Raw genomic sequence first — 140,658 nt, 5'->3', positions numbered from 1 at the left:
GACAATAACGGATTTGTATTTTGATGACATTAAACATCCCTCTATTTGCTCTCAATGAAAGAGTAAATCTGGGTGCAGAGAAAAATGTTCCAACAGATGTTTGTTAACAATAACTGTTGTGTTTTCTTGTTGTGTTCCTTGTTTCTTAGTTATACTTGGTGTTTTACAATACAGTTGTGTTTCTTTACATATTTTAGAAATATATCTTCTTAGTTCTAGTTTTAATTTACACTTGTGTACCTTTTGTTTTGTAGTGATGTCTGAGTGTTTCCTGTTTGCTGCTACCTGTCTTGTCTCAACCTGTCATTTGCAAATGTTGTTCACCTGTGTCTTGTTTAGCCCTAGCCAATCGTGTGTTGATTGTCCATAGATAAGCACCTGTGTCTCCAGTGTGTTTCTGTTTGCCCTTCACTGCCAGTCTGTTTGTTGTATGTAGTTGTCTGTGAGTATCTTAGTGTTTGATCTAGTCTCCTTGATTCGGTGTATGTAGGCTATCTTCTTGTGCTTTTACAAGTGCAACTTGCAAGTGCCCTCCTAGTCCTTCTCGTGCTCCTTGTGTTCCCTGGTTTTTGTCATAATAAAAAAAAGAAAACTCCTTGTATCTGAACTAGTCTGCCTTGGTCTTTCTGTGCTGCACTCCCTCCTGACTCGCATAGTGACGGCAGTCTTCATTACTTTTGGAGCCTCTCATTCTCCCCTCTCACATTTTGGCTTGCTTGTCTTTTGGTTTGCATCCATCATCCAACTCCTTACTTCTAAGACATTTTAATTTCAATGACCCCCATATCTCTGAGAGTGTACAAATGGACCATTTGGTTCCATTTTGTACACTCTCGGGCGTTACAGAAATGTAAGGGGACATTCAGAACCCCCTCAAGAAACCATGAGGGGTCCCCTGGACCCCACTTTGAAAACCACTGCTTTACACACATCCGCTACAGATTCTGCAGACTAACTCACTCATAAACAATGAGTTAATTAGCCTTTGTCTTTATATTCCTAATCAATTCTGTGTTTAAGTGTATTGCTCTTATTTTGTTTGAACTCTGAGCCAGGTTCACACTCTTGATTAAAACTGCTAGTTTTGGTCTTCTGAAATTGATAAATGACTTTAAGATATGACAATAACGAATATGTGTTTTGATAACATTAAACGTCCCTCTGTTTGCTCTCCAACCATCTGTTGCATTTTTTTGTTCAACAGATGTTTTTTAACAATAACCTAAAACTCAAAAAGGTTGTGTCATAATGAACCCTGATCATCAGTGAATCTAGTAGGTTCAGTCATTCTGTCAGGGGGAAGAGGTGTTTGCTGTAGACTTTCAACTTTTGACCTGCCACCTCTCCCTTAAACTTCAAGTATTACCCCGAGTTTCTAATCAGTGTGAAAAGCCTGGTGGCGCAAGAGTAAAGGAGAGGTCTCGCAAGTGGAAGGTTGGGGGTTTGAATCTTGGTCCTGGTAAATCTCTATCTTTGCTCTTTTTAAGGCGAGGTGCGTGGAATCAGCCCGCCTCCCTCCTCACGCCCTCTTTTAGCTCCGGTAGGAGGGGGAGGAGCATGGGTAAAGCCCACCTCCAGTAGGAGGAGCGTAATAAATTTACATACTAAGTAAAGCAATTTTTTTTAATGTCATTGACAGTATTAGTATTATTGCTGACTTCTTTGTTATTTTTTTGACCACTGTTTTATGTTTTTTTATTGAGGCACTATGAAGTTTTGTATCGATTGTTGTTTTGGTTGTTTGAGATATTTTTTTTTTAGTTGTTGGAGTTGTCTTTTGTATTAATCGAGCTTTGAACCCTGAACCTTTGGTTTATAAACCTCTGATTCATCTATTGAGCCACGCTGGCATAGAAGATGTCATCGGGAATGTAATACTTAACTCACCTTTTACAATTTAGATGGAAAGTGAAAAATGATCTTTGAGAGCTTTGAACCCAGAACTTTTGGATTATAAACCCCCGGTTCATCTATTGAGCCACACTGACATAGTAGATGTGATCGGGAATGTAATAGTTAACTCACCTTTTACAATTTAGATGGAAAGTGAAAAATGCTCTTTGGAAGTATTGAACCCAGAACCTTTGGATTTTAAACCTCTGATTTATCATTTGAGCCATGCTAATATGGAAGATGCAATCGGGAATGTAATAGTTAACTCACCTTTCACAATTTAGATGGAAAGGGAAAAATGCTCTTTGAGAGCTTGGAACTCTGAACCTTCGGATTATAAACCCCTGATTCATCTATTGAGCCACACTGACATAGGAGATTCAATTTGGAAATGTAATACTTAAATCACCTTTCACAATTCAGATCGAAAGTGAAGAATTTTCTTTGGGAGTTTTGAACCCAGAATATTCAGATTATGAACCCCTGATTTATCATTTGAGCCATGGTTTGTACTTCTGACTCATGTGCCATGCTAGCATGCAACATGCAACTGAGAATGTAATGATTAACAGAGAATGTAATACTTCACCCACCCACCTTTGAGAATTTAGACAGAGTGATGATAATGTTCTTCATGAGGTTTGATCCCTGAACCTTTTATTTATAAAACCCTGAATAATACCTCGAGCCACACTAACATGGAAAACTCACGTAAGAATGCAATACTTAACCAACCTCTTCAATTTTAGATTGAGAGTGAAACATTATATTAAGGAGTTACAAACTCTAAACCTTCAGCTTATAAATCCCTGGTATCTCTCCTGAGCCACACTGATATGCAACTCTATTTAATGACTATGACAATAACGGATTTGTATTTTGATGACATTAAACATCCCTCTGTTTGCTCTCAATGAAAGAGTAAATCTGGGTGCAGAGAAAAATGTTCCAACAGATGTTTGTTAACAATAACTGTTGTGTTTTCTTGTTGTGTTCCTTGTTTCTTAGTTATACTTGGTGTTTTACAATACAGTTGTGTTTCTTTACATATTTTAGAAATATATCTTCTTAGTTCTAGTTTTAATTTACACTTGTGTACCTTTTGTTTTGTAGTGATGTCTGAGTGTTTCCTGTTTGCTGCTACCTGTCTTGTCTCAACCTGTCATTTGCAAATGTTGTTCACCTGTGTCTTGTTTAGCCCTAGCCAATCGTGTGTTGATTGTCCATAGATAAGCACCTGTGTCTCCAGTGTGTTTCTGTTTGCCCTTCACTGCCAGTCTGTTTGTTGTATGTAGTTGTCTGTGAGTATCTTAGTGTTTGATCTAGTCTCCTTGATTCGGTGTATGTAGGCTATCTTCTTGTGCTTTTACAAGTGCAACTTGCAAGTGCCCTCCTAGTCCTTCTCGTGCTCCTTGTGTTCCCTGGTTTTTGTCATAATAAAAAAAAGAAAACTCCTTGTATCTGAACTAGTCTGCCTTGGTCTTTCTGTGCTGCACTCCCTCCTGACTCGCATAGTGACGGCAGTCTTCATTACTTTTGGAGCCTCTCATTCTCCCCTCTCACATTTTGGCTTGCTTGTCTTTTGGTTTGCATCCATCATCCAACTCCTTACTTCTAAGACATTTTAATTTCAATGACCCCCATATCTCTGAGAGTGTACAAATGGACCATTTGGTTCCATTTTGTACACTCTCGGGCGTTACAGAAATGTAAGGGGACATTCAGAACCCCCTCAAGAAACCATGAGGGGTCCCCTGGACCCCACTTTGAAAACCACTGCTTTACACACATCCGCTACAGATTCTGCAGACTAACTCACTCATAAACAATGAGTTAATTAGCCTTTGTCTTTATATTCCTAATCAATTCTGTGTTTAAGTGTATTGCTCTTATTTTGTTTGAACTCTGAGCCAGGTTCACACTCTTGATTAAAACTGCTAGTTTTGGTCTTCTGAAATTGATAAATGACTTTAAGATATGACAATAACGAATATGTGTTTTGATAACATTAAACGTCCCTCTGTTTGCTCTCCAACCATCTGTTGCATTTTTTTGTTCAACAGATGTTTTTTAACAATAACCTAAAACTCAAAAAGGTTGTGTCATAATGAACCCTGATCATCAGTGAATCTAGTAGGTTCAGTCATTCTGTCAGGGGGAAGAGGTGTTTGCTGTAGACTTTCAACTTTTGACCTGCCACCTCTCCCTTAAACTTCAAGTATTACCCCGAGTTTCTAATCAGTGTGAAAAGCCTGGTGGCGCAAGAGTAAAGGAGAGGTCTCGCAAGTGGAAGGTTGGGGGTTTGAATCTTGGTCCTGGTAAATCTCTATCTTTGCTCTTTTTAAGGCGAGGTGCGTGGAATCAGCCCGCCTCCCTCCTCACGCCCTCTTTTAGCTCCGGTAGGAGGGGGAGGAGCATGGGTAAAGCCCACCTCCAGTAGGAGGAGCTTAATAAATTTACATACTAAGTAAAGCAATTTTTTTTAATGTCATTGACAGTATTAGTATTATTGCTGACTTCTTTGTTATTTTTTTGACCACTGTTTTATGTTTTTTTATTGAGGCACTATGAAGTTTTGTATCGATTGTTGTTTTGGTTGTTTGAGATATTTTTGTATTAGTTGTTGGAGTTGTCTTTTGTATTAATCGAGCTTTGAACCCTGAACCTTTGGTTTATAAACCTCTGATTCATCTATTGAGCCACGCTGGCATAGAAGATGTCATCGGGAATGTAATACTTAACTCACCTTTTACAATTTAGATGGAAAGTGAAAAATGATCTTTGAGAGCTTTGAACCCAGAACTTTTGGATTATAAACCCCCGGTTCATCTATTGAGCCACACTGACATAGTAGATGTGATCGGGAATGTAATAGTTAACTCACCTTTTACAATTTAGATGGAAAGTGAAAAATGCTCTTTGGAAGTATTGAACCCAGAACCTTTGGATTTTAAACCTCTGATTTATCATTTGAGCCATGCTAATATGGAAGATGCAATCGGGAATGTAATAGTTAACTCACCTTTCACAATTTAGATGGAAAGGGAAAAATGCTCTTTGAGAGCTTGGAACTCTGAACCTTCGGATTATAAACCCCTGATTCATCTATTGAGCCACACTGACATAGGAGATTCAATTTGGAAATGTAATACTTAAATCACCTTTCACAATTCAGATCGAAAGTGAAGAATTTTCTTTGGGAGTTTTGAACCCAGAATATTCAGATTATGAACCCCTGATTTATCATTTGAGCCATGGTTTGTACTTCTGACTCATGTGCCATGCTAGCATGCAACATGCAACTGAGAATGTAATGATTAACAGAGAATGTAATACTTCACCCACCCACCTTTGAGAATTTAGACAGAGTGATGATAATGTTCTTCATGAGGTTTGATCCCTGAACCTTTTATTTATAAAACCCTGAATAATACCTCGAGCCACACTAACATGGAAAACTCACGTAAGAATGCAATACTTAACCAACCTCTTCAATTTTAGATTGAGAGTGAAACATTATATTAAGGAGTTACAAACTCTAAACCTTCAGCTTATAAATCCCTGGTATCTCTCCTGAGCCACACTGATATGCAACTCTATTTAATGACTATGACAATAACGGATTTGTATTTTGATGACATTAAACATCCCTCTGTTTGCTCTCAATGAAAGAGTAAATCCGGGTGCAGAGAAAAATGTTCCAACAGATGTTTGTTAACAATAACTGTTGTGTTTTCTTGTTGTGTTCCTTGTTTCTTAGTTATACTTGGTGTTTTACAATACAGTTGTGTTTCTTTACATATTTTAGAAATATATCTTCTTAGTTCTAGTTTTAATTTACACTTGTGTACCTTTTGTTTTGTAGTGATGTCTGAGTGTTTCCTGTTTGCTGCTACCTGTCTTGTCTCAACCTGTCATTTGCAAATGTTGTTCACCTGTGTCTTGTTTAGCCCTAGCCAATCGTGTGTTGATTGTCCATAGATAAGCACCTGTGTCTCCAGTGTGTTTCTGTTTGCCCTTCACTGCCAGTCTGTTTGTTGTATGTAGTTGTCTGTGAGTATCTTAGTGTTTGATCTAGTCTCCTTGATTCGGTGTATGTAGGCTATCTTCTTGTGCTTTTACAAGTGCAACTTGCAAGTGCCCTCCTAGTCCTTCTCGTGCTCCTTGTGTTCCCTGGTTTTTGTCATAATAAAAAAAAGAAAACTCCTTGTATCTGAACTAGTCTGCCTTGGTCTTTCTGTGCTGCACTCCCTCCTGACTCGCATAGTGACGGCAGTCTTCATTACTTTTGGAGCCTCTCATTCTCCCCTCTCACATTTTGGCTTGCTTGTCTTTTGGTTTGCATCCATCATCCAACTCCTTACTTCTAAGACATTTTAATTTCAATGACCCCCATATCTCTGAGAGTGTACAAATGGACCATTTGGTTCCATTTTGTACACTCTCGGGCGTTACAGAAATGTAAGGGGACATTCAGAACCCCCTCAAGAAACCATGAGGGGTCCCCTGGACCCCACTTTGAAAACCACTGCTTTACACACATCCGCTACAGATTCTGCAGACTAACTCACTCATAAACAATGAGTTAATTAGCCTTTGTCTTTATATTCCTAATCAATTCTGTGTTTAAGTGTATTGCTCTTATTTTGTTTGAACTCTGAGCCAGGTTCACACTCTTGATTAAAACTGCTAGTTTTGGTCTTCTGAAATTGATAAATGACTTTAAGATATGACAATAACGAATATGTGTTTTGATAACATTAAACGTCCCTCTGTTTGCTCTCCAACCATCTGTTGCATTTTTTTGTTCAACAGATGTTTTTTAACAATAACCTAAAACTCAAAAAGGTTGTGTCATAATGAACCCTGATCATCAGTGAATCTAGTAGGTTCAGTCATTCTGTCAGGGGGAAGAGGTGTTTGCTGTAGACTTTCAACTTTTGACCTGCCACCTCTCCCTTAAACTTCAAGTATTACCCCGAGTTTCTAATCAGTGTGAAAAGCCTGGTGGCGCAAGAGTAAAGGAGAGGTCTCGCAAGTGGAAGGTTGGGGGTTTGAATCTTGGTCCTGGTAAATCTCTATCTTTGCTCTTTTTAAGGCGAGGTGCGTGGAATCAGCCCGCCTCCCTCCTCACGCCCTCTTTTAGCTCCGGTAGGAGGGGGAGGAGCATGGGTAAAGCCCACCTCCAGTAGGAGGAGCGTAATAAATTTACATACTAAGTAAAGCAATTTTTTTTAATGTCATTGACAGTATTAGTATTATTGCTGACTTCTTTGTTATTTTTTTGACCACTGTTTTATGTTTTTTTATTGAGGCACTATGAAGTTTTGTATCGATTGTTGTTTTGGTTGTTTGAGATATTTTTGTATTAGTTGTTGGAGTTGTCTTTTGTATTAATCGAGCTTTGAACCCTGAACCTTTGGTTTATAAACCTCTGATTCATCTATTGAGCCACGCTGGCATAGAAGATGTCATCGGGAATGTAATACTTAACTCACCTTTTACAATTTAGATGGAAAGTGAAAAATGATCTTTGAGAGCTTTGAACCCAGAACTTTTGGATTATAAACCCCCGGTTCATCTATTGAGCCACACTGACATAGTAGATGTGATCGGGAATGTAATAGTTAACTCACCTTTTACAATTTAGATGGAAAGTGAAAAATGCTCTTTGGAAGTATTGAACCCAGAACCTTTGGATTTTAAACCTCTGATTTATCATTTGAGCCATGCTAATATGGAAGATGCAATCGGGAATGTAATAGTTAACTCACCTTTCACAATTTAGATGGAAAGGGAAAAATGCTCTTTGAGAGCTTGGAACTCTGAACCTTCGGATTATAAACCCCTGATTCATCTATTGAGCCACACTGACATAGGAGATTCAATTTGGAAATGTAATACTTAAATCACCTTTCACAATTCAGATCGAAAGTGAAGAATTTTCTTTGGGAGTTTTGAACCCAGAATATTCAGATTATGAACCCCTGATTTATCATTTGAGCCATGGTTTGTACTTCTGACTCATGTGCCATGCTAGCATGCAACATGCAACTGAGAATGTAATGATTAACAGAGAATGTAATACTTCACCCACCCACCTTTGAGAATTTAGACAGAGTGATGATAATGTTCTTCATGAGGTTTGATCCCTGAACCTTTTATTTATAAAACCCTGAATAATACCTCGAGCCACACTAACATGGAAAACTCACGTAAGAATGCAATACTTAACCAACCTCTTCAATTTTAGATTGAGAGTGAAACATTATATTAACTCTTTGACTGCCAGAGTATTTTCATAAAGTACTCCCCCAGTGCCAGCAATTTTCGTGTTTTTTTATTTTTATATTTTGAATTTTTCTCATGAAAATAATTTAAGGACACATAATGTAAAGACCCAGCACAATTCCGCCACTAGAGCGCAGCACATGACAGCTTTGATCATGTCGTTGGGTCTCTCTCACCCTTCTTCATAGATTAGACAAGGAAAAACATGAAAACGGATGTGACGTCCCCCCCATTGTTTTGATCGGCGAAAATTACGTTGTGATATACGACGGCGATGACTGATCGTCACCCAGACCATAGATTATAGAAGAGAAACTGTCCGTTTGTCCGTCATACCGTGTGAAAGACCGTTTATTTACCTATTTTGGACGAAAATGACTGGGGAAAAGAATCAAAAACCGGAAACGGAATCCAGGTCATGAAACCGGATGCAGATGTCCGTGAAGTAAGTGGAACTCGAGAATAACATTGAATATTAAGCAGCATAGCGCAATCAGAGATTAAACAATGAACGCGCGTCCAGCGCGTCGAGCGCGTCGACGGCCAACTGGACAAAGTAGCACTTGACGCGTTATCGCGTCGTCCGCAGTCAAAGAGTTAAGGAGTTACAAACTCTAAACCTTCAGCTTATAAATCCCTGGTATCTCTCCTGAGCCACACTGATATGCAACTCTATTTAATGACTATGACAATAACGGATTTGTATTTTGATGACATTAAACATCCCTCTGTTTGCTCTCAATGAAAGAGTAAATCTGGGTGCAGAGAAAAATGTTCCAACAGATGTTTGTTAACAATAACTGTTGTGTTTTCTTGTTGTGTTCCTTGTTTCTTAGTTATACTTGGTGTTTTACAATACAGTTGTGTTTCTTTACATATTTTAGAAATATATCTTCTTAGTTCTAGTTTTAATTTACACTTGTGTACCTTTTGTTTTGTAGTGATGTCTGAGTGTTTCCTGTTTGCTGCTACCTGTCTTGTCTCAACCTGTCATTTGCAAATGTTGTTCACCTGTGTCTTGTTTAGCCCTAGCCAATCGTGTGTTGATTGTCCATAGATAAGCACCTGTGTCTCCAGTGTGTTTCTGTTTGCCCTTCACTGCCAGTCTGTTTGTTGTATGTAGTTGTCTGTGAGTATCTTAGTGTTTGATCTAGTCTCCTTGATTCGGTGTATGTAGGCTATCTTCTTGTGCTTTTACAAGTGCAACTTGCAAGTGCCCTCCTAGTCCTTCTCGTGCTCCTTGTGTTCCCTGGTTTTTGTCATAATAAAAAAAAGAAAACTCCTTGTATCTGAACTAGTCTGCCTTGGTCTTTCTGTGCTGCACTCCCTCCTGACTCGCATAGTGACGGCAGTCTTCATTACTTTTGGAGCCTCTCATTCTCCCCTCTCACATTTTGGCTTGCTTGTCTTTTGGTTTGCATCCATCATCCAACTCCTTACTTCTAAGACATTTTAATTTCAATGACCCCCATATCTCTGAGAGTGTACAAATGGACCATTTGGTTCCATTTTGTACACTCTCGGGCGTTACAGAAATGTAAGGGGACATTCAGAACCCCCTCAAGAAACCATGAGGGGTCCCCTGGACCCCACTTTGAAAACCACTGCTTTACACACATCCGCTACAGATTCTGCAGACTAACTCACTCATAAACAATGAGTTAATTAGCCTTTGTCTTTATATTCCTAATCAATTCTGTGTTTAAGTGTATTGCTCTTATTTTGTTTGAACTCTGAGCCAGGTTCACACTCTTAATTAAAACTGCTAGTTTTGGTCTTCTGAAATTGATAAATGACTTTAAGATATGACAATAACGAATATGTGTTTTGATAACATTAAACGTCCCTCTGTTTGCTCTCCAACCATCTGTTGCATTTTTTTGTTCAACAGATGTTTTTTAACAATAACCTAAAACTCAAAAAGGTTGTGTCATAATGAACCCTGATCATCAGTGAATCTAGTAGGTTCAGTCATTCTGTCAGGGGGAAGAGGTGTTTGCTGTAGACTTTCAACTTTTGACCTGCCACCTCTCCCTTAAACTTCAAGTATTACCCCGAGTTTCTAATCAGTGTGAAAAGCCTGGTGGCGCAAGAGTAAAGGAGAGGTCTCGCAAGTGGAAGGTTGGGGGTTTGAATCTTGGTCCTGGTAAATCTCTATCTTTGCTCTTTTTAAGGCGAGGTGCGTGGAATCAGCCCGCCTCCCTCCTCACGCCCTCTTTTAGCTCCGGTAGGAGGGGGAGGAGCATGGGTAAAGCCCACCTCCAGTAGGAGGAGCTTAATAAATTTACATACTAAGTAAAGCAATTTTTTTTAATGTCATTGACAGTATTAGTATTATTGCTGACTTCTTTGTTATTTTTTTGACCACTGTTTTATGTTTTTTTATTGAGGCACTATGAAGTTTTGTATCGATTGTTGTTTTGGTTGTTTGAGATATTTTTGTATTAGTTGTTGGAGTTGTCTTTTGTATTAATCGAGCTTTGAACCCTGAACCTTTGGTTTATAAACCTCTGATTCATCTATTGAGCCACGCTGGCATAGAAGATGTCATCGGGAATGTAATACTTAACTCACCTTTTACAATTTAGATGGAAAGTGAAAAATGATCTTTGAGAGCTTTGAACCCAGAACTTTTGGATTATAAACCCCCGGTTCATCTATTGAGCCACACTGACATAGTAGATGTGATCGGGAATGTAATAGTTAACTCACCTTTTACAATTTAGATGGAAAGTGAAAAATGCTCTTTGGAAGTATTGAACCCAGAACCTTTGGATTTTAAACCTCTGATTTATCATTTGAGCCATGCTAATATGGAAGATGCAATCGGGAATGTAATAGTTAACTCACCTTTCACAATTTAGATGGAAAGGGAAAAATGCTCTTTGAGAGCTTGGAACTCTGAACCTTCGGATTATAAACCCCTGATTCATCTATTGAGCCACACTGACATAGGAGATTCAATTTGGAAATGTAATACTTAAATCACCTTTCACAATTCAGATCGAAAGTGAAGAATTTTCTTTGGGAGTTTTGAACCCAGAATATTCAGATTATGAACCCCTGATTTATCATTTGAGCCATGGTTTGTACTTCTGACTCATGTGCCATGCTAGCATGCAACATGCAACTGAGAATGTAATGATTAACAGAGAATGTAATACTTCACCCACCCACCTTTGAGAATTTAGACAGAGTGATGATAATGTTCTTCATGAGGTTTGATCCCTGAACCTTTTATTTATAAAACCCTGAATAATACCTCGAGCCACACTAACATGGAAAACTCACGTAAGAATGCAATACTTAACCAACCTCTTCAATTTTAGATTGAGAGTGAAACATTATATTAAGGAGTTACAAACTCTAAACCTTCAGCTTATAAATCCCTGGTATCTCTCCTGAGCCACACTGATATGCAACTCTATTTAATGACTATGACAATAACGGATTTGTATTTTGATGACATTAAACATCCCTCTGTTTGCTCTCAATGAAAGAGTAAATCCGGGTGCAGAGAAAAATGTTCCAACAGATGTTTGTTAACAATAACTGTTGTGTTTTCTTGTTGTGTTCCTTGTTTCTTAGTTATACTTGGTGTTTTACAATACAGTTGTGTTTCTTTACATATTTTAGAAATATATCTTCTTAGTTCTAGTTTTAATTTACACTTGTGTACCTTTTGTTTTGTAGTGATGTCTGAGTGTTTCCTGTTTGCTGCTACCTGTCTTGTCTCAACCTGTCATTTGCAAATGTTGTTCACCTGTGTCTTGTTTAGCCCTAGCCAATCGTGTGTTGATTGTCCATAGATAAGCACCTGTGTCTCCAGTGTGTTTCTGTTTGCCCTTCACTGCCAGTCTGTTTGTTGTATGTAGTTGTCTGTGAGTATCTTAGTGTTTGATCTAGTCTCCTTGATTCGGTGTATGTAGGCTATCTTCTTGTGCTTTTACAAGTGCAACTTGCAAGTGCCCTCCTAGTCCTTCTCGTGCTCCTTGTGTTCCCTGGTTTTTGTCATAATAAAAAAAAGAAAACTCCTTGTATCTGAACTAGTCTGCCTTGGTCTTTCTGTGCTGCACTCCCTCCTGACTCGCATAGTGACGGCAGTCTTCATTACTTTTGGAGCCTCTCATTCTCCCCTCTCACATTTTGGCTTGCTTGTCTTTTGGTTTGCATCCATCATCCAACTCCTTACTTCTAAGACATTTTAATTTCAATGACCCCCATATCTCTGAGAGTGTACAAATGGACCATTTGGTTCCATTTTGTACACTCTCGGGCGTTACAGAAATGTAAGGGGACATTCAGAACCCCCTCAAGAAACCATGAGGGGTCCCCTGGACCCCACTTTGAAAACCACTGCTTTACACACATCCGCTACAGATTCTGCAGACTAACTCACTCATAAACAATGAGTTAATTAGCCTTTGTCTTTATATTCCTAATCAATTCTGTGTTTAAGTGTATTGCTCTTATTTTGTTTGAACTCTGAGCCAGGTTCACACTCTTGATTAAAACTGCTAGTTTTGGTCTTCTGAAATTGATAAATGACTTTAAGATATGACAATAACGAATATGTGTTTTGATAACATTAAACGTCCCTCTGTTTGCTCTCCAACCATCTGTTGCATTTTTTTGTTCAACAGATGTTTTTTAACAATAACCTAAAACTCAAAAAGGTTGTGTCATAATGAACCCTGATCATCAGTGAATCTAGTAGGTTCAGTCATTCTGTCAGGGGGAAGAGGTGTTTGCTGTAGACTTTCAACTTTTGACCTGCCACCTCTCCCTTAAACTTCAAGTATTACCCCGAGTTTCTAATCAGTGTGAAAAGCCTGGTGGTGCAAGAGTAAAGGAGAGGTCTCGCAAGTGGAAGGTTGGGGGTTTGAATCTTGGTCCTGGTAAATCTCTATCTTTGCTCTTTTTAAGGCGAGGTGCGTGGAATCAGCCCGCCTCCCTCCTCACGCCCTCTTTTAGCTCCGGTAGGAGGGGGAGGAGCATGGGTAAAGCCCACCTCCAGTAGGAGGAGCTTAATAAATTTACATACTAAGTAAAGCAATTTTTTTTAATGTCATTGACAGTATTAGTATTATTGCTGACTTCTTTGTTATTTTTTTGACCACTGTTTTATGTTTTTTTTGAGGCACTATGAAGTTTTGTATCGATTGTTGTTTTGGATGTTTGAGATATTTTTGTATTAGTTGTTGGAGTTGTCTTTTGTATTAATCGAGCTTTGAACCCTGAACCTTTGGTTTATAAACCTCTGATTCATCTATTGAGCCACGCTGGCATAGAAGATGTCATCGGGAATGTAATACTTAACTCACCTTTTACAATTTAGATGGAAAGTGAAAAATGATCTTTGAGAGCTTTGAACCCAGAACTTTTGGATTATAAACCCCCGGTTCATCTATTGAGCCACACTGACATAGTACATGTGATCGGGAATGTAATAGTTAACTCACCTTTTACAATTTAGATGGAAAGTGAAAAATGCTCTTTGGAAGTATTGAACCCAGAACCTTTGGATTTTAAACCTCTGATTCATCATTTGAGCCATGCTAATATGGAAGATGCAATCGGGAATGTAATAGTTAACTCACCTTTCACAATTTAGATGGAAAGGGAAAAATGCTCTTTGAGAGCTTGGAACTCTGAACCTTCGGATTATAAACCCCTGATTCATCTATTGAGCCACACTGACATAGGAGATTCAATTTGGAAATGTAATACTTAAATCACCTTTCACAATTCAGATCGAAAGTGAAGAATTTTCTTTGGGAGTTTTGAACCCAGAATATTCAGATTATGAACCCCTGATTTATCATTTGAGCCATGGTTTGTACTTCTGACTCATGTGCCATGCTAGCATGCAACATGCAACTGAGAATGTAATGATTAACAGAGAATGTAATACTTCACCCACCCACCTTTGAGAATTTAGACAGAGTGATGATAATGTTCTTCATGAGGTTTGATCCCTGAACCTTTTATTTATAAAACCCTGAATAATACCTCGAGCCACACTAACATGGAAAACTCACGTAAGAATGCAATACTTAACCAACCTCTTCGATTTTAGATTGAGAGTGAAACATTATATTAAGGAGTTACAAACTCTAAACCTTCAGCTTATAAATCCCTGGTATCTCTCCTGAGCCACACTGATATGCAACTCTATTTAATGACTATGACAATAACGGATTTGTATTTTGATGACATTAAACATCCCTCTGTTTGCTCTCAATGAAAGAGTAAATCTGGGTGCAGAGAAAAATGTTCCAACAGATGTTTGTTAACAATAACTGTTGTGTTTTCTTGTTGTGTTCCTTGTTTCTTAGTTATACTTGGTGTTTTACAATACAGTTGTGTTGCTTTACATATTTTAGAAATATATCTTCTTAGTTCTAGTTTTAATTTACACTTGTGTACCTTTTGTTTTGTAGTGATGTCTGAGTGTTTCCTGTTTGCTGCTACCTGTCTTGTCTCAACCTGTCATTTGCAAATGTTGTTCACCTGTGTCTTGTTTAGCCCTAGCCAATCGTGTGTTGATTGTCCATAGATAAGCACCTGTGTCTCCAGTGTGTTTCTGTTTGCCCTTCACTGCCAGTCTGTTTGTTGTATGTAGTTGTCTGTGAGTATCTTAGTGTTTGATCTAGTCTCCTTGATTCGGTGTATGTAGGCTATCTTCTTGTGCTTTTACAAGTGCAACTTGCAAGTGCCCTCCTAGTCCTTCTCGTGCTCCTTGTGTTCCCTGGTTTTTGTCATAATAAAAAAAAGAAAACTCCTTGTATCTGAACTAGTCTGCCTTGGTCTTTCTGTGCTGCACTCCCTCCTGACTCGCATAGTGACGGCAGTCTTCATTACTTTTGGAGCCTCTCATTCTCCCCTCTCACATTTTGGCTTGCTTGTCTTTTGGTTTGCATCCATCATCCAACTCCTTACTTCTAAGACATTTTAATTTCAATGACCCCCATATCTCTGAGAGTGTACAAATGGACCATTTGGTTCCATTTTGTACACTCTCGGGCGTTACAGAAATGTAAGGGGACATTCAGAACCCCCTCAAGAAACCATGAGGGGTCCCCTGGACCCCACTTTGAAAACCACTGCTTTACACACATCCGCTACAGATTCTGCAGACTAACTCACTCATAAACAATGAGTTAATTAGCCTTTGTCTTTATATTCCTAATCAATTCTGTGTTTAAGTGTATTGCTCTTATTTTGTTTGAACTCTGAGCCAGGTTCACACTCTTGATTAAAACTGCTAGTTTTGGTCTTCTGAAATTGATAAATGACTTTAAGATATGACAATAACGAATATGTGTTTTGATAACATTAAACGTCCCTCTGTTTGCTCTCCAACCATCTGTTGCATTTTTTTTGTTCAACAGATGTTTTTTAACAATAACCTAAAACTCAAAAAGGTTGTGTCATAATGAACCCTGATCATCAGTGAATCTAGTAGGTTCAGTCATTCTGTCAGGGGGAAGAGGTGTTTGCTGTAGACTTTCAACTTTTGACCTGCCACCTCTCCCTTAAACTTCAAGTATTACCCCGAGTTTCTAATCAGTGTGAAAAGCCTGGTGGCGCAAGAGTAAAGGAGAGGTCTCGCAAGTGGAAGGTTGGGGGTTTGAATCTTGGTCCTGGTAAATCTCTATCTTTGCTCTTTTTAAGGCGAGGTGCGTGGAATCAGCCCGCCTCCCTCCTCACGCCCTCTTTTAGCTCCGGTAGGAGGGGGAGGAGCATGGGTAAAGCCCACCTCCAGTAGGAGGAGCTTAATAAATTTACATACTAAGTAAAGCAATTTTTTTTAATGTCATTGACAGTATTAGTATTATTGCTGACTTCTTCGTTATTTTTTTGACCACTGTTTTATGTTTTTTTATTGAGGCACTATGAAGTTTTGTATCGATTGTTGTTTTGGTTGTTTGAGATATTTTTGTATTAGTTGTTGGAGTTGTCTTTTGTATTAATCGAGCTTTGAACCCTGAACCTTTGGTTTATAAACCTCTGATTCATCTATTGAGCCACGCTGGCATAGAAGATGTCATCGGGAATGTAATACTTAACTCACCTTTTACAATTTAGATGGAAAGTGAAAAATGATCTTTGAGAGCTTTGAACCCAGAACTTTTGGATTATAAACCCCGGGTTCATCTATTGAGCCACACTGACATAGTAGATGTGATCGGGAATGTAATACTTAACTCACCTTTTACAATTTAGATGGAAAGTGAAAAATGCTCTTTGGAAGTATTGAACCCAGAACCTTTGGATTTTAAACCTCTGATTTATCATTTGAGCCATGCTAATATGGAAGATGCAATCGGGAATGTAATAGTTAACTCACCTTTCACAATTTAGATGGAAAGGGAAAAATGCTCTTTGAGAGCTTGGAACTCTGAACCTTCGGATTATAAACCCCTGATTCATCTATTGAGCCACACTGACATAGGAGATTCAATTTGGAAATGTAATACTTAAATCACCTTTCACAATTCAGATCGAAAGTGAAGAATTTTCTTTGGGAGTTTTGAACCCAGAATATTCAGATTATGAACCCCTGATTTATCATTTGAGCCATGGTTTGGACTTCTGACTCATGTGCCATGCTAGCATGCAACATGCAACTGAGAATGTAATGATTAACAGAGAATGTAATACTTCACCCACCCACCTTTGAGAATTTAGACAGAGTGATGATAATGTTCTTCATGAGGTTTGATCCCTGAACCTTTTATTTATAAAACCCTGAATAATACCTCGAGCCACACTAACATGGAAAACTCACGTAAGAATGCAATACTTAACCAACCTCTTCGATTTTAGATTGAGAGTGAAACATTATATTAAGGAGTTACAAACTCTAAACCTTCAGCTTATAAATCCCTGGTATCTCTCCTGAGCCACACTGATATGCAACTCTATTTAATGACTATGACAATAACGGATTTGTATTTTGATGACATTAAACATCCCTCTGTTTGCTCTCAATGAAAGAGTAAATCTGGGTGCAGAGAAAAATGTTCCAACAGATGTTTGTTAACAATAACTGTTGTGTTTTCTTGTTGTGTTCCTTGTTTCTTAGTTATACTTGGTGTTTTACAATACAGTTGTGTTTCTTTACATATTTTAGAAATATATCTTCTTAGTTCTAGTTTTAATTTACACTTGTGTACCTTTTGTTTTGTAGTGATGTCTGAGTGTTTCCTGTTTGCTGCTACCTGTCTTGTCTCAACCTGTCATTTGCAAATGTTGTTCACCTGTGTCTTGTTTAGCCCTAGCCAATCGTGTGTTGATTGTCCATAGATAAGCACCTGTGTCTCCAGTGTGTTTCTGTTTGCCCTTCACTGCCAGTCTGTTTGTTGTATGTAGTTGTCTGTGAGTATCTTAGTGTTTGATCTAGTCTCCTTGATTCGGTGTATGTAGGCTATCTTCTTGTGCTTTTACAAGTGCAACTTGCAAGTGCCCTCCTAGTCCTTCTCGTGCTCCTTGTGTTCCCTGGTTTTTGTCATAATAAAAAAAAGAAAACTCCTTGTATCTGAACTAGTCTGCCTTGGTCTTTCTGTGCTGCACTCCCTCCTGACTCGCATAGTGACGGCAGTCTTCATTACTTTTGGAGCCTCTCATTCTCCCCTTTCACATTTTGGCTTGCTTGTCTTTTGGTTTGCATCCATCATCCAACTCCTTACTTCTAAGACATTTTAATTTCAATGACCCCCATATCTCTGAGAGTGTACAAATGGACCATTTGGTTCCATTTTGTACACTCTCGGGCGTTACAGAAATGTAAGGGGACATTCAGAACCTCCTCAAGAAACCATGAGGGGTCCCCTGGACCCCACTTTGAAAACCACTGCTTTACACACATCCACTACAGATTCTGCAGACGAACTCACTCATAAACAATGAGTTAATTAGCCTTTGTCTTTATATTCCTAATCAATTCTGTTTTTAAGTGTATTGCTCTTATTTTGTTTGAACTCTGAGCCAGGTTCACACTCTTGATTAAAACTGCTAGTTTTGGTCTTCTGAAATTGATAAATGACTTTAAGATATGACAATAACGAATATGTGTTTTGATAACATTAAAATTCCCTCTGTTTGCTCTCCAATCATATGTTGCATTTTTTTGTTCAACAGATGTTTTTTAACAATAACCTAAAACTCAAAAAGGTTGTGTCATAATGAACCCTGATCATCAGTGAATCTAGTAGATTCAGTCATTCTGTCAGGGGGAAGAGGTGTTTGCTGTAGCCTTTCAACTTTTGACCTGCCACCTCCCTTAAACTTCAAGTATTACCCCGAGTTTCTAATCAGTGTGAAAAGCCTGGTGGCGCAAGAGTAAAGGAGAGGTCTCGCAAGTGGAAGGTTGAGGGTTTGAATCTTGGTCCTGGTAAATCTCTATCTTTGCTCTTTTTAAGGCGAGGTGCGTGGAATCAGCCCGCCTCCCTCCTCACGCCCTCTTTTAGCTCCTGTAGGAGGGGGAGGAGCATGGGTAAAGCCCACCTCCAGTAGGAGGAGCTTAATAAATTTACATACTAAGTAAAGCAATTTTTTTTAATGTCATTGACAGTATTAGTATTATTGCTGACTTCTTTGTTATTTTTTTGACCACTGTTTTATGTTTTTTTATTGAGGCACTATGAAGTTTTGTATCGATTGTTGTTTTGGTTGTTTGAGATATTTTGTATTAGTTGTTGGAGTTGTCTTTTGTATTAATCGAGCTTTGAACCCTGAACCTTTGGTTTATAAACCTCTGATTCATCTATTGAGCCACGCTGGCATAGAAGATGTCATCGGGAATGTAATACTTAACTCACCTTTTACAATTTAGATGGAAAGTGAAAAATGATCTTTGAGAGCTTTGAACCCAGAACTTTTGGATTATAAACCCCCGGTTCATCTATTGAGCCACACTGACATAGTAGATGTGATCGGGAATGTAATAGTTAACTCACCTTTTACAATTTAGATGGAAAGTGAAAAATGCTCTTTGGAAGTATTGAACCCAGAACCTTTGGATTTTAAACCTCTGATTTATCATTTGAACCATGCTAATATGGAAGATGCAATCGGGAATGTAATAGTTAACTCACCTTTCACAATTTAGATGGAAAGGGAAAAATGCTCTTTGAGAGCTTGGAACTCTGAACCTTCGGATTATAAACCCCTGATTCATCTATTGAGCCACACTGACATAGGAGATTCAATTTGGAAATGTAATACTTAAATCACCTTTCACAATTCAGATCGAAAGTGAAGAATTTTCTTTGGGAGTTTTGAACCCAGAATATTCAGATTATGAACCCCTGATTTATCATTTGAGCCATGGTTTGGACTTCTGACTCATGTGCCATGCTAGCATGCAACATGCAACTGAGAATGTAATGATTAACAGAGAATGTAATACTTCACCCACCCACCTTTGAGAATTTAGACAGAGTGAAATTATTCCTTCTGGAGTTTTGGCCCTTAAACTTTCTGTTTATAAACCACTGATTTAACGTTTGAGCCACACTGGCATTGAAGATGCAACCGAGAATGTAATATTCAACCCACCTTTTAGAATTCAGATAGAGTGATGATAATGTTCTTCATGAGGTTTGATCCCTGAACCTTTTATTTATAAAACCCTGAATAATACCTCGAGCCACACTAACATGGAAAACTCACGTAAGAATGCAATACTTAACCAACCTCTTCGATTTTAGATTGAGAGTGAAACATTATATTAAGGAGTTACAAACTCTAAACCTTCAGCTTATAAATCCCTGGTATCTCTCCTGAGCCACACTGATATGCAACTCTATTTAATGACTATGACAATAACGGATTTGTATTTTGATGACATTAAACATCCCTCTATTTGCTCTCAATGAAAGAGTAAATCTGGGTGCAGAGAAAAATGTTCCAACAGATGTTTGTTAACAATAACTGTTGTGTTTTCTTGTTGTGTTCCTTGTTTCTTAGTTATACTTGGTGTTTTACAATACAGTTGTGTTTCTTTACATATTTTAGAAATATATCTTCTTAGTTCTAGTTTTAATTTACACTTGTGTACCTTTTGTTTTGTAGTGATGTCTGAGTGTTTCCTGTTTGCTGCTACCTGTCTTGTCTCAACCTGTAATTTGCAAATGTTGTTCACCTGTGTCTTGTTTAGCCCTAGCCAATCGTGTGTTGATTGTCCATAGATAAGCACCTGTGTCTCCAGTGTGTTTCTGTTTGCCCTTCACTGCCAGTCTGTTTGTTGTATGTAGTTGTCTGTGAGTATCTTAGTGTTTGATCTAGTCTCCTTGATGCGGTGTATGTAGGCTATCTTCTTGTGCTTTTACAAGTGCAACTTGCAAGTGCCCTCCTAGTCCTTCTCGTGCTCCGGCTTGTGTTCCCTGGTTTTTGTCATAATAAAAAAAAGAAAACTCCTTGTATCTGAACTAGTCTGCCTTGGTCTTTCTGTGCTGCACTCCCTCCTGACTCGCATAGTGACGGCAGTCTTCATTACTTTTGGAGCCTCTCATTCTCCCCTCTCACATTTTGGCTTGCTTGTCTTTTGGTTTGCATCCATCATCCAACTCCTTACGACACAAATGTCCTTAAGACATTTTAATTTCAATGACCCCCATATCTCTGAGAGTGTACAAATGGACCATTAGGGGTCCATTTGGTTCCATTTTGTACACTCTCGGGCGTTACAGAAATGTAAGGGGACATTCAGAACCTCCTCAAGAAACCATGAGGGGTCCCCTGGACCCCACTTTGAAAACCACTGCTTTACACACATCCACTACAGATTCTGCAGACGAACTCACTCATAAACAATGAGTTAATTAGCCTTTGTCTTTATATTCCTAATCAATTCTGTTTTTAAGTGTATTGCTCTTATTTTGTTTGAACTCTGAGCCAGGTTCACACTCTTGATTAAAACTGCTAGTTTTGGTCTTCTGAAATTGATAAATGACTTTAAGATATGACAATAACGAATATGTGTTTTGATAACATTAAAAGTCCCTCTGTTTGCTCTCCAATCATATGTTGCATTTTTTTGTTCAACAGATGTTTTTTAACAATAACCTAAAACTCAAAAAGGTTGTGTCATAATGAACCCTGATCATCAGTGAATCTAGTAGGTTCAGTCATTCTGTCAGGGGGAAGAGGTGTTTGCTGTAGCCTTTCAACTTTTGACCTGCCACCTCTCCCTTAAACGTCAAATATTACCTCGAGTTTCTAATCAGTGTGAAAAGCCTGGTGGCGCAAGAGTAAAGTAGAGGCCTCGCAAGTGGGAGGTTGGGGGTTTGAATCTTGGTCCTGGTAAATCTCTATCTTTGCTCTTTTTAAGGCAAGGTGCGTGGAATCAGCCCGCCTCCCTCCTCACGCGCTCTTTTAGCTCTGGTAGGAGGGGGAGGAGCATGGGTAAAGCCCACCTCCAGTAGGAGGAGCTTAATAAATGTACATACTAAGTAAAGCAATTTTTTTTAATGTCATTGACAGTATTAGTATCATTGCTGACTTCTTTGTTATTTTTTTGACCACTGTTTTATGTTTTTTTATTGAGGCACTATGAAGTTTTGTATCGATTGTTGTTTTGGTTGTTTGAGATATTTTGTATTAGTTGTTGGAGTTGTCTTTTGTATTAATCGAGCTTTGAACCCTGAACCTTTGGTTTATAAACCTCTGATTCATCTATTGAGCCACGCTGGCATAGAAGATGTCATCGGGAATGTAATACTTAACTCACCTTTTACAATTTAGATGGAAAGTGAAAAATGATCTTTGAGAGCTTTGAACCCAGAACTTTTGGATTATAAACCCCCGGTTCATCTATTGAGCCACACTGACATAGTAGATGTGATCGGGAATGTAATAGTTAACTCACCTTTTACAATTTAGATGGAAAGTGAAAAATGCTCTTTGGAAGTATTGAACCCAGAACCTTTGGATTTTAAACCTCTGATTTATCATTTGAACCATGCTAATATGGAAGATGCAATCGGGAATGTAATAGTTAACTCACCTTTCACAATTTAGATGGAAAGGGAAAAATGCTCTTTGAGAGCTTGGAACTCTGAACCTTCGGATTATAAACCCCTGATTCATCTATTGAGCCACACTGACATAGGAGATTCAATTTGGAAATGTAATACTTAAATCACCTTTCACAATTCAGATCGAAAGTGAAGAATTTTCTTTGGGAGTTTTGAACCCAGAATATTCAGATTATGAACCCCTGATTTATCATTTGAGCCATGGTTTGGACTTCTGACTCATGTGCCATGCTAGCATGCAACATGCAACTGAGAATGTAATGATTAACAGAGAATGTAATACTTCACCCACCCACCTTTGAGAATTTAGACAGAGTGAAATTATTCCTTCTGGAGTTTTGGCCCTTAAACTTTCTGTTTATAAACCACTGATTTAACGTTTGAGCCACACTGGCATTGAAGATGCAACCGAGAATGTAATATTCAACCCACCTTTTAGAATTCAGATAGAGTGATGATAATGTTCTTCATGAGGTTTGATCCCTGAACCTTTTATTTATAAAACCCTGAATAATACCTCGAGCCACACTAACATGGAAAACTCACGTAAGAATGCAATACTTAACCAACCTCTTCGATTTTAGATTGAGAGTGAAACATTATATTAAGGAGTTACAAACTCTAAACCTTCAGCTTATAAATCCCTGGTATCTCTCCTGAGCCACACTGATATGCAACTCTATTTAATGACTATGACAATAACGGATTTGTATTTTGATGACATTAAACATCCCTCTATTTGCTCTCAATGAAAGAGTAAATCTGGGTGCAGAGACAAATGTTCCAACAGATGTTTGTTAACAATAACTGTTGTGTTTTCTTGTTGTGTTCCTTGTTTCTTAGTTATACTTGGTGTTTTACAATACAGTTGTGTTTCTTTACATATTTTAGAAATATATCTTCTTAGTTCTAGTTTTAATTTACACAGTGTGTTTCTGTTTGCCCTTCACTGCCAGTCTGTTTGTTGTATGTAGTTGTCTGTGAGTATCTTAGTGTTTGATCTAGTCTCCTTGATGCGGTGTATGTAGGCTATCTTCTTGTGCTTTTACAAGTGCAACTTGCAAGTGCCCTCCTAGTCCTTCTCGTGCTCCGGCTTGTGTTCCCTGGTTTTTGTCATAATAAAAAAAAGAAAACTCCTTGTATCTGAACTAGTCTGCCTTGGTCTTTCTGTGCTGCACTCCCTCCTGACTCGCATAGTGACGGCAGTCTTCATTACTTTTGGAGCCTCTCATTCTCCCCTCTCACATTTTGGCTTGCTTGTCTTTTGGTTTGCATCCATCATCCAACTCCTTACGACACAAATGTCCTTAAGACATTTTAATTTCAATGACCCCCATATCTCTGAGAGTGTACAAATGGACCATTAGGGGTCCATTTGGTTCCATTTTGTACACTCTCGGGCGTTACAGAAATGTAAGGGGACATTCAGAACCTCCTCAAGAAACCATGAGGGGTCCCCTGGACCCCACTTTGAAAACCACTGCTTTACACACATCCACTACAGATTCTGCAGACGAACTCACTCATAAACAATGAGTTAATTAGCCTTTGTCTTTATATTCCTAATCAATTCTGTTTTTAAGTGTATTGCTCTTATTTTGTTTGAACTCTGAGCCAGGTTCACACTCTTGATTAAAACTGCTAGTTTTGGTCTTCTGAAATTGATAAATGACTTTAAGATATGACAATAACGAATATGTGTTTTGATAACATTAAAAGTCCCTCTGTTTGCTCTCCAATCATATGTTGCATTTTTTTGTTCAACAGATGTTTTTTAACAATAACCTAAAACTCAAAAAGGTTGTGTCATAATGAACCCTGATCATCAGTGAATCTAGTAGGTTCAGTCATTCTGTCAGGGGGAAGAGGTGTTTGCTGTAGCCTTTCAACTTTTGACCTGCCACCTCTCCCTTAAACTTCAAATATTACCTCGAGTTTCTAATCAGTGTGAAAAGCCTGGTGGCGCAAGAGTAAAGTAGAGGCCTCGCTAGTGGGAGGTTGGGGGTTTGAATCTTGGTCCTGGTAAATCTCTATCTTTGCTCTTTTTAAGGCAAGGTGCGTGGAATCAGCCCGCCTCCCTCCTCACGCGCTCTTTTAGCTCTGGTAGGAGGGGGAGGAGCATGGGTAAAGCCCACCTCCAGTGGGAGGAGGTTAATAAATTTACATACTAAGTGTAGCAATTTTTTTTAATGTCATTGATAGTAATAGTATTATAGCTGACTTATTTGTTATTTTTTTGACCACTGTTTTATGTTTTTTTATTGAGCCACTTTGAAGTTTTGTATTTATTGTTTTGGTTGTTTGAGATATTTTGTATTAGTTGTTAGAGTTGTCTTTTGTATTAGTCGAGCTTTGAACCCTGAACCTTTGGTTTATAAACCCTTGATTCATCTATTGAGCCACGCTGGCATAGAAGATGTCATCGGGAATGTAATACTTAACTCACCTTTAACAATTTAGATGGAAAGTGAAAAATGGTCTTTGGGAACTTTGAACCCAGAACCTTTGGATTATAAACCCGCAGATCATCTATTGAGCCACACTGACATGGAAGATGCAATTGGGAATGTAATAGTTAACTCACCTTTCACAATTTAGATGGAAAGGGGAAAATGCTCTTTGAGAGCTTTGAAACCTGAACCTTTGGATTATAAACCCCTGATTCATCTATTGAGCCACACTGACATAGGAGCTGCATTTTGGAAATGTAATACTTAGGTAAATCACCTTTCACAATTCAGATGGAAAGTGAAAAATGTTCTTTAGGAGTTTTGAACCCAGAATATTCAGATCATGAACCCCTGATTTATCATTTGAGCCATGGTTTGTACTCCTGACTCATGTGCCATGCTTGCATGCAACATGCAACTGAGAATGTAATACTTCACCCACCTTTGAGAATTTAGACGGAGAGTGAATTTTTTCTTTCTGGAGTTTTGGCCCTTTCTGTTTATAAACCACTGATTTAACTTTTGAGCCACACTGGCATTGAAGATGCAACCGAGAATGTAATATTTAACCCACCTTTTAGAATTTAGATAGAGTGATGATAATGTAGTTTTTGAAATATTTAACTTTAAGCGCCCAATGCATTGGCAATGGCAATGGCCATAAAGGCGAAAAAAGTTAGTAGACCCATGGGAGCCAGATTGCTCAGATGCCGAGTTTCCTGTGCTGGGATTCGATCCCATGACCTTGTGGTCTGAAGTCAAGAGCTCTTCCTTGGACTGTAAGGGGGAGGAGGGGGATGAAGAAAAAGAAGAGACTTTTTGAGAAAAAGGAAGGGAATGGATGCAATTCTAACTCAGCTTCATGTAAAATCCTACTGCAAGCAATTATGTATCCGAATATTTTCAAAAAGCACTGAAATGTTAAAACTAGCGTTTCTAAGAAGGGGGAGCATGGATCCCAAGGTCGTCAGTTCGATCCCCGCTTTGACCAAAAGTAACCTGACACTAACAAGTGCTCATGCTGTGTTTTAGATCATTTTACACAATGAGAAATGTGATGTGAAATGTAAATAAGTGTAGAGGGCTGTACCTCCAAACCAAGAACGATAACTGTAAATGGTTCTACGGCTATAGAGTCTATACCACAACTAATGGTAATGACAGTAGACAATGACAGTGGTGAACGACAATTGTTGGCATCAGTTTCAGAGTAATTTGATGAATAATGCAAATGCAAATGGCCAATCAAAATCCTTCTGTATTTTCAGGGCATCAGTATAGGCTACCACCATGTGTTTACAGAAGGTCATCATTCATCCTGATTCCTGCTCACATCATTAGTTATCATTCTTGGTAACTCGTCATTAGATGTGCCAATTCATTGTTATGAGTCCTAACAACTCTTTCAAATATAACTTAATATGTGACACAGATGAGTTTGATTGCTTGCATGTAATAGCTACTTCTGTTGATGCACATTTCTCATAATTTCATTTTGCTTGACTCTTATTCTTACAGATCGTTTTAGTAGGAACAAGTCAATAGGCTACAGCTGTAGAAATATTGTGTTATTAGGTTATTACAAAATATACACCCTATGTATCTCTCAAGCACACTGCACACATAGGCTAATAGCAAACACAAATAGGTCTAAATGAATGAAATAATTGTACATGATAAATAAAAACGAAATAATGTTTCTACATTTCAAGGTTTCAAGCCAGAATGACGTGCATTCAATAATGACATCAAAGTGCATGAGTGAGCATTACTTTCTGTGGGACATAATTTACAGTGCACACAATGAAAACCCCATCTAATTCAAAGTATTTTATAAATCGCCATCATTTTGGTCTGCTGCCACGGATAGGAGGTTATTATTCCATCAAGAAATAAAAATATATAATAAACAAAGCATGCACACCCAGATCCAAGCGATCAAATGCACAGCAACATCCTATGCCTAAGCTTGAAACACAATGAAATTAAAACATGCAGTCAGCATGTGGTGAATATTCTGTGTTGCTCAGTATGCAAACATCTTTCACATGAACAGCTTTGTCTCTGTCTATATCAGTCCAAAGCCCATTACAGTGTCAAGACATCTTCAAATGTCTCCCCTGTTCAAGGGAGAGGCTATATTAGTGTGGTTTGGCCTTAGGTGTCCCTTACCATGCGGGAGACTGGGGTTCGAATCCCAAACATTCAGAACATTCAGAAATTTCCTAAAAGAGCCGATCTACAATCTGCACTGTATGACATAATTCTCATACTACATTCATTATAACACAGAGATGTTATTACATCATGACTTGCTACATACCAGTGTTGATTTTGACAGCAAACTTTGATTTAGTTTTAGTCATAGCCTTTTGAATACAATTCCATTTAGTTTGTCATATTTTAGTCATCTGAAAGGTTTTAGTTTTTGTCTAGTTTTAGTCGACCAACATTTTCCGTCATAGTTTTAGTCGACGAAATCAACACAGCTACATACCACATTAATAGTTGTGTTTGTACCGGCAAAACTTATAACGTGAGAATACGAGTCAACTCGCATACTTGATTAAAAACCACAAAAGGGAAAAAGATGGAGGATCTCAGTTTATTGTGTAAAAAAAACAAATCATCTCTAATACAAAAAAAATAGCGTAGAATATATACATATACATAATATAAAAACAGGTCAAAATAAAGGGTTACATTTTTAGTAGAAAGGGTACATTTTGATATAAGTCATCTTCACGTCTCTCTCATGTTGACGTGGTTTCCACGGTTTCATGGTTTGAGGAAGAGTCTGGTCTCTCTGTCTCCAAGGAGAAGTCTAAAAAGAGTCAAATAATAACATTCATTAATCTTCATTTATGTGTCTGTAATTCAGTGGTTCCCAAACCTTTAAGCTTGACACCCAAAAGAACTATTTGATGTTTGAAATCTCCCCAATTAAATGGTGTAAAGTTACTAAGTACATTTACTCAAGTACTGTACTTAAGTACAATTTTGAGGTATTTGTACTTTACTAGAGTATATCCAATTTCCAATACTTTTACTTCTACTCCACTACATCTCGGATCAACAAATATTGTACTTTTACTCCACTACAAATATTTGAAAACTTTAGTTACTAGTTGCATTATTATTACAAAACATACATTAACCACTTCAGCCCAATATACATTTCGTCCATTTGAAAATAGCCGATCTACAAGCTCACAATGCGTCGTGACGCGACGTATTGTGAGCTTGTAGATCTGCTATTTTCAAAGATATTTATACATTTTATACATTTGAAAACTTGTGAAATGGGATATTCCTGCATAAGAAGTACTTTCTACTTTTGGTACTTTAAAGTTGTACAATGCAGAATCACAAATAACGATTTTTAGCAACCTCTGCTGGTCACTACCGTCACTGCATACAATTTCCCTAGTCCTCGATTACCCAGAATTCCATTCGTTTTCACCGGAAGCCGGAAGCGTTTCAAAAAGCGATCTTTTAATTGTTTTATACTATCTACGGATCGTTTCTCTTAGCCAGTGGAGCATTAGTTACCATGAGCTGTGCTTTCTTTTTCTGTTCTTTTTCGATCTTCCAATCCTACATTATCTTAAAATCAGCGTGAGGTTCCTTTTTGTTAATAGCGCGGTAGTTCCTGGCCAAACAGGAAACCGTTGCGGTAGTTCCTGAGGACGTCGGCCACGACGTCATGACGTTGGCCAGGAACGTCATTTTCCCGGGAAAGTCCCCCCCGTACACGTTCAATAGAAAATATATAAATAAAAGGCTTCCGGGGGTGAAATTCACAAAAGATATACAATTTAACTTTAGTTTTGTTGAAAACGTTACCTAGTATTACTTTAAGTCCATTTTGATACCAATACTTTTGTACTTTTACTCAAGTGAATTTTTAATTCCGGACTTTTACTTGTAACAGAGTACTTCTACATTGCAGTATTGATACTTTTACTCAAGTAAACAATGGGAGTATACTTTTTCCACCACTGCCCAGTGGGTAGGTCCAGTAGTTAGTGTGTTGTAAACCTACCGAACCAGTCCAGCTGCCACCAGGCCCCCTCCGATGGGGCCCACCCAGTACACCCAGTGGTAGGTCCAGTAGTTAGAGAGCAGCGCCGGACCGAAGGCTCTGGCCGGGTTCAGACACGTACCGGACACGTCCCCGCTATAGGACAGATAAACAAGACAGATTACTGTTATTTTCTGTTTGTGACATAATGGTGTTCAGAGAGGTGGAAGAACTACACAGATTATTTACTTAACCCATTTTGGACAGGAACCTCTATTTGTAACTATACAACATACAACATACATTTGTTGTAATCTTTTAACAAATATTTGACGTTTTTCAGATAACTAAGGTCAGGATTTAGAAGGCGTTTTTAGAATCGGCCTCAGGTCTAAATTACCAGTATAATTAAAAAAAAAAAGCAATACCAGTATCAATACCATCATATAATAAAACTCTGCTGCAAATAAAAGGCCTGTGTTCAAAATATAACCTGAGTAAAAGTACAAAAGCAGCCATCAAAATATACTTACATTGAGAAAGTAAAAGAAAATGTAACTTTAAAACTTTTGTTTTGTTGTTCTACAATTTCACAACACGTTGCACTTATAGATCAGCTATTTTCAAATAGCCAAAGTATAAAATAGGGTATATCAAATAACGAGCATATGTCAAATAATGTTGGGTGGAGTAAACAGTACAATATTTAGCTCTGGGAGGTGGTGGAGTAAAACAGAAAATACTCAAGCAAAGTAAATGTACCTCAAAATTGTAATTGCACAGTACTTGGGTAAATGTTCTTAGTTACTGTCCAGTACTAATAGTGGTGTTTGCATTGAGATAAGCTCTCTGTAGTTGTGTGGGAAAGATGCACATAATTATGTTCATATAGGAATTCTAAAACAAGGCCAGGGCACCATAACAACTATGACACTCATCTTATCACACATTTCCATCTTATCTTCATGTCTGGAGTCATTTGTGACTCGTGCAAACATGACATCCTGCACTGTGAGATACAGATCTATGATGTTCAAACATGATTTTGAGATCAGATGCGTGATATATACACACATACAAGGCTTTCTCACAGAGCAACAGCAATAAGACGTTCAATATTCTCTCACCATCTTTAACCCATTAAGACCTGAAGCCGATTCTACATGTCTCCTAAATCCCAACAGTATTCTTTTTATATCAGTGGTGCTCAAACATTTTCATGTCAAGGACCACCCAAAATTATATGTATTTGGCCGCGGACCCCCATCTCAAAATATTTTGTTCCAGGGACCCTCCAGAAGCAAAGATTTGAGTTACAAATGGTCGCTTAAAAAAAAATATATATATTCAAAGATTTGCACATATTTTCTCAATTTTTCAAAAATAGCAGATCTACAAGCTTGTGGCACGGCACTCGGTGCCGCGCTATGAGCTTGTATATCTGCTATTTTTGAATAGCCAAAGTGTAAAATAATGCTTTTTAGCTCAAATAAAAAAATTACACAGATCCAGGTCTCAATGGGTCAAGTAAAGCCAGGGAAAGCATAATAATCACACATGAATCATATTACAGTATATTTGGAAAACAGAAGTTACTGATTATTTGAAAAAGTTTCTGATAGCAGAAAAAAAAAATGATTTTTCCGATGGATTGTGTCTAAATTAAGCCCTCAATTGACAAAAACTATAAAGGCTTAATTACAAAATATGTGTAAATCGTTGTGAGGCTTTGGAGGCGTCTTCTTTGGTCACAATTAATCAGTAATTCTTAAACTACAGACTGTTTCAGATTAAGCCACAGGCTCTGTAGTGAACTAGCCAAAGTCAAAGACGGGGTGCCGTGATTTTCAGTGATCCCCCCCCCCCCTAAAACATAATCATCAGGTACCGTATTATGGTTAAAGGAGAATTCCGGACATTTTAAGTGTTATCTTTGATGTGTCGTTACTCACCTACCGACGTAAACAGTGGCATTGTTTATTTCCAGAGATTCCCCTGTCGTCATATTTTCAACCCCCTCCGTTGTCATAATGGGAGCGCGTGTCATAGGGAAATTCGTCTATTATAACCGATGCAAAGTTATTTTTTTCTCTACTACTACTCATTGTGGAGTCTCATGATAGTCAAACATGCAGTGAAAGTTCCTGAGAGGCTACCGCTAATGACGAACGAGCTAACGCTAGTTGCTTGTTTCTCAACATGGCAACACCAAGTTGCCAGGTTCTGGATAGACGAATTTCCCTATGACACGCGCTCCCATTATGACAACGGAGGGGGTTGAAAATATGACGACAGGGGAATCTCTGGAAATAAACAATGCCACTGTTTACGTCGGTAGGTGGAGTAACACATCAAAGATAACACTTAAAATGTCCGGAATTCTCCTTTAAACTAGGAGGAAGAATTTTTTCAAAAAAGTGTACAGAAATTGTTGAAATTCTACTTAGTTACTTTCCACCACTGATTATTATTATCATTATTATTATGATGATGAGTTATTATTCACCCTGCCAGGACGTTGATGATGACGGTGCAGCCCACCATGAAGGGCACCAGGGGGCTCCTGCTCTTGGCGTTAACGGCCCCCAGCAGCACCACCATAGTGACCAGGCACGTCATGGCCACCTCCCCGAACAGAGCGCCGCTCAGCTGGCTCTCAGCCTTCAGCAGGGTGAACGCGGCGCCCTGGGCCGCGGCGTAGTGCTCCGTGCTGGTCATCGCCTGCATTGCGGACACAAAGGTCACAACGTTACAGTCAAATCCTCACACCAAGTGTTGGTTTTAAACCCATTCATTAATAATTTCCTCCCCGATCACCTGAGATTTCCACACTCACTCCAGAGGTCCACATTGCATCATATACTGTCTGGACTTCTACAAAGTCCAGATAATACCACAAAACTTTAGATTTTAGATTGAGAAACCTTTCGATAAGTAACTTATATACAGAGAAGGACACTCACCTTTGCCATGGCTGCTCCGATCACCCCTCCCCCCACCTGAGAGGCCAGATACGGGACCACCATTTTCAACTCCATGCCCCCGCACAGGTAGATGGCCAGGGTGAAGGGGGGGTTGAAGTGAGCGCCACTGTATGAGGGGGGGGGGGAGCGAGGGAGGGGACGAAAGAACAAAATTAGTTTCAAGGGCAGTGGTGGAAAAAAAATACTCAAATGTTTTACTTAAGTAAAAGTATCAATCCTGCAATGTAGACATACTCTGTTACAAGTAAAAGTCCGTACATTCAAAATGTACTTGAGTAAAAGTACAAAAGTATTGGAATCAAAATGGACTTAAAAGTACCAAAAGTAGAAAGTACTCTTTATGCTAATTGAAAATAGCAGATCTACAAGCTCTGCTATTTTCAAATGGTCAACATGTATATAGGGCTGAAGTGGTTAATGTATGTTTTTGTAATAATAATCGAAATCTACAAAGTAACTAGTACAAAAAAAAAATCTAATAATTGTAGTGGAGCAAAAGTACAATATTTGCACCTGAGATGTAGTGGAGTAGAAGTAAGAGTACTGAAATTTGGAAATACTCCAGTAAAGTAAAAAAAAAAACACCACTGTTCAAGGGTTTTATGAAGTGTTGTTTTTTACACACATGCTCTCCTATCAGTCAGGAGTGTGACTTCAATGGCAGCAATCAGTTCAGGATTAGATTAGGCTTGTTCATCCTTAATAACTGTGTTTAAACAGTGCTTCTCACAAAGTGGGGCCTGTCTAGGAGCCCCAGGGGGGGGGGCCTTGAGAGGGTTCAAGGGGTTCCCAGTCTATCTAAATTAGTTAATATTGCATTAAAATAAATCATTTTGACCTCTCTAACCCCTGTGTACATCGGCTATTTGAAATTAGCCTGCTATTTAACCCATTAAAGACCGGGAACGCATCTGTGTAACCACTTTAACCATTACTTTTATACCTTGGCTATTCAAAAATAGCAGATCTACAAGCTCATAGCGCGGCACCGAGTGCCGCACTATGAGCTTGTAGATCTGCTATTTTTGAAAAATCATGAACATTTGCGCAAATATTTGAATATATTTTTCAAAATCAATTCAAATCTTTGCTTCTGGGGGGGTCCCTGGAACAAAATATTTTCAGATTGGGGTCCGCGGCCAAATACGTGTAAACTTTGGGGGTCCTTGACATTAAAAAGTTTGAGAACCACTGATATAACATACGTTTAAAAAAAAAAACTGTTCGGATTTAGAACACATTTGTAGAATCCCAGAAGCAAAGATTTGAGTTAAAAATGTTTGCTTGAAATCAAAATATATATATTCAGAGATTTGCACAAATTTTCACAATAAAAAAAAAAATAGCAGATCTTCAAGCTCGTAGCGCGGCACGAGCTTGTAGATCTGCTATTTTTGAATAGCCAAAGAAATGACACACAGATGCATTCCCGGTCCTAATGGGTTAAAAAAAAATGATGTCACTGGCACAAAATATTTTCAGGTGGGGGGTCTGTCCGCAGCCAAATATATGTTAATTTGGGGGTTCCTTGACAAGGAAAAGTTTGAGAACCAACCACTGTTGTTAGACTACCAGAGGGCAGCTTTATAAGTGCAATATTGTCAATGTCTTGTTTAATTATTTTGTTTAAATACATCTATGGAGAGCTGTATTATCTAATGGCTGAATGTTAAAATTGTTATTCTCCAATAAAAAGATTGATAAAAAGAAGAAAAAATGCAATATTGTCTCAAAATGTCAAATATGTTGTGATGAGATGCACAGTAGCATGAGAAAGGGTGATAAAATCAAATGTCAGAAGACTGAGAGAATGTTTTTTTCTTTTTACAATGTCTCCTCTCATTACCTTATCTATACAAGCAACATTTTAACTATCCATGGACGTCACAGACATGCAAGGCAAGTTTATTTGTGGAGCATATTTCACACACAAAGGCATTTCAAAGTGCTTTAGAAAAGGCATAAAAAATACATTTAAAGGTAGGTAGGGTATTTTTTGGTTAAAACAAAAAGGTTTTTGTTAAAAGGTGAACGCTCTTGTGATAGTAATCATTGCTATATAGAGTGTTTGTTCAGTAACAGGGGTCCCCCCATCTCTCCAGCTCTTTAATAAACAGAAAATACATTTTCAGGTGGGTTGCCAATTTGAGCCAATCAAGAGAGAGTAGGCCTATCCATTTATCAACTTGAATTTCATGTTCCCCTTATGTTCCAAAATCTTGAGAGCTTGTAGATCTGCTATTTTCACCCCCACCATAAGGACGCCATAGGCTGGGTTGGCCCATTAATACCAGGAACGCATCTGTGTAACCACTTAAACCATTATTTTATACTTTGGCTATTCAAAAATAGCAGATATACAAGCTCATAGTGCCACGCTATGAGCTTGTAGATCTGCTATTTTACAAAAATCGTGAAAAATGTTTAACTCAAATCTTTGCTTCTTGGGGGTCCTTGAAACAAAATATTTTGAGACGGGGGTCGGCGGCCAAATACATATAATTTTGGGGGTCCTTGACATGAATAAGTTTGAGAACCACTGATATTATAGCAACATAGTTTTAAAAAAAAACTTTTAGGATTCAGAAGACATTTGTAGAATCGGAACCTCAGGCCTCCCAGTGAGCCACCTTCGTCTAAAACCGGGTTATAACTGGTCTAAAAGTGAACGTTTTTTTCAACGTCTATTCTTAGCCTAGACTAGCTGTTTTTTAAGCGTCTAGATTTAGACGTCTATATTACAGACGTCTTTTCAACGGCTATAATATAGACAACGGTCTATATATAGACGCTTAAAAAAACAGCTAATCAACGTCTAGGCTAAAAATAGACGTTGAAAAAACTTTTACTTTTAGACTAGTTGTAACCCGGTTTTAGCCTAGCCGTTAGACTATTTTAGAAGTCTAACGCTCTAAATGCTCAGTGGGCTTAATTAACATGCTACTGATGCTCGATTTGTCCCCCAAAAAACTCAGCCAAATGAAGTCATTGCTCAGTTCAACTTTTTCTCACTTTGCACACATTTATAAATGGAAACGCAAGAAGAAGAAGAAGAATAAGAAGAGGAGTTTTCCCTCACCTGATCTCCGCCATGCAGGCCACCATGACGGCCACGGCCAGGCCGTGCACCAGAGCCGGCTGCAGGCGGCCGGTCGACTCCACGTTCTCGATGACCGAGACGCAGCCGATGAACACGAAGAACGTGGTGCCCACCAGCTCCGCCAGGCAGGGCTGGAACATGCGCTCAAACCTGTTGGGAGGGCTGGAAGGAGGCGATGACCTCTTGTCGGAGTCCATCAGAGAGGAGCCCATGTCCCCCAGCTCCATCTTCTCGTCGGCCATATTGGTTATTCTGTTTGGTTTAGAATCAGAATCAGGTTTATTGTCACATCACAGGTTTAAAAAGTAAAAAAGTGGGTGAAATTCGCTTTCGTACATAGCTCCCATCGTAACGTTATTTCCAGTGGTGGAAAGTAACTAAGTACATTTACTTAAGTACTGTACAATTTTGAGGTATTTGTACTTTACTTGAGTATTTCCAATTTCCAATACTTTTACTTCTACTCCACTACATCTCAGAGGCAAATATGATACTTCCAATACTATTATTTGAAAACTTTAGTTACTTGTTACTTTGCAGATATAAATTATTACATTATAAAACATACATTAACCACTTCAGCCCTATTTTATACCTAGGCTATTTGGAAATAGCAGATCTACAAGCTCACAACGCGTCGCATCGCGATAGCATTGCAAGTGGGAAAGGAGAAAAAAATAAGTTATCTACATATTTACACTAGTACCTGAGATAAGATATAAAGGTGCGTGAGCATAGCAGCAATGTATACTGTGCATGATATACTTATGGACGTTAGTTAAGGTGCTTAGAGAAAAAAATCACAATAAAAGACAGAAGTCAGTGCGTTATACATGGGATTAAGGTGCAAGAAGTCAGTGCGTGTCGACCGCATCATCCACATAAGGTGGACTGACCCTGGTATAATCCACAAGAAGTTCCATGAGAAAAGAGGGGGAGAAAAAAAGTCACTTGTACCTGGTGTAATCCACAGGTGGGTCCAAGGAAGAGAGAGATCTGGTTGTATTCTGTTGGTTTATAGACTGAGAGAGAGAGATGTCTGGTTGAATGAGAGTTCTGGTTGAGAGAGAGGTCTTAGAGAGAGAGAGAGAGGTCTGGTTCTGTTGGTTTAGAATTAGAGAGAGAGAGAGGGAGGTCTGGTTGTTGTTGGAGCTTTGAGGATGGATCTCTCAGTGACTCTGTCCTGAGCTGTGCATCCAGATATCTGCACGCTTGTGCCGACTAATGACTTGAACTTTGGTTCAAGACATTGAACCAAACGTCTGGAGGAGGCAGGGCCATTATAGTAGATGTTGCACTCAATCAGTGGCGTAAAGTAACTAAGTACATTTACTCAAGTACTGTGCTTAAGTACAATTTTGAGGTACTTTCACTTTACTGGAGTATTTCCAATTGTCTATACTCTTATTTCTACTCCACTACATCTCAGAGGCAAATATTGTACTTTTACTCCACTACAATTATTTGAAAACTTTAGTAGTTACTTTGCTAGTTACTAGTTACAACGCGCCGCGATGCGATGCGTTGTGAGCTTGTAGGTCTGCTATTTCTGTAGATTTTAGTACTTTTACTTTTGGTACTTTAAGTACATTTTGATACCAATACTTTTGTACTGGACTTTTACTTGTAACAGAGTACTTCTGCATTGCAGTATTGATGCTCCTACTTGAGTACTTTTTCCGCCACTGCACCCAATGACTGACCTGCTGTGAACCCTCTAGCCTCTCTCTCTCCCTCTATCTCATTAATCTAAGATAGTTTGACCATCATCACATGATAATCAGGGAAATAACTTTTGCTGACAGGCTGAGATAAAACAGTTTAAGTATATGCTAGCGTTGTTGAAACTTAATAATTTACATGGAAGTTAGATAACTATGTTTTTGAAGAATAAAAAGGCACTTTTCCAGCACGGCAATAAGGCTGAAGTGGGGTTTTATCAGTGCAAGGTTCTCTGTAATAAAACTCAATGCTATGGCAGTTCACGGATGTTTTGGGGGAAATGGGTCAAATACAACTACTGTAGGTCTGGAGAATTCCTGCTTAGATCAACATGAACCCTGTTATGACAGTAAAATGGCAAGATCAAAAAATAGAAGATCTACAAGCTCATAGCTCAGCACAGAGTGCCGCACAATGAGCTTGAAACTTTTTGCTAATCTTTGAATATATATATTTTTTAAAGCGACCATTTGTGAAATCCGATTTTTCAAAAAATAGCAGATCTACAAGCTCATGGCGCTGCACCGCGTGCCGCGCTATGAGCTTGTAGATCTGCTATTTTGTGATAGCCAAATAAATCTAAAATGACACAGATGCTTTCCCGGATTGAATGGGTTAAAGGTGGTGAGGTAACAGGCCCAATTACAAGGGTGCATTTTTGTTTGTATAATTATGACGCTTATGTCAAGTGGGGAGATCAGACAAGAGAACAACAAAAAAAGCCAAACAAGTCATCTACATATTTACACTAGTACCTGAGATAAAGAAATATGACAACGGTGCCTGAGCATAGCAGCAATGTATACTGTGCATGATATACTTATGGACGTTGGTTAAGGTGCTTAGAGAAAAAAAAGAAAAACACAATAAAAAGACGGGAAAAAAAGTCAGTGCTTTCTACATGGGATTAAGGTGCAAATGTCAGTCCCATGTGTAACGCACTGACTTTGCGAGAGACAGAAAGAGACAGTGGGGGCAGTAGCGTACGTGCCACTTGGACACAGGCCGGGGTCTGATCAGCCTCGGTCGGGCCGCCTGGAGGAGGGTGTCTGTTTGCAAGACCCGAAACACCCAGTGACTCCCAAGTAACAACACTAATGATGATGTGTCCAAGTTTGTGCATCCATCAGTAGATGTTTTTTGTTAACTGTTGCATAAAAAAAACTGAACGCTGCTTCTGCATTTAGTTTTGACTTGGGAGACAGAAGGCCGACCTTTCCCAGTAGACCTGCAGAGAAGTCTGGATGTTTACTGTGACACTAAACAATGGCAACCCCAGTTAGATAAGATAATACACAATGATCCTTCTATGTAAAGTCTGCTTTTTGTGTTAGAGAAAAAAACCAGACTGCATTGAATTCCATGACACAGCTAAATCTGTTAGCCATACCAATCATTTGCTGATATCTGATTACACATTAATCAAAAGTTATAGCTGGAGATTCATTAAACAATGTTTTTAGTCATTTTGAACCGTCAAACAAACTTGTCCTCAATTAACTCCATGTTTCTGCAACAGTAAACATGGCTACAGCTCTATAACATTCTTGTAATTGAGTTTAAAGCAGTGGTGTAAAGTAACTAAGTACATTTACTCAAGTACTATACTTATGTTCAAGCTTGAGGTACTTTTACTTTACTGGAGTATTTCCAATTTTCAGTACTTTTACTTCTACTCCACCACATCTCAGAGGCAAATATTGTACTTTTACTCCACTACAATTATTTGAAAACTTTTGTTACTAGTTACTTTGCAGATATAAATGATTACATTATAAAACACACATTAACCACTTTAACCCTATTTTATCTACAAGCTAATCTACTATTTTATCTAATCTAATCTACAAGCTAATCTACAAGCTCACAACGCGTCGCGATGCGACGCGTTGTGAGCTTGTAGATCGGCTATTTTCAAACATTTTTGTACTTTTACTTTTGGTACTTTAAGTACATTTTGTTACCAATACTTTTACTCAAGTAAATTTTTTATTCAGGACTTTTACTTGTAACGGAGTACTTCTGCATTGCAGTATTGATACTTTTACTTAAGTAAAACAGCAACGATCTTGACAATCAGGTCAGGTGAGGTTCACGGTGGACCCTGTGCCAGGACGTTACTTCAGGCACGTTTCTTTAAGACCTTGTAAAGATAAAATGGCGTCACACACAGGGTTAACAAGCTAACAACCTACCATACAGTATCAAAGTTAAAGCAGTGGTGGAAAAGGTACTCAAGTTACTTAAAGGGATATTTCACTTTAAAAAAACTTTGGGTCATTCTTTTTTTTTGGGAGCACCACGGTTTTTAAGTTGCTTGATTCAGTATTTAGATATTTGATATTCATTTTATCAGACACACCCCCCTCCTATACAAACCCATTGTAACTTCAAACCATGTTAGATTCATCGGAAACACCCGTCCTTGGTTCTGGTGATTGATATTGTCCTTCTAATACGTGAACTAGTAACTGAAGTTTTCAAATAATAGTAGTGGAGTAAAAGTACAATATTTGGGTCCGAGATGTAGTGGAGTAGAATTATCCAAAGTATTGGAAATGGGAAATACTCAAGTAAAGTACAAATACCTCAAAATTGTACTTAAGTAAATGCACTTAGTTACTTTCCACCACTGACTATTAGTGCAAATTGCTTATTGACATTGTCCAAACCATTACTACTACAGTCTACCTTATCACCTACAGACAACAGTACAATCACATCAATGCTGGCTCGCTCCCAGACAGACAAAGCCAGGGCAGCCATTCAGACTATAGTACTGTGTGTTAGATATGCAAATGATTATGTACAGTGAGCTGGTCATTATAGACACCTCACTGTGGCTGGCCTGTCTGGGAATCCACAGAATGCCTTGATTGACAATATTAGTGATTATACTGTGTAATCTGTATATCAAAACGTTTCCTAAGGTGGTGAAGTGAAGTTTTGTTATTCGCTGATACTTCCTCTCCTCAGCTCTTTAGCAGTGGTGTAAAGTAACTAAGTACATTTACTCAAGTACTGTACTTAAGTAAAAAAAAGTTTTACTTTACTGGAGTATTTCCAATTATCAGTACTTTTACTTCTACTCCACTACATCTCAGAGGCAAATATTGTACTTTTACTCCACTACAATTATTTGAAAACTTTAGTTACTAGATACTTTGCGGATATACATTACATTATAAAACATACATTAACCACTTTAACCCTATTTTATACGTAGGCTATTTGAAAATAGCCGATCTACAAGCTCACAACGCGTTGCGTTGTGAGCTTGTAGATCGGCTATTTTCAAACATTTTATTGCTTTTACTTTTGGTACTTTAAGTATATTTTGATGCCAATACTTTTACTCAAGTAAATTTTTAATTCCGGACTTTTACTTGTAACCAAGTATTCCTACAATGCAGTATTGATACTTTTACTTAAGTAAGAAATGTGAGTACTTTTTCCACCACTGCTCTTTAGTAAAGACAAAATACATCCTCAGGTCAGGAAACCCAAAGGATTTTACCCAATCAGGAGGAGAGCAAACTCACGGGATGAACAAGTAAACTTGGAAGTGATGAACGAAAAAAAAAAACAGAACACAAACAAATGGAGGCTGAAGTGACTCCAGGAAACAACACTGATGATGATGTGTCCACGTTTGTGCATCAGTAGATGTTTTTTTGTTAACTGTTGCATAAAAACTGAACGCTGCTTCTGCATTTAGTTTTGACTTTGGAGACAGAAGGCCAACCTTTCCCAGACGACCTGAGAAGCCTAGATGTTTACTGTAACACTAAACAATGGCAACCCCAGTTAGATAAGATAATACACAATGATACCAACAAAAAAAGCAGAACACACAAAACTTGAGGCTGATCTAAAATGTGTTCCCTCTCCTGGTTGGATAACTGTGTTGATTTCGTCGACTAAAACTATGACGAAAAACGTTCGTCGACTACCTTTTTTCACTGACCAAAACTAAACTAAATTAAAACTAAATAAAAACTAAGCTATGATGACTAAAACTAAGACTAAATATATTGACAATTTCGTCAACAAATAAAAACTAGACTAAAATGTTAGTGAGGGACTAGTGGAGAAGAGATCCAGTAGAACTAAAATACATTTTATGCTTGGTTGCGCTCGGGTGTTGCGCTCTGAAAATAGACGATCTACAATGCTCACAACGTGTCTTTTTATTCAAAAGACTATGACTAAAACTAAATCAAAGTTTGCTGTCAAAATCAACACTGTTGGATAACATTGGCGACTCGGCTGAATGTGTGTTCCGTTTTTTTTTACTAAAGAGCTGGAGAAACAGGGAGACCCCCGTTAATGATTAAACTCTAGCAATGATTACTATCAAAATATAAAGCTTTAACTTTTCATTTGGTTTTAACCGCCACCCCATCGACGGTCACAGACAGTCCAACGCAGAGTGGAGTCAGTGCTTTGCAGGTGCAGAGGTCAAATGAGCCGCCGCAGAGGTCAGGAACAGAGACAGGGTTATCACCATCTCTGCTATTAAGGAGCATTTCACCCCTGGAAGAACTTAGTCACTCAATGTTAATAATATTTGTAGTAGATAACAGTAGCAAAAATTGAAATTTGCACCCTATGGCCAGAACAATATAGAAGTCTGTGTGTGTTTGACTGGGGTTTGACTGGACTGCTGCATTACTACAATGACCATAATGCTTTGGGGCACTGCCGCTGATTGACTGACTGCTGCTGATTGAACTACACCTGTAGTCACCTAGTCAGGAAATAAGGTGAGATAAAGAGACTGAGTCAAATGACTCATAGTATCTGAGGATATGGATACAAATCTAAAAATACAGATAAATGTAGCATATGCTTAGAGTGGGCAAAGCATAATATAGCTATAGGACCAGTTTACTGCAGACAGAGGTAGGTGAAGAGTGGAGGAATAAACTAATTGATGGCAACATTAAATAGGCAGGAGACATGGGGTGCGTTCGGATATATGCACTGAGCGCACTGGTTTTCCCTCTGGGCGTTCGTTTATTGAGTGCAGTCGGTGCGGTGTCGTTCGAAAATTGAGTGCGCCGCGCCCCAGTGCACTGAGTGCCCGCACTGACCGACCCTACCTCAGAGGCTGGTTTTTCCAGTGCGTTGTAGGTCTCGAGCGCTCTCCAGCGGTGAAAAATGGCGGCGGAGGAAATCATTGCAAAATGTACAGTTTGCGGCTTGTATGGTCCTTTGGGCACAATTATACAGCACGCACAAAACTCTCACCAACAAACAGCAGGTAAGCAAGCTAATGTTATGAATTACATTACCGTTAAATGTTGGCAATGGCAACGTTAGTTAAACGAGTATTTACTGTCAATAGAACTGTAGAGAAAGCTAGCTATGGCAAGTTTTTAGTACATCACCATACAAGTGTCCATTTACCTGGGCTCATGTTTGTACATTGTTTATTCAGGCCACGGGCCCTGTTTGAAATATTGTGCTAGGACCCCCATAAGAGAATATTATTGTTGTCTATAGGCCTACTGTAGGTGGGGACATAACAGTGGAGAGAGTGAAACCTATAATGTGTCATTCTTATACATTCTCACTGGGCTAACTTCTAGCTGGTGAAATTAAAATGGTCTTCATTTGACTGGGAACCCCCCAAGGACCCCTGGGGGTCCCTGGACCCCACTTTGAGAACCACTGCTATTATAATAGTTTATAACTCAATAACGTTACAGCTAGTCGTCCTGCTGGAACACTTTGGTTCAGTTTGACTCTATTCTAAACATGCACTCTATTCTAAACACCCCCCCCCCCCTAATTACCCTTAATAATTATCATTTTTATGATTGTATTCATTCATTTAGAGCCAGGAGGATCACAGTCCACTGAATCCAGCACTGAGCCCTCAGTACAGTCCAGTCAGCAGCAGCTAGCTGAGGTCGAGGATGACAAGACAGGATTTGTCTGGGGGCAAGCTCCTATCCTGCTCCTCATTGCTCTCTATGAAGAGCATAGAGAGAACTTCAGTTCATCCAGAATGACAAAAAAAAAGGCTTGGGAGTTGTTAGCCAGGGAAATGGCCGGCAAAGGCTATGAGCTGACGGGGACACAATGCAGTAACAAGTGGAAAGGGATGCTGAAGGTGTATAAAGAGACGCTGGCCCATAATAAGCGCTCTGGTGCTGGCAGGGCTACATGCCCATATTATGCTCCTCTCGATGCCCTGCTGCACAAATTCCCCAACATCAATCCCCTGTCAACAGCCAGTAGCTCAAGTGGCTTTAAGCCACCAGCCACCATCCCTAGACCTCTGCCCAACTCTCCTTCCAGTTCCAACACCACCCTACCACCATCCACCAACACTGTCCTACCTTCAACCACTACCATCCCACCACCACCAGGACCAGATGAGCAAGAGAGACACAAAAAAAAAAAATGCAAAAGAAAAAATATAGAGGAGCCGACTTGGGTACAAGAGTACAGAATGGAATCAAAGGAAAGAGAGGCCGCTACACAGAGGAGGGCAGAAGAGGCAGCAGAGCGCCACATAGAGAAAATGGGCTTGTTGAGACAAATACTGCAACAGCAGAACCACATTTTAGAATACCTAAAAAAGTGAGAATGGTCATAAGAGAGAAGAGGAAGAGAGCACTTATACTTTACATACACACACACACACACACACACACACACACACACACACACACACACACACACACAGTGAGGGGGAGCGAGAGAGAGAGGTGTAGAGAGGCGTGTACACTGAGGGTCAGAATGAGAGAGGGAGAGAGAGGGCGAGAAAGGAAATGAGACACATACCACACAAAGAGAGCGAGAGAGGCGGCATGTGAGAGAGAGAGCAACACATAAAATAGAGAGAGGGAGTTAACTCCTAACTTAACAGAATTTATTTCTTGGGTTCAGACAGCAGCTTCTGTTCTTCACTCAAACCACTTTGTTTTATATTTCATCCATCTGTACCGTTTAACTCCTCCGAGGTCATTTCATTTATCCATTTGTAACTTTGAGTGTAGTTTCTATCTCCCATTGAATAAATACCTCCAGGGTTCCATTTGTAAACTGAGGTGGGGATTCTTTACTCTTTAATAAATTGCGCCTTGATTTGCTTTGACCATGTGCATTTGAGTTGGGAAGGTTGATGAATTTAATATATACATTGTTTACATAAGTTTGTGTTATTGCATTTGACCATATGCATTTGAGTTGGGAAGATTGATGAATTTGATGAATTTAATATATACATTTTGTTTTACATAAGTTTGTGTTATTGCATTTGACCATATGCATTTGAGTTGGGAAGATTGATGAATTTAATATATACATTTTGTTTTACATAAGTTTGTTATTGCATTTGACCATATGCATTTGAGTTGGGAAGATTGATGAATTTAATATATACATTTTGTTTTACATAAGTTTGTGTTATTGCATTTGACCATATGCATTTGAGTTGGGAAGATTGATGAATTTAATATATACATTTTGTTTTACATAAGTTTGTTATTGCATTTGACCATATGCATTTGAGTTGGGAAGATTGATGAATTTAATATATACATTTTGTTTTACATAAGTTTGTGTTATTGCATTTGACCATATGCATTTGAGTTGGGAAGATTGATGAATTTGATGAATTTAATATATACATTTTGTTTTACATACGTTTGTTATTGGATTTATGCTAAAAGGAACTTAAATGCAAATAGATATTTCAACAGTTTACTTTATAAATATAATATATACATTGTGTTAAATTATTTGTGTTATGGCACTTAAATGCAAATAAATATTTGAAAGAAATGTAAACTTCAGAACCAGTTTATTTTAAATGTACACGTTATTCACATTTTACGTTCAAGTTACATTCATCATCACTGTCGGGTGAAACCTCAGACAACCTTGTATGCAGTCATTTAGTCCCATGCTCTTAATACTTTTCATTAGTTACATATTTAGAAAACCAACACAGACTACCACTTTCTGGCACCCATTTATCAGCTTGACTTTATTCCACACTTCCAATTCTGTCTGCTCATTTCTTTGTCATAACTTCCAATTTGACTTAATCTGTATCCTGACTGAGATCTCTATCCGGATTGCATAAAATTGGCTTAAATACATTTTGTTTAATAAAGAGTTGGAGACCCCTGAACAAACACTAGAAATTAGTACAATCAGAATAGTGCTATAGAATAGGGTACGTGATTTTCTTTGGTTAAAATATCTGTTAAATAGCTCGATATTCTGATATAGAGCCAGCGTCTCTTTTTACTTGTGCTACTGGCTGTTGACAGGGGATTTATGTTGTGCAACAGAGCATCGAGCGGACCATAATATGGGCATGTACTGTAGCTCTGCTCAATAAGCACTCCTTATACACCTTCAGCATCCCTTTCCATTTGTTGCTGCATTGTGTCCCCGTAAGCTCAACCTTTTGCTAGCCATTTCTCTAGCTAACAGCTCCCAAAAGACTTTGTCATTCTGGATGAAGAGAAGTTCACTGTGCTCTTCAAAGAGAGCAAAGAGCAGGAGCAGCATGCCCCCAGACAAATCCTGTCATCCTCAGCTGACTGCTGCTCTATATCAGAATAGAGCTATTTAACACTTATTTTATCCAAAGAAAATCACGTACACTACCTTTAACCCATCAAGACCTGAATCAAGACTTCTACAAATGACTTCTAAAAACAGTATTCAGAAAAACGTATGTTTCTATATCAGTGGCCCTCAAACTTGTTCATGTCAAAGACACCCAAAATGATATGTATTTGGCCGCCGACCCCGCCGACCCCCCATCTCAAAGTTTTGGTTCCAGCAACCCTGGAAGTACAGATTTGAGTAAAAAAATAAATTGATTTAAAAGAGTATATACACACACACACACACACACACACACACACACACACACACACACAGAAAGTTTTACAAATTCACGATAAAATAAAAAAAAAGCAGATCTACAAACTCGTAGCCGCGCTATGAGCTTGTATATCTGCTATTCTTGAATAGCCAAAGTGTAAAATAATGCTTTTTAGCTCAAATAAAAAAAATTACACAGATGCGTTCAAGGTCTTAAAATGTGAAATGCATTCATCCAGTCACAGAAGCTCACAATGAGCATCATAAGCTTGTAGATCGGCCGTTTTTGCTACTGTTGTGTGACACTGTAGTGTGATGAAGTGGGGCTTTAAATTATAACTCTGGAGTGAGTATGGAGGCGATGTAGTTCCTCTTCTGAGAACCAACTGTCTGCAACCGGTCCTGGTCCTGATGCAGTTCTGCAACTGACAGCACCCTGTCCTGGTCATGATGCACTTCCTCCTGTGGTGGGTCCTCCTGTAGGTCGTCCTGCCCAGCCTGTGAAGTTTATTTTTGTTAGGATTGCATTTGTAAAAGGGATGTTTACTTTTAAAGGACACTGTCCTGTTTTCCATAGAACTGCTGCCAAATGACATGGTTATGACACAATCTCCATCCTGTTAACCTAATCTCCCCCATTTGTGACTCCCGTCATGTAAATTATCAACAGAGTCAGTAGTTATGGCATACCTGGATCATGTCCTCCACCTCCTCCTCATTGGCTAGACACAGGTTGTGGAGCACGCAGCAGGCCATGATACACAACGGGATCAGATCAATCCTGTTCATATCAAGGTACTTCAGGCGGCGAAAGCGTCCTTTTAGGAGTGCAAAAGCTCTGTATGGCGAGAAAGAGAGCAATGAGCAGGAGCAGCATGTCCCCAGACAAATCCTGTCATCCTCAGCTGACTGCTGCTCTATATCAGAATAGAGCTATTTAACAGACAGACAAGACAAGACAGACAGACAGACAGACAGACAGACAGACAGATCAAACCTTTCAATGACTGTCCTGGTGCCTGACAAAGCCAAATTGTAGTGTCGCTGAACATGGGACAGGTGGCCATTGTCTTTGAATGGGACCAACAACCACGGCTGTAGGGGGTATGCAGGGTCTCCAATGATGTGTGTGTCATCGGGCATCATCTGGTGAGGGCTGGCTTCAATGCTGGCATATAAATCTGATTCCCTATAAACCCTGGCATCATGGACGGAAGCAGGATATCCACTGAAGCAGTCTGTGAAGAACAGGCTGTGGTCACAGACTGCTTGCAGGTGGATGCCGTGGAAACCCTTCCTATTTACGTATGTCTCTGGGTACTCAAGGGGAGCCTTGATTGGGATATGGGTCCCATCAATGGCGCCAATTACTCTGGGAAAGTTATACAGCTTACTGAATCCCTTTGTGACCTCTGCTATCCTTGCCCCAGTAGGCCATAATATGACAGTCTTTGAGAGACGAGATAGTGCATTCATGACTCTCTGGAAGCAGTTTTCTACTGTTGATTTTGTGACGTTGAATCGGTCACTGATGTCCCTGCCGAGAAGAAATGAATATTTGTATGTGTTAATCTGTATTGTAAATGGTGCATTTATATAGCGCTTCTATCCGAAGCGCTTTACATTGATTGTGCCATTAACCCATTCACACACACATTCATACACCGATGGCGGAGGAAACCATGCAAGGCACCAACCTGCTCATCGGGAGCAATTAGGGGTTCAGCGTCTTGCTCAAGGACACTTCGACACTAACTCTAGGGGAGCGCCCCAGCCCGGGATCGAACTGGGAGCCTTGCGGTTTTCCAGTTCACTCTACCCGGCCACTCTACCCCTGAGCCACTGCCGCCCCACAATATATTGTATATATGTATATTGTAAATATGTATCTCTAATACAAAATGCACTACTTTGTGTGTAGTTAGTGGCCTGAATTGACTCATTAATGTAGCTAATGAAGGTATAATAATGTCTCTAGGCTAAGTTACCTGAATGAGCACTGGTTACCCAATAGCCACAAAACAATCAGTATCTGCTTGGAAGGTAGAATGGATGCTCGCCCAGCTCCATGTTGGTTGGTGATTTCCTCTGCAATTTCCTCTGTTAAGCAAAGCAAGGCAAATTTAGTTTTAGAGCACATTTCAACAAGGCAAGTCAAAGTGCTTTACACCAGTGGCTCTCAAAGTGGGGTCCGTGGACCCCCAGGGGTCCTTGAGGGGCTTCCAGGGGGTCCCCAGCCAAAAGGTTGATAGTTTAGAAGTAGGAACCAATTGGACCATTTATGGGTCTGTAACTTTGAGAGTGTACAGATGGAACCAAATGGGCCGACACTCTCAGAGTTATATTAAAGGGTCTACACCATGAAAATCACTTTTTTCTTGGTTTTTTGTATTTTTTGGGGTCCCCAGTGTCTCTTGTACCCAAGAGTTTTTTTTTAAAAATTCAGTCATTCCTTCTCATTTCATGGATTTCCAGAATGGGCGTGTCTGAACAGGCGATCGAATGGAAATGTTTATGATGTCAAACATTAATGATGGCAAACCCAATGTTAAATGAAAAGTGCCCGAATCGCTCCGAAACTTTTTCTACCCCCCCCTAAGTGGGGGTCTACGAACAAATACTTCGGGCTCGGATTTTGGCTCCGCCCCCCGGAAGTGGGTGAAACAGGCACCTCAAACACTTGGTGGAATTGTTCAAAAATGTTCAAAGTGTTTTTTTTTCGATTTTGTATTTTTCTTAGATGCTTCTTTTTATGCAGAATTTTTCCATAGTTTTTTTTCTTTTTATAATTTTTTTTAATAATTTTTTTTATTAACAGACAGAATTGCTCAGTAGCCCCCCCCCTGCCCAAGAGGACGTTTTGGTATTGCAGCTGAAAGTGCTGTATAAGCCAGAGACAATTGACTTGGGATGAGTATATCTGAGTGATGATTTAGGCTCAAACCTAAATTCATGGTGTAGATCCTTTAACACTATTGATACTACAGTGTAGATTGGGGGTTCCAGAGAACAAAATGGTATCAAATGTGGTCCATAGCCTGATGCATATCATATCAAACTGGGGTCCTTGAAATTAAAATGGTTGAGATTCACTGCTATAACCATAAAAAAATCTTCTCTTATGACATGAGAAACCAAAACAACAATGAAATCGGAACAAACATTTCAAACAACAAACATTTGGAACACTGTCACTCAACAATTCAATCTCAGTCAGTTTCACACAGCCAGCCAGTTCAATCAGGTGTGGGTACTGGGTAGTAGAAATCTAAAAGCCATATTATAATTGTGTTTAGTCATTGATAAATGTTGCTTGGATTTTAGAATATGGTACAGACCTGCAACAGCTCCAGAGTGATGTGCACCTCACTCACTTCTTACTGCTAGTGCAGGAACCAAAAGCCCAAAAGTTGACTATACCCCTCCCCGGGGTATAACAAAACGGGACATTGGTTTTTCATATCTTTAGGATGTCCCCTTTGTGAAATGGATGGTCAGAAGTTTTACTTTTACTGCAAAAGGGGACATCCTAAAGATGTGACAAAACTATGTCCCGTTTTGTTCTACTCCGGGGAGGGGTATCTCAAAAACTAAGGCTCTTTTTGAGGGTTTGTTCCTGCACTATGCAGACTGACACCATTTTGTACTAGGGTGTGGCTGGCTGGTAGTCAGTGATTGCTGGGGTGGCTGATCAGTGACTTCATTGATTGCTGAGACTGTGTGTGTGTGTGTGTGTGTGTGTGTGTGTGTGTGTGTGTGTGTGTGTGTGTGTGTGTGTGTGTGTGTGAGTGTGAGTGTGAGTGTGAGTGTGTGTGAGTGTGTGTCAGCAGTGACACACACACACACACACAGCAGTGACACAGCATTTTAAACCTGGGTTACAGGGGTCTCTGACATATCTTTTCAAATGGGGGTCCGCAGGCTAATATGTGTCTATTTGCAGGTCCTTGACATGAAAATGTTTGAGAACCAGTGCTTTACACAACATTAAGAACATTAAGACAGTAAAATCACATTATAAAATGACATATTAAGGACCTGTTAGGATGCTGAATGTTGTGCGTGTCATCCTGAAGTGCTCCCTGAAAGCGTCGTCCAGGTACAGCGGTACGGTCTTCTCTACATAATCACGGATCTTTACTCTTACTTGTAGTTGGCGTTGTACAGGGACTGCCAATCCTGCCATCATTTGCAGGAGATGTCGGTCCATCCTCAAATCCTGGTCCTACAGAGAAAATTGCATAATCTTATATCTTATAGCCAGATTCAATGTATTTGTCACTCACTCATACAAGTGTATGCAGTGAAAATATTGGTGTGTGTGTGTGTGTGTGTGTGTGTGTGTGTGTGTGTGTGTGTGTGTGTGTATTATGCTCTGCAGACTGCAGTGGTGGAAAGTAACTAAGTACATGTACTCAAGTACTGCAACTTTTGAGGCATTTGTACTTTACTTGAGTATTTCCAATGTCCAATACTTTTACTTCTACTACAGTCCATCTCATATGCAAATACTGTACTTTTACTCCATTACTATTATTTGACCACTTAGTTACTAATTACTTTGCAGATTTAGCTTACAAAACATACACAACTTCAGCATGTAGATCTGCTTTTTTCAAAGGATTTTTGTGATTTTATACAGTTCAAAACTTGGTACTTTAAGTACATTTTGATACCAATACGTTTGTACTTTTACTCAAGTAAATTTACTTGTAACAGAGTAATTGCAGTATAGAGTAAAACAAATTGAGTACTTTCTCCACCACTGGCAGACTGTGCCAACAACATCTGTGGGAACGCTGAGATTAGCCCCGGGCTAAGGCTACTACTATCTCCCCGTATAAACACAGTTAATTTTCATGGCCGTGTTACATGTAAAGTGTTACTTACATTCTCAACTTCACTGTCATCCTCGTCGCTGTCAATTATACTTTCGATAACTGCTGCGTTTGTCACCAGGGAAATGATGCTTATGCTGTTTGCGCCGGCTTCTGCCATGTTGCTTTTCAGATAAACGTGTTGTTTACCTTCAGGCTGAAAAGCGCACCGCTGCTCCTTTTTTAGGTCGTTCGTTTATCAGAAGAACTCAGTGCGCTCTATGACGTCACCGCCAGTGCACTCAAAAAACTGAGCACATTCTCGGTGCATATATCCGAACGAGCCCATGGTTGAAGCAAAATAAACTGTGTATTGTTAAAAAAAAAAAACACACAACAGTTCAATGTAACTTTCATCAAGGTATCAAGAGTATCCAAGTCCAGCAGAGTCTTTAAGCAGGTAGGTATTTGTCAATGGTCGAGGTATACCTGGAGGTGGACCTGATGGCCAAGTGGGGCGCTCAGAGGCTGAACCTGCTGGAAATCAGCTGTGTGGCCACACAGGTGTGCCTGCTGTTCAGCAGTCTGAAGGCCTTCACCAAGTTCCAGCTGTCCATCGAGCTCACCTACGACTACCCCCTCTGCCCTGTTTACCTTCGCTCGTTCAAAAACTTCATAGGAAACAACGAGAAGTCGGCTTGAAGAGTTGGTGGCTTCGGTTGAACAGGGCAAAAACATGCTGACCAGAATTGTAAAGAGGATCAATGACTCTCTCCTATGCTGAGAGGTCAGGAAGAGGACCCCGAAGCCCCAACCAGAACCACACTGATGAAGAGTTTTTAAAGCACTTGTAGCACTTTAATGTTTGTTATATCACTTTACAATGTGTTTAATAAAGCAAAGTTGAAGCATTAAAAAAACTGTTCAATGTAACTTTCATCAAGGTATCAAGAGTATCCAAGTCCAACAGAGTCTTTAAGCAGGTAGGTATTTGTCAATGGTCGAGGTATTGTCAATAGTCAGAGGGAAGTGGCAGTGCGAGGGCAGTGTAATGTGTAATGTTACTTGAGGGGATATGAATGTGTGGCTGCTGCTCTTTGGCCTGCTGCTCTTTGGCCCTCCTGGTAGGACAAACTTCCTTAAAGGTGGGTTCGGGTTAGTTGGCTCGCCATCATGATCCTTTTTCTTATCAAGAAAAGTAACCTGGCCTGGATTCATACAAAGGCCAAATTAATATCAAATAACCAAAAGCAGATCTACAAGATCACTGATTAACTAAAAAAAAACAGCTTATCTACAAGCATTGCATAACTTACAAGATAATAACATTCCAACCAAAAACAATCAAATTACAAACATTTCAAATAAAACAAACATTTGAACCTCACTCACCAATTCAATCAGATTCATGCAGTCATAGCCAGCAGGTTGTGCCAGCAATCAGTTTGGGTGGAAGTCTAAAAGCCACAATAAGTGTTTTTAGTCAATTGATCAAATGTAACAAGTTGGGAAATGGAAATGTTTGGTGGACTACAGACCTGCAGCAGCCTCAGAGTGGTGCGCACCTCACCCTGCTACTGCAGACTGACTCTGCTTTATAGGGTGTGGCTGCGATTGCAATGATTGGCAATCACTGGTGTGACTGACTGATTGATTGAGTGAGACTGAGTGTGTGTGTGTGTGTGTGTGTGTGTGTGTGTGAGACTGTGTGTGTGTCTCAGCAGTGACACACAGACAGTATGACACAGACAAAACCTTTTGAAACCTGGGTTACATCAAACACAAAAAACACACCAGGATCATGTTTATGGGTCCTATAGGACCCATAAACATGATCCTGATCCTGGTGTGTCTATATACTTCATAAAAATAGGGGTTTGATGCAACATCGGCGAAATGTCCCTTTAAGGCTGGGGTTACGTTCTTTCTCTGTCACCGCGTTCAGTGGTGGAAAATCATACTCACATTTTTTACTTAAGTAAAAGTATCAATACTGCAATATAGAAATACTCTCTGTTTACAAGTGAAACTCTGGAATTCAAAATGTACTTGAGTAAAAGTACAAAAGTATTAGTATCAAAATGTACTTAAAGTACCAAAAGTAAAAGTACTCATTATGCAGAATGTCTCATTTCACAAGTTCAAAATGTATTAAAATCTTTTGAAAATAGCAGCTCTACAAGCTCACAATGCGTCGCAGCGACGCATTGTGAGCTTATAGATCGGCTATTTTCAAATGGCCAAAATATTAATAGGGCTGAAGTGGTTAATGTTTGTTTTGTGATAATAATCTAAATCTGCAAAGTAACTAGTAACTAAAGTACAATATTTGCCTCTGAGATGTAGAAGTAAAAGTATTGTAAATTGTAATACTCAAGTAAAGTACAAATACCTAAACATTGTACTTGTACTTGAGTAAATGTACTTAGTTACTTATACCCCTGACCGTGTTGAATGCTGTACCTGCGTACTTGAGAATTCTCCTCAGCATGTGATCACCTGTGTGAGAAGACAAATCATTTGATTCAGTATGCACAAATGTAGGACATATCTAATCATTGATAAGTTTAAACCTGCACAATGATGTAAAAAAAAAAGGAACATTTCCAAACAGATCTATGCCGATGCAAAGACATCGGAATCATGGAATTCTTTGGAAAAAGGCAGTCCTGTTCTTTCAATAATGTGCCGACCGTTCCATGAACACCATAATAGTCAGTTAATACACACATTATTTTTTGCATCTCTCTAGTCTAAACCTGTCCTGTGTTTCATGCTTGCTGTATTGCTGCCATTCCACTGGATCAGTATAATTTCGTCACCTTGCTAAACTAATAGCCTATGTCATTTTTTTAAGGAAAATTATATTTTTGCCTAAAGTCAGCTCCTCATGACACTGGCCACCTCTGGTACAATCGCCCATCTCCTAATTGAAAAGGATCATGCTGTTCCCTCCCCTTTTAGTATAATGGCCTAACTCCCTAGTGTGACTTAGGCCAAAATAGGCAATGTTTTTGGCCTAAGTCACATGGTATTGTGACTTATTTGAATTAATAAGTTATTATTATAATAAGAATTATTATTATTTACTGATTTAGGCTTTTTTTTTTTGCTTTTTTTTTTTCAGATTTAATCCTATTTAAACCTATTTAATAGGTTTTTTTTTTAGTCATAATTTTAATAGTCATAATTTGTTATAAACATTTTGGGTGAAATGATTAAGAAATATCATATCGTTTTGTTTTGGATCAGTTTTTTTTATTTTTCCTGAAAAAAAATAATTACATAGGCCATTAGTTTAGCAAGGCGACGATATTTTAATCCATCTGATGTATATTGAAGGTCCATCTACACTCACTGGTTCAAATCCGGGTTAGAAGAGGAAAGTTACCGAGTGCAGCTTTAGTTTAAAGGGATACTTCACTTTCACATAAAAAAATGAAAGAAGTTATGGCAAAATAAAGGCCCCCTCACACATTAGTAGGACACTCTAATGCGTGAGGGGGCCGTGATTTTTCCATAACTTTTTTCATTTATTTTTAATATATTTTTTAAATGTTTATTTTATGTGAAAGTGAAGTATCCCTTTAATTTAATTTAATTTAATGTGTATCTCTTTATTTATTTTGTGAGGGAAACAAACAAACACAAATCGAACAAACACATCATTCTTAGCTCAGTTACAGACTTTCAAGGTAACAAGTGTTTGAATAAACATCTTCTCTCCACTGTGTGTTATTGTATCTCTCAGTGTCCTGATAACATAGGCAGAAGACAGCAAATCATGATCAGTGTTGCCAGATTCTGAGAGAGAAACAAGCAACCAGGTCTAGGAAAACCAGCCGAAAATAAGTGACTATGGGCCACATGAGCACTTTGACATATACATCAGCTATTTGAAAATAGCAGATCTACAAGCTCACAACACGTCGCGATGCGACGCGTTGTGAGCTTGTAGATTGGCTATTTTCAAATAAAATCTTGCGGGGAAATTATTATAAGCAGATCTGGCAACCCTGATCATGATAAGACAGCACTGCACTATGGACATGCAGAGGGCTCTCTCTACGCGTGACCAAACACGCCTATCCAACCAGTTTGATGCTTTCCATCCAGCTTTATGACAATGAGTTTATGAGTTTTATTATGCAACAATAACCCACCTTTGCCGGGACACTGCAGCCCCCCCCCCAACCAGCACCCATGTGTTGCCAGAGTCTGTGAGAGAAACAAGCAACCAGGTCTAGGAAAACTGGTTAATACTGCAATATAGAAATACAAAAAAAGAAATGTAAAAAAAAAGTTGAAAATAGCCGATCTACAAGCTCACAATGCGTCGCATCGCGACGCATTGTGAGCTTGTAGATCTGCTATTTTCAAATGGCCGAAATGTATATACTGTAGGGCTGAAGTGAGTAATGTATGTTTTGTAATAATAATAAAAATGTACAAAGTAACTAGTAACTAATGTTTTCAAATAATTGTAGTGGAGTAAAAGTACCATATTTGCCTCTGAGATGTAGTGGAGTAGAAGTAAAAGTACAGAACATTGGAAATACTCCAGCAAAGTAAAAATACATAAAAAGTTTAAAAACTGTACTTAAGTAAATGTACTTAGTTACTTTCCACCACTGGAAATGACTGATAGGACAGTCTTGTATCATGGCTGTAAAAACATGTAAAGATTGCTATGATGCAAGAGTGACCACAAGGTGGCAGCATAACCCTGTTAATGGAAATGGAACAACGGTTCAGGAGACCCCAGTTTCTAACAAGCAGCAGTGGTGGAAAAAGTACTCAAATGTTTTACTTTAAGTAAAAGTATCAATACTGCAATATAGAAATACTCTGTTACAAGTAAAAGTCCGGAATTCAAAATGTACTTGAGTAAACGCACAAACGTATTGGTATCAAAATGTACTTAAAGTATCAAAAGTAAAAGCATTATGCAGAATGTGCCATTTCAAGTTTTCAAATGTATTAAAATATTCGAAATGTAATATTCACCTGTTTCCTAGGCTGTGTGTTTTCCACTTCCTGTCGATTTGATCCAATGCAATCCATCCAATGAAACTGGTCAGATGACCAATGATATCCAATGAAATCGACAGGAAGTGGAAAACACACAGCCTAGGAAACGGGTGAATAGGCCTATAGGGCTGAAGTGGTTAATGTATGTTTTGTAATAATAATCAAAATCTACAAAGTAACTATACTAAAGTTTTCAAATAATTGTAGTGGAGTAAAAGTATAATATTTGCCTCTGAGATGTAGTGTAGTAGAAGTAAAAGTATTGAAAATAGGAAATACTCCAGTATGTAAAAACATCCTCAAAAGTGTACTTTCTTTTTTTTTATCCCACAATTTTGTAACCCTTTTTCACCCGGTGCCAATTTTCTAAGTGATCCTGGGCGCTACACTCCCCCCGCCAGCCTAGGGAGCCCAGGTCCGAGCTCATGCCTCCTTCAATGCATGAGAGCCAACTGACCTTCTTGTCATCTGACAGGGGGGGAGTTTCCCTTGTAGGACGTAGCGAGTGGAAGGAACACGTTATTCCAACCAGTTCCCTTCCCCTCCATCAGGCTCCCCGGCTGTCATGGGGGAGGCGGTATAGCAACCAGGATTACCACATGTTTTTGTGAGGGTATGAACTACATAAGTGTACTTAAGTACAGTACTTGAGTAAATGTACTTAGTTACTTTACACCCCAGCTGTGATGATGAAAGGTCACATAAAATAAACGAGCACCTTTAAAAAAAAGTTGAATAATTTCTGTTTAATTATCATCAAGGAAACATAATACCCAGCAAAAACCAAACCCACGTTTTTATCATAATTAATGAGCAAAACAAGGTATGAATGTTTATCATAGAACGTCCTTTGTTCATTCTCAAGAGATCTGAACTGGATGTGTGCCGTCAATCAAAGTGATGAGATATACACCCTAGCAAAGTAAAGATTGTCATCTGCTGAATACAAATAATAATACAAAATGTTTGGATGTAGATTTGAGCCTGAGCAAGTAAATAGCACTGTATTATTATTTAATGTTTTGGTCAAAAATGGATTTGTTTAATACCAAATGAATCCCTTTTATTAATATAGGCTGTTTTCAGCAGATAAATCATGTTGATTCTAATGAATTAAATGCAGATCAATAAAAATCTACCCCAACGCATTGTTCCTTATGCCTGACACATGCTCCGTCGTCGTATGTTGGCGCCATGCACCGGAAATTAGCCGATTTACAAGCTCTCAACGAGGCAGTGTTGATTTTGACAGCAAATTTGTATTTGGTTTTAGACATAGTCTTTTGAATGAAATTCCATTTAGTTTTTGTCATATTTTAGTCATCTGAAATGTTTTAGTTTTTGTCTAGTTTTAGTCGAATAAATATCATAAGATTATAGTCGACTAAATCTACAGTTGATTTAGTTGACTAAAATGTATGTTGGCGGTGCCTTGATGGCGTCCTAATGGCTGATTTTACACTTGGATGCTGAAAATAGCCGATCTACAAGCTCACAACGTGTCGCAGTGCGACACGTTGTGAGCTTGTAGATCTGCTATTTTCAGAGCGCAACACCCATGCGCAACCAAGCATAAAATGTCTTTTAGTTCTATTAGATCTCTCGAGGTCTAGTTTTTTATTTGTTGACAAAATTGTCAATATATTTAGTCTTAGTTTTAGTCATCGTACCTTTTTATTTTGTTTATATTTAGTTTTCGTCAGTGAAAAAAGGTAGTCGACCAACATTTTTCGTCATAGTTTTAGTCGACAAAATTAACACTGCAACGAGGTGCGGATGCGATGCGTTGTGAGCTTGTAGATCGGCTATTTTCGGCACAAGGCTCCACCGTCATGCGCTAAAAGTATAAATCTGGCTTAACAGTGTGAGGTGAGGTAAGGCTTGTTGATAGAGGAGCACATCACATTATATGCTGGGAGTGTATAGAGGGAACTTATTAAAAGTTATGCATTTTGTTGTATTGCACCTGTGCCAAAAACATTTGGTCCTTATAGCACTCAGCTCAGCGCACAAGCTGAACTAAATTTCAATTCAACTCGTTTTTCTTTGGTCCTTTGATCATTACAGATACAAAAATGCGTATAAAGATCAGCATTAAAGCGATTATAAAAAGCACTTCTTAGGGCTGAGCGACACGTAATTAAGGCCACGTTAAAAAAACAGACTTAACATTCAGATCAAAGATAAATATACAGCTGCAAATCACCATCTCTTATCTATCATCACCCCAAATATCTCCACACAAAAGGAATGTCGTCGAATACAAAAGAAAAAGGACAAGTTCGTCGGGTGTTCTTGTAGACCTAGTAAAGGACAGGATTCTTCACAGAGCAGATGCAACAGTAGCCTGGCTCCCTCCAGCCCCTGAAATCGCTAGGCCTCAAACGAAATGAAAATCCAGTCTGAGTGTCAGGCTATAGATGCTAGATGGTTTGAACGTTGCAGGCATCAATTAACAACTCTTTCACTGCCAGACGTATTTCTGGCTCTGTGCATACCACTGCCGGCGATATTTCGATTTTCTTACCTTTTGAAGTAATCACAGAATATTTATCTCCCGTATGATCGATCCCCTGATGGTTGGTAATCACGGGGTGTTTCACTGTGCGCCATCTAGTAGAAAAAATATCTAATACACTAAAAGTCGTAAAAGTCGTCTTTGGCAGTGAAAGAACGCTCTGTGCGCTTATTTAAGAAGCGCTCTAGAGAGTATATCCAAAGCACCTCCTCCGCTCATAAAAAAACACTTTGTGTTGTGACAGAAAGGAAGGTCCAGTCCCGGGAAAGCTGAGGCGACAGTCACAGTGTTGGGAGAACAAACAGGACAGAGTGGAGTGTTCCAGTCACTTTGGGCTTCTAGCATGATATTTTTTGGAGTTTTGAACATTAAACATGTAAAGTTGTGCCGTGGACCACGTGAATAAGAGAAGAAGAAAAGAAAAAAACAGTATTGGATGGATGACAATCTATCGCAGTAGATCCCGCCTGCCATCACATCACGGTGCTCTCCGATTGGACCTCTGCCTCCGTGGGTGGGTTTAGGGAGGAGGAGGGGGGGGCGGGCTCATGACCGGCAGAGCTCTCCCCCGGTTGGTCCACGGCAATCACGGGTACGAAGGCTCGTCCAATCCCCTTCGTGAAGAACAGCCCTCCATCTGTGAAAAGGCCAATCAGAGTGAGAGGTCAACAACGGCCCAATCGGCTTCCTCAGAAACGCCACCAAAAAGAACCAGCCAAACACAAATACCACCAGAAACTGTTTTCTTTTGCCTTTTTTGGAAAAACATTATCCCCAATTTAGTTGTTGCCAATGCCCCTCATGTGTACTGCGGTCCATGTCGCTGCCAACCCCCGTTCTTCAGAGTGTAGACCAATTGGTTCTCAAAGTGGCGTCCGTGGACCCCCAGGGGTCCTTGAAGGAGTTCCAGGGGGTCCCCAGCTAAACGATAGATAGTTAGGAACCAAATGGACCCTTATGGGTCTCTAACTCAGAGTGTGTACAAATGGAACTAAATGGACCCGTTCCATTTGTACACTCTCAGAGTTACATTAACATTGATTTTACAATATAAATTGGGGTCCGAGAGATAGAAGTGCCATTATTAGTGCCCATCTTTCTGGAGGCCGAAAGAGGAGCTAGTACCAGTTTCCCTGTAGACAGACGACCCCCCCCCTCCTCTTTTTGTACATATTTTGTATTTCCTCATGCTTTTTTTGTATATAATTTTTATTTTTCCATGCCCCCCCCCCCTTTTTTTTTTACATATATTTTTTAAATGCTTTTTTTGTACATAGTGGTATTTTTTCTGTATTATCTGTATTTTCATGTTGATTTTTGAACTGTTTGGTTGCTACTATATATGTCTATGAAATTAACTCAAGGACCCCAACGGAAACAAGTCCGCAAGGACTTTTTTGGCCGGACCTTTTAGACAAAAGCATTATAAATGTAACTGTGTTGTTTTACATTCTTTTGCCTAATAAAAATTTCAATCAATCAATCAATCAATTAAGTCGGGGTCCGTAGCCTAATGCATGTCAAACTGGGGGTCCTTGAAATTAAAATGGTTGAACATCACTGCTAGAGCCGTAAAATTCTTCGATCAGCGATGTAGCGACAAGGACACCCACCCGCCCCCAAGACACTGCCAAGACACCGCTGCCGCCCAGGAATCGAACCCGGGACCTTTGCAGTGGTAGTGGTGGGCGAGTGTTTTACCTCTACACCACCCGGATACACCAATCAACAACCTTAGATCAAAATGACACTTTGGTTGGTGTTGGGGTCGTGTGTAGATATCTTGATGTAACTCCACATAATTGGCGAGATACCTCCCAGTATAGCTGGTCCGTTGATTAGGAACTGAAATTCCAAAACAGTGTCCTCCTCATTGACTTGTATTGCTTTGCAGTTAAACTGAAAGTCACTCTTTTAGCACATAAACTGATGCTAACAAAGCAGATTCTGTCAGTGTACACTGTACAGTACAAAGTTATGAAACCCGGGACACAGCATTTAACAATTAAAAATACAATTAAAAAAAAATAAGTTTTTGTAATGCTAAATATTTGGCAGAATCTGCTTTGTTTGTGTTCGTTTATGTAATAAAAATAGTGATTTTTGAGAGCTGCTTCAACGTGCAGTGTCAAGTCAACTTTGGAATATCAATTTCTAATCAACACACCTAACTATTAAAAGCTAATATTTGAAGTCACATAATGGCAAGCCAAACGTCAACCAAAGTGTCCTTTCGATTTAAGGAACACACAAACGCACGCACGCACGCACACACGCACGCATGCACGCATGCACACGCGCGCGCACACACAACCACACGCGCGTGCGCTCGCACACACAACCACACGCGCGTGCGCTCAAACCCACACACACACACGTCTCTTCTCACTCTGCGTAAGACACTAAGGATTGCTTCCTGTACAGCTTGTCGTATAGTGACTTTAATTTACCGTGCCACGGTATGAACGACACATTAAGGATTCCAATTCAGATATACATGGGTTCAGTGTAAAAGAGCGTATCCTTGGTGTGTTAATCTTTAGATGCCACAACTCCTCAGTTTTTTCTAGATGTAACCCCCATGTCAGGAGCACTAGAAAAAAATGTGCACAGCGTCCAGTTGGAAATAATATCTGTTAGTTAGTTAGTTAGTTATTTGGGTTAGGCAGTTAGTAAAGCAAAGGCAGGCGTTATACTGTTGACAGCCACAAGCCAACCCAGACCTCAGCCTCAGCAACCACATGCATGTCAGTAGGCCTGTCACTCAATTATTACATCATGGCCTGATGGCAAATGTTTGAGCTAATAGCAATTATTTTTGCAGAATCATTTCCATTCATCTTCATCATAAAAACAGCTGGATGATGAAGTCAACAGATTATGTTACATATTTCAACAATGATTTCATTATCTCATTATCTTTATGTCGTTGCCCATGATATTTTGACCTAGAAACCCTATTTTGGGCATTTAGGTTAAATATTTCAAAAATGTTGAAAAATGTTTTTCTCTAAAAAAATGTTTTACGAGTAGTGTAAATAGCAGATCTATGATGCGTTGTGAGGTTGTAGATTGCTATTTTGCTACTTCTTTAAATTGTATGGCCTTTTTGGCTATAGTACTTTATTATTTTATTATTATAGTACTTTGATTAGGGCAGTCAGCTTAGGTTTCATGATCATGACAGCCTTACATGTTAGCAACTGTTGGAGAGCAAGGATTAGTGGGTTTATTTATACCATACATAAGGTAAAGTACAATATACTGTACCATGCATAAGGTACAGTACGTATACAATATACTGTACCATGCATAAGGTACAGTACGTATACAATATACTGTACCATGCATAAGGTACAGTACGTATACAGGTATATTGTACGCACACACAGCAACACACAACCGCATTCTCTTCTGTTATTTGTCTTTCACCCTCCATGATCACACACACACACACACACGCACGCACGCGCGCACGCACGCACGCACGCACGCACGCACGCACGCACGCACGCACGCACGCACGCACGCACGCACGCACGCACACACGCACACACGCACACAGCAAAGACACATAGACTGCATACATAGACACAACAAGACATGCAAGCCGATGGAAGGTGTTTAACGTGTCAGCCAACTATTAACCATTACCTTACCATTGCCTGCCTTTCAAAGCTCATCTTACAGGCAGGCCGACAGCTCAGACATCTGCAATGGTTACATAATTTTCCCATCATGCATTGCTTCAGAACACCACAGTTACATTAAAAGTGCAACAAGAAGACAAAGAAGCCAGAATTATTATTCATGATGAACTGAAATCACATGACACCGGGCTCATGGTATCAGCAGGCAGTGCTTTCAGTCGTTACAGTTCAGACTAACAACATTAAACAAGAGTTAGTGACCATTATTATTAGGGGACTGCAGGCTCACTCCCAAGGCTTCCGTCGTAGTCTGAAGACTCACCTCCCCCCCTAGCACTCACCTCGCCCCCTAGCACTCACCTCGCCCCCTAGCACTCACCTCTTCAGATTAACTCACCTCCACCTTTCATAGACCTGGTCGCACAATCTTTTATTTACTTTTTTGATCCCACAATTTTGTAACCCATTTTTCACCCAGTGCCAATTGCCTAAGCTTGTAATCCTGGGCGCTACTCTCCCTCTGCCACCCTGAGGAGAGCCCCGAACTGAGCTCATGCTTCCTTCAATAGCTAGCAAGCCCCTTCTTATAACCCGACATGGGGGAGTTTCCCCGGTAGGACGTAGCGCGTGCAAGGAACACGTTATTCCAACCAGTTCCTTTCTCCTCCATCAGGCGCCCCGGCTGACCAGGGGGAGGCAGTATAGAGACCAGGATTACTGCATGTTTTTTTGTGAGGGTATCTACCGTAGGGGACACAGGGAGAACATGCAAACTCCACACAGAAGGGCCCTTTCACCAACCCCACCTGGGGAATGGACGCTGATGATGCGGAGGAGAGGACACGCCCACAGCGCTCACAGCGTCCCCGGCGGGAATCGAACCCAGGACCTTCTAGCTGTGAGGCGACAGCGCTACCGACTGCACCACCGTGCCCCAAAATCTCGCAAAATCTCACACTACAGCCAGACTGAGAAGCTAAGTGAAAAAACAAAAAACGTCAGCTGAACGGAGTGAGTCAGTCCATTCCAGTGAGTCAGTCCATTCCAGTGAGTCAGTCCATTCCAGGCTGTGACTGCCTTGTTGTTCACTGACCCTTCTGGCCGATCTACACGGTCACAGCTTTTTTCTGTTCTGGCCCCACAGTGGTAGAATGAACTCCCCACTGATGTCAGGACAGCAGAGTCACTGCCCATCTTTCACCGCAGGCTGAAAACCCACCTCTTCAGGAAACACTACCCTTCCTCTTTGCCTTGCCTACTTGATGTCAATTAGTTGTACAAGCTCTTGTTTTATTGGATCTTGTTTAGTCGATACACTTATTTGTTTTAGCTCTTGCTCATTTGATTTTCCTATTTGTCTCATCTGTTTAAGAAAGTAGGTAGCTGATATATTACACTTTTACCTTAGCGCTAGGTTTACTCTTAGTTGCTTGTTGTAGAAGAGAATGCACTTAAGACGTCTGGTGATTAGTGGTTTCCTTGCCTACCTATGTTGAATGCACTTATTGTAAGTCGCGTTGGATAAAAGCGTCTGCTAAATGACTGTAATGTAATGTAATGACTAGAGCTCATGTTTACACTGACCCTCACACTTGTTAAGTGTCTCTGGATAAGAGCTTCTGTCTGCTAAAAGCCTTAACTGTACAAGTTGTAATTGTAATTGGCTTCATGTTAGATATTTCCGCTCCCATCTGGATGTGATGAACGCTCCAGTAGTGGAAACGTTCTGACTGTACGGACTGGACTGTAACTCCCAGCCAGCAACGCTGCTGCTGCTGTGACCACAATGGAAAGAAGCTCTCCAGCCATTTAGTGTTTTTATCCTTTTGACAGATATGTACAAATACCTGTTCATTTTTGTCAATACAAATGCCAATCGATGAAACAGTTGAGAGTTTCCTCAAGAAGAATTTCACGCGCGCACACGCACACACACACACACACACACACACACGCGCGCGCTAGGGCTGTGAAATAAATGATCATGAATCTTGAAACATCATCGTCGTCTTTAGGGGAGGGGGGGGGTGTGTAATTGATTGTAAAAACATATTCAAGTAGTAGGTGTGGCTGCTGCTCAACGTTTTCTAATGTTAATAGGCTCTATGCACAGCAGCCATATTGTAAAGAAATTGGGCCTCTTCCTTCACAGGTCGGACATTTAAAGCCTTTTTTTTAGCTTAAAAAAAAGGCTTTAAAAGTCAGAGTTTGCTCCAGTGCCTTCTACCTCTACAAGTCTTGCTCCTGAGATGCACCGGATCAACCTGAACTTGGCTTCAAGTTCAGGCTAAAATGCTGACGCCAGAGGGAAACCTCTTCTCCGTACGCTTACCTGTTATGATCTTGGAGGCGGAGCCAAGGAACCCGCCGTCGTCGTCATCGTCGTCGTCATTGGTCGGCGGCGGCTGAGGGGGCGGGGCCACGTTGGGCCTGGGGCGGGGCTTGGGGGCGGGCCTAGAGGGGCGGGGGAGGGACCCCGTGGGGTAAGGGTTCTGCGGGAGAAGAGAGGAGGACGACTGGTGAGGCGTCGTCTGGGCGTCGCCGTGCTGCGGAGGGGGCGTGTCCGTGTCCGGAGGGGTGGGGCTCGGAGTGCTGCTGGGCGGAGACGACTCCGACTCCCCCTGGTGGTGGGGGGCGGCGGCTGGCGGAGGGGGCTGCGGGGGCGGGTGGGCGGGGGCGTGGATGGGGCTGTCTTTACCGGCGTGGCGGCGAGGGGCGGCGGCAGGATGCTGGGGGTGGGGAGATCCTCCGGTAGGCGGGGTCTGGTTGCTGAAAGGGCTGGCCTGTTTGGGCGGGGCCGGGGCCTGTTTCTTGGTGCCTGCAGGGGGAGGACCGAAAAAACATACATTTATTCAAGTACTGTTCTTTTGAGCAACTTTTACTTTACTGCAGTATTATCAATACTTCCAATTATCAGTACTTTTACTTCTACTGCACTACATCTCAGAGACAAATATTGCACTTTTGCAATACTAAAGATTAAGAGATTCAAAAAGGAAACGCCCTCGGCCTCAGCAGGGACGTGCAGAAGGATTTGGAGAGGCAGGGGCTGGAATTTCAAAAGGGCACCTATTGGACTTTTTTTTTACGAACAGGTACCATACTTTTAGGCCCGAAAACCCGAAAAACCCTAAACAAGTCATGCTTAATGTCCTCAAAGTCACGCACCCAACACGCTTTGAACTGAGCAGATTGGACCTTCCGTTCCAGAGTTAATGGCCAAAACATCTTGAAAACGGCCACTTTTGCCGATTTTAGATCGCCGATTTTCGATTGAGTTTTGGCCATTGTCGCCAGTTTTTCTTTAATAACACGGGCTAGGGAGGTCGGGCGGCGACAAAGTAGATACCTGAGGAAAGTTCACTTTGAGCTGCATCTAACACATCCACTGCCATCTCTGTCAGCCTTACCGTTAGGCCGCTAGGGGCAGTTGAAATGTCTTTTTTGGTTTAAAAGAAGAAAATCAGTCTGGAGAGGGCACTTTTTTACCAATGGGTAAAAGGGCAGGGGCTCAAGCCCCCTTTCATGTCTATGTGTGCACGTGCATGGGCCTCAGTGACTCACCTCTGCGCATCAGGTGTGGGCTCGGGCCCCGCGACCCCCCCTGAGAGTGGGGGGTCCCCGGCGTCAGGTAGACCGATCCATTCCTCTGTGGAGGGGGGGTGGAGGTGAGCTCACGGGCCGGGCTATAGCGGGAAAAAAACACAAGAAGCGGAAAAGTCAACAACTTATAAAATTAGGGCCGACTAATAGATGTGGTCGATTATTAAAAGTCGTAGAAGTTTTCAAGTAGATTAGTTGATAAAAAAAAAATATATAAAAACAATATATAATTAAACAAAACAACAACAGAAACATGCTCCTCAATTACTTGACTAGTCAAAACAAAAATCGATAGAACAATCAAATAATACATTCAATTAACACATTAACCGCCAAGACCGTAGTCCTACGGGCCGTTAAATCCAACTGTTAAGCGCCGAGACCGTAGCCCTACGGGCTGTGGTGCTTTTTCCTTTTTTTTGATTTTTTTTTTTTCAATTTTCCAGGGGGACCATTTTCAGTGTAACACCACCCGAAATCGACCGGAAGTGCGATCACGTTTTTTGTTTCCCGTCTGCCTTCATTCTAAGTCGTACACAAAAAAACCCTGTAAAAGCTGTACAGGACATGTAGTTTTTCATCCTCGCATTTCCCATGTTAACATAAACGATCAGAACTCAAACATGGCAGCTCCGTTTGACACGCGGTCTCGACGAGTAGACACCAGGACATGTGCCCGTTGTTTACAAACATTGGATCGGGCAATCTAAAGGATTTTAACGGGGCCTATGGCGACCTGAAAAAAACAAAAAACAACAATAAAACCTTGGCACTGGTGAGTACATTATGAGATTAGCCCTTGGCGGTGGATGTGTTAATAGCTGCGACAATCATCCAATTAGCAGTCAACACGTCAGCTCTGACACCGCGACAGTGCTGATTATTTTTTTTTACCTAAATCTTTATCCCACGATTTTGTAACCCCATTTCTTTACACCCAGTGCCAATTGTCTATGTAATCCTGGGCACTACACTCCCTCTGCCAACCTAGGGAGGCCAGGGCCGAGCTCATGCCTCCTTCAATGCATGAGAGCCGACAGTGTTGATTTTGACAGCAAATTTTGATTCAGTTTTAGTCGTAGTCTTTTTAATCAAATTCCATTTAGTTTTAGTCATATTTTAGTCATCTGACATGTTTTAGTTTTTGTCTAGTTTTAGTCGACTGAATATCATAAGATTATAGTCGACTAAATGTACAGATGATTTAGTCCACTTAAATGTATGTTGGCGGTGCCTTGATGGCGCTTGGTTGCACTCTGAAAATAGCCGATCTACAAGCTCACGACGCGTTGTGAGCTTGTAGATTGGCTATTTTCAGAGCGCAACACTCGAGCGCAACCAAACATAAAATGACTTGTCTTTTAGTTCTACTGGATCTCTTCTCCACTAGATCCCTCCCTAACATTTTAGTCTAGTTTTTATTTGTTGACGAAATTGTCAGTATATTTAGTCTTAGTTTTAGTCATCATAGCTTAGTTTTTATTTCGTTTTTGTCAGTGAAAAAAGGTAGTCGACCAACATTTTTCGTCATAGTTTCAGTCGACGAAATCAACACTGCGCCGCGAGAGAGGAACGACGCCTTCAACTCTTCATGGCGTTTACATGGAACAGCGCTTATGATGCACGTTGTCACAAACACACTGATGTTTTTGTTTGATTTGATTCAGACAGACGGGAGGATGATTCAGACAGACAGGAGGATGATGCAGACAGACAGGAGGATGATTCAGACAGACAGGAGGATGATTCAGACAGACAGGAGGATGATTCAGACAGACAGGAGGAGGATGCAGTAAATTATGAGTCTGACAGTAAGATTTTTCTTTCAGGAGCTTTTGATCAAAAACGATTTTGCCGATGCGCGCCGCATGCAAGGTGAGATGCGACCACAACGGGAAAGGCTTCCAAGCACGCGGTATGCATGTCATCCAGCAGGTCAGACCACATGCCAGACAGACAGACAGACAGACAGACAGACAGACAGACAGACAGACAGACAGACAGACAGACAGGAAGGCAGACAGACACATCGTTAAATTCACCCCATCGTGGAGGGCAAGGATAAAAGCTTCCTGTAAACCAGTGGTTCTGGAACATGTTCACGTCAAGGACCCCCAAAATGTATATATATATTTATTAACTCAAGGACCCCCATTTTAAAGTTTTTTTTTGCCAGGGATAATAATAATAATAATAATAATCGTGTCGTAAAATTTCACCAATTTCATGATTTTCCCTTTTTTATGTTTTATAGCATATCTATAAATTCACCTGCTATTTTCAAATAGCCAAAGTATAAAATAGGGTTCCAGTGGTTAACACATTATTGTTGGGGACCCTCTGGAACCCCCCCAGGGGGGACCTTTTACAGTAACTCCACTGTAAACAACCCACTTCCTCCGGAAGCCATTTGGAGATGAATTTAGCATTAACTCTCTCAGTGCCAATAAAAAAAAGAAATTGTTGCGAACTTTGCCAGATTTTTTTTTTTTTTTTTTCAAAGAAAAAAAAAAGTGCTTAGGAAGCGAGCTACAGCCTTTTTCAGTTATAGGTTAAACAAAGAGTGGATGGAGCTGCAAATCTTCAGATAATGATATCTTGGGTTCTGAACACTTTTTTTCAAAAAAAAAAAAAAAAAAAAAAACTTCTTTTTTTTTATTTCTCGTTCTGGCACTGAGGGTATAACCCGAAAACTCGGGATAACTCGGGGTCTGGCACTGAGAGAGTTAATATGCATGAAGCTGAACGAAGCACATTTCAAGATTTTATTTCATTGCTTTCATTATTTCAATGGCGGCCGTTAAAGCAGCAACGTCAACGTTGCCTGCGCGTACACACACACACACACACACAGCGAACACCAAGACCGATTAAAGGTAAATCAAAATGAAGGCTGTGCGAGGGGTTTGTTTGCAGGTGAGCTGTGGCAGGACGGGCGGGCAGGAGGGAGCAGTGGTGGAAAAAGTACTCAAATTCTTTACTTAAGTAAAAGTACCAATACTGCAATATAAAAATACTCTGTTACAAGTAAAAGTCCAGAATAAAAAATTTACTTGAGTAAAAGTACAAAAGTATTGGCATCAAAATGTACTTAAAGTATCAAAAGTAAAAGTACTAAATATTTGAAAATAGCCGATCTACAAGCTCACAACGCGTCGCGCTGCGACGCGTTGTGAGCTTGTAGATCTGCTATTTTCAAATAGCCTAGGTATAAAATAGGGCTAAAGTGGTTAATGTATGTTTCATTATATCATAATTTACATCTGAAAAGTAACTAGTAACTAAAGTTTTCAAGTAAATGTAGTGGAGTAAAAGTACAATATTTGCCTCTGAGATGTAGTGGAGTAGAAGTAAAAGTATTGGAAATTGGAAATACTCAAGTAAAGTACAAATACCTCAAAATTGTACTTAAGTACAGCACTTAAGTAAATGTACTTAGTTACTTTCCACCACTGGGTATAGGCCACCTCAACGCCTCGACTTCCTTTTTCTTACCTGCCCTCCTCTGAGATGAGATGGTTTAGAGGCTGAAGAAGAAGCGGCACTGTTGCTACCTGGAGCCCACCACCAGAACCACCACCACTACCACCCTGCCCACCACCACCAACACCTCCTCCACCTCCACCTCCACCTCCACCAACACCTCCTCCACCTGCAGCTCCCAGGCCAGGCTGCTCAGCCTCTGTGGCCTGGTGGTGCAGGGACAGAGGCTGGTGCTGAGGCTGAGGGTCAGTCGGGGGCGGGGCTTCCAGAGATGGAGCCAGTGATGATGATGATGATGATGATGATGGGGGCTGGAGGAAGGTGGCGGGCGAGTTAATCTGCTGTGGCTGCTTTCTAATGACAGTGCCGGTTCTACGCGGGACGGGCTCTGGATGTTTGTTAACGATGCTGGGGAGGGGAGGGGAGGGGGTTTGTGGAGGGGGAAGAGGGGAGAGAGTTAAGACACACACACACACACACACACACACACACACACACCACGCACCATCAGAGAGAGAGAGGGGGAGAGGGGGGAGGGAACGATTATGTGAGGTCAAATATGACGTGTCACGCGCAGTGGTGGAAAAGGTAAAAGTATCAATACTGCAATGTAGAAGTACTCTGTTACAAGTAAAAGTCCGGAATTCAAAATTGACTTGAGTAAAAGTACAAAAGTATTGGCATCCAAATGTACTTAAAGTACCAAAAGTAGAAAGTACTCATTATGCAGAATGTCCCATTTCACAAGTTTTCAAATGTGTAAAAAAAATGTTTTGAAAATAGCAGATCTGCAAGCTCACAATGGGTCGCATCGCACTATTTTCAAATGGCCGAAATGTACATTGGGCTGAAGTGGTTAATGTATGTTTTGTAATAACAATCAAAATCTACAAAGTAACTAGTAACTAAAGTTGTCAAATAATTGTAGTGAAGAAAAAGTACATAATATTTGAAGAATAAAGCCAACTGAAAGCCAACTCTACTTAGTGGGAATACTCTGAGCCCCCCATCTCACGTCTAAAATACACTTTTTTTGGCCAAAATGTTAAATATTTAACCGGAAGGAAAACATTTTTTAGCTACTCCGCTGCGCCCTCTACAGATCCGGTCAATGGAATTTTTCTATTGACAAGAAGTGTAGAGGGCGCAGCGGAGTAACATGTGTTCCTTCCTGTGCTTTCAACTCCATAAAACCGTCTTTGTTTTGGTGAGTAGCCAAAGTGTACAGAATGTTTTATCTTTTATGCAGACGAGAGGCTGGTGCGTGCGCAAAGGCTTGAAAGTCCCATAGCCTTAAAGGGTAAGACCACTTTGGTAGAGGTTTGGGTTGTGTATTTACCTTGCCATGATGTAACTCCAAAGGTAAACAAGAAATTAAAAATAATTGCTCCATTGATTAGAAATTGATAATTCAAAATATGCTCCTCATTGACTTACATTGTACAGTAAAACAGCTCTCAAAGTCACTCTTTTAGCACCTAAACAAACGCAAACAAAGTTGATTCAGACAATATAGAACATCACCAAACCCAGTACTGTTTTTTTTTTTAATAAAAATGTTAACTTCCTGTTGATTTTGCAATTTTTATTAAGAAGAAATCCCGGACTGGATTCGCGGATCCGGATCCGGATCTTCAAATAGTAAAATCAGCAGGAAGTTAACATTTTTATTAAAAAAACAAACAGTACTGGGTTTGGTGATGTTCTATATTGTCTGAATCAGCTTTGTTCGTGTTCGTTTACGTGCTAAAAGAGTGACTTTGAGAGCTGTTTTACCGTACAATGTAAGTCAATGAGGAGCAAATTTAGAATTATCAATTTCTAAACAATGGAGCAATTATTTTTTATTTCTTGTCCACCTTTGGAGTTACATCATGGCAAGGTAAATACATAACCCAAACCTCTACCAAAGTGGTCTTGCCCTTTAAGGAGAACTCCTTGTTAGGCTATGGACCAGAGCTACAGTAAACTCTGCAGACATGATGACAAAGCAGGAAGTAAAAACCCAAAGCAGAACACGATGACCGTGAAGCCTACTTTATGCTCAGTCACACGGCGGTGTCACGCACTTAAAACATTGCAGATCTACAAGCTCACAACAACGGCGCATCGGCAAGGCGTTGTGAGCTTGTAGGTTTCGGCTATTTTCGACGTGAGACCCCCGCCGTGTGACAAAGTATTAACCCATTTAGACCGTGAAAGAATCTGTGTCATTTTTTGATTTCTTTGGCTATTTTTGAAAAATCGTAAAATATTTTGCAAATCTTTGAATATATATATATTTTAAAGCAAATATTTTGTAACTCAAATCTTTGCTTCTGAGGGGATTCTACAAATGTCTTCTAAATCCTAACAGTTTTCTGAAACACTTATGTTGGTATAATATCAGTGGTTCTCAAACTTTTTCATGTCAAGGACCCCCCAAAATTATATGTATGTGGCTGCGGACCCCCATCACAAAATATTGTTCCAGGGACCCCCATGAAGCAAAGATTTGAGTAAAAAAAAAAAATACTTTAAAAGATATATACAATCAAAGATTTGCACACATTTTCAAGATTAAAAAAATATATATGCAGATCTGCAAGCTTGTAGTAAAACATATAAAATAATGGTTAAAGTGGTTCAAATCTAAAATGACACAGATTCGTCCCCGGTCTTAATGGGTTATTTAGGCCTCATCACAGTCGCCATGTTTCTTTGCCGACGGAACGACACCAGATGCCACTACACACCAACTAAAAAGTGAAACAGAGGAAACCAACAGAAACCATACAAGGAAGCAGCCTATACAGACAAAAACCTAGGCTTTAATGGAACAGAACAGTGAGTTAAAGGCCATTATTACACAGAAGGTACAAAGTCATCCACAGTCACAAACATCAACTGAAGAAAACAGGTTTTCTTTGATGTTCCAAAAGTATCTAAATCAGCTGTCCAAAAAAAAAATCCTTTAGGTTTAAAGCTCCTTCTGACTGGAACAATCTACCTGTTCATAATCGGTTCAATAACGTCTTTTCAATTGTTTAAAACGGCGCTGTCCTCTCGCCTTGAAATGACCTTGTTCATGTTTTCACTAAATTATCATTATAACAGATATACGACGCAATGATCCATTTATGTGCTCTGTGTGTATTGCTGTTATTGTGGTATGTTTGTTTTCTTTCTTTGGTCGATGTTAGTGATGTTAACAATTAATCTATAATCAATTCATCGCTGTTAAGACTTTGCTCGATTAAATGTATCGATTTTCAATTAATTGAAATAGATTTTTTTGGGGGGGGGGGAAAAGTTACAGTTTATGGTGTGTGTGATTATATCAAATGTGAGCTTACCATAATCACAGTAATCCTTAATCATATTCCATCATATTCAAGGGCTTTTGGAGAGAAATGAGACAGACTCCATAGAGCACTGCAGAGGGGAGGTGTGTGTGTGTCTGTGTCCAGCTGATGCTCGTTGATGTTATATACATCGAGGCAATTATGTTTCTGCACCGATTTTCCTTTTGGTCCTAAAAACGCAGCTTATCAATTAATCGATCGATAAAGTTATCAACTATCAATCAATGAATTAATCGATCATTTGCATCCCTAGTCGCTGTTGTTTGAATCGTCCATTACATATTTTGTCTGAATGTATGAATTCTGTATTTTGTAATTTAGTGGACCCCCTTGAAAACGAGATGGTTCATCTTGAGATGAACCATTAAAGAATTTCAGACAAAAATGACAAGCAAAACTAGGGCTAGGAAAGCCTGTTTAGGGCAGGGGATATATATTGCCTTTTGAGCTTTACGCTAACACCCTCCACAGTTGTAGTGTTATAGTTATATTGCATACATTGGTATTTGGGAACAGCCCTACGTCACACAAAGTGATAGATCCCAATAATACTCCAAGAGGTTCAAAATGGTTTCCCTTTAACCGCATCCAATCCGGGAACGCATCTGTGTCATTTTCAGATTTATTTGGCCAAAAATAGCCGCGATGGCCAAGCTATATACAAATAGCAGATATACAAGCTCATAGCTCATAGCGCGGCACTATGAGCTATGAGCTTATTTGCATTCTTTTGAAAAATCGTGGAAGATTTGTGCAAATCTTTGAATATATATTCTTTTAAAGCGAACATTTGTAACTCAAATCTTTGCTTTTTGAGATGGGGGTCCACGGCCAAATACATATCTAAAAATGTTTTCTAAATCCTAACAGTATGTTGCTATATCAGTGGTGCTCCAACTTTTCCATGTCAAGGACCACCCAAAATTATATGTACTGTATTTGGCTGCGGACCCCCATCTCAAAATATGTTGTTCCGGGGACCCCACAGAAGCACAGATCGGAGTAAAAAAAATCGCTTTAAAACATATATATATATTCAAAGATTTGCACACATTTTCCACGATTTTCAAAACATGCATATCAGCAGATATACAAGCTCATAGTGCGGCACTCGGTGCCACACTATGAGCTTGCAGATCTGCTATTTTCTAATAGCCAAATAAATCTAAAAATGACAGAGTAGCCTATGCGTTCCCGGTCTTAATGGGTTAACTGAAATGCATGTTAGAGAAGTGAAGAACATTCACTTCTTCAGGTTCATCACCAACCATTCATTGTGAAAAACAACATAGCTTATCATCTTCTAACCCAAAATAACGGTGCTAATAGCACAGCGGTTCTCAACCTGCGGGTCGCGACTCCTAGAGGGGATCGCCAAATCATTTGGAGGGGTCGCCAGATGCCTTCCTGAATGTGCTAAAAACAACTGCAAATGACTGAATTAAAAAATAAATAAATAAAAATAACATTCAGTAGAAGCGCAAATAAAGAATATTTAATTAGCAGGCATAATTTTTTAGGAGAAGTGAGAGTGAGCGGGGAAGTTGTGTGTGTGTGTGTGTGTGTGTGTGTGTGTGTGTGTGTGTGTGTGTGTGTGTGTGTGTGTGTACTGAGACAGACCGATCACACTGTCTCTATGCACACTTCCCTTTCATGCACCATGAACTAACGTGCTCCGTCAGTGTTTAAGAAACGTGTTTACTCTGTCGCCATGACATGGAACAGTAGCTCTCAACAGCCCTGAGACAGTGGATGGAGCTTGCTGTTAAATGTACCAAACACCTGTCCCCCCGCCAGTATCTCCCACCTGCACCGCGAGAGTGAGACGAATGTAAAGGCACAGTTTTTTCACTGACCAAAACTAAACAAAAACTAAGCTATGATGACTAAAACTAAGACTAAACATATTGACAATTTCGTCAACAAATAAAAACTAGATGACAATGTTAGGGAGGGATCTAGTGGAGAGTAATTTTATTTGCTCTGAAAATAGCAGATCTACAACCTCACAAAGCGCTGCGACGTGTTGTGAGCTTGTTGATCGTCTATTTTCAGCATGCAACCAAGTGTAAAATCAGCCATTACGACGCAATCAAGGCACCGCCAACATACATTTTAGTCGACTAAATCAACTGCAGATTTAGTCGAATATAATCTTATGATATTTAGTCGACTAAAACTAGACAAAAACTAAAACATTTCAGATGACTAAAACTAAATGGAATTTTATTCAAACTTAAACTAAATACAAATGTGCAGTCAAAATCAACACTGAGTCACTGCGTTAACCTATATTAACTGTAGATATAGTTGTTTATTGCTAGTTTATTTAACCTATTATTATTATAGCAGTCTGTATGCTGTGCACACAGTGAGTGCATGTTGCTCACAGTAGATCGTGAGTCGTGAAGGAGGGGGGGGTTACAAGGCTTTTTGGGGGCTCGCCCTCCAACCAGGTTGAGAACCACTGCTGTAGTGTAAAAAATAAAATACAAAAAAGACACACATCCTGTGGTCACTGTCTGGCAGAAACCATGTATCTCCATATTTCAACTTTTTATGTTTTTTTTTCTCCCCGTAAATGAATTCCCTACTTCCTCATACTACAGTGTCACACCACCTGATTCGAATGCTATCAATGCATTGAATGGGACATTATCACGTTGAATCAGACCATTGAATGGGCGAAGTAGGCGACATACTGACCTACCCTCGATTTATCAGACCATTCATTGGGCACGACTACAAGCAAGCGAGTAGCCGCGCCGAACCTTGCGACGTTCGCTTGAGCCTACTCAGCTCCGTTGGAGTTATGTACCGATAGGCACAGAATGGTAAATCATGTCGTGGGGACTGCCCTGCCTCCGGGTAGGTCAGTGTCTACTGATTACTGAATGGTCTGATAAATGGCGGGTAGGTCAGTATGTCGCCTACTCGCCCATTCAACGGTCTGCTAAAACTTGATAATGTCCCATTCAATGCATTGATAGCGTTCGAAGACGGTCGTCACACAAGAGTAGCAAAAATAACTAATCTACAAGCTCACAACACGCCGTGATGTGACACGTTGCGACATCGTAGATCTGCTATTTATTTTTATATTTGAAGGTGTGTTTTTGAACCAATGGAAAGTATTAACAAGATCCTTGTGACTAAACAACAACGACACTGGATCCATTGGAAGGCCAGGTTCTTTTCGTCCCATTTCCTGAAAAGTAAGCGTTTTAATTGGATTAGGTCTCCCCCAGACAGTGACTAGTGATGACGGGCCTGACTTCACTCATCATGGCACACTGGGGGCGGGGGGGTTGTCACCGGAGACTACAGGGTGGTCTGTCTGCGGAGCAGCAGCCCTAATAATAAAGTTTGGACGCTCTTCGTCGGCAGGAGGGGGAGGGGGCGTCCCGCTGACCGTGACGGACTCGTCGGCCGCCACATAAAACGCCGCCACCGCCGTGGTCGTCGTCGCGCCGGTGGCGGCCGCCGCTGCAGCGGCAGCGGTAGCTGCTGCCGCCGCCGCCGCAGCACCGCCCCCACCCCCCCGCGACTCCGCCTGCCTGCCGCCGGCGGGCGTGGTGGTGGTCTTATTGGGGCGGGGCTGGTGGATCGGGGCGGGCAGGCTGAGGCTGAGGCGTGGGCGGTGGGACAGGTACCTGTCTTTACGGGGGGTGGTGGTGGGGGTGTGAGCCGCCGCGTCCCCGCTGCTGTCCTGGCTGCCGGGGCGTCTGCGGTCCAGGCCGGGGGTCTCGGCGGAGTCGGGGGTCTCCGGGCCGAACATGTCCGACACGTTGAATTCCACCTCTGGATGGAGGGGGAGGGGGGGGGGGGGGGGTGGTGGGGAAGAAGGAGAGATGATGGTGATTATTAGACCCTCCAGAAAAACGCTGGCAAAAATCCTTGATCATGCGGGCTAAAATCCTTGATTTTGAGGTGAAATTGCTGGAAGTTGCGAAATATGCGGCAATATGCGAAATATTGATGTATGCAAAGTTTCGAAATATGTGAAAAGTTGCAAAATATGCGATGCGAAGCGCATAATATGCGCTGCGATGCGCATATTATGCGATGCGCATATTATGCAATGCGCATATTATGCGCTGCGATGTGCATATTATGCGATGCGCATATTATGCGATGCGATGCGCATATTATGCGCTGCGATGCGCATATTATGCGATGCGCATATTATGCGCTGCGATGCGCATATTATGCGCTGCGATGCGCATATTATGCGATGCGCATATTATGCGATGCGATGCGCATATTAAAGGGATACTTCACTTTAGGGCCGGGCCCGCATTTAAAAAAAATATTAAAAATAAATGAAAAAAGTTATGGAAAATTCATGGCCCCCTCACGCATTAGAGTGTCCTACTAATGCGTGAGGGGGCCATGAATTTTCCATAACTTTTTTCATTTATTTTTAATATTTTTTTTAAATGTGGGCCCGGCCCGAAAGTGAAGTATCCCTTTAAGCACTGCGATGCGCATATTATGCGATGCGATGCGCATATTATGCGATGCGATGCAGCCTTTAAAAAAAAACATTACCCCCGTATAATTGTGCGGTATTTAGCTGATTATGCGGTAAATTATGCGATCGCATAATCGTATTTTATCGCATAATATGCGCATCGCAGCGCATAATATGCGCATAACATTAAATCTGTGATCACATTATTTCCGGGGTCTACTGTTCTACAGAAGTCACAGGAGCACTCATAGGTTGGCGACAGCGCCCTCTAGCGTAAAACATTGAAAACGCCACACACTCGTCAATGGCAGGGTAAGCCTCGGGCCAATTGACGAGTGCAAAGCCATCGGCGAGTGGATCTTTGTGAAGAAAAATATTCTATGATTTTTCAAAGGTTAGTAAAAAAACTCTCTGAATCGCTGGCAAGGGCAGCTATACTGTAGATGATGTTTAACTCTGGTTAATTACAATGTAAATAAGTAAAAAAATGTGTCAAATAAAATGTTCCCTATACCTTCGGGGAAGAACCAATCAGCGTGCGTGATGATGGGCTCTATGATGGTCACTGAGTGAATGGAGGTTGCTGCCGCCATCTCTGCCAGAGTCCTACACACACACACACACACACACACACACACACACACACACACACACACACACACACACACACACACACACACACACACACACACACACACACACACACACACACACACACACACACACACACACACACACACTCTTAGAACCAATAGCCAACTTATAACTGAATTATCGAGAAGCCAGTGGTGTAAAGTAACTAATAGGGATGGGCAATATTATCGATTTCGCGATATATCGCGATATTTTATTTCGCGATACTGTATCGATACTCCAGGCCGTCATATCGCGATTATTTTTGAAAAAAAAATATGTTGGAGGAAAAAATAAATAAAAATCTTTTTCTGGCTTTTTCAGATGCAGGCTTTATGAAAAAACATTCAAAGAACCTATCACTGATCTGCAGCTACTCAATATGTAGTGTATATATAAACAATATGTAGTTGTGATATATGTATATATCGCAATATATTGCAAAATGTATCGTATCACAATATATTGCAATATGTATCGTATCACAATATATTGCAATATGTATCGTATCGCAATATATCGTGATATCGCAATATATCGCGTATCGCAATATATCGTGATATAATCGTATCGTGACCCAAGTATCGTATCGTGAGGTTCTTGCCAATACCCATGCCTAGTAACTAAGCACATTTACTCAAGTACTGTACTGTAGGTTCTCTCACCCTTCAGTCTTGGCCCACAGCAGGTTGGGTCCCAGGACGATGGCGATGTTACTGGGGGTCATCTTGTTGACGTCACTGTCCTGAGCCAGCTTAGACAGGAACTTCACCAGATACCTGCAACATACATAACACGCATCTTATTAACCACTTACCACTAAGACCGGGAACGCATCTGTGTCATTTTAGATGTCTTTGGCTATTCAAAAATAAACACAGACACAGAGGAGAGGAGAGGAGAGGAGAGCTTCCGTACCTGAAGTTGGCCTTGTGGTTCTTTGGTAAACCGTCACATGTCACCCACAATGCCTGAAGCCTCTTGTCTGGGTCAGACACACTGAAAACACATGCACGCACACACACACACACACACACACACACACACACACACACACACACACACACACACACACACACACACACACACACACACACACACACACACACACACACACACACACACACACACACACACACACACACACACACACACGCAAATATTTACTCTTTACGAAAACATCGAAACTAACGTCAAGGAACACTTCGCCTGAAGTGTATACAAACCAATGTATGCACAGTGTGTGTGTGTGTGTGTGTGTGTGTGCACGCATGTGTTTGAGAGCAGGACGTAATTTGTGTGTGTGTGTGTGTGTGTGTGTGTGTGTGTGTGTGTGTGTGTGTGTGTGTGTGTGTGTGTGCACGCATGTGTTTGAGAGCAGGACGTAATTGTGTGTGTGTGTGTGTGTGTGTGTGTGTGTGTGTGTGTGTGTGTGTGTGTGTGTGTGTGTGTGTGTGTGTGTGTGTGTGTGTGTGTGTGTCTGTGTGTGTGTGTGCGTGTTCTTACTTGGATGCTTGAATCCACTCATCATAGAGACTAAAGGTCATGAGAGGTTCAGGGAGTTCACGGAGGTAGGACTTCAGAGCTCCTAAACCATGAGAGCAGAACACCAGACACTGTTAACCAGTCCCTCAGGGCTCTGTACTAGTACATTTTCTGTTTTCTGTTACTGCGGAGAAAGCCTTCGGAGGAAAAAGCCAATGGACAAGCACGCAACGTGGCCAGTGGTGTAAAGTAACTAAGAACATTTACTGAAGTACTGTACTTAAGTAAAATGTTGAGGTATTTTTTTACTTAACTGGAGTATTTACTATTGTCAATACTTTTACTTCTACTCCACTACATCTCAGAGGCAAATATTGTACTTTTACTCCACTACAATTATTTGAAAACTTTAGTTACTAGTTACTTTGCAGATATAAATTATGACATTATAAAACATACATTAACCACTTTAGCCATTAACCATTTAACCACAGCTCACAACGCGTCGCGATGCGTTGTGTAAAAGGTTTTGACTTTGACAGGGGCCAGTTTTGAATTGCAGCCTCCTTAAGGTATTTTCTTAGGGCAGTTTTGAAAGTGAAAAACTTTGGTAGGGCATTCCACATTTTTGTGGCATAGCAGGAGAACGAATTCAACCCCTTGTTAGTGCCAAATCTGGGTTGGACATGATCAGTGGAGCTACCTCTGGTGTTGTGATTGTGGATTTCATTTATGTTTTTGAAATACTTTGACAGGTACATCGGTATCTTAACGTTGTGGTGTATCTTGTAGACCAGGCCCATTGCAAGTTGCCGTACTCTGTCCTCAACCCTGAGACATCCAACCCTAGCAAAGTGAGCAGGGGTTAGATGAGTTGTAGGGTTGAGGACAGAGTACAGCAACTTGCAATGGGCCTGGTCTACAAGAAAAGAGTATTATTATTATTATCATCATCATCATCATTAGACACTGGACCACATGGTTGTAAAAAACGGGTCGTACCAGCTACAGCATGGGGGTCAGAGTAGAACTCTGACAGGGTGGAGGTGGAACAGTCCAAGGCTGCCTTCAGCTTCTTCAGTTTAGAAGCCCCTGCTGCTATCCTGAAGAGACCCTGTACAAAGAAAACAGTTTAGAAGCCCCTGCTGCTATCCTGAAGAGACCCTGTACAAGGAAAACAGTTTAGAAGCCCCTGCTGCTATCCTGAAGAGACCCTGTACAAAGAAAACAGTTTAGAAGCCCCTGCTGCTATCCTGAAGAGACCCTGTAGGAAGAAAACACAGTCACACCATCCTGTGTAGAGACTAATGCCCTGACCGATACCTCTGTCTGATCAAAACATTAGTAGATTTACAAGCTCACAACACGTGAGCTTGTAGATCGGCTATTTCAGAACTTTTGGGATCTGGCTTAAAAAGGAGCACTTCACCCATTTTCTATATATATCTTCATATAATTGGTCCTTACTAATGCTCATTGTAATATGGTGCCATTTTAGTCTCCTCTGTGTCTCAGAGGAGGACAGTTCAGAAACCTGCCTACCAGTGACATCATCCTTAGGCAGGTTTGGTCAAAACAATGGCTTCTATCAGAGCATGCTAACTTTCCAGAAATAGAAACATGCCGTTCTTATTTTGAGCAAAATAGCACTTGAAGATCGGTTATTTTCGCTATGGGTCGTACGATGAAGTACGTATATAGCGGTTCAGACTGAAAGAGCCACTGTGTCACAGTGAAAGGGTGTCTGCTGCTTTCTGGACTAATATTAGACGAGCTCGTCTGGTTTTCATGAAATGAAAGAGGAAGTGATGAGAGGAAAGCTAGAAGCATCATCGTCCACCTGTCTGCCGAGCAGCGCCGTATAAGAGCGGAGTCATGGCTGCTTGTTAAAGATGAACAGCCGCAGCAGACAGTCTATCTAGAGAAACGGACGTGTTTCGGCACGTCGGCCTTCCTCTGCGTTTCAAACTAGAATACATCAAACAGGAAGTGACATATATAGCTATGCGATCGTGTACAGCTGATTCTCATTGGTGAATAGACTTCACTATCATTTGTGAACCAGGGACCACCAGCCTGACTAAAGAATCAACCTGGGGACCACCACGGTTGTTGTGTTGTGTTTGTAACACTTGACATGATATTAGAATGCATTATAATCTGCTTATAGGTAACACTGTATAATTGTAGTTTTAATACTCATAATCCATCCGACCCCCCCTCCCTCCCTCCATACTAGAGTTCTAAAATTCTCGGGCCGGGTTGAAAATGTATGCTAATTAGTCAGGCCGGGCCGAGCCTCAGTGTTCCGAACAAAATAAATAAATAAATAAGACATTTCAACTGCTAATAGCGGCCAAACGGTAAGGCTGACGGTAGTGGATGCGTGGGATGCAGCTCAAAGTGAACTTTACTCAGGTATCTAGTTCGTCGTCTCCTAGCCTGTGTTATAAAAAAAATAACTGGCGAAAAAATGGCCAAAACTCAAACATAGAAAATCGGCGAAAGTGTCAGTTTTCAAGATGTTTTGTCCATTATCTCTGTAACGGAAGGTCCAATCTGCGCAGGTCAAAGCTTGTTGGATGCGTGACTTTGAGGACATCAAGCGCATTATTTTTTTATTTTTTTGGGGGGGGCCTAAAATTATGGTAATTATTCGGGCCGGGCCAGTTAGGGCCCAGTTAGGGCCGGGCCTTACTTACCGCTATTGTTGAAGGCTGGTGTAGACCAACTTTATTTGCCGTGGGTTTTTGTACTGGAGTCGCAGAAATGATCATTTTTTTCGTTTTATCGTTTCTTTTTCCTCGGTAGGTTTCACTGTTTTAAAATACTTGCTTAAATATGCACACTTTGTAGCTGTTGCACAGATATCTCTTGTATCCTCTCATTATGTTTTTGAGCTCCTAATTATTTTGTTTCCCCAAATTCGACTTGTAAACAAGCGGTGAATGAAATCACAGAACGCTCGTCCCAAAACACACTCGCCCCAGGTCTATTCCGGCGGCCTCTGTCCGCGAAATGAATGGGGGCGAGTGTGTTTTGGGGGCGAGCGTTCCGGTTACCATCGGAACGCTCGCCCAGAATCGTTTTTTTTTTTACTCTCTCTCGCTCTGCTGCCTGAGCCCTGAGCAGCACAGTGCAAGTTAACGCCAGCCAGTCAGCGCCGTCAGCGCCATCTTCATAATAGATAAATACACATTCAGACAGAACAGAATTTAAAAATATATTATAAAAATAAATTTAAAAAAAACATTAACTCTTACCCTGCCAGAGTTTTTTCAGAACAGTCTGTAGCCTCTGCCAGGGTTTTGACCGATTTTGGTACCTTTTCGCATAGCCACAAAATATTTTTCTCAAGTATGATTGATCCCCAGAAAATTTCTAATCACAAATGAGATTCAGGTGTGGTTTCACAAATGTCAACGAGGTCAATTTGACCTTGTTGTCATGTGTTGTTTGATGTTTGAAAATAGCTCAAAACCAGTGGTTTCAAACCAAAAAACATTGTGAATTGTTTGTCCGTTTCAATTTTAACATTGAAGTGGATGGAGCAGCAAATCTTTGGAAATTGTTATCTCCTTATTCGTTTGGAATATCGAAAAGGTGTCAATACTAAATAATTAGATAATCTTTTTAGAATGTTTTTTTTTTTAATTTTTTTTTTTTTTCAGGACGTTTTTAAACGTCTTTGGCAGGCAACAGCTAATTTCTCAAAGACGTTTATAAACGTCTTTGGCAGTTATAGAGTTAAAAAAAACATTTTAGAATTTTTTTTCATGGAGCCCGAGGCTCGGCTCGGCCCGACCAATTAGCCGGGTCGGGTTCAGGCAGAATTTGAGAACTCTACCTCCTCCTTCATGCCGCTCTCCAGGAGCATCATGACGCAGGCCTCGAGGGGCAGGGCGATGTCTCTGCCGCTCCTCTTCAGGTGCTCCTCGAGGGACGTGCCGTACGCTGGCTTTTCCATCCACGTGTCTGACAGGAAAAAAAACCATGTACAATTTTGAGGTATTTGTACTTTACTTGAGTATTTCCAATTTCCATTACTTTTACTTCTACTCCACTACATCTCAGAGGCAAATATTGTACTTTTACTCCACTACATTTACTTGAAAACTTTAGTTACTAGTTACTTTTCAGATGTAAATTATGATATAATGAAACATACATTAACCACTTTAGCCCTATTTTATACCTAGGCTATTTGAAAATAGCCGATCTACAAGCTCACAACGCGTCGCAGCGCGACGCGTTGTGAGCTTGTAGATCGGCTATTTTCAAATATTTAGTACTTTTACTTTTGATACTTTAAGTACATTTTGATGCCAATACTTTTGTACTTTTACTCAAGTACATTTTTTATTCTGGACTTTTACTTGTAACAGAGTATTTTTATATCGCAGTATTGGTACTTTTACTTAAGTAAAGAATTTGAGTACTTTTTCCACCACTGAATATATGTATAATTTTTTAATGGGACCATTTGTAACTCAAACCTTTGCTTCTGATTTGCACACATTTTCATGATTTTTCAAAAAATAGCAGATCTACAAGCTGGTAGTGCGGCCATGAGCTTGTATATATCTGCCATTTTTGTGTATAGCCAAATAAATCAAAAAATGACACAGATTCTTTCCCGGTCTAAATGTATTAACTCTTTAAGACCTGAGAACGCATCTGTGTGTCATTTTTAGATTTCGTTGGGCTATTCAAAAATAGCAGATCTACAAGCTCATAGCGCGGCACCGAGTGCCGCGCTATGAGCTTGTAGATCTGCTATTTTTGAAAAATCGTGAAAAATGTTTGAATATATATATATTTAAAGCGAGCATTTCTAGCTAAAATGTTATTGCTTCTGGGGATTCTACAAATGTCTTCTAAATCAGTTTAAAACAGTTTTCTGAAACACTTATGTTGCTATAATATTAATGTCAGTGTCAAGGAGCCCCACAACGATATGTATTTGGCTGCGGACCCCCATCTCAAAAAAAAAAATTCCAGGGACCCCCAGAAGCAAAGATTTGAGTAAAAAACAATTGCTTTATAGATATATATTCAAAGATTTGCAACAAAAAAAAACACGATTAAAAAAAAAATAGCAGATCTACAAGCTCATAGCGCGGCACCGAGTGCCGCGCTATGAGCTTGTATATCTGCTATTTTTGAATAGCCAAAAGTATAAAATATGGATAAAGTGGTTACACAGATGCGTCCCCCGGTCTTAAAGGGTTAATGGGACCATTTGTAACTCAAATCTTTGCTTCTGATTTGCACACATTTTCATGATTTTTCAAAAATAGCAGATCTACAAGCTGGTAGTGCGGCCATGAGCTTGTATATATCTGCCATTTTTGTGTAGCCAAAGAAATCAAAAAATGACACAGATTCTTTCCCGGTCTAAATGGATTAACATCGAGTAATTCACTGGCCAAATGCAGGGGCGGGGGGGATCCATATGCTTCTGCTTTTGATATCCACCCTCTGGACATTATTATTTTTATATTGCTGGTGGGGATATGTTTGTATTTAATCCCTGCTTCTGGTCAGGACATGAATGAAAGTACCTTCATTTCCTTTTTCACAAACCAAACCCCCGGCTTTAGAGTTTTCACATTCTCTGACTGTCTCCACTTCTAGGAGGCCAGTAAAAACAAGAGCAGCACAGGACGAGGACTGCCAGTGATGTAAAGTAACTAAGTACTTTTACTCAAGTACAATTTTGAGTTTTTTTTTTTTTTTTTTTACTTTACTGGAGTATTTCCAGTTTTCAGCACTTTTACTTCTACTCCACTACATCTCAGAGGCAAATATTGTACTTTTACTCCACTACAATTATTTGAAAAGTTTAGTTACTTAGTTAGATTTTGATTATTATTACAAAACATACATTAACCACTTCAGCCCTATATACTGTACATTTCGGCCACTTGAAAATAGCCGATCTACAAGCTCACAATGCGTCGCATCGCGACGCATTGTGAGCTTGTAGATCTGCTATTTTCAAAAGATTTGTATACATTTGAAAATGTGTGAAACGGGAGATTCTGCATAATGAGTACTTTCTACTATTGGTACTTTAATGCATCTTGATACCAACACTTTTGTACTTTTAATCAAGTACATTTTGAATTTCCAGACTTTTAATGAGTATTTCTACATTGCAGAATTGATTACTTTTACTTAAGTAAAAAAAAATGTAGTACTTTTTCCACCACTAAGGACTGCTGAGGTTTTTCTTTTTTTGCTCAAAAAGGAAATGAAGAGCCAAGACGCAGTAGTGATGCAGTCTGGCAGTGCCGCCTGAAGACAAGCTGTTACACAGATCAGTACAGACGGTTTGGCGTGATGCAAGCGGCACTTACAAATCCCTTTTGATTTGATTCAACAGTCAGAGAAAAGGACTGCATGGCGATAAATCTGTCAGAGATGGAAAAGTTTCTCTGATGACTAAAACTAAGACTAAATATATTGACAATTTTGTCAACAAATAAAAACTAGACTAAAATGTTAGTGAGGGATCTAGTGGAGAAGAGATCCAGTAGAACTAAAAGACAAGTAATGTTATGTTTGGTTGCGCTCGGGTGTCGCGCTCTGAGAATAGCAGATCTACAAGCTCACAACGCGCCGCGCTGCAACGTGTTGTGAGCTTGTATATCTGCTGTTTTCAGCATGCAACCAAGTGTAAAATCAGCCATTACGACGAAAAAACATTTTAGTCAACTAAATCAACTGTAGATTTAGTCGACTATAATCTTATGATATTTAGTCAACTGAAACTAGACTAAGAGTAAAACATTTCAGATGACTAAAATATGACTAAAACTAAATGAAAATGTGCTGTTAACACATCGGGTGCCAAACACGGTCTGAACCGTGTTTGCGCAGAGTAGCGGTCCGGTGCCGAACACGGTCCAGACCGTGAAATATGTCTTTTTGTTTTTTTCGTTTTTCTCCACACGGGCGGGGCTAGAGCAGCTCTGGGAGTACCCATTGTGATCTTGAGAAGGATAGGCCAGATAGATCACCGGAAAAACAAAAACATGGCTCCCATCCACTTCCTGTCTATTTCCTTCTTTAAAACACCTATATCTCCGAATCTGTTTCCGGTGGGGAAAACCGGTCATGCGCGATGCGCGATCCCCCCCCATTGTAACTCGCGAGTGAAATGTTATCGTTCCAGGCTGTAGCCAGGGTCATCGCGCAACATGAATGGATGTTTTTTTTTACATGGATTTGCTCCTCGTGGAGTCTAGAGCTTTAAACAGCAAAGCGCAGTCAATGGGGAGAATGCTGGCACCCAACGTAAGTTGTTATGAAAAAATGCTGGCACCCAATGTGTTAAAATCAACACTGGTTTTATGGGAGCTCTGTCTGTCTGTCTGGACGCTTACCTTGTTGTAACTGGATGTTGGGGATCGCTGTCTCTAAGGCCGCCAAGGACTTCCTGTGGTAATCCGCCTGAGACTCTAACAACTGAGACACAAGCGCGCACGCGCACACACACACACACACACACACACACACACACACACACACACACACACACACACACACACACACACACACACACACACACACACACACACACACACACACACACACACACACACACACACACACACACACACACACACACACACACACACACACACACCTCAACATGGGCATTGCAAAACATAGAGAAGACATCTGTATATCGTAAACAAGACACAGCCTATCAGGAAATAGTGCTAAAATCACTGAATAGACTAGATTTCAGTTAAAAACAACATTAACCATATGAACCCTAGCATCTCTATGGCAGAAAATAGAAAACAGAAAATAGCAGATCTACAAGCTCGTAGTGTGACGCGCTACGGAGCTTGTAGATCTGCTATTTCTTTTGAAAAATCGTGAAAAATGTGTGCAAATCTTTGAATATATATATTTTGTATGCAATTTCTTTTAAACTCAAATCTTTGCTTCTGGGGATTCTACAAATGTCTTCTGAATCAGTTTTCTCTAAAAATATTTTGTTCCAGGGACCCCCAGAAGCAAAGATTTGAGTTAAATATGTATATACTGTATATATATTCAAAGATTGGCAAAAAATGTCTTTTTCAAAAATAGCAGATCTACAAGCTCATAGCGCGACACATAGCATGCATAGCCGCGCGCTATGAGCTTGTAAATCTGACATTTTGGCATGGGGGGGGGGTATAGACTAAGTATAGACCCTGAGGGACCCCCCCGATCAACTGAAGTACAGCAGATTGAAGTAGTTACTGTTATGGTTGTACTGAACTCACCGTGAGATAGTAGCGTGCGTAGTCGCTGTCTTTAGAAGCAAAGTTGTACATGTCAGCAGAGAGCTGGTCCTGTTGGAGAGAAGAGAATATATAACATCCATCTGTACGCATCAGCAGTGGTGTAAAGTAACTAAGTACATTTACTCAAGTACTGCACTTAAGTACAGTTTTGAGGTGAGGTTTTTTTTTTTTTACTTTACTGGAGTATCTCCAATTTTCTGTACTTTTAATTCTACTCCACTACATCTCAAGAGGCAAATATTATACTTTTACTCCACAACAATTATTTGAAAACTTTAGTTACTAGTTACTTTGTAAAGCATACATTAACTAACCACTTCCGACCTATACTTTGGCTATTTGAAAATAGCCGATCTACAAGCTCGCGACGCGTTGTGAGCTTGTAGATCTGCTATTTTCAAAGGATTTTACACATTTGGAAACTTGTGAAATGGGACATTGTGCATAATGACTACTTTTACTTTTAATACTTAAGTATATATATATATATTTTGATGTCAATACTTTTGTACTTTTACCCAAGTACATTTTGAATTCCGAACTTTTACTTGTAAGAGTATTTCTCCATTGCAGTATTGATACTTTTACTTAAGTAACAAATGTGAGTACTTTTTCCACCACTGCGCATCAAGTGCTGTGGGTGCTAACCTAAAACCCTCTGTGTTTTTTTTTTCATAACAGGCATTGATGGAGTCCAGATGACAAGGCAATGGAACTTTAATTACACGCTCCTAATAAGCGGTACAGAACCGGGTCCTGTTACAAAGACTGCCCTGTTCATCACAATCCCCCATCACGACCACGGAGAGGAGAGGAGAGGAGAGGAGAGGAGAGGAGAGGAGAGGAGAGGAGAGGAGAGGAGAGGAGGCCCCTGGAATGTACAGCGTTTTGGACTTAACCCTTTAAGACCGGGGGACGCATCTGTGTAACCACTTTATCCATATTTTATACTTTTGGCTATTCAAAAATAGCAGATATACAAGCTCATAGCGCGGCACCGAGTGCCGCGCTATGAGCTTGTAGATCTGCTATTTTTTTTTAAATCGTGTTTTTTTTTGTTGCAAATCTTTGAATATATATCTATAAAGCAATTGTTTTTTTACTCAAATCTTTGCTTCTGGGGGTCCCTGGAATTTTTTTTTTTTAGATGGGGGTCCGCAGCCAAATACATATCGTTGTGGGGCTCCTTGACACTGACATTAATATTATAGCAACATAAGTGTTTCAGAAAACTGTTTTAAACTGATTTAGAAGACATTTGTAGAATCCCCAGAAGCGATAACATTTTAGCTAGAAATGCTCGCTTTAAATATATATATATTCAAAGATTTGCACAACATTTTTCACGATTTTTCAAAAATAGCAGATCTACAAGCTCATAGCGCGGCACTCGGTGCCGCGCTATGAGCTTGTATATCTGCTATTTTTGAATAGCCCAACGAAATCTAAAAATGACACACAGATGCGTTCTCAGGTCTTAAAGAGTTAAACTTGGCTCTACTGTAAACGGGCCCCTCCATGGTCATGACGAAAAGCTAAATAGGTCTCGTCTTGGCTTGTCTCGTGCCAAGTGAATTATGGGTATTCAAAAAGTTAAAACGAAGCAAAAGGAAGACGAGAGCTTAACCACATGAACTTTCAAACTTCTTTTTGGCTCAGGACACCCCTGTAAATAACTTTACAATGGACTTACATTGTTGTTACTTTACAGCACCTTATAGGCTATTTACGTCATATTACAGTACATAAATGTGAAGATAGTGTACACCTCATTTGGCCAAATGGAGACAATGGAGACACACCCTGTTCTAGAGGTATAGAGATGCATTAAAGGAGAAATCCGGACATTTTAAGTGTTATCTTTGATGTGTCGATACTCACTCACCGAGGTAGGAAGTGGCGTTGAGTTTTTCCAGCGATTCCCCTGTCTGTGAGTCTGGTCGACCCCCACCATTGGCATAGTGGGAGGCGCGTGGCTCAGTGAAAATCGCCTAATTCCACAGCTCCAAACTTCTTCTTTTTTTCCACAAATCCTCCTCATGGTGTCTCCTGATACTTTCACATGCACTGTTTATCGCTCACGAGCTGGCGTTCATGGTCAGCGACGTGAATGTCCCGTCCTCGGCTCACTGTGCTCCTCGGGAAATCTCGCGAGACGCGAGATTTCACGCGAGAGGAAAACATTCACGTCGCTGACCATGAACGCCAGCTCGTGAGTGATAAACAGTGCATGTGAAAGTATCAGGAGACACCATGAGGAGGATTTGTGGAAAAAAAGAAGAAGTTTGGAGCTGTGGAATTAGGCGATTTTCACTTAGCCACGCGCCTCCCACTATGCCAATGGTGGGGGTCGACCAGACTCACAGACAGGGGGATCGCTGGAAAAACTCAACGCCACTTCCTACCTCGGTGAGTGAGTAACGACATATCAAAGATAACACTTAAAATGTCCGGATTTCTCCTTTAAGGCCATTCAGACTGGGAACGCATCTGTGTCACTTTAAGATTTCTTTAGCTATTCAAAAATAGCAGATCTACAAGCTCATAGCGTGGCACCGACCGAGTGCCACGCTATGATCTGCAATTTTTTGGAGGGGAAAAAAATCTTGAAAATGTGTGCAAATATTTTAATATAAATTTTTAGCTCAATCCTGGGGGGGGTCCCTGGAACAAAAATATTTGGTATCTCGTAGCGCGGCATGAGCTTCTGTGAAAATCAGCGAATTTTGAATAGCCCAAAGTATTCATTTCATTTTTATTTATTTCAATTATGGTTTACATGATTTTTACATATTCCATAAATGAAAAGGAGCAGGAAGAAGATGCATCTTATTTATACCTGCCCCTTTCTACCATTAAAATCATCAAATAATATCCTACCAACCAGTACATCACCATGATTCATCAGGAAATAAAAAAAGGAGAAAACTAAACAGAGACAACGAAATGAGAAAACAAAGAACAAAAGTATGAGAAAATTACTATTTACTAAAATGATCATTATTTTTTAAGTATTAAAAAAAATGTATAGCAAAAAAAAATCTGTTCCCGGAATGTATGGGTCAAAGCGGAGGCTGAAACATCATGATTGTGTGTTTTGTTTACCTTGCATATTTCTACTCTATTGTGAGCCTCCTCCATCTCGTCTTTGAGGGAGTCCAGTTTAGCTGCCATGGCCTGGTTGCTGGACTTCGTAGCCTGGTACCACCTGCACAGACAGTGAAATATTTTCTTGAATGAAATATTTAATTTTCTGGCCAAAAAGTGTATTTTAGACATGTGGTGGGGGGCTCAGAGTGTTCCCACTAAGTAGAGTTGTCTTTAAACTCCATAAACCCGTCTTTGTTTTGGTGAGTAGCCAAAAGTGTATGTTTTATTTTTTTACTGCAGACGAGAGGCTGTGCAGCCTGTGGTGCGTGAGGCGCAAAAGGCTGGAAAGTTCCATAGCGTTAAGGAGAACTCCTTCTAACGCTATGGACCAGAGCTAACACAGGAGAGGGGTTTTGAGTCAGAGGACAGTTACCTGGACCTGGCTGAGTCGTAGTCCAGGACCAGCTTGGACAGCTGCTTCCTCTGTTTCAGTATGTTGGGAATGTCCACCTGGAACAACCCAACAACAAAGGGTTAGAATGCGTTATGCAACATAGCAACCACTCCGTGTTGGAACAACCCTTCTCTCCTGCTCATTAGTAAACTTTTTTTCCCAACCCATTTAATCCGGGAACGCATACGTGTGTGTCATTTTAAGATTTATTTTGGCCATTTCTGAGAGGTTGTGTGTTGTGTAGTTGTCTAGTAGTGATGTTGTAGTTTACCTCAGCCAGTTGGTACAGAGGTTGTGTAGTTGTGTAGTTGTGTAGTTGTGTATTGTGTGTAGTTGTGTACCTCAGCCAGTTGGTACAGAGGGTCCAGGATGTCTCTCTCTATCTGTAGTTCATGTTCCATCAGCTCAGAGGCCAGGGTGGTCTCTGCCTGTCCACACACCTCCATCATCTTACTGCTCACACACACACACACACACACATGCTCACACACACACACACGCACACGCACGCACACACACGCACACACGCACACGCACAGAAAAGAGTGGAGAGAGTGTGAGAGTGAAGTTTTCATCAACACATCCATGATTGTCATGCTCAGACCAGTCCTACTGGACTAGGCGTCCATCCTTGTGGTGAACATAAGTCTCCATACTCACCCAATCAGGCTCTCGTCCCCCAGCTGAGCGCCCCCGTCCTGCATGGTCTGGCACAGTGCCATCAGGGGCAGCTTCTTCTGCGGTGGGCCCCCCGAAAAAAAAGACAAAATGCACCATGATGAGCATGCTGGGAAATGTGTGCCGCGCTATGAGCTTTTTATATCTGCTATTTTTGAATAGCCAAAGTATAAGATAATGGTTAAAGTGGTTAACTTTTAAAATGACAGATTCTTTCCCGGTCTTAACCCATTAAAGGAGAATTTTGGACTAAAGTTTTCTTACCTTTTCTATGACGTTATGATATCTTAGGATGAATGGTACAGTAGAAAAATTTCATAACTCCACCCCTGAGCTCGCCACAGCTTAAAAGGTGCGCGGATAGGCCTTAGGTTAGATCACATATTTTAATAGCTTTTTTTTTTTTTTTTTTTTTTTTTTTTAGATCTGAGGTTCATAGTGACAGAACACTGTCCCCCCCCCCAAAAAAAAACAAAAAAAAACAGAAGTCTCGCTAGACGAGATTGAAATCTCGAGATTTCAATCTCGTCTAGCGAGACTTCTGTTTATTTTTTTTTTGCATAGTGTTCTGTCACTATGAACGTCAGATCTCACCAAAAATGTATTTAAAAAAAGCTATTAAAATATGTGATCTAACCTAAGGCCTATCCGCGCACCTTTTAAGCTGTGGCGGCTCAGGGGTGGAGTTATGAAATGTTTCTACTGTACCATTCATCCTAACATATCATAACGTCATAGAAAAGGTAAAAAAACTTTAGTCCAAAATTCTCCTTTAAGACCTGAGTCGATTCTTTAAAAAAATCTAAATCCTAACAGTTTTTTGAAAAAAAAAAAAAAATAAATAAAAAATCAAGATTTTTCAAAAATAGCAGATCTACAAGCTTGTAGCGCGGCACTCGGTGCCGCGCTATGAGCTTGTATATCTGCTATTTTTGAATAGCCAAAGAAATCTAAAGTGACACAGATGCGTTCCAGGTATTAATGGGATATTAAAGGGGTTAATGGTGTGTCAGTTGCTGAGACATGCTCAAGCACATGATGTTTGATGAGACAACGTGGGCCACGATGTCTGTCCTTGTCCAGCTTCACGTCTGTGTGTGTTTTGTGTGGCGTTTGTTTTTTTGTGTTCCTGTGCTGTAGTGTGCCTTGTTTCAGGGATAGACAGACAGTGTGACTATAGAGGGTGGGCCGGGCCGGGCCTGCATGCACGCACACACACACACACACACACACAGCGGAGATGTTTGGCAGACGTCCAGTGTTGAATATCTTTCTCCTGAGTCACTGTGTGTGTGTGTGTGTGTGTGTGTGTGTGTGTGTGTGTGTGTGTGTGTCTGCAGTGGTGGAAAAAGTACTGAAATTCTTTACTTAAGTAAAAGTACCAATACTGCAATATAAAACTACTCTGTTACAAGTAAAAGTCCAGAATTCAAAATTTACTTGAGTAAAAGTACAAAAGTATTGGCATCAAAATGTACTTAAAGTACCAAAAGTAAAAGTACTAAATATTTGAAAATAGCAGATCTACAAGCTCACAACGCGTCGCGATGCGACGCGTTGTGAGCTTGTAGATCTGCTATTTTCAAATAGCCTAGGTATAAAATAGGGTTAAAGTGGTTAATGTGTGTTTCATTATATCATAGTTTATATCTGAAAAGTAACTAGTAACTAAAGTTTTCAAATAATTGTAGTGGAGTAAAAGTACAATATTTGCCTCTGAGATGTAGTGGAGTAGAAGTAAAAGTATTGGAAATTGGAAATACTCAAGTAAAGTACAAATACCTCAAAATTGTACTTAAGTACAGTACTTAAGTAAATGTACTGTGTGTGTGTGTGTGTGTGTGTGTGTGTGTGTGTGTGTGAGTGTGTGTGTGTGTGTGTGTGTGTGTGTGTGTGTGTGTGTGCGCGTGTGCGTGTGCGTGTGTGTGTGTGTGTGTGTGTGTGTTATGTAAGGAGAGAGAGATACTATGTGCTGATATAAGGCACAGTAACACAGCAGGAAACACACAGCTAAAAAAGCTATCAAACAACCATGACTTATCTGTCCTTATCGTTTCATTTCTCCAGGGGCAAAACGTTCTCAAATAAGCCAATCTCCACAGCGTTCTACATCAAGGGTGCAGAAGGAGGACCTTGGGGGATCAGCTTGAACTTGGTTTGAAGATCCTACAACTTCAAACCCAATCCTAACTTTAAATGACCACAATGTAAACGCTTTGTGAGATTTTTCACGATTGTCAACCCTTTGGGCAGGGCCCTGATCCAGAAAAAGGCTGAGAACCAGTGGTTTAGACTTGCTGTTAAGCTTAAAGGGACTACACCATGAATTTTCACTTTTTCTTCTTTTTTGTGTGTTTTTGGTCTCCCCTACCTCTCTTCTATCCCCAAAAATACCCCAGTTTGAACGCTCAGGCTTTCACAGCAAATCTGGGGGTTTCTGTTAATTGGTCTCAAAACAGGCCAAACTGATTTGCACAATTCCTCCCGTTTTTCAGTAAAAAAAAATAAAAACAAATAAAAATAAAAACTTTATTTTTCATATTTTTTTATTTTTCTTATTTTTTTGTTTTACTTTTTCCACACAGAACCAGGAGATAACATGCATACAAGCTGGCTCAATAGCGCCCCGTGCCAAACAGGACAATGTGGTATTGCAGGTGAAAGTGCTTTATAAGCCAGAGAGAAGTTAGTTGGAATGAGTATATCTGAGGCTTGATTTAGGCTCAAACCTTTTGAAAAACGTTTGAGGGACATAAACAATATGATATTAAATATATATATATATATATTCTTGGGCGGTGAAACCGCCCCTATAAGTGAGGTTTGGAAATTTGTACAATTATCCTGCGCTGTGATTGGCCAAAGATTTACCCCACCTAACCCTGCACCGTGATTGGCCAATCACAATCTATTCAGGACTGTGATTGGCCAGTGTCACATGACACATGTGCATAGCCCTATATAAGAAACCATAACTTTAAAAAAAAACATAAATTTGTTTTTTTTAAGTTATGGTTTCGTCCATCATAAAGAGTGTTTCAATAAATGTATTTATCTTTTGTACATGATTGGTTGACTCCATTCAGTATTCTGATTAGCTAGCAAGACACCGCCCACTTCACACAGGGTGTGATTTTTTAATTCATGGTGTAGATCCTTTAAAGGAGAATTCTCCATCCTGGGTCCGCCACAGCTTAAAACGTGCGAGGATAGGCCTTGCGTTAGATCGCGTATTTTAATAGCTTTTTTTTTTTTTTTATCTGACGTTCATAGTGACAGAACACTGTCAAAAAAAAAATCTAAGTCTCGCTAGACAAGATTGAAATCTCGAGATTTCAATCTCGTCTAACGAGACTTATTTTTTTTATATTTTTTTTGCATACCCGGGACCCGGGATAGAGTTATGAAAATGTTCTACTGTACCATTCATCCTAAGATATCATAACATCATAGAAAAGGTAAGAAAACCTTGAGCAGCGTCTTGATGAACAGAGGAGCAGTGTTGATTTTGACAGCAAATTTTGATTCAGTTTGTCATAGTCTTTTGATTTTTCAGAGCGCAACACCCGAGCACAACCAAACATAAAATGACTTCTACTGGATCTCTTCTCCACTAGATCCCTCACTAACATTTTAGTCTAGTTTTTATTTGTTGACGAAATTGTCAATATATATATAGTCTTAGTTTGAGTCATCATAGCTTAGTTTTTATTTAGTTTTCGTCAGTGAAAAAAGGTAGTCGACAGACATTTTTCATCAATAGTTTTAGTCGACGAAATCAACACTGTACAGAGGAGTGGAAGGAGGGAATAGGAGGAATGAAGGAGGGAGGTCCTTACGTGTCTCTTCTCCGAGTCGGTCCCCACTTGACCCTGCAGGCAGGACACCAGCCTCTTGTGTGTGTTGTGAGACACCTGGCGCACCAGCTCCATCCGCCTCTCGATCTGCAAAACACACACCGTGAGACAATCCTCAGTGAATTACAACTGATAACAGCCCCACTGTAGCCCCATTTTCTGGTTCCACTCCAAAATAGTCAATGCGTTTTTCCCATTGACATTTCCAAAAATATTTATATACCGTAAATTTCGGACTATAAGCCGCGACTTTTTCCCCATTTGTCGACCCTGCGGCTTATATAACGGTGCGGCTTATCTATGGATTTTTACAGCTAACGGCCACTAGGCCACTAGGCCTAAATCTATGGATTTTACACCCGCGGCTTATAGTCCAGTGCGGCTTATATATGTACAAATCATTCAATTTAGCTGCTGCGGCTTATATTCAGGTGCGGCTTATAGTGCGAAAATTACGGTAAATTATTTTAAGCCTAGAATCAAGCCATCCAGGGTCCTGGTGAATCATGAACATCAAACGTTTGATTCTGTGAAAAAAAACGTTTTTGAAAACTGCAAAACTAAGGGTATTTATTAAATATAGTATATCATATAATTAAATATAAAATGAATACAAAAATCACAGAAAAAATGATTCACCAGGACCCTGGATGGCTTGATTCTAGGCTTAAATGAATTGATATAAATATTTTTGGAAATGTCAATGGGAAAAAATGCATTGACTATTTTGGAGTGGAACCAGAAAATAGCCGCCACTGCTATGCCCTATAAGATTCTATACTCAGTTCTGGCAAAGATTTGTAAAAAAGAAGGGGGGAAAAAGTATGTGCAACGAGCTGTCGAACACTTTCACATTTTGGTCAGAATTTGGTCAGAATGTATTGAGCCCCTTGAGATGCAGCATCTCATTTTAGAGGGGGTCAGATGCACATACGTAAAACATTACATACAGTACAAATGCACAATACACAATACACACATGTACAGACACAGTTAGCTTGCTCACCCTCTCCCACCCACACCCCCATCCCTCAACTCATTTTAAACAAAGAAGTGGAGAATACAGTACTATGACCTGTATCAAAGACAGAAATAAACAAGCAGTGTTAAAAGCATGAACAGGTAGTTTCGAGATGTGAATACAATCCTGAAGCGGGCCAAGAGAGGTAACTGGAGGAAGATTGTTCCAGCCACATGTGTGCGTTTGTGTTTGCAAGTCATGTTACAAGTTACAACCTCATGTATGGTCTCTCAAACAGAACTTTTCTATCAATTACAACCCCATGAAGCATTGAATTCATAGAGATGTTTTTGACGCATTCCTAAGACAATAATTTTTTCAGCATCTTTCCGCCGGCCAGCAAATTATTGGCTTATAGGAATGTGACAAAAACAAAAAAATCTCCATGAATTCAAGGCATGGGCAAACTACTCCTTTAAACCCTACTAGGCACCCTCCTTTTTTCCCTATACACCAATTCTCTTGGCAGATCTACAAGAGCGTGTAGATCTGCTATTTTCACCAAATGTTACACCAATTGTTTTTGCTGAATGTTCCCCTGTTACGACATGCCCAGAATCATCATCATGACACTACAGTACAGCAGTGGTTGACAGTGGTGGAAAAAGTACTCAAATGTTTTACTTAAGTAAAAGTATCAATACTTCAATGTAGAAGTACTCTGTTACAAGTAAAAGTCCGGAATTCAAACTTTACTTGAGTAAAAGTACAAAAGTGTTGGTATCAAAATGTACTCAAAGTACCAAAAGTAAAAGTACTAAAGTGTTTAAAAATAGCCTAGGTATAAAATAGGGCTACAGTGGTTAATGTATGTTTTAGAATGTAATACATTATATCTGCAAAGTAACTAGTAACTAAAGTTTTCAAATAATTGTAGTGGAGTAAAAGTAAATGTACTTGTAAATGTACTTAGTTACTTTCCACCACTGGTGGTTGATTTATCGCTGAGCATGGCATTTTGTTAGTTTTCACCCACAAACACACAGTTTCCTGTCAGACGAACAAACACGAGCCATATGAACGCTATACCAATCACACAAACATGGCTGAACCCAAACCACCGCCTGTCCGTCCATCTCACAATGTTTCCGTTCCAAAAAATGTCAGGCATTTAGTAGATGCTCTTTATCCAGAGCATAATGTGGGCAACTGGCGGTCCGGGGGCCACACCTTCATTGGACAACCCCCCCCCCAAATATACAAGCTTGTATATATAAATAGGGGGAGCTTGTAGATCTCCTATTTTTGAATGACCCAAAGTATAAAACAATGGTTATAGCAAAAAAATCTAAAATGACACAGTGAATGCGTTTCCGGATTGAATGGGTTAATAATGCATTGAGTTGGAATACTTTTTTTTAAAACTCAGCTTCTTGTGTAACTTTTTCACAGTAAAAAGATTAAAGATTGCATTTTTTTTCTCGTTTGTTTTCAATCTGCAAGAAGCAGTGGAAACGTGGAAAGGAAGTGAAACTGCTGTCGCTTCCATTTTTCATGTGACATGCAAGGGCTTTAACAAGAACAGAGCTTGTATACAGTATACAGTATATATAATATCGTGGCGGTCGGGTGGAAACCTCATAAAACGGTTGCTTTTCAGGATTCTAAAGACAAAAATAGCCGATCTACAAGCTCCAAACGCGAATACTGTGTGAGATCGGCTATTGTAGGGCATTCATTTACCAAAGAGCAAACATTTTTAACTGAAAATCTTTGCTTCTGGGGGTCCCTGGCACAGAACATTTTCAGATGGGGGTCCGCGGCCAAATGTATATCAATTTAGGGGTCCTTGGCATGAAACAGGTTGAAAACCACTGATATAATGTATATATATATACAGTGTGCACACACACACACACACACACACACACACACACACACACACACACACACACACACACACACACACACACACACACACACACACACACACACACACACACACACACACACACACACACACACACACACACACACACACACACACACACACACACACACAGTGTTTACGTCCTCTTCCTTCCTGTTTAAGTGTAAACACCCAGTGGGTCTCTACTCTACTCTTTTTTTGTGTTTTCAGTCGTCGGATGGCTTTTGGAAAAATCCTCTTTATTCAGCCTCTGGGCACTCTGATTGGTCGGTGGTGCAATGCCTACTGACCAATCACTAGGCCTTGTGTGGTACCGCATGACGGCGATGTCATTATTGGTTGAGAGTGCTAATGATCCTATAGGTTCAATATCCAGTGGTGGAAAAAGTACTCAAATGTTTTACTTAAGTAAAAGTACAATATGTGCCTCTGAGATGTAGTGGAGTAGAAGTAAAAGTATTGGAAAATGGAAATACTCAAGTACAAATACCTCAAAATTGTACTTAAGTACAGTACTTGAGTAAATGTACTTAGTTTATATATTACACCACTGAGTGTAATATGTATTGGCCAAACCGATAAATGGGTCTGGCTCTGGTATAAAGGTTTGCCCAGTACACTGCTTTTGACATTCCGTCTCTCTCTCTCTCTCTCTCTCTCTAATATACAGATGTTGCCGGGTGGACTCTGCCTCCCTGCCCAGCGGAGCCAATCGATTCGCTCGCTGTCCGGCAGATCCCAGGCTGTGATTAACGCACGGAAGTCTAGCCTAGCCTAGGCTAGCGCTGCATGCTATCTGAAGTCCAGTCGATTGGAGCCAGATCTCCAGCACTGACTGACTGACTGACTGGCGTACAGCCAGCCAGCCAGACAGACAGACAGACAGACAGACAGACACACACACACACACACACAGACAGACTCGGTGCCATGCTATGAGCTTGTAGATCTGCTATTTTTGAGTAGCCCAAAGTATAAAATATGGATAAAGTGGTTACACAGATGCGTTCCCGGTTTGAATGGGTTAAAATAAAATGAAGTGGAAATATCGTGCGGAGGTTGAATCGGGCGTGGTGGCGGAGTGGAGTGGAGGAGTGCTGGCGATAGATAGGGGGATGAAATGAAAAAGAGATTAAATAGAGAGGGGTTCAAGGAGAGAGAGGAAAAAATAGTGAGTTTATGGGATAGATGAGACACCGGGGAGCAAAAGGGAAAGGCTGCTGCATGGAGGCAGACAGGAAGGAAGAGGGATTAGAAGTGGAGATGCAAGAGGCGATGTTTTGATCCAGACCAAAGAGAGTACAGTACAGCCCTAGGCCTATCAACTGAGGAAACACACACACAGAGACACACACACACACGCACACACGCGCACACACACACACACACACACACGCACACGCACACGCAGGCTCTGCTGCCGTGATCCCTCCGTTCTAATGACAGCCACTGGAGGTGGGGTTTGGAGGACAACTGCTTTGAGAATTGCTATTATTGTTCTTTTGGTGCCGGCCTGCGCGCATACTGCTTCTTATCAGTGTGACGTTGTCTGATAGAAAGCCTTCTGCAGAGCCACACACAGTCCATCACACACACACACACACAGACACACACACTGACCCTCATATAGACAGAGACATAGACATTAAACAGAGCTCAGGTCATCGTGCTGTCCAAAATGTTTACAGGCCTGCATGTTGCGGTCATCCTTTTTCCAGACAGCCCAGGAGGAGCCAATGAAAACAGTTCAAAGTGCAGCGTAGTAGCCAATGAAAACAGCTAACAGTGCATAATGATGACCTCTGACCTCCCAGCCACCAGTGGTGTAAAGTAACTAAGTACATTTACTCAAGTACTGTACTTGTTTTGAGATATTTTTACTTTACTGGAGTATTTCCAGTTTTCAGTACTTAAACTTCTACTCCACTACATCTCAGAGGCAAATATTGTACTTTTACTCCACTACAATTATTTGAAATCTTTAGTTACTAGTTACTTTGCAGATATAAATGATTACGTTGTAAAACAAACATCAACCACTTCAGCCCTATTTTATACATAGGCTATTTGAAAATAGCCAATCTACAAGCTCACGGCGCGTTGTGAGCTTGTAGATCTGCCATTTTCATTCATTTTATTACTTTTACTTTTGGTACTTTAAGTACTATCTGATACCAATACTTTTGTACTTTTTTGAATTCTGGACTTTTACTTGTAATAGAGTACTTCTGCATTGCAGTATTGATACGGCCATTGTATATAGATAAGTAAATGTACTTGGAAGTGATTTTCTTTGGTTAAAATAAGTGTTAAATAGCTTATAGCTATATTCTGATAGTACTCATTGCTATAGAGTGTTTGTTCAGTAACAGGAGTCTCCTTGTCTCTCCAGCTCTTTATTAAACAGAAAATGCATTTTCAGGTCAGGATTCCAATTTTATCCAATCAGGATAGAGAACTCAATCAGGATACAGATTAAACAAGTGAAATTGGAAGCGATGACACAAATACATGAGCAGACAAAATAGAACTGGAACACTACAAAAAAAATAAGCTGATAAATTGGCTTTGTCAACTACCTGAGAATGCATTTTCTGTTTATTAAAGAGCTGGAGAGATAGGGAGACCCCTGTTACTGAACAAACACTCTATAGCAATGACGACTATCAAAATATAGTGCTTTAACGTTTTGACAAAAACGTTTTGTTTTAACCAAAAAGAGATCACTTACCCTACCTTTAACATTCACTGAGTTTGCGTTTATATAACACAGTGTCTACTCCACGCACACACACACGCGCGCGCACACACACACACACACACACACACACACACACACACACACACACACACACACACACACACACACACACACACACACACACACACACACACACACACACACACACACACACACACACACACACACACACGTTTGAATAACAGCCAGTCTCTCCTTGGTGTGAGAGCAGGCAGACAGGCAGCCATGCAGAGCTGTCAAACAAACCTCATCTCTCTATTACTCTCGTACTATAGTAAAACAAATCTGGCATGGGGTCTGTCTGTCTGTCTGTCTGTCTGTCCGGCTCTCCTCACCTCTCCATTACTCCTACAGAGTCAGGAGGACTTGTCTAAACAAGATAAAGACCCCAGGCAGGGCAGGGCAGGGCAGGGCAGGGCAGGGCAGGGCAGGCACAACCATGGACGACTATGGAAAAAACGTAAATGTGAGAGAATGGAGCGTTAACAGTAACACGGCTCTGTGGAAACCAAAGAGTCACATTTCAACAAACTGGACGGTGGAAACAAGAGGGGAAAGAAAATGATATTGTTTTTTTCTGTCTTGTGTTTTTTTTGGGGGAAAAGGAGAGTTAAGCTTTATCCCTGATGTTAGACAATTTGTAGAATCGGGTTCAGGTTAGGGCTGGTGAATTGATATTCGAATATCGAATATTCCTCGAATATGGGGAAAATATGTATATTCGAATATGAAAATTAATATTTGAATATAAAAATAAATAAAAACGTTTTTCTTTTTCTTTTTTTAACTCTCTCAGTGCCAATGAAAAAAAAAAATGTATTGCGAACCATGCCAACTTTTTTTTTTTTTTTTTCAAAGTAAAAAAAAAGTGCTTAGGAAGCGAGATACAGCCTTTTTCAGTTATAGGTTAAACAAAGAGTGGATGGAGCTGCAAATCTTCAGATAATGATATCTTGGGTTCTGAACACTTTTTTCCCCCAAAAAAAAAAAAAAAAAAAAACCTTTTTTTTTATTTATTATTATTTTTTTTTAAACTCGGGATTTCTCGTTCTGGCACTGATGGTGTAACCCTAAAACTCGGGATAACTCGGGGTCTGGCACTGAGAGAGTTAATGTTTATGCGACAGGGACACTACAAAAAACTAATGTAAGTTATAAAAACAAACATATGTTTTATTGGATCCGAGCACTCGATACATTGTTTTTTGTATTGTTTCTGTAAAAAAAAAAATTGAAATATATATATATATTTTTTTTTAATATATATATTTTTTTATAATAATAATAATATTCGAATATATTCGAATATCTGCCAACCATCAGGGGATCATACTGGAGATAAATATTCTGTGACTACTTGAAAAGGTAAGAAAATCAAAAAAAATCTCTGGCACTGGGCAAACACAGCCAGAAATAAGTCTGCCACTGAATGAGTTAATGCAGGGGGTCTTCAACGTTTTCAGGCCAAGGACCCCTTAGCTGAGAGCGAGATGAAGCAGGGACCCCCCCCAACTACATGTCGTATAAAATCGTGTTGCATATCAAACATTTGTATAGATAGCTTCATAGACGTGTACGTGTATTTTCAGACAGTTAACCACTTAACCCATTAATACCTGGAACGCATCTGTGTCACTTTAGATGTCTTTGGCTATTCAAAAATAGCAGATATACAAGTTCATAGCGCGGCACCGAGTGCCGCGCTATGAACTTGTACATCTGCTATTTTTGAAAAATCGTGAAAACAATTTTCTTTTGATTTTTTTGATTTTTTTCCAAAAACTGTTAGGATTTAGATTTTTTTTAAAGAATCGCCTCAGGTCTTAAAGGGTTAAACCAATCAATGCTTAGAAAACTTGTACTTGGTCTGCTCTTTTTTCCCCCTACCCCAAACTTCTTTACTGAAACGAGGCGTTGTGAGCTTGTAGATCTGCTATTTTCGGCTAACGTTCCCCTCAGAATAAAGTGGTTAATGTAAAAAAAAAAAAAGTTCCTATCGCACAAAGGTTTGGCGGACCCCCTAGGGGTCCCGGACCCCCTAGGGGTCCCGGACCCCCTGTTGAAGACCCCTGAGTTAATGGGTTAATACCAGATTGTATCTCTAGTGATCTACTGCAGAATGTAAACGTAATAATCAACGAAGTGATTCTGGAGGTGTAGTAATAGCTCCCAAAATAGACCACGATACAGATTAAACTGAACAGGCGGCACATCTGCAACTGAGCAGGCAAAACATCTGCAACGCTTTCCCTTCCAGATGCTGACAACTCTGACTATATGACATATCGTCCATTAAATGTTTCCCTTCCAGATGATTACAACTCATATGACATATCCTCCATCAAATGTTTCCCTTCCAGATGATTACAACTCATATGACATAATCCTCCATTAAATGCAGACAAATGTATAGTTAAAATTATGCAGCATGTGTGTCACTAATGCACACAGTGTGTGTGTGCGTGTGCGTGTGCGTGTGCGTGTGCGTGTGTGTACGTGTGCACGTGTGTACGTGTATGTGCGTGTGTGTGTGTGTGTGTGTGTGTGTGTGTGTAAAGTAACTAAGTACATGTACTCAAGTGCTGCACTTAAATACAATTTTGAGGTTTTTTTTTTTACTTTACTGGAGTATTTAAAATTTTCAGTACTTTTACTTCTACTCCACTATATCTCAGAGGCAAATATTGTACTTTTACTCCACTACAATTACTTGAAAACTTTAGTTACTAGTTACTTTGCAATTATCAATTATGATATTATAGAACATACATTAACCCCTTTAACCCTATTTTATATCTAGGCTATTTGAAAATAGCCGATCTACACGCTCACAACGCGTCGCATTGCGATGCATTGTGAGCTTGTACATTTTGATACCAAGTACATTTTGATACCAACACTTTTACTCAAGTAAATTTTGAATTCCTGAAGTAACGGAGTATTTCTATATTGCAGTATTGATACTTTTACTTAAGTGTGTGTGTGTGTGTGTGTGTGTGTGTGTGTGTGTGTGTGTGTGTGTGTGTGTGTGTGTGTGTGTGTGTGTGTGTGTGTGCGCACACAAACAGGCCAATTGAATTCCACCCACAACAACTGATGTTGCAGGAATGTGACTGACTAACAGAGCTTGGCTCTGGGCCAAAGGTCAATTCAGCAAAAAGCTGACGTTGAAAAAACAGACAGACAGACAGACAGACAGACAGACAGACAGACAGACAGACAGGCAGGCAGGCAGGCAGGCAGGCAGGCAGGCAGGCAGGCAGACAGACAGACAGACTTTCTGCTAGAACTGCAATTTCCAGAATTCATTTCGACGTTTGTATAAAATTGAAATGTAATAACACTGCATACTTGTATATCTAAACACATAGTACATATATATATACTGTATGTATGTACGTACGTACGTACGTACATACAGTCAGTGGTGGAAAGTAACTAAGTACATGTACTCAAGTGCTGTACTTAAATACAATTTTAAGGTATTTTTTACTTTACTGGAGTATTTCCAATTTTCTGTATTTTTACTTCTACTCCACTACATCTCAGAGGCAAATGTTGTACTTTTACTCCACTACAATTATTTGAAAGATTTAGTTACTAGTTACTTTTCAGATATAAATTATGATATTATAAAACATACTTTAACCACTTTAGCCCTATTTTATACCTAGGCTATTTGAAAATAGCAGATCTACAAGCTCACAACGCGTCGCATTGCGACGCGTTGTGAGCTTGTAGATCTGCTATTTTCAAACATTTTAGTACTTTTACTTTTGGTACTTGAGTACATTTTGATACCAGTACTTTTGTACTTTTACTCAAGTAAATTTTGAACTCTGGACTTTTACTTGTAATGGAGTACTTGCAGTATTGGTACTTTTACTTAAGTAAAACATTTGAGTACTTTTTCCACCACTGCGTACAGTACACACACAGAGTAGATGCAGAGAGTAGATGTAGAGAAAGAGAAAGCACCGTGCTCTGCATTCTGCAGACGGGTTGGGTCACTTTGTGTTCTCTGGCTGCCACGAGGCTTTTGGGACAAAGGTAGAATTCAGCTTGTCAACACACATCCACTTACACACTCTGTGTGTGTGTGTGTGTGTGTGTGTGTGTGTGTGTGTGTGTGTGTGTGTGTGTGTGTGTGTGTGTGTGTGTGTGTGTGTGTGTGTGTGTGTGACTGTGTGTGTGTCTCTCTACTCAGTTGACAGGCCTAGGGCGTGCACATGATAGGGTTCATAGTTCATACTGTAGTTGTTGCAGGTCATAAAATGTGATCTTATGAGGGCCAGATAGAGTATTGTGGTACTGTATGTGACACGCACACACACACACACCTTTATGTCATTGACAACCTGCAGCCTTCTAATTATATAATCTCTTCTCTCTGTAAACACAATCTCTCTCTTCCTCGGTCACTCAAGAATCAGCCATAGATGACATGACAGGACACACACACACACACACACACACACACACACACACACACACACACACACACACACACACACACACACACACACACACACACACACACACACACACACACACACACACACACACACACACACACACACACACACACACACACACACACACAGGATAGCTCATATCCAAACTCTCTCTGTGTGTGTGTGTGTGTGTGTGTGTGTGTGTGTGTGTGTGTGTGTGTGTGTGTGTGTGTGTGTGTGTGTGTGTGTGTGTGTGTGTGTGTGTGTGTGTGTGTGTGTGTGTGTGTGTGTGTGTGTGCGCTTGCGTGCACGTTCAAGGTCACCACGTATACTGCCAACAGTCTGTCTTGATTAGTTCTTGAGGAAGGTTCTAGGACTCATTTTTAATCTTCATGGATTGAGTGGAAAACGCACCGTGACACATACTGGCTAACGCACACGGACCCGCTGTGGTGACGACATCACTGAATGAATGAAAGTCGACCCCAGTAACGTTTCCACTGCCAGCAGTCGTACTCCAGCCCGTTAACACACAGCGCTACACGATGTCTTCACCAGAGGCTGGACAGGGATTGAATGAAAGCAGTATTTTGACCCACCAAAAGAATGCTCAAAACCAATGTACTCCTGCTGCCATTCAACTTAATGCACTATAATATAATATCCCACCCGTCTTCACATACATGACCTACATGAACATGTGTACTGTATGCAAGCAGTTCATGCTAATAATGTTAGCATGAACACTGTGCCTGCAATTATGCTCATTTCAGACTGTAGCACACTTACAGACGGCACACTAACACACAGGTTCCCAGGCTACAGGCCTACGACCCCCCCAAAATGATTATTTTGGGGGGGGTCGCGGCCTGAAAGGTTTGTGAACCCTTGCACTAACAGACTGATGTTATTAACTATGGGGTCATATTCACCGCCAGGAGGTCATCGCTCAGCACCTCCGTCTTCTCTGCTCTGTGGAGGGAAACACAGGTAGGAGGTTATAGGTCACGTAGGCAACACGTGGAGGTTGGCTTTAAGTAAAGGCACTAGGCCGGGTTTACACCACTGGTTAATGGGTACTTTCGTGTTGTTGGTAGAATAATGAGAAGTTAAGTTTGTGTTCGTTTTTTTTTTTTTTTTAACTCTACCAGCCATCACAGTAAAACATCCACTATATATTACTTTAAAAAACTAACTACTTCAACCTGTATGTTTGCAAATTGCAAACATTGCCTCAAAGATAGCTCAAGGACAATTTACTGAGGATTTGAACACAAATGAGTCAGAGCAATGTGTTCACTGGTCACCTTGATAACTCCTCTTATCTGGTATGTGAGTTCATGGCATGACAACCGGCCTCCACATTTGTAAATGCTTTCATGATGAACACACAACTACACAAGGTTTTATTTGTATGCTCTATAGACCAATTATTAGTTTACCAACATATTGAGACTGGACGCACAGGTGACTGTTTCATGTAATCAATTCCCAACAGATCCCCAAACCTGTTGTTTTGGGGTGCGCTGGTTTCAGTTCATTCAACCCCCTCTTGTGTGTTGGCTAGTGTGAGGTGCGCCCTAGCGATACATATGTACTTCACCCCGCAACGGTATTGCGCGCCGAGAACAGCTGACATACAAGCACGCAACCGCGTCGTCAGCCGTTCTCTGCGCGCGACACCTTCGCGGGACGGAGCATAAATTAGGCTTGACGGGCTGCAGCTGCGCGAGCAAGGGCAGGTTCTGGTGCCATGATCATAGAGCGCTCCCTCAGTTCTTATGACAGTAACTAGAGGTGGGGTTTGGGGGACAACTGCTTTGAATTTGTTATTATTGTTTACACACAACAGAAACCAAGGAATATATTATTTCAAGAGCAAGAGATCACAGTAAAAATCCTTAGCTTTCTTCCTCCACACTGGGAGAAAAACAGCATCTGAAAGTTTGATGGGATGCATTTTTACACGTGAGGGCTCCCCCAGAGTTAGTGTCGAAGCGTCCTTGAGCAAGACGTTGAACCCCTAATTGCTCCCGATGAGCAGGTTGGTGCCTTGCGTGGTTTCCTCCGCCATCGGTGTATGAATGTGTGTGTGAATGGGTGAATGTAATGCACAATCTATGTAAAGCGCTTTGGATAAAAGCGCTTTATATATGCACCATTTACCATGCTGGTAACATGCAGTCTGAAAGCTTTCTGTGGGCCCAACAGCACTTGGAACTATTCTCTTAAGAGCAACTAAAGCAAGAGCCAACTTGTAGTAAAACATGCAGCTGAAATAGCAAGAGGAAAGCAAACTCTCCACGCCTGAGCCAATGACATGACAGTCCAACCGCTCTCACACATACACTATAAAACTAAAGATGACGCTATGTATTGATACAGAATTGTTACATAGCCTGTATGAATGATTATTAGATTTATTTATTTTTTATCTTTAAAAAAGACCAGCATGGTACATCAATACAATAAAAATAAATATTAATTTTGAGCATGTCGGTCTGTCTGTGGACTAACATTAAGACTTTGTAACCCACTGTTATACAGTGGTGGGAAAAGTACTAAAATGTTTTACTTAAGTAAAAGTATCAATTCTGCAATATAGAAATACTCTGTTACAAGTAAAAGTCCGGAATTCAAAATGTACTTGAGTAAAAGTACAAAACTATTGGCATCAAAATTTACTTAAAGTACAAAAAGAACTCATTATGCACAATGTCCCATTTCAAGTTTTCAAATGTATAAATATCTTCAATTTTGATCTGCTATTTTCAAAAGGCTGAAATGTATATAGGGCTGAAGTGGTTAATGCATGTTTTGTAATAATAATCAAAATCTACGAAGTAACTAGTAACTAAAGTCTTCAAATATATGTAGTGGAGTAAAAGTACAATATTTGGATCCGAGATGTAGTGGAGTAGAAGTAAAAGTATTGGAAATACTCCAGTAAAGTACAAATACCTCAATATTGTACTTAAGTAAATGTACTTAAGTTACTTTCCACCACTGTTATATGAATAACAAAAATCTGTGGAATGTTCATTACCAGTGAAAAATACTTCGAACGTCATTTTGTGAATGTGCTTTTTAAACCCCTGGCAAAGAATGGGCCTCTATAGCCCCCCCCCCCCCCCCACCCCCCTCACACACAAGCCACTTAACCCATTAAGACCTGAAGCCGATTCTACATGTCTCCTAAATCTCAACTGTTTTCTGAAAAACGTATGTTTCTATATCAGTGGTGCTCAATCTTTTTCATGTCAAGGACCCCCAAAATTATATGTATTTGGCCGCGGACCCCCATCAAAATATTTTGTTCCAGGGACCCCCCAGAAGCAAAGATTTGAGTTAAAAATGTTCGCTTTAAAAATATATATATTCAAAGATTTGCACACATTTTCACGAATTTTCAAAAATAGCAGATCTACAAGCTCATAGCGCGGCACTCGGTGCCGCGCTATGAGCTTGTATATCTGCTATTTTTGAATAGCCCAAAGCGTAAAATAATACTTTTTTAGCTCAAATCTAAAAATGACAAAGTTCCAGGTCTTAATGGGTTAAACAGGTCTGTGAAGCCTGTGGCTGTTTTCCATAAAGGAGGACCTGTTTGATCCCTGCTTTATGAGAGAGAGACGCGCACGCACGCACGCACACACACACACACACACGCACACGCACACGCACACACACACACACACACACACACACACACACACACACACACACACACACACAGTACTCAAGTTCTTCACTTAAGTAAAACAATACTGCAGTATATAAATACTCTGTTACAAGTGAAAGTCCAGAATTAAAAATGTACTTGAGTAAAAGTACAAAAGTATTGGCATCAAAATGTACTTAAAGTACCAAAAGTAAAAGTACTAAAAAGTACTGTAAAAGTACAAAAATGTTTGAAAATAGCAGATCTCCAAGCTCATAACACGTCGCGATGCGACGCGTTGTAAGCTTGTAGATCGGCTATTTTCAAATAGTAGTAATTGTAGTGGAGTAAAAGTACAATATTTGCCTCTGAGATGTAGTGGAGTAGAAGTAAAAGTATTGGAAATTGGAAATACTCAAGTAAAGTACAAATACTTAAAAAATTTACTTAAGTAGTTACTTAGTTACACACACACACACACTTCCTGTTGCGTCATGTCCACCTAGTTTTGTTATGACAACAAGGACACTAGAGGTGTGTGGGTGGGGGGTGTGTGTGTGTGTGTGTGTGTGTGTGTGTGTGTGTGTGTGTGTGTGTGTGTGTGTGTGTGTGTGTGTGTGTGTGTGTGTGTGTGTGTGTGTGTGTGTGTGTGTGTGTGTGTGTGTGTGTGTGTGTGTGTGTGTGTGTGTGTGTGTGTTCGTGACTCAAACACAGCAGCACATGTATGAGGAAGAGTGTGAACTGATTCAGCACTGTGACCTCATTCCATAACCTTTAAGTCTGAAGGCACAAGCCAAGGCAACATGACTGTGTTTCTGAACACAACAACACAACACATGCTTTCAGCTCTGGAAACTATGAATTAGGGCTGTTACCCGACTCAGCATTTATCTTGGAATATTTGGGATACCTGACCGGTTTTGTACACTGCATTATGCACCATAATGTATATTTTACTCTACTCATCAGGAATATTTTGGAATATCTGGCCTTTTGATCACTGGCCTTCTTCTTCTCTTTCCTGTGAACTATTCCTTGATGGGAGCTTTGTAGGAAAAACAATTTCAAGTCAACCAATGTTTTGATGCGACACTAAAGTTGAAATTGAGTCGATGTCGGAATAAACAACAGTTACTACTGTACAGTGTTGATTTTGACAACAAATTCTGACTAAATCTACTGATGATTTAGTCGACTAATGGCTGATTTTACACTTGGTTGCATGCTGAAAATAGCCGATCTACAAGCTGCGACGCGTTGTGAGCTTGTAGATCTGCTATTTTCAGAGCGCAACACACGAGCGCAACCAAACATAAAATGACTTGTCTTTTAGTTCTACTGGATCTCTTCTCCACTAGTCCCTCACTAACATTTTAGTCTAGTTTTTATTTGTTGACGAATATATTTAGTCTTAGTTTTAGTCATCATAGCTTAGTTTTTATTTTGTTTTCGTCAGTGAAAAAATCAACACTGCTACTGTATCATGTGCTGTATTGCTGTCATCGCTGCCCGAGGAAGAGATATTACACTACATAACGCATTTCTGAAAATAGTCTGTAATCTTTAAGCCAAATTGTTTGTTCATTTGCCTGAACAAAAAGTTGTAAAATAGACGTTTCAAGGCATTATTCTTATTTTTTTGCATTATACAGTGGTCTCCCTCCTCTATCGTTTGTTTTTACTACTGCATATGCAAAACAACAATAGCTAGGTGTTATATCAACACAAATGTACTAATGTGGTGTCTGATTGGTGGATCCAGTCACAATGCAGCTCTTACGATGTTTTACCAACGGTACCACTTCACAGAAATTAGGCAAAAAAAATGTTTCTTCCGACAGTGATTACCTTGGTTTACAGAAGACAGCCGTGCTGGAATAAAGCCAGCTATCCAAACACAGAGAGCAAGGCCTCTATTACTGTTGCTGTCGCAGCATTTAAAGAAGTAAACAATTAGATTACATTTTCCACAATTCACTGACGTTACAACACAGGCCTCCATTTTCTTAACGACGTGAACACTTTAATTTATATCGACCACTTTCAACCTTGCGTGGCATTGTAGCAGTGTTGATTTCGTCGACTAAAACTATGATGAAAAATGTTGGTCGACTACCTTTTTTCACTGACCAAAACTAAATAAAAACTGAATAAAAACTAAGCTACGATGACTGAAACTAAAACTAAATATATTGACAATTTCGTCAACAAATAAAAACGAGACTAAAATGTTAGGGAGGGATCTAGTGGAGAAGAGATCCAGTAGAAGTCATTTTATGCGTGCTTGCGCTCTGAAAATAGCAGATCTACAAGCTCAGAACGCGTCGCAGCGCGACACGTTGTGAGCTTGTAGATCTGCTATTTTCAGAGCGTATTTTCAGAGATTTTCAGAGTGTATTTTCAGCATGCAACCATGTGTAAAATCAGCCATTACGACGCCATCAAGGCACCGCCAACATACATTTTAGTCGACTAAATCGACTGTAGATTTAGTCGACTATAATCTTACGATATTTAGTCGACTAAAACTAGTCTAGAATCAAAATTTGCTGTCAAAATCAACACTACATCATAGGCAACAACAAAAAAAAGTCTCTTAAACAAAAAAGGCTCTACGTCACTGGCAGGAGAGTCAGTAGCATACAACAGCAATGACAACACACACAAATGTGCGTGTGTGTGTGTGTGTGTGTGTGTGTGTGTGTGTGTGTGTGTGTGTGTGTGTGTGTGTGTGTGTGTGTGTGTGTGTGTGTGTGTGTGTGTGTGTGTGTGTGTGTGTGTGTGTGTGGAGGAATTAATTAACATCCTCTGAGACACTGAGGGCCCTATTTTGCGTGACTGAAGTACCGCCAGGTCTTATTCCTTAATTTAAGACGTGGAGGCGTGACCAATGCCATTCTGCTATTATGAGTGCGGTAATGTGCGCAGTGCACCAAGGTGCTATGTGGTAAAACAGCCCTGAATTAGTCATGGGTGTGTTTGGGCGTTTAACTTTAATCAACAACAAGTAGGCAAGGCGAAGAGGAAGGATAGTGTTTCCTGAAGAGGTGGGTTTTCAGCCTGCGGTGAAAGATGGGCAGTGACTCTGCTGTCCTGACATCAGTGGGGAGTTCATTCCACCACTGTGGGGCCAGAACAGAGAAAAGCCGTTACCCTGTAGATCGGCCACTGAGCGACGAGGCAACCAGTCGCCCCGAGGCGGCAGACCGAAGTGGTCGGGCAGGAGTGTAAGCGTCGACCATAGCATAGCCCGGAGGTAAGAAGGAGCTGTTCCTTTCACTGCCCTATAGGCTAGCGCTAGCTTAAACTGGACGCGAGCCGCTACGGGGAGCCAGTGTAGAGAACGGAGAAAGACGCAGTGCTATTGTCCGTGCGTTGAAAGGAGACATATCCAACTCTGAGATGTAGTGGAGTAGAAGTAAAAGTATTGGAAATTGGAAATACTCAAGTAAAGCACAAATACCTCAACATTTTACTGAAGTACAGCACTTGAGTACATGTACCTAGTTACTTTCCACCACTGATGTATACATTATAGCATCCTCCTGTGAGACATCATTATCATAATCATCATCATCGAAATCATCAACATACCCCTCCCAGTCTCTAGGGGTTATAATAAGGGGAAACAGTACATTTCTCTGACTTTTTTCCAGTGGTGGAAAGTAACTAAGTACATGTACTCAAGTACTGTATTTAAGTACAATTTTGAGGTATTTGTACTTTACTTGAGTATTTCCAATTTCAATTACTTTTATTTCTACTCCACTACATCTCAAGAGGCAAATATTGTACTTTTACTCCACTACAATTATTTGAAAACTTGAGTTACTAGTTACTTTGCAGATATACATTATTATATTATAAAACATACATTAACCACTTCAGCCCTATTTTATACCTTTAGGCTATTTGAAAACAGCTGATCTACAAGCTCACAACATGTCGCGATGTGACGTGTTGTGAGCTTGTAGATCTGCTATTTTCAAACATTAGAGCTTTTACTTTAGGTACTTTAAGTATATTTTAATGCCAATACTTTTGTACACAGGCCTTTTACTTGTAACAGTATTTATTTTATTATGTTGTGGTATTGCTACCAATACTTGAGTAAAATATCTGAGTAATTCTTCCACCACTGCTTTTGCATGTATGCAAACACACACTCTCACAGATTGTGCACACACACACACACACACACACACACACACACACACACACACACACACACACACACACACACACACACACACACACACACACACACACACACACACACACACACACACACACACACACACACACAAAAGGAGGTCTCTAGTCTCGACAGACCCCTTTATCTCCTCCCACCTTTCAACCCAAACAGACCTTAAAGCTCACTGGGATCAATTAACTGGCTCCCACATCACTAGAGCCATTACCTAATAATGCATACTGAACACACACACTTTAAGATTTCTTTGGCTATTTGGCAGATCTGCTATTTTTTTTAAAGAAATCGTGAAAATGTGTGCAAAAAAAGCTTTTTAGCCAGGGATCATATCTCCGTGATTTAAAATCCACCCGTTCAGCGGCATTCACGGATATGTCCGTGATTTTAAAAAAAAAGCGGGAAAAACATCCAGAACCCAAGATAACGTGGTCCGAAGATTTACTGCTCCATTCACTTCCTGGTTAACTTTAAAATCCTGTATCTCGGTCCTGTGTACTTTTTGTTTTACTGTGTATTTTCGGCGAAACATGCTATTTTCAACTGTGTATAACAAGAGAACGGGAGGTCACGATGACATTTTATTTTTTCCACGTAAAGCACAGTGATTTCCTCCGTGATTAGCAACCATCAGGGGATCGATCACACTGGCGATAAATATTCTGAGGTTCTTGAAAAATTTGTCAGAATGCTTAAAAATGCTGGCAGAAGCTTACCTGCCAGCATTAGAAAGCCCCCGGCAGTGAATGTGTTAATGTCTTGGGACCCACAGGAAGACTAGCTGACGTTAAGGCCATCAGTATAAATAAAACAAATAAACAAATGGAAATGGTTCCATTTGTGCACAGGGTTGTGAAATGGATAAATGAACACTGAGGGTTTTTACTGTGTAACGCTGTGATAAGCCCAGAGCCATGAGAGTGTAAGTTACACCCAGGCCATAATGTGCTTACCTCATCAGTGTAGGAAACCTACTCCCCCAGTTATGAGAGAACGCCACAGGCCATTTCATCCAAAGTGCTCTGTGTGTGTGTGTGTGTGTGTGTGTGTGTGTGTGTGTGTGTGTGTGTGTGTGTGTGTGTGTGTGTGTGTGTGTGTTCAAATGTTTTACTTGAGTAAAAGTATCAATACTGCAATATAGAAATACTCTGTTACTCAGTAAAAGTTCAAAATTCAAAAGTGACTTGAGTAAAAGTATTGGTATCAAAATATACGTATAAGGTAAAAAAGTAAAAATACTCAGTATGCAGTAAGTCCCGGCCATTTCACACGTTTTCAAATGTCTACAATGTCAACAAAAAAAATGAAAATAGCAGATCTACAAGCTCACAATGCGTGCGACGCATTGTGAGCTTGTAGATCGGCTATTTTCAAATGGCCGAAATGTATACAGGACCGAAGTGGTTAATGTATGTTTTGTAATAATAATCTAAATCTACAAAGTAACTAGTAACTTAAGTTTTCTAAAATAACTGTAGTGGAGTAAAAGTACAACATTTGCCTCTGAGATGTAAGTGGAGTAGCATAAAAAGTACTGAAAATTGGAAATACTCCAGTAAAGTAAAATAAATACCTCAAAATTGTACTTAACTACAGTACTTGAGTAAATGTACTTAGCTACTTTACACCACTGTCAACCGAAAATACAGATAGAAAGAGAAACCGACAATTTGAACGTCAACCAACTTAATTTAGCTCAAATGCGCGTGTACACAGGTATAAATATATATATATATACAGCATCAACGAATCGACACGAAAACATTCTGTTAGTCTGACTAACCACGCAACCCTGAATTATACAATGGCGGGGGCGTGCCAAAATAGCGAGCTCATAATATTTACAGTACAGAGCTTGTCAGAGAACTAGTATGAGGGCAGCGTGTAAAAAAAGTGTAAATAATCGTTCATTACTCATAGTCGAGACGAAAGTCTAAAATAATCGTGATGTGCGTGCGGTGCACGTGCGTGCAGTGCGCGTGCGTGCTTGGTAGTGTTGATTTTGACAAATTTTGATTCAGTTTTAGTCATAGTCTTTTGAATCAAATTCCATTTAGTTTTAGCCATATTTTAGTCTGAAATGACTAAATATCATAAGATTATAGTCGACTAAATCTACAGTTGATTTAGTCGACTAAAATGTATGTTGGCGGTGCCTTGATGGCGTCGTAATGGCTGATTTTACACTTGGTTGCATGCTGAAAATAGCCGATCTACAAGCTCGCAACGCGTCGCAGAGCAACGCGTTGTGAGCTTGTAGATCGGCTATTTTTTTTTTATCTTGAAAATTTGTGCAAATCTTTAAATATATATATTTTTTAAAACCAACATTTGTAACTAAAATCTTTGCTTCTGGGGGTCCCTGGAACAAAACATTTTGAGATGGGGGGTCCGCGGCCAAATACATATCTAAAAATGTTTTCTAAATCCTAACAGTATATATCACTATATCAGCGGTGCTCCAACTTCGCTTTTAAAACATATATATTCAAAGATTTGCAAAAAAAACACGATTTATCCCCAAAAAATAGCATATCTACAAGCTCATGAGCTTGTAGATCTGCAATTTTTGGATAGCCAAAGAAATCTTAAAATGACACAGATGCGTCTCGGTCTAACATATAACATTTCACCTAAAACGCTGTGTGATGATAGCATGACATAGCATTATTGCAGACCGAAATATCTCTACAATATGGAGTGATACAGAGGAGCTCGGCCCTGGAGGTCAAAAAGGCTTCATAGGCAATTTTTAGATTCCTATCAATATTGAATTAGCATTGATTAGAGCCGAGCAGCACACAGCGGAGGAGGCTGGTCAGGGGATAGCATTCTAAGAATAGGATTCCTCCAACCAAGTGCTGGATGGAGCCAAAGGGTCCTGGGAGCCAGCTGGCTGAGCGAAATACTTTTTTTTTTAAGCGTTGTGAGCTTGTAAATCGGCTAAAGCTTGATTGCCACTGCTTTTGCTTGACACTTACACTCGGTGCTGCGCTATGAGCTTGTATATCTGCTATTTTTTAGAATAGCCAAAGTATAAAATAATGGTTAAAGTGGTTACACGGGTCATTCTCACGAACACTTGGTTTTAAAAATTTCAGCATGACATTTTTAAAAAGGCTTTTATCAAGAAATTTCTTTTTTAAGCATTATTAACAAGGTCTTAAGTGTTTGTGAATATTAATTTAAAAATATTTAATGACAATTTAACACCTTTTTTGAGCATATTTTCAAAAACGTGTCCATAAAAATCTCATTACCGCAACAGTCTGAAAACGTCAAGACCATTAGGAAAGCTAATAATTTTGCCCAAAATAAGTATGGATTATTAACAGTCATGCACAGTTACTTAAACTGTGAAATAATATATATTTGTAAATTTTTACTTTTTTATTTGAATTTGACTGATTTCTCTCATTACCGCAACACCTTTCATAATTTACAACCCAATATTTGAGATATTTCATTGAAACCTGATATGTTTTCAAAATGATATGGCAATCCTGAAAGAACATAACACATAGATTCTGCACATGTATTTAAAAGAAAACGTATATTTTTCTATATATTAAATTAACATTAAATGAACACCTGTTGCGGTAATGATACGTATGTTTCGGAGATGAGGTTGATGATTTCGGTAATGATAATAAGTCTACTAAGTCTGAGGTATGGTTAAAACACTAAAATATGGGTTCTGATCTGTCAATATATTCATTATGAACAACCATGCTAAGAAGAATTTGGGCACAGAAAAAATACTTGCAATAAGCATGGCAATATAAGCATGAAACAGACAAGTATAAATGCAGACATGCAGTACTGGCGTCATAGTACTGACATCATATATGATCAACAATGATCAGTCGGAGAATCGGAGCAACAGGAGCTGTATTGCAGTTGCTGTACCGCACTGTCGAAAAGAGAGCTGAGCCAGAAGGCAAAGCTCTTCATATAACGAGCAATCTTCGTTCCTACTCTCACCTATGGTCATGAAGTGTGGGTCATGACCGAAAGAATAAGGTTGCGGATACAAGCGGACAAAATTAGTTTACTCAGACGGGTGTCCGGCCTCTCCCTTAGAGATAGGGTGAGAAGTTCAGTTATCTGTGAGAGACTCAGAGTAAAATCGCTCGCTGCTCCTTGACTTGGAGAGGAGCCAGTTTAGGTGATTCGGGCATTTAGTACGGATACCTCCCGAGCGTCTCCCTAGGGAGGTCCTCGCTACACGTCCCATTGGGAGGACACCTCCTGTTAGACCAAGGACCAGATTGGGATTTGATCTCCACACTAGCCTTGGAACGCCTCGGGATCCCCCAGGAGAAAATTGCTAATGTTGCTCTGGAAAGGGAATACTGGAAATCTCTGTTGGAACTGTTACCCCCACGACCTGATTCGGGATAAGCGGTTGAAGATGGATGGATGGATGGATGGACAGACAGACAGACAGACACTGCTAATGTCATAGTACTGAAGTCATAGACTCAGTAGCCTACTCTGACAATGGGTACTGATGATCTACAAGCTGATAATACATAGCAAACCAAAACATTGTTAGCTTGTCTGTTAGATAAAGCGGATGCCATGTCTTTGTGTCCGCCTGTCTAGCCGGGTTATGTCCGAACGGTCATGATTGCCATAGATTACTGACGTCATGGACTGGTCTTGAACTACTGTGCAATAATGTGGGCAATGCTGGGTACAATATCGTCAAGGTGATGTCATAGCTGACTTTACATCCTATACTGGCTTCAAACTACCCACAATAGAGGTGTGGACATTTGTCGATTCTAAGATGCATATAGATGCGGACGTGGACGATTCTCAACGATGCAGCGACATCACATAATCGATAGCCTAACGTTTATTGTTGATTTTCCAAATACTTCCAGGACCAATGTTGCATTGAACTGTGCTACACAAACTGCTCACAATCGAGAACGTGCACACCATTTAAAGCATAGAATTATAATATCTAGAGGGCGGATTGCCCCGCCCCTAGCTATTAATTTCAATGACATTTCTCAGTGGCGTTTTGAAGCACCCGGAAGTAAGAAATATTGGTTCCATATTGGTTCCATGGGTCCATTCCATTGGTTCGTGGGTCATGACACGTCGTTAGCAGGCGCACAAACGGCAGATGCACAAGCAAAATGCGGAAGTGTTGCAATATCAGATTTGACCACCAGGCTTGGCCGCTTAACTGTTCTACCGTGGTTCTGGGGGCTTGATTTAAAGTAATAGAAAGAACCGCGTCCATTAACTCTACAGATTTACAACCTCACAATGTGTTGCAACGTAACAAGTTATAAGCTTGTAGACTTGCTATTTTCAGTGAGATCTTTACAGGTTTTGGTTATATTGTTTTTTTCCCTCTGACTTTGATTAACAAAGCATTTTTCCATATACCGGTACTCATAGTTTTACTTCCTGCTCAGTCATGTTTGTGAAGTGCCCTAAGAGCTGCTACTGTATTGTGGATGTGTAAGAATCTGGGTGTGACCCTGGACGATCAACTATCGTTCTCGGCAAACATCGCATCGGTGACACAGTCCTGCAGATTCCTCCTCTACAACATCAGGAGGATTCGCCCCTCCCTCACGGAGAAGGCAGCCCAGGTGCTCATCCAGGCTCTTGTCATCTCCTGCCTGGACTACTGCAACTCCCTCCTTGCTGGTGCTCCGGCATCTGCCATCAGACCTCTGGAGCTTGTTCAGAAAGCTGCGGCTCGTCTGGTGTTCAACCACCCCAAGTTCTCCCACACAACTATCCTTCTCCGTTCTCTACACTGGCTCCCCGTAGCGGCCCGCATCCAGTTTAAAACCCTGGTGCTAGCCTATAGGGCAGTGAAAGGAACAGCTCCTTCTTACCCCCGGGCTATGGTCGATGCTTACACCCCTGTAAGTCGACCACTTTGGTCTGCCACCTCGGGGTGACTGATTGCCTCGTCGTTCAAGGGTCCTTCTGGCCGATCTACACGGTCTAACACCTCGGGGTGACTGATTGCCTCGTCGTTCAAGGGTCCTTCTGGCCGATCTACACGGTCACACTTTTTTCTGTTCTGGCCCCACAGTGGTGGAATGAACTCCCCACTGATGTCAGGACAGCAGAGTCACTGCCCATCTTTCGCCGCAGGCTGAAAACCCACCTCTTCAGGAAACACTACCCTTCCTCTTCGCCTTGCCTACTTGTTAACTAGTGTACGAACTCTTGTTTTATTATTGTATTGTTTTATTGGATCTTGTTTAGTCGATACACTTATTTGTTTTAGCTCTTGCTCATTTGATTTTGCTATTTGTCTCATCTGTTTAAGAAAGTAGGTAGCTGATATATTGCACTTTTACCTTAGCGCTAGGTATACTCTTGGCTGCCTGTTTTAGCAGAAAATGCACTTAAGACTTCTGGTGATTAGTAGTTTCGTTCCCTACCTATGTTGAATGCACTTATTGTAAGTCGCTTTGGATAAAAGCGTCTGCTAAATGACTAATGTAATGTGTCACACTAGATTTGTCCCTAGCATAACTCGGAAAACGTCCGACCGTATGGTCTCAAACTGTACGGAGCCGAATGGCAATTCGGATGGACCAACAGGTTCCGACGACAGAAAAATCACAAATATCTGTATCTGTTGGCCCGCGGGTCTGAGAAAGAGGCAGACATTCCCAGTGTGTTCGGGAGTTTGTATGTATCGGTTTCCCTGATTGGCCAACCCAAACCGCCAGCTTCATCACCTCACGTTTGCGGTCCCTGACTGGCCGCATAGCAGTACGTTCACAATATGCATGGCCCCATGCAAATAGGCTGGCCTAGAATAGTCCTAGAATCTGTATTCAGCATTGGACGGGTTATTGTGTGGTTGAAGGAGGCTCTCTTGAAATAGGTTCCAAAGTGATGCCTTGTACTGTAGATTGTCAGTGTCATATGACAGATTACTTGGAGGCCGGTCTATGACTTCAAATATATGATCAGTACTGTGACATCAGCACTGTGTGCCTGTCGGTACCCAGCATCGACCAGGTTATTGTGCGGGTAGAATAGACACTAGGGGTGTGCCGATATATCAACTCAATTGTATGTTGGGGTGGGCGGTTATCTGTATGCCTGCATTATGCCCAAATATGGATGTGTCCGATTTCAGGGGGATCAGCCTAACGGTTCACATCAGACAGACAGAGAGAAGGATAGAGAGAGGGGCAGATAGGGAGAGGAAGGGAGAGAGTTGGGGAAACAGGGAAAGGGGATGTTGTGTGTGACGCCACTCATCGAAAGAGAGAGAGAGGGAGGGAGGGAGGGAGGGATAGGTAGGGGGAGATTCCATTAACAGTAATTATAATGCATAACTCAAATGATTAAAATGTATTGTATGAAGAATTAAAAGACACTATGATCCTTGCAAAAGTCAGTGAGTGTCCAACAATTATGAAGTATAATGTTACTTGACATTTCATTATAAATGGCTTTGTGTTATGATTATTGTTATGAAAATAAATATGTATGAGTGCTTTTAAGTAATTATGCAGTATTTTAAGTAGATTATAGTGCATTATAGATATGTTTATAATGTATTATAGGCATGGGCTCCATAGAAAGCTTTAGCAGATTTTTCTCAGATTTTTGACAGCCTAGTCTTTGCTGAAGCTTTCTTTTTATGAAACAGGAAATAAAGATAAATATCTACAGTTAATAAATAATATTTAAATGAATAGTTCATATTTTATTTAAAATATAGTCTGAGATGATTAAATTCTCATTACCGAAACAGAAGTTCTCTCTACCGCAACTACCCTAAAATTGTAGCGGTGTATGAGAATGGGTGTTGCGGAGGATGAGAACCCTTAGCATGTTTTGCTAACAATAGAGAAGCCATGATGGATGAGGCAATTTTTACTCAATGTACATAACTAGACATTAATGAAGTATATTGTCACCCAATTTTTTTTATCTAACTATTTTCTAAATGACAAAAACTACCTGTCTTTAAATGGACTGGCACCATTGTACATATCGGAGCTACCTATTAGCGTTACACTTTGGTTATTCAAAAATAGCAGATATACAAGCTCATAGCGCGGCACTCGGTGCCGCGCTATGAACTTGTAGATCTGCTATTTTTTTATTATTATGAAAATGTGTGCAAATCTTTGAATATATATTGTTTTAAAGCGAACATTTTTAACTAAAATCTTTGCTTCTGGGGGTCCCTGGAACAACATATTTTGAGATGGGGGTCCGCGGCCAAATACATACATTTTGGGGGTCCTCGACATGAAAAGGTTTGAGAACCACTGATATAGAAACATACGTTTTTCAGAATAATGTTGAGATTTAGAAGACATTTGTAGAATCGGCAGAATTCAGGTCTTAAAGGGTTATGTCCCAGCAACAAAGCTGAAAACCCGGGGAGATAGATCATTTTCCGCCGTAGTGCCCACACTGTGAAACGAGCTTCCACCCCATGTTAGAGCGTCTCAAACCCTGCCTGTCTGTTTAAATCACGTTTAAAAACTCACTTGGTACTCCTTGGCGTTTGAAAATTCAGACTGAGAAGCTGCTGTTACCTCTAGGCATTGTGTCTAATGTTGTCCTGTTTATTGTGTGTTATTTTAGTATTTTGTTACTTGCTTTAAATGTGCTCTATAAATAAAGTGGATTGGATTGGACAGATGCGTTTCCGGCGGTTTCCCGGCTTATGGACGGTGGGCACAGTTATGTCAGGTCTTACCAATAACACTGAAAAATGGAGGTTTCAGTTCCGCTCTAGTGAGTATGTGGGTTTGCTGATGCAGGAAACCAAGCCGGTTTCACTGCTCTTTATTATGTACACCTACATCATGTCCTCAGGCCAGTGACTCTACAATACAATGGAATGGAATGGAATTCAATTAAATTCTCAACCATCTTTTGCTGGTCCTGGCATTTGTCACATTTCACAAAGTTAGCGAGGTGCCGTCAAGAAATGGCAATGTCATTTAACCACTTAAAAAGGGATAGTTCACCCCAAAAAAATATTTTTTTTCCTATCGATTCATCACCCATGAAGACTCGAATTCATGGATATGTTTTTGTTGCATTCCTAAGACAATTTGATGACCAGTGGACTGGACCGGTAGGCAGCGGTTCCTGTAGGAGACACAAAGGAGACTCTTTTGTATCTCCTACCGGAACCGCTGCCGGTCATCAAATTATTGGCTTAGGCATGCGAAAAAGAAAAAAAAAACATATAATATTCAAGTCTCCAGGGGGTGATGAATCGATAGAAAAAAAGTTAATTTGGGGGTGAACTATCCCTTTTTTCCCCTTTTTTTTTAACCCTTTTTCACCAGGTGCCAATTATCTAAGTGATCATGGGCGCTACACTCCCCCTGCCAGCCTATGGAACCCAGAACCCCGGCTGTCATAGGGGAAGCGGTACAGCGACCAGGATTACTGCATGTTTTTGTGAGGGTATTAAATACCCTAGGAGACACGGGGAGAACATGCAAACTCCACACAGAGTAGGCCCTTTCGCCAACCCCACCTTTAGGGTATGGGCACTGATGACGCGGAGGAGAGGACACGCCCCCAGTGCCCACAGCGTCCCCGGCGAGAATCGAACCCAGGACCCTCTAGCTGTGAGGCGACAGCGCTACCGACTGCACCACCGTGCCCCCGAACTATCCCTTTAAACCCTATATTAGTTGACCGGAGCTTCACCGAAAATAGCCGATCTACAAGCTCACAGATGTTTGCCTCAGAATAGGGACGCTAGGATTGATGTGGTTAAGTGGTTAAATACAGGTTATAAAGTACACTAATGAGAAACAGAAGGTACTAGGGGTGTGCCGATACACTAATTTCACCAAACGATACGATACGATATTTGGCTCACAACTTCGATACGATTTCGATACGATACGCACTTTTTTATTATGAAAATATATGGGGGAGAAAAAATGCAAACAAATAATTCTGTTTTTGCATTATTCAGACGCAAACTTGTAGCTTTTCAGCTACAATAGCCGTTTTGAATCCAAATAGGGCAATAGTGTGACCTGACCCGAAAAAAAAAAACATGTTGTCACCCTTTTCACCTCGGGGCTGTTTGCATGCCTGATTATTATTATTGTAAAAAAAAAAAACGATACATATCGTCACGAAAACGTATCGCGATATATCGCGGGACGATATATCGGCACACCCCTAGAAGGTACAGGTTGGACGACTACTTTGGTGTACTTCTGATGATAGATCTGTGGTGATGAATTTGCATTGATCCTGTCGTCTCTTGTAACCCGTCTTGAAGGGCTCGCTGTGGCTCTCCTTCAGCATGTTCTATTTTTATAACCGACTGGGTTATTTTGGTCCTATAGCCTCGAGTACCCACCATGCGTTGTTTTGTTTTTATTTTCCTTATTTAACCCATTAAGACCGGGAACGCATCTGTGTATTTTTTTATATTTCTTTGGCTATTCAAAAATAGCAGATATACAAGCTCATAGCACGGCACCGAGTGCCGCACTATGAGCTTGTAGATCTGCCTTTTTTTTTAGCGTGAAAATTTGTGCACATTTTTGAGTATTATTATTTGAGTATTATTTTTTTAAGCAAACATTTGTAAAACATTTTGTTCCAGGGACTTCCAGAAGCAAAAGATTTGAGTTAAAAATGTAAAAAGATATATATATTCAAAGATTTTCAAAGATTTTCAAAGATTTTCAAGATTTTTCCAAAATAGCCAAAGAAATCTAAAAATGACAGATGCGTTTAATGGGTTAAACGTATGCAGAACAAAACAAGTGGCAGCTATAGATGTGTGCATATTTAAAAGCTCACAACGTGTGGCAGCGCGACACACACGTGTTGATTTCGACTGCAAATTTTGATTTAGTTTTAGTTCAGTCAGATAACTCACGAATATAGTTTGAACCAATATTTTATTATAGACTGAGAATACAAAAGTGTATATAGTCCTTTATCTTGGCGTTCAGGCTCTGCTACATTTTTTTCTGCCTGCTCAGCACAATCATACAGCCATCATTAACCATTAAGAGCAGGGAGATAGATATACATTTTAGTATTTTGTTACTTGCTTTAAATGTGCTCTATAAATAAAGTGGATTGGATTGGACGGATGCGTTCCCGGCGGTTTCCCGGCTTATGGACGGTGGGCACAGTTATGTCAGGTCTTACCAATAACACGAAAAAATGGAGGTTTCAGTTCCGCTCTAGTGAGTATGTGGGTTTGCTGATGCAGGAAACCAAGCCGGTTTCACTGCTCTTTATTATGTACACCTACATCATGTCCTCAGGCCAGTGACTCTACAATACAATGGAATGGAATGGAATGGAATTCAATTAAATTCTCAACCATCTTTTGCTGGTCCTGGCATTTGTCACATTTTACAAAGTTAGCGAGGTGCCGTCAAGAAATGGCAACGTCATTTAACCACTTAAAAAGGGAAAGTTCACCCCAAAAAAATATTTTTTTCCTATCGATTCATCACCCATGAAGACTCGAATTCATGGATATGTTTTTGTTGCATTCCTAAGACAATTTGATGACCCAGTGGACTGGACCGGTAGGCAGCGGTTCCGGTAGGAGACACAAAGGAGACTCTTTTGTATCTCCTACCGGAACCGCTGCCAGTCATCAAATTATTGGCTTAGGCATGCGGAAAAAAACCAAAAACATATAATATTCAAGTCTCCATGGGGTGATGAATCGATAGAAAAAAAGTTAATTTGGGGGTGAACTATCCCTTTTTTTTAACTAATTTTTTGTAACCCTTTTTCACCAGGTGCCAATTATCTAAGTGATCATGGGCGCTACACTCCCCCCGCCAGCCTAGGGAGGCCAGGGCCGAGCTCATGCCTCCTTCAATGCATGAGAGCCAACTGACCTTCTTGTCACCTGACAGGGGGGGAGTTTCCCTGGTAGGACGTAGCGCGTGGAAGGAACACGTTATTCCAACCAGTTCCTTTCCCCTCCATCAGGCGCCCCGGCTGTCATGGGGGAGGCGGTACAGCGACCAGGATTACTGTATGTTTTTGTGAGGGTATGAAATACCCTAGGAGACACGGGGAGAACATGCAAACTCCACACAGAGTAGGCCCTTTCGCCAACCCCACCTTTAGGGTATGGGCACTGATGACGCGGAGGAGAGGACACGCCCCCAGTGCCCACAGCGTCCCCGGCGAGAATCGAACCCAGGACCCTCTAGCTGTGAGGCGACAGCGCTACCGACTGCACCACCGTGCCCCCGAACTATCCCTTTAAACCCTATATTAGTTGACCGGAGCTTCACCGAAAATAGCCGATCTACAAGCTCACAGATGTTTGCCTCAGAATAGGGACGCTAGGATTGATGTGGTTAAGTGGTTAAATACAGGTTATAAAGTACACTAATGAGAAACAGAAGGTACAGGTTGGACGACTACTTTGATGTACTTCTGATGATAGATCTGTGGTGATGAATTTGCATTGATCCTGTTGTCTCTTGTAACCCGTCTTGAAGGGCTCGCTGTGGCTCTCCTTCAGCATGTTCTATTTTTATAACCGACTGGGTTATTTTGGTCCTATAGCCTCGAGTACCCACCATGCGTTGTTTTGTTTTTATTTTCCTTATTTAACCCATTAAGACCGGGAACGCATCTGTGTATTTTTTTATATTTCTTTGGCTATTCAAAAATAGCAGATATACAAGCTCATAGCACGGCACCGAGTGCCGCACTATGAGCTTGTAGATCTGCAATTTGTTTGGAATCGTGAAAATGTGTGCACATTTTTGAGTATTATTATTTGAGTATTATTTTTTTAAGCAAACATTTGTAAAACATTTTGTTCCAGGGACTTCCAGAAGCAAAAGATGTGAGTTAAAAATGTAAAAAGATATATATATTCAAAGATTTTCAAAGATTTTCAAAGATTTTCAAAGATTTTCAAGATTTTTCCAAAATAGCCAAAGAAATCTAAAAATGACTCAGATGCGTTTAATGGGTTAAACGTATGCAGAACAAAACAAGTGGCAGCTAGATGTGTGCCTATTTAAAAGCTCACAACGTGTGGCAGCGCGACACACACGTGTTGATTTCGACTGCAAATTTTGATTTAGTTTTAGTTCCGTCAGATAACTCACGAATATAGTTTGAACCAATATTTTATTATAGACTGAGAATACAAGTGTGGATATAGTCCTTTATCTTGGCGTTCAGGCTCTGCTATATTTTTTCTGCCTGCTCAGCACAATCATACAGCCATCATTAACCATTAAGAGCAGGGAGATAGATATACAATAACAACCCCCCCCCCATGGGGAACAGAACCAATAGCAGAGCCCACTGGTGGTGCTGTGGTGGCGGTGGGAGCAAACAGGCACATACCAACAGTCCAGGGACAAATGACAGCAGGAGGAAGAACATAGTGTTAATTTTGACACCAAATTTTGATTTAGTTTTAGTCATAGTCTTTTGAATCAGATTTTCCATTTAGTTTTTGTCATATTTTAGTCATCTGAAATGTTTTAGTTTTTGTCTAGTTTTTGTCAACTAAATATCATAAGATTATAGTCGACTAAATCTACAGTTGATTTAGTCGACTAAAATGTATGTTGGCGGTGCCTTGATGGCGCCGTCATGGCTGATTGCACGCTTGGTTGCGTGCTGAAAATAGCCGATCTACAAGCTCACAACGCGTCGCGCTTGTAGATCTGCTATTTTCAGAGCGCAACACCTGGGCATAAAGCATCGTCTTTTAGTTCTACTGGATCTCTTCTACTGGATCTACTGGATTTAGTCGGCAAAATATCATAAGATTTTATTCGACTAAATCTACAGTTGATTTAGTCGACTACAATTTATTTTTGGCGGGCCGTGATGGCATCGGAATGATTTTCACTTCATGCTGCATGCCGGAAATAGACGATCTACAAGCTCGCGTTGTGAGCTATTTTCAGTCTATGACACCGGCGCAAACCCATGATGAGTTATCTTAGTTCTTCTGGATCTCTTCTCCACTAACTAGTCCCTCCCAAACATTCTAATTGACTAGTTTCTATTCGTTGAGGAAATAGTCAGTATATTTAGTCATAGTTTTAGTCATCATAGCTCAGTTTTTATTTTGTTTTTGTAAGTGAAGAAAGGTAGTCGACTGTCATCTTTTGTCACAGTTTTAGTTGACGAAATCAACACGCACGCACGCACGCGCACGCACACGCACACGCGCACGCGCACACGCACACACACACACACACACACACACACACACACACACACACACACACACACACACACACGATCTTCCCTCTATTCAATTACACCATAGAGGCTTGTGTGACATCCACAGCCCACTGCTGAGTCAATGTCAACAGCATGGAAACGCTTACTCCACAACTACTCACCCCCCCCCCCCCCCCGCCCCTCTCCGAAACACAGACCTACGTCCACAAATCCCCCCCCCCCTCCTCCTCCCCTCCGCCGGGCCCGTCCTGAACCAAAACACTTTACTGGGGCGGCCATAGCTGAGTGGTTAGTGAGCCCGCCTAGGGAACCAGAGCTGGCCCTGGTTGCCCCAGGTTCGATTCCAGGCTATCCCAGCATATGTGCCGATGATATGAAATTTGTCCCTGAGCAAGACTCTTAACCCCAATTGCTCACAGGTTCTCATTGGAAACAAGACCGCAAGGACTTTCATGAACGACCTGTTAAAAGGAATTATCCTTATCCTAACACTCACCCACACAACATCACACGCTGCCTGCACAATTTAACTCTGAGGGTGTACAAATGTTTACGGCTCCATTTGTACATGTGTCAAGAGTTTAAATTAGCCCTCTGGATTTTACTGTGAGAGGTTAGAGAGGTGTGGTTTGATTGCGAGTCCGATAAATGTCTGCAATTTCTCAATAAAAAGGGCAGTCGAGTTTGAGCTCTCCACCATGCAAGACTTGTACAACAGTATGTACTTGACGTGGTTTATGTTGTCATAGTGACGTGGCTGTGGTTTGTTTATGTTGTCATAGTGACAGTGGTGGAAAAAGTACTCACATTGTTTACTACAGCATTTCCTGCCGTATCGATATGGAAGCCTCTGTATCGATACGGTTATCGCCAAAGGAATACGATTATTGCCGTATTGATTAATTGAACCCACCCTTACTGTGCTATGAAACTAATCTCTCTGAAGACAGAGTTGCTTAACCAAATGGGTAAAAAAAAGACTGTTTTGTGAAACCTCATCTGTCCAAAACGCTTGCGGATCTGCTACTTTTGATCGTTTCGTGCAACGCTGTAGGACAAGGGTCTTCAACAGGGGGTCCGGGACCCCTAGGGGGTCCTCAGAGTTACTACAGGGGGAACGCCTTGTGAGCTTGTAGATCTGCAATTTTTTGGCAAAGAGGTATAGGTGTTGTAGAGGGAAAGAGCAGACCAAGTTAAAAAAAAGAAGTTTAATCTGCATTAATAGTTTAATCTGCAACACAATTTTATAGAATACAGAGGGGGGTCCCTGCTTCATCTCTCTCTCTCTCTCAGCCAGGGGGTCCTTGGCCTGAAAACGTTGAAGGGCCCTGCTGTAGGATGATCAAGTATAGGGTAGGGCTGTCAAACGAATATTCCATATTCGAATATTATTCGAATATTGGTAAAATATGTATATTCGAATAGGAAAATTAATATTCGAATATATATATTTTTTTATGTTTATTTGACAGGGACAATACAAAAAACAATGTATCAAGTTATAAAAACAAACAAAAGATATGTTGTATTGGATCCGAGCACTTGATACATAGTTTGTTGTACTTGTTTCTGTCAAAAAATATATAATAATGAAAATAAATATATATATAATTTTTTTTATAATAATAATAATAATAATAATATTCAAATATATTCGAATATCTGCACATTTTACCAATATACCAATACCAATATTCGAATATAATTTCTGAGGAAAGTTGACAGCCCAAGTATACGGCGTTGATTTATGAAGAACGCCCACAAAAAGTTAGAACATGGAGATAAGAGGTCTCTCCCCCCCGACAGCAGCAACAACAACGATATATATTAGTCCTTGTTTAATCCATTAAGAACAGGAACACATCTGTGTCATGTTTTACATTTCTTTGGGCTATTCAAAAATAGCAGATCTACAAGCTCGTAGCGCGGCACCGAGTGCCGCGCTACGAGCTTGTAGATCTGCTATTTTATTTAAATTGTGAAAATGTGTGCAAATCTTTAAATATATATAGTTTTTAAAGCGATTTTTTTTTTAAACTCAAATCTTTGCTTCTGGGGGATTCTTTTAATGTCTTCTAAATCCTAACAGTTTACAAAAAAAAAAATACGTATATGTAACGTATATATAATTACTTACTACTATATAATTGACAAAAGCTCAGAAAGTTTCGTCCGGGATTCGCAAGCAGAGGATCACTCCACATGCCTCCAAGACCCGCCACAGACTGTTGATCAGAGCTATGGCTATGATTTAGGCATCTTACCCCACCTCCATCGGTGATCAGACTCTCGGCTTGATTGATTCTCTGATTTGCCTATCAGACCCTCAGCCTGATCTGGCAGGTAACCATAGCAACCAGAGACAGGAAGTCTGACCTCTTCCTCTCACATGACCGAGGTTGGGAGGTTGGGACTAGAGGTTAGGGCCGCAAAGCAAAGCGGGGAGGGAGGAGAGGAGAGGAGAGGAGCCGAGAGGAGAGGAGAGGCCAGAGGGGCCGGATTTCGCATGACGTGTGTGCAGAGTGACTAGGCCAGTGCTGTCTGGACCAATCGGATCGGGCCTAGATGCCCTGACATCTAGTAACTATAATCAGTGGTTCTCAAACTTTTTCATGTCGAAGACCCCCAAAATTATATGCATTTGGCCCCGCGACCCCCCATCTCAAAATATGTTGTTCCAGAGATTTGAGTGTTTGCTTTAAAAAAAAAAGTGTATTGAAAGATTTGCACAAATTGTTCACGATTTTTCAAAAATACCAGATCTACAAGCTCTGAGCCTGTAGATCTGCTATTTTTTAATAGCCCAAAGAAATCTTAAAATGACGCAGATTGGGTTCCCGGTCTGAATGAGTTAAGGAGGAACTGGAGGAATGTTTGGCTTGTTGAGTTCGGGCGGGTGCTTTCGGGTGCTTTTGGGTGCTGGGCGGGTGCTTTGCATAGCTACACAGATAGCTATCTGATCTGTGAGCATGCTGTCAGTCTGCACCGACCACGGAGTTTCACAAGGTCTATGGATCTACGGAACATTCTCAGCGATCCAAAGAAGCTCCAGGGAGAAAGAAGCAGCGAGGATGCAGAGCTAATGTAACACTAAAAGAGGATAAAAGATAACACCGTCAGCTACAGAATGCTGTAATGTGAAAATAACAAGCTGCTGGTTGTTGATCCAGATAAGAAAAGCCATCAGGCATTAGCAGCTTTAACCACTTTAAACTTAGTGGTTCTCAAAGTTCCCTGCTAAAACATTGTGTTAGGAACCAAATGGACCAGTTACGGGTCCAGAAACCTGCATCGGGTGGTCATTTCCAGTGGTGTAAAGTAACTAAGTACATCTACTCAAGTACTGTACTTAAGTACAATTTTGAGGTATTTTTACTTTACTGGAGTATTTCCAATTTTCAGTACTTTTACTTCTACTCCACTACATCTCGGAGATAAATATTATACTCTTACTCCACTACAATTATTTGAAAACTTAGTTACTAGTTACTAGTTACTTTGTAGATTTGGAATATTATTACTAAATATACATTAACCACTTCAGCCCTATATACATTTCGGCCATTTGAAAATAGCAGATCTACAAGCTCACAATGCGTCGCGATGCGACGCATTGTGAGCTTGTAGATCGGCTATATTTCAAATTTGAAAACTTGAAATGGGACATTCTGCATAAAGACTACTTTTACTTTTGGTGCTTTAAGTACATGTTGATGCCAATACTTTTGCACTTTTACTCAAGTACATTTTAAATTCCGGACTTTTACTTGTAACAGAGTATTTCTATATTGCAGTATTGATACTTTTACTTTTTCCACCACTGGTCATTTCAAGATTTTCTTTTCTTTTTGTATTTTTTGTATTTTTATTGATGCGAGAACAATGGCTTCCATTCCAGCATGGCTAACCTTCCAGGAAGACAGAAGGCTTTAGTTTCCATTAGCCTGGAATCCCACCCGACGATGATGTCATTGGTAGGCACATGGTTTCTTAACTATAGTCAACAGCCCACCGATGAGACAGCAGAGTAAGTAGAGACAGAAATGGTGTCATCATCTTTATAATTAGTTAGTGAAGCATTAATGAATAGTATACCACTTACATCAGGGGTCTAGGGCTTTCACCAACTAGTTGACTAGTCAACTAGTATAACCACTAGTCGACTAGTATAACCACTAGTCGACTTTGTTGGTACTAGTCGAATAGTAAAAAAAAAAAAAAAAAGCATTTTCTTTTCTTTTTTTTGGTAATTTGTTTTTAATGGCCCATCTTACTATTATTATTATCCTCCTGACTTTATTTTTTATCAAAAGGGGGTCAAAAGTATGCCCAATAAAAGCCTATTATTGGGCAATGGGGATCCTTGGAGACGCTGCTGTGGTGCTGTGCTGCTGTGCCAGAAGCGCTTCCCTTAAAACGCCATAAAAATAAGGGCAGGAGGATAATAATAATAGTAATATAGTAGTAGGATGGCATTAAAACAATGCCCCCCCCTAAAAATTTTTTTTTATTTCGACTAGTCGACTACTACTTGGTCAAATGAGTCGACTAGTAAAAAGCATTAGTTGTGAATGCACTACAGGGGTTTTTCAGGCAGGGACCCCCTAGCTGAGAGAGAGATGACACAGGGACCCCCACTACATATTGTATCAAATTATGTTGCAGATTCAACTTTTTTTCAGACATTTAACCACTTAAACCATCAATACCTAGTAAACTTCACCTTTCACTCTGTACTTAGTCTGCTCTTTTTTCCCTCTACACCATACCTCTTTCCCAAAAATAGCTGATCTACAAGCTCACAATACCTCCCAGTGCGAGGCGTTGTGAGCTTGTAGATCTGCTATTTTTGGCTAAAGTTCTCCTCAAAATAGGGATGGTAGGGTTCAATTGGTTAATGTAAAAACAATATCCTATCACACAAAGATTTGGCGGCCCCCCTGTAGTAACTCTGAGGACCCCCTAGGGGACCCTGGACCCCCTGTTGAAGACCCCTGACTTACATGAATTTACAGTGGAAAATGGGCGAGGTGCTATTTGGTATCATATGTACACTCTGTCAAGACAGAGCAATGCACTGATGGCCTTGTGGTCAAGGCAGTGTTGATTTCGTCGACTAAAACTATGACGAAAAATGTTGGTCGAATACCTTTTTTCACTGACGAAAACTAAATAAAAACTAGATAAAAACTAAGCTATGATGACTAAAACTAAGACTAAATATATTGACAATTTCGTCAACAAATAGAAACTAGACTAAAATGTTAGGGAGTGGACTAGTGGAGAAGAGATCCAGTAGAACTAAAAGACTATGCTTTATGCTCAGGTGTTGCTCTCTGAAAATAGCAGATCTAATATAACAATATAACAAATAACAAATTTATTCAAAAGACTATGACTAAAACTAAATTAAAATTTGCTGTCAAAATCAACACTGGGTCAAGGCGCATATCACTCCGTCGTGGGTTTGATTTCCGAACTCCCCGTCTCTCTATCCCCGTTTCCTGTAGATCTTCACTGTACTATCCAAATAAAGGCAGAAAAGGCTAAAAAATATATCTTTTAAAAAGAAATGCATAACAAACTGGGGTCCCTGGAACTTTGAGAACCACTGATTTAAACCACTTAGTTGACCAGAGTCCCCCAGCGGTCTCTGTACTACTAGGCCCCTTCCTATACACTAAATATCTTTCCCCGAAGATGGCCGATCTACAAGCTCACAACGAGCTTAGATGTGGAATGTTTGCAGAAGTAATAGGGATTCCCAGAATAGGGACGCACGGGTCAATGGGGTCAGTGGTGACAAGGCAAACATAAACACGGAATAGAGATTGTATATAAACTATTAAGAGGTATAAATTAATCCATATGAATTAATAACGTTATTCTAATTGAATGTTGGGTGTCTGTGGGTCAGGCAGACATAGTACCATTTTGACCTTATACTCTGTCACCTGAACCAGGCTATTTTTCTAGATAAAATAAATGGTATTATCTAAAGAAAAACTGACATTTCCAAGTTCCAACGACTGAGAGTTTTGTTTATCCTTGTTTGTACCCTGTCGCTGACCATGATCTCAGAAAATAATATTTTTTTCAATATTTTTTTTATTTTTATCTTTTAGGGGTGCAATTTAAGGGTGCTTGGGGTCTTGAGCAAAAAAAGCCCCTTGGTGGCGCCTAAGGAGGGGGTGCGGCATCTATGTGAGGACAATACGTTTTATGGGGGGTGGGGGGTGGCTGCAGTTTCCATTTAACTGCTAGTTTTCACAGGCAAACATTAAAATTCAAAAAAAGTGAGAAGTCTATTGTTTCACTACCTTGGAGAAAAAAAAATCCCTTACGCAGCAAACTTTACCAGGTTGGAAAAACATGACGGCGGCCACAACAAGGAATATTATAGGCTATTTATATGAAATGACCTTCACTTTCTCAAACTTTAATAAGTAGGTACATTCCCCTTCTGGCAGTCATTTGTTAGTAGGGTATATGTGCAGTGCTTTTATTTATAACTTTCTTATCTAATTAAGTGTACAGGTAACTGTAGGCTACGTGTTCCCAGTCCAACACCGCCCACAGCAATAGGACAAGACGACACGGGACGATCCAAGACGGTCGTCATGGATTAACTTCAACATACTGTTTGCACTTTCTCCCCTTTTGGTCCGAACATCTACATAAACGTTCAAATTTCAAATATAAAGTGCTAACCCCATGGCCACGGATGTTATAATACTGTACGGGCCGTCAAAAAGTACCCGTATCTTCCGTCTTGTTCAATAAAAAGGGTTTTAATCCTATCGGTGGCCATTTTTTCATTGAGTTATAATGTATCAGAGACTGCAATACACCTCCCAACCGATAGGGTGGCGTGGTTGAAAGCGTATGGAGAAAATACGGAGAAAATGGCCACCTTATCGCATTAAAATGCTTTTTATTGATTAATACAGCAAGTACAGGTACTTCTGAGGGCCCGAACATAATTGTAACATCCGTGGCCCTGGGGAAAGCACTTTATATTTGAAATCTGAACGTTTATGTAGATGTACGAACAAACAATGGAGAAAGTGCAAACACTATGTTGAAGTTCATCCATGACTGTAATATAATATAATGACAGTCGTGGATCAGGAGGGCTATTATAGGGACGAGACTATAATAACTTTACACAAGCTTTAAAACGAAAAGTGTCCAAAAGATCAGTGAGTGACAACAAACACTTACACGAGAATAAACGTGTGTCACAACAGTAGATGCATGCCTTGTTGTGGTGGCCGTGACACCAATTAAATTATAGTTATAGTTCTTACCTTCCAACTGTCTGGTTGGCGAGCTGTCTCATGCGATTAAACTGTTTCTTCATGTTGTCTGCTCAGTGTGTGGGACCAGTTCCGTACAGAATGTAGATCCAACAGTCCTCCGTACAGGACCAGTTCCGTACAGTATATAGATCCAACAGTCCTCCGTACAGGGACCACCAACCAACCAACACTCCGTTAAAAGTTTGCGGACCCCCCAGAATATAACGTCCAACAGACCGTGTGTCTCGTCACGTCGCTGCCATGGATTGTAATGTAATGACAAGGGAACAAGAAATGACGCTCAACAACACAACTAACAACAATAAATATAGGTGTTCGTTCGTTCGTTCTTCTCTCGGCCCATAACAAGCCACCCGATATGTTCCCTTTAAAATGGATTTGTGTTCATCATTTTGAAACGGCCGTTCGTTGTCCCTGCCGTTCTTCTCGTTCTCTCTCCATTTCAACCATTTACATGTGATTATAAAGTGCTTTGGTTTGGTTTGAGAGCAACAAGCCTGCTGCATCAGAATCAGGAAGGAGGAAGTCCTGCCTCTGTTACAGTAGGCTACTTCCCTATAGTACTGTATGACTGACACAACCCACTGCTGACATGTCATATCTATATATACATATACATATACATATACATATACATATACATATATAGTTATATATATAGTATATATATATATATATATATATATATATATATATATATATATATATATATATATATATATATATATATATATATATATATATATATATATATATATATATACACACACATATATATATACACATATATATATACACTCATACTCATATATATGGCATTAATAGAAAAATAAAAAATATATATATATATATATTTTGATGCCATATATATGAGTATTTACTTGAGTATACTGTACTTTGTCTACCACTGGTCTCAATTATGCTCAGTGGTGTATATATATTAATGCATTGCTGTATTGAAATTTAGACATTTCCCCAAACAAATCATGAGTTGTTGAGCTTGTAGATCTGCTATTTTAACTATGTTTGAAATAGGCCTTATAGTGGTTAATTCATACTGTACCTTTCCCTTCCTAGAAATGTAGTCAAAAGCACAATAATTGTCTATGAAATGTATATTGGAAAAATACAAATACTACTCAAATAAGGTATAGACTCAATTAAATGTACTTTCTTACTGATCCACCATACTGCCTATTTGTCTCCATTATGCTATCATGGTAAGGACACACAAAGGCATACATGTTAAAATGTGCATTAATTTCACTCTGAGAAAGCGGTTTAAAGTTACTGAGTACATTTACTCCAGTAGGCCTACTGCACATAAGTAAAATATGTACTTTTTAACTTTATTTGACTATTTCAATGTCTTCATGATTATACATCTACTCCTCCATTACATATCAAAGGCAAATATTGTCCCTTTTGTTTAGTTTTTAACTGCACTACAATTATTTGACAGCTTTTACTAATTATGCTATTATAGACCAATTATTTGTTTACCAACATTGAGACTGGATGCACAGGTGATTGTTTCATGCAATCAATTCTCAACCTGTTGTTTCGGGGTGCGCACCCCAACCCCCTCTTGTGTGTTGGCTAGTGAGGCGCGTCCTAGCGAGACCTGACAGAATGGGTTTCATTTGCAACCAGTATGACGCTTGCAACCAGTGTGACGTCGTCTTAAGGGGTCTATACTATATTTATTATTTATATCCTACAACTTCAACTGTACTGTCAACATGACAGGTTTACATGTGTAAAAACAAGGTGGGTGAAATTGTTTTTCGTTACTAGCTCTCATCATTTCATTTGCAGTTTTCATGAAAAATGTGTCATTTTTATAGGTTAAGCCAGTCACTGGCTGCCAGCAGTGTTGCCGAATTCTGTGAGAGAAACAAGCAACCAGGTCTATAAACAAGCCCAAAAGAAGCGACTATGAACCACACATGAGCACTTTAAACATATACACCAGCCATTTGAAAATAGCAGATCTAAGCTCACAACGCGTCGCGAGCTTGTAGATCTGCTATTTTCAAATAAAATCTTGGGGAGAAATTATAATAAGCAGACCTGGCAACACTGGCTGCCAGTGGCTCTCAAATTAATATGCATTTCAGAAACTAATTTGTGCCAGGGACTCCCATACAAGATCTGTGTTGCTAAAATGTTATATATATATGTGAATATAAAGATATTTTCAACATTTTCAAACATTTGCAAGAGCTTTTTGAAAATGGTAGATCTACGTTCATTAATAAAAAAATAAGTTATTGAAAAATAAGTTACCACTTAAACTCCATTTCCTAAATAGATCCCTATGTATTTATGTATTTGCCTGTATCAACAACATAGTGAGATTGTGTTCCAACAATAAGTAAATCAGCCCAGTGATTCTGTCAGGTATATTATAATGTGACTCTTTCTTGTTTATGGTATTGTGTCACATTTGAATGTATTGACGTAGGCTATTGATGTATTTTCTTACTTTTTGGATAAATTAGTACTTCTTCACCGTCACTTCATGCTTCATATCTGTTATGTATGTTGGTCCTTGATGTTTACCGTAGCTGAAAGTGCAATGCATGATGGGAAACCCGGATGTTGTAGTTCTATGGAAGTGCCGGTTGGAATAAAGACACACTATACTGAAGCTCCGTGCCCTGACTACTTTATGGTTTTATGGACGTCATAAACCTGTCTCAGTATATAACAAATTGGCGACGAGGTGGTTTGAGCTCCCGCGGACGCTGTGTGTGTGTGAATTGTGTGTGTGTGGTAAAGTTTAGTTAGAACGTGACTGTGTTTGTGTTAGCAGTGATAAGCTAATGCGGCTAGTTTGCACGACACGTCGCGCCCAGCGTCTGTTGTGATTGACACGGACTATCTAAAAGGGAATATAAAAAAAAAAAAAAAAGAAAGAAGGAAGAGTAAGAGGAGTGGATTTACCAGAGGGGAGGATCTGCTGTACATGACTCAGTATTGACACGGATGTCTGCTGAAGAGGACTCGTCAACTGAAGAGGAATTGTCAGAGGATAATACTGATAACCAGGAGCCTGCACGAAAGATGGCTGGAGTTATTGGTAATATTGGTCCTTTTGATGAACATGTGGAACAATGGAGCGCATACTCTGAACGTTTTGAGTATTTTGTATCAGCAAATGACATTCATGATGATAAAAGAGTAGCCACGTTTCTGTCAGTAATGGGTCCAACAACCTTTAATTTGCTGCGTGACCTACTGCAACCCACCAAGCCTGGGACCAAGACCTATCAAGAAATAGTGGAGGTCCTGACACAACACTATTCACCCAAACCATTGCTAATAGCAGAAAGGTTTAGATTTCACCGACGCAATCAAGAGGAAGGTGAATCCGTTACTATGTTTGTTGCAGCATTAAGGAAATTGGCTGAACATTGTGAATTTGGGCAAGTGCTAAATGACACATTGAGAGACAGACTGGTATGTGGCCTAAGAAATGAAGCAGCGCAGAAGAAACTGCTGACTGAGAGTGACTTGACATTACAGAAAGCCATTAACATCAGTGTCTCCATGGAAATGGCCTCAAAGGAGGCTCAACAGCTGCACTCGACAGGCAGAGTGCATACCGTCCAGACAGAGAAGCAGAGTGGACAAGGGCCATGTTTTCGCTGTGGCAGAACGGGACATCTCGCCACTACATGCTGGTGTAAAGATATGGACTGTCGCAATTGTGGAAAAAGGGGCCACATAGAGCGTGCCTGTCAAGGGAAAAGAAACATGGAGAAAACATCGAAATCTGCCAGCAGACAGGAACCTTGGAAAAACAGGAAGAAAACACAGGTTCACACTGTGAGACAAAAAGAGACAGTGTCCAGTGATTCTTCGGAGGGAGAGCAAGAGATGGGTGTGCATACACTGAAGATAATGAAAGTAGATGGGGACTCAGAGGGTTATTGGGTCGAGCCCATGTTGGAGGGGCATCCAGTGAGTATGCAAATTGACACTGGTTCAAAAGCATCCATCATTTCAGATGGGGTTTACAAACAAGTCTTGAGACACCTGCCACTGAGACCTTCTGACACTAGATTCAAAACCTATCTGGGAGAACCTGTACCCATGGCAGGAATGACAGATGTCATGGTTCAGAGTAACAATCAAGTGAAGAAACTCCCCATCTACATTGTTAAAGGTGATTACCCGGCCATCCTAGGACGTGTGTGGCTAGAGAAAATGAAACTGAACTGGCACACAGTGAAAATGGTATCACAAACTGCCACCAACCTAGCTGCTATTTTGAGAAAACATGATGAGATCTTCCGAAACGAATTAGGCAGTATGAAAGACATCACCGTCAAGCTAAGCATTAAGCCAGAAGCGACACCAAAGTTCATGAAGGCCAGGTCGGTGCCGTACGCTATCCGATCAAAAGTAGAAGATGAATTGGATAATCTGGTTAGAAATGGTGTCTTGGAACCAGTAACTATCAGTGAATGGGCCACGCCCATAGTCCCTGTACCCAAGAAGACTGGAGAAATTCGCATCTGTGGAGATTTCAAAGTGACACTGAACCCGGTACTGTTAGCAGAGCAATATCCTCTTCCCCACATTGACGATTTGTTTGCAGGCCTGAGTAATGGGCAAAAGTTTAGCAAGATAGACCTTAACCAAGCCTACCTGCAGATGCATGTTCATGAAGATTCTAAGGAATTGCTCACAATAACCACACAAAAGGGGCTTTTCAGGTATTGCCGGCTCCCTTTCGGAATCACGTCAGCTCCTGCACATTTCCAACGGGCCATGGATCAGATCCTACATGGTCTCCCTGGAGTGCAGTGCTACCTGGACGATATCCTGTGCACAGGGGCGACGGATGAGGAACATCTTTGCAATTTGGATGCAGCTCTTCAGAGGCTGCAGGATTACGGGCTCAGGGTTCGCAAAGACAAGTGCGAATTCTTTCAACTATCTGTTGAGTATCTGGGACATGTGATTGATGCTCAAGGGCTACACACTGCCCCATCCAAGATTCGGGCCATCGTGGACGCCCCGCCTCCTGACAATGTGAGCCAGTTGCGTTCATTCTTAGGCTTGCTAAATTATTATGGCCGTTTCGTACCAAACTTGTCATCCATGCTCAAGCCGTTGCACGACCTGCTTTGTCAGGGCAAAACATGGAAATGGAGTGACGCCTGCCAGGAGGCTTTTCAGAGGGCAAAAGAGACATTAGTGACATCAGGGGCACTGACCCACTTTGATCCCTCACTTCCAATTCAGTTGGCCTGCGATGCGTCTCCATATGGGGTGGGGGCCGTCATTTCCCACTTAATGCCAGGCGGAGGAGAGAGGCCTATAGCATTTGCATCACGAACCTTGAACAAAGCGGAGGCTAACTATGCTCAGATAGAGCGGGAAGCGTTGAGCATCGTCTATGGTGTTCGCAAATTCCATCAATACCTGTATGGGAGGCGATTCGAACTTCTCACTGACCACCGACCCCTCACAACCATCCTAGGGTCCCACACTGGGATACCTTCACTCGCAGCGAGTCGCATGCAACGGTGGGCATTACTGTTGTCAGCACACTCATATGATATCAAGTATCGCAAGGCGGACCTGCACTGCAACGCAGATGCACTGTCTAGGTTACCGCTTCCTGTCACTAGGCCAGAGCCACGTGTTGCAGACATCTTTTACTTCAGCCAGGTGGATGATGCGCCAGTTTCGGCTGCTCGGGTGAGGAGAGCCACTCGCACTGACCCTGTCTTGTCAGTGGTAATGGACATTGTGATGAGGGGTAGATCGGGCGGCGACGACCCCAGTGTTCAACCATATCTCTCCAGGAGAGCAGAACTGTCAGTGCAAGCTGGTTGTTTACTATGGGGGAGGAGGGTGGTTATTCCACCATCATTACGCAGACTCATTCTGCAACAGCTCCACGCAGGTCACAGTGGAATAGTTCGGATGAAAGAGATAGCAAGAAGTTACTTCTGGTGGCCAGGAGTCGACAGGGAAATCGAGACTACGGCCAAAACATGTTCCTCCTGCCAGGAAGTTAGGAATACCCCACAACTAGCTCCTCTGCATCCCTGGGAGTTTCCTGAAGAACCCTGGCAGCGTGTACACATTGATTTTGCAGGGCCAGTAGAGGGCCGAATGCTCCTGGTGTGCGTGGACGCACATAGCAAGTGGCCGGAGGTGGCCATAATGAAATCCACCACTACTGCAAAAACCATTGAAAAGCTTGGGGAGATCTTCAGCCGTTTCGGTTCGGCCCTTCAGCTGGTTTCTGATAATGGACCACAACTGGTGTCACAAGAAATGACTACATTCCTGCAAGCAAATGGCATCCAACACATCCGATCAGCA

The 140,658-nt window shown here is 40.4% G+C and overlaps 3 protein-coding genes across 5 annotated transcripts; all 3 read right to left on the bottom strand.

Annotated features, from left to right (window-relative positions):
- Nucleotides 1-27,392: 27,392 nt before the first annotated feature.
- On the bottom strand, nucleotides 27,393-35,014 carry aqp8b (aquaporin 8b; the record flags this gene model as incomplete). Its single annotated transcript, XM_080447411.1, has 5 exons — nucleotides 27,393-27,503; nucleotides 28,725-28,859; nucleotides 31,210-31,424; nucleotides 31,667-31,793; nucleotides 34,767-35,014. The coding sequence occupies 5 exons, from the start codon at nucleotides 35,012-35,014 to the stop codon at nucleotides 27,458-27,460; spliced, it is 771 nt and encodes a 256-aa protein (XP_080303537.1). The 3' UTR covers nucleotides 27,393-27,457.
- Nucleotides 35,015-45,496: 10,482 nt separating this feature from the next.
- On the bottom strand, nucleotides 45,497-50,378 carry LOC308098906 (putative nuclease HARBI1). The gene is made up of 6 exons (XM_080447372.1): nucleotides 50,259-50,378; nucleotides 49,407-49,593; nucleotides 47,357-47,468; nucleotides 46,366-46,905; nucleotides 46,059-46,206; nucleotides 45,497-45,866 (listed from the first exon to the last, which is right to left on the bottom strand). The coding sequence occupies exons 1-6, from the start codon at nucleotides 50,364-50,366 to the stop codon at nucleotides 45,702-45,704; spliced, it is 1,260 nt and encodes a 419-aa protein (XP_080303498.1). The 5' UTR covers nucleotides 50,367-50,378; the 3' UTR covers nucleotides 45,497-45,701.
- Nucleotides 50,379-55,947: 5,569 nt separating this feature from the next.
- On the bottom strand, nucleotides 55,948-134,809 carry arhgap17b (Rho GTPase activating protein 17b). Of its 3 annotated transcripts, none has more exons than XM_080445912.1 (20): nucleotides 134,296-134,809; nucleotides 105,833-105,872; nucleotides 94,777-94,881; nucleotides 90,920-90,996; nucleotides 90,601-90,712; nucleotides 90,239-90,315; nucleotides 89,821-89,923; nucleotides 86,695-86,763; nucleotides 85,798-85,879; nucleotides 82,254-82,381; nucleotides 79,409-79,520; nucleotides 78,428-78,509; nucleotides 77,840-77,920; nucleotides 77,587-77,700; nucleotides 76,803-76,894; nucleotides 75,468-75,615; nucleotides 68,483-68,878; nucleotides 64,949-65,070; nucleotides 63,717-64,202; nucleotides 55,948-58,371 (listed from the first exon to the last, which is right to left on the bottom strand). In XM_080445912.1, exons 1-20 carry the CDS (start codon nucleotides 134,346-134,348, stop codon nucleotides 58,208-58,210), a joined length of 2,643 nt encoding a protein of 880 aa, XP_080302038.1. In that variant the 5' UTR covers nucleotides 134,349-134,809; the 3' UTR covers nucleotides 55,948-58,207. The 3 variants fall into 3 exon arrangements, with proteins under 3 accessions (XP_080302038.1, XP_080302036.1, XP_080302037.1); XM_080445911.1 differs by lacking the exon at nucleotides 68,483-68,878 and adding an exon at nucleotides 61,394-61,445 and having other exon boundaries at nucleotides 58,235-58,371; XM_080445910.1 differs by lacking the exon at nucleotides 68,483-68,878.
- Between the last annotated feature and the right edge of the window lie 5,849 nt (nucleotides 134,810-140,658).

Source organism: Gymnoscopelus braueri (assembly GCF_963280865.1).
Source record: "Gymnoscopelus braueri genome assembly, chromosome: 13".
NCBI lineage: Eukaryota > Metazoa > Chordata > Actinopteri > Myctophiformes > Myctophidae > Gymnoscopelus > Gymnoscopelus braueri.
Note: the sequence above shows the minus strand (reverse complement) of the source record. Positions and strands in the feature narration are given on the sequence as shown.

Excerpts from the sequence above, each read along its gene's own strand:
- LOC308098906 (XM_080447372.1), bottom strand. The coding sequence starts at position 50,366 with ATGGCAGAAGCCGGCGCAAACAGCATAAGCATCATTTCCCTGGTGACA. Across the intron at positions 47,469-49,406 it reads AACATTCAGCATCCTAACAG|AGGAAATTGCAGAGGAAATC; the intron begins GTCCTTAATATG and ends TTTGCTTAACAG. Across the intron at positions 45,867-46,058 it reads AGGTGGAGGACATGATCCAG|GCTGGGCAGGACGACCTACA; the intron begins GTATGCCATAAC and ends TAAACTTCACAG.
- arhgap17b (XM_080445912.1), bottom strand. The coding sequence starts at position 134,348 with ATGAAGAAACAGTTTAATCGCATGAGACAGCTCGCCAACCAGACAGTT. Across the intron at positions 94,882-105,832 it reads TGAGCGATGACCTCCTGGCG|ATCGAGAGGCGGATGGAGCT; the intron begins GTGAATATGACC and ends TGTGTTTTGCAG. Across the intron at positions 76,895-77,586 it reads CTGTGGGCCAAGACTGAAGG|GACTCTGGCAGAGATGGCGG; the intron begins GTGAGAGAACCT and ends GTGTGTGTGTAG.